At 45.3% G+C, this 144179-nt stretch overlaps 5 protein-coding genes across 5 annotated transcripts; 3 read left to right on the top strand and 2 right to left on the bottom strand.

Moving 5' to 3' along the window:
• Nucleotides 1-48458: 48458 nt before the first annotated feature.
• On the bottom strand, nucleotides 48459-63284 carry LOC142581833 (uncharacterized). Its single transcript, XM_075691279.1, has 9 exons — nucleotides 63212-63284; nucleotides 62097-62120; nucleotides 59627-59752; nucleotides 57741-57907; nucleotides 55790-55996; nucleotides 52286-52395; nucleotides 52020-52131; nucleotides 50456-50758; nucleotides 48459-48656 (listed from the first exon to the last, which is right to left on the bottom strand). The coding sequence occupies exons 3-9, from the start codon at nucleotides 59703-59705 to the stop codon at nucleotides 48501-48503; spliced, it is 1134 nt and encodes a 377-aa protein (XP_075547394.1). The 5' UTR covers nucleotides 59706-59752; nucleotides 62097-62120; nucleotides 63212-63284; the 3' UTR covers nucleotides 48459-48500.
• LOC142583483 (uncharacterized) lies at nucleotides 63284-79623 on the bottom strand. The gene is made up of 5 exons (XM_075693971.1): nucleotides 79421-79623; nucleotides 69638-69845; nucleotides 68554-68589; nucleotides 68090-68122; nucleotides 63284-63297 (listed from the first exon to the last, which is right to left on the bottom strand). The coding sequence occupies exons 1-5, from the start codon at nucleotides 79550-79552 to the stop codon at nucleotides 63284-63286; spliced, it is 423 nt and encodes a 140-aa protein (XP_075550086.1). The 5' UTR covers nucleotides 79553-79623.
• A 12-nt stretch (nucleotides 79624-79635) lies between these two features.
• Nucleotides 79636-87524, top strand: LOC142583482 (uncharacterized). Its single transcript, XM_075693970.1, has 6 exons — nucleotides 79636-79648; nucleotides 80146-80364; nucleotides 81708-81872; nucleotides 83588-83737; nucleotides 85000-85149; nucleotides 87436-87524. The coding sequence occupies exons 1-6, from the start codon at nucleotides 79636-79638 to the stop codon at nucleotides 87522-87524; spliced, it is 786 nt and encodes a 261-aa protein (XP_075550085.1).
• On the top strand, nucleotides 87479-98712 carry LOC142583481 (uncharacterized). Its single transcript, XM_075693969.1, has 8 exons — nucleotides 87479-87582; nucleotides 89723-89975; nucleotides 91363-91522; nucleotides 93747-93892; nucleotides 94001-94130; nucleotides 95128-95283; nucleotides 97982-98095; nucleotides 98451-98712. Exons 2-8 carry the CDS (start codon nucleotides 89746-89748, stop codon nucleotides 98589-98591), a joined length of 1077 nt encoding a protein of 358 aa, XP_075550084.1. The 5' UTR covers nucleotides 87479-87582; nucleotides 89723-89745; the 3' UTR covers nucleotides 98592-98712.
• Nucleotides 98713-120200: 21488 nt separating this feature from the next.
• LOC142581832 (uncharacterized) lies at nucleotides 120201-126820 on the top strand. The gene is made up of 4 exons (XM_075691278.1): nucleotides 120201-120503; nucleotides 123661-123954; nucleotides 125795-125951; nucleotides 126399-126820. The coding sequence occupies exons 1-4, from the start codon at nucleotides 120222-120224 to the stop codon at nucleotides 126575-126577; spliced, it is 912 nt and encodes a 303-aa protein (XP_075547393.1). The 5' UTR covers nucleotides 120201-120221; the 3' UTR covers nucleotides 126578-126820.
• Nucleotides 126821-144179: the final 17359 nt, after the last annotated feature.

Genomic DNA, 144179 nt, shown 5'->3' with positions numbered 1-144179 from the left:
CTCCATTTTACGTGTTAAATGTACGAATGAGCACAAATGTATTTTCTCGAAAAAAAGAAAAAAAACGTTAAGCCTATAGCCCAAGAAATCTTACTGTCAATGAGGTCGAGTAAGTTCTCTTGAAAGCGCTGGTTCGCCACATACGTCACTCCCCACGCACGCCCTGACTCCATTTTACGTGTTAAATGTACGAATGAGCAGAAATGTATTTTCTCGAAAAAAAAACGGTAAGCCTATAGCCCAAGAAATCTTTTTGTCAATGAGGTCGAGTAAGTGCGCTTGAAGGCGCTGGTTCGCCCCATACGTCACTCCCCACGCACGCCCTGACTCCATTTTACGTGTTAAATGAACGAATGAGCACAAATGTATTTTCTCGAAAAAATAAAAAAACGGTAAGCCTATAGCCCAAGAAATCTTTCTGTCAATGAGGTCGAGTAAGTGCGCTTGAAGGCGCTGGTTCGCCACATACGTCACTCCCCACGCACGCCCTGACTCCATTTTACGTGTTAAATGAACGAATGAACACAAATGTATTTTCTCGAAAAAATAAAAAAAAAACGGTAAGCCTATAGCCCAAGAAATCTTTTGTCAATGAGGTCGAGTAAGTGCGCTTGAAGGCGCTGGTTCGCCACATACGTCACTCCCCACGCACGCCCTGACTCCATTTTACGTGTTAAATGAACGAATGAACACAAATGTATTTTCTCGAAAAAATAAAAAAAAACGGTAAGCCTATAGCCCAAGAAATCTTTCTGTCAATGAGGTCGAGTAAGTGCGCTTCAAAGCGCTGGTTCGCCACATACGTCCCTCCCCACGCACGCCCTGACTCCATTTTACGTGTTAAATGTACGAATGAGCAGAAATGTATTTTCTCGAAAAAAAGAAAAAACGGTAAGCCTATAGCCCAAGAAATCTTTCTGTTAATGAGGTCGAGTAAGTGCGCTTGAAAGCGCTGGTTCGCCACATACGTCACTCCCCACAAACGCCCTGACTCCATTTTACGTGTTAAATGAACGAATGAACACAAATGTATTTTCTCGAAAAAAAAAAGGTAAGCCTATAGCCCAAGAAATATTTCTGTCAATGAGGTCGAGTAAGTGCGCTTGAAGGCGCTGGTTCGCCACATACGTCACTCCCCACGCACGCCCTGACTCCATTTTACGTGTTAAATGAACGAATGAACACAAATGTATTTTCTCGAAAAAATAAAAAAAAACGGTTAGCCTATAGCCCAAGAAATCTTTCTGTCAATGAGGTCGAGTAAGTGCGCTTGAAGGCGCTGGTTCGCCACATACGTCACTCCCCACGCACGCCCTGACTCCATTTTACGTGTTAAATAAACGAATGAACACAAATGTATTTTCTCGAAAAAATAAAAAAAAACGGTAAGCCTATAGCCCAAGAAATCTTTTGTCAATGAGGTCGAGTAAGTGCGCTTGAAGGCGCTGGTTCGCCACATACGTCACTCCCCACGCACGCCCTGACTCCATTTTACGTGTTAAATGAACGCATAAGCACAAATGTATTATCTCGAAAAAAAGAAAAAACGGTAAGCCTATAGCCCAAGAAATCTTTCTGTCAATGACGTCGAGTAAGTGCGCTTGAAAGCGCTGGTTCGCCACATACGTCACTCCCCACGCACGCACTGACTCCATTTTACGTGTTAAATGAACGCATAAGCACAAATGTATTTTCTCGAAAAAAGAAAAAACGGTAAGCCTACAGCCCAAGAAATCTTTCTGTCAATGAGGTCGAGTAAGTGCGCTTGAAGGCGCTGGTTCGCCACATACGTCACTCCCCACGCACGCCCTGACTCCATTTTACGTGTTAAATGAACGAATGAACACAAATGTATTTTCTCGAAAAAATAAAAAAAAACGGTAAGCCTATAGCCCAAGAAATCTTTCTGTCAATGAGGTCGAGTAAGTGCGCTTGAAAGCGCTGGTTCGCCACATATGTCACTCCCAACGCACGCCCTGACTCCATTTTACGTGTTAAATGTACGAATGAACACAAATGTATTTTCTCGAAAAAATAAAAAAAAACGGTAAGCCTATAGCCCAAGAAATATTTCTGTCAATGAGGTCGAGTAAGTGCGCTTGAAAGCGCTGGTTCGCCACATACGTCACTCCCCACGCACGCCCTGACTCCATTTTACGTGTTAAATGTACGAATGAGCACAAATGTATTTTCTCGAAAAAAAGAAAAAACGGTAAGCCTATAGCCCAAGAAATTTTTCTGTCAATGAGGTCGAGTAAGTGCGCTTGAAAGCGCTGGTTCGCCACATATGTGACTCCCCACGCACGCCCTGACTCCATTTCACGTGTTAAATGAACGAATGAACACAAACATATTTTCTCGAAAAAATAAAAAAAACGGTAAGCCTATAGCCCAAGAAATATTTCTGTCAATGAGGTCGAGTAAGTGCGCTTGAAAGCGCTGGTTCGCCACATACGTCACTCCCCACGCACGCCCTGACTACATTTTACGTGTTAAATGAACGAATGAACACAAATGTATTTTCTCGAAAAAATACGGTAGGCATATAGCCCAAGAAATCTTTCTGTCAATGAGGTCGAGTAAGTGCGCTTGAAAGCGCTGGTTCGCCACATACGTCACTCCCCACGCACGCCCTGACTCCATTTTACGTGTTAAATGAACGAATGAGCAGAAATGTATTTTCTCGAAAAAAAACGGTAAGCCTATAGCCCAAGAAATCTTTTTGTCAATGAGGTCGAGTAAGTGCGCTTGAAAGCGCTGGTTCGCCACATACGTCACTCCCCACGCACGCTCTGACTCCATTTTACGTGTTAAATGTACGAATGAGCACAAATGTATTTTCTCGAAAAAATAAAAAAAACGGTAAGCCTATAGCCCAAGAAATCTTTCTGTCAATGAGGTCGAGTAAGTGCGCTTGAAAGCGATGGTTCGCCACATACGTCACTCCCCACGCACGCCCTGACTCCATTTTACGTGTTAAATGAACGCATAAGCACAAATGTATTTTCTCGAAAAAATAAAAAAAAACGGTAAGCCTATAGCCCAAGAAATCTTTTGTCAATGAGGTCGAGTAAGTGCGCTTGAAGGCGCTGGTTCGCCACATACGTCACTCCCCACGCACGCCCTGACTCCATTTTACGTGTTAAATGAACGCATAAGCACAAATGTATTTTCTCGAAAAAAAGAAAAAACGGTAAGCCTATAGCCCAAGAAATCTTTCTGTCAATGAGGTCGAGTAAGTGCGCTTGAAGGCGCTGGTTCGCCACATACGTCACTCCCCACGCACGCCCTGACTCCATTTTACGTGTTAAATGAACGAATGAACACAAATGTATTTTCTCGAAAAAATAAAAAAAAACGGTAAGCCAATAGCCCAAGAAATCTTTCTGTCAATGAGGTCGAGTAAGTGCGCTTAAGGCGCTGGTTCGCCACATACGTCACTCCCCACGCACGCCCTGACTCCATTTTACGTGTTAAATGAACGCATAAGCACAAATGTATTTTCTCGAAAAAAAGAAGAAACGGTAAGCCTATAGCCCAAGAAATCTTTCTGTCAATGAGGTCGAGTAAGTGCGCTTGAAAGCGCTGGTTCGCCACATATGTCACTCCCAACGCACGCCCTGACTCCATTTTACGTGTTAAATGTACGAATGAACACAAATGTATTTTCTCGAAAAAATAAAAAAAAACGGTAAGCCTATAGCCCAAGAAATATTTCTGTCAATGAGGTCGAGTAAGTGCGCTTGAAAGCGCTGGTTCGCCACATACGTCACTCCCCACGCACGCCCTTACTCCATTTTACGTGTTAAATGAACGAATGAGCACAAATGTATTTTCTCGAAAAAATAAAAAAACGGTAAGCCTATAGCCCAAGAAATCTTTCTGTCAATGAGGTCGAGTAAGTGCACTTGAAGGCGCTGGTTCGCCACATACGTCACTCCCCACGCACGCCCTGACTCCATTTTACGTGTTAAATGAACGAATGAACACAAATGTATTTTCTCGAAAAAATAAAAAAAAACGGTAAGCCTATAGCCCAAGAAATCTTTTGTCAATGAGGTCGAGTAAGTGCGCTTGAAGGCGCTGGTTCGCCACATACGTCACTCCCCACGCACGCCCTGACTCCATTTTACGTGTTAAATGAACGAATGAACACAAATGTATTTTCTCGAAAAAATAAAAAAAACGGTAAGCCTATAGCCCAAGAAATCTTTCTGTCAATGAGGTCGAGTAAGTGCGCTTCAAAGCGCTGGTTCGCCACATACGTCCCTCCCCACGCACGCCTTGACTCCATTTTACGTGTTAAATGTACGAATGAGCAGAAATGTATTTTCTCGAAAAAAAGAAAAAACGGTAAGCCTATAGCCCAAGAAATCTTTCTGTTAATGAGGTCGAGTAAGTGCGCTTGAAAGCGCTGGTTCGCCACATACGTCACTCCCCACAAACGCCCTGACTCCATTTTACGTGTTAAATGAACGAATGAACACAAATGTATTTTCTCGAAAAAAAAAACGGTAAGCCTATAGCCCAAGAAATATTTCTGTCAATGAGGTCGAGTAAGTGCGCTTGAAGGCGCTGGTTCGCCACATACGTCACTCCCCACGCACGCCCTGACTCCATTTTACGTGTTAAATGAACGAATGAACACAAATGTATTTTCTCGAACAAATAAAAAAAAACGGTTAGCCTATAGCCCAAGAAATCTTTCTGTCAATGAGGTCGAGTAAGTGCGCTTGAAGGCGCTGGTTCGCCACATACGTCACTCCCCACGCACGCCCTGACTCCATTTTACGTGTTAAATAAACGAATGAACACAAATGTATTTTCTCGAAAAAATAAAAAAAACGGTAAGCCTATAGCCCAAGAAATCTTTTGTCAATGAGGTCGAGTAAGTGCGCTTGAAGGCGCTGGTTCGCCACATACGTCACTCCCCACGCACGCCCTGACTCCATTTTACGTGTTAAATGAACGCATAAGCACAAATGTATTATCTCGAAAAAAAGAAAAAACGGTAAGCCTATAGCCCAAGAAATCTTTCTGTCAATGACGTCGAGTAAGTGCGCTTGAAAGCGCTGGTTCGCCACATACGTCACTCCCCACGCACGCACTGACTCCATTTTACGTGTTAAATGAACGCATAAGCACAAATGTATTTTCTCGAAAAAAGAAAAAACGGTAAGCCTACAGCCCAAGAAATCTTTCTGTCAATGAGGTCGAGTAAGTGCGCTTGAAGGCGCTGGTTCGCCACATACGTCACTCCCCACGCACGCCCTGACTCCATTTTACGTGTTAAATGAACGCATAAGCACAAATGTATTTTCTCGAAAAAAAGAAAAAACGGTAAGCCTATAGCCCAAGAAATCTTTCTGTCAATGAGGTCGAGTAAGTGCGCTTGAAGGCGCTGGTTCACCACATACGTCACTCCCCACGCACGCCCTGACTCCATTTTACGTGTTAAATGAACGAATGAACACAAATGTATTTTCTCGAAAAAATAAGAAAAAAACGGTAAGCCAATAGCCCAAGAAATCTTTCTGTCAATGAGGTCGAGTAAGTGCGCTTAAGGCGCTGGTTCGCCACATACGTCACTCCCCACGCACGCCCTGACTCCATTTTACGTGTTAAATGAACGCATAAGCACAAATGTATTTTCTCGAAAAAAAGAAGAAACGGTAAGCCTATAGCCCAAGAAATCTTTCTGTCAATGAGGTCGAGTAAGTGCGCTTGAAAGCGCTGGTTCGCCACATATGTCACTCCCAACGCACGCCCTGACTCCATTTTACGTGTTAAATGTACGAATGAACACAAATGTATTTTCTCGAAAAAATAAAAAAAAACGGTAAGCCTATAGCCCAAGAAATATTTCTGTCAATGAGGTCGAGTAAGTGCGCTTGAAAGCGCTGGTTCGCCACATACGTCACTCCCCACGCACGCCCTGACTCCATTTTACGTGTTAAATGTACGAATGAGCACAAATGTATTTTCTCGAAAAAAAGAAAAAACGGTAAGCCTATAGCCCAAGAAATTTTTCTGTCAATGAGGTCGAGTAAGTGCGCTTGAAAGCGCTGGTTCGCCACATATGTGACTCCCCACGCACGCCCTGACTCCATTTCACGTGTTAAATGAACGAATGAACACAAACATATTTTCTCGAAAAAATAAAAAAAACGGTAAGCCTATAGCCCAAGAAATATTTCTGTCAATGAGGTCGAGTAAGTGCGCTTGAAAGCGCTGGTTCGCCACATACGTCACTCCCCACGCACGCCCTCACTCCATTTTACGTGTTAAATGTACGAATGAGCACAAATGTATTTTCTCGAAAAAAAGAAAAAGGGGTAAGCCTATAGCCCAAGAAATCTTTCTGTCAATGAGGTCGAGTAAGTGCGCTTCAAAGCGCTGGTTCGCCACATATGTCACTCCCCACGCACGCCCTGACTCCATTTTACGTGTTAAATGAACGAATGAACACAAATGTATTTTCTCGAAAAAAAAACGGTAAGCCTATAGCCCAAGAAATCTTTCTGTCAATGAGGTCGAGTAAGTGCGCTTGAAAGCGTTGGTTCGCCACATACGTGACCCCCCACGCACGCCCTGACTACATTTTACGTGTTAAATGAACGAATGAACACAAATGTATTTTCTCGAAAAAATACGGTAGGCATATAGCCCAAGAAATCTTTCTGTCAATGAGGTCGAGTAAGTGCGCTTGAAAGCGCTGGTTCGCCACATACGTCACTCCCCACGCACGCCCTGACTCCATTTTACGTGTTAAATGAACGAATGAGCAGAAATGTATTTTCTCGAAAAAAAGCGGTAAGCCTATAGCCCAAGAAATCTTTTTGTCAATGAGGTCGAGTAAGTGCGCTTGAAGGCGCTGGTTCGCCACATACGTCACTCCCCACGCACGCCCTGACTCCATTTTACGTGTTAAATGAACGCATAAGCACAAATGTATTTTCTCGAAAAAAAGAAAAAACGGTAAGCCTATAGCCCAAGAAATCTTTCTGTCAATGAGGTCGAGTAAGTGCGCTTGAAGGCGCTGGTTCGCCACATACGTCACTCCCCACGCACGCCCTGACTCCATTTTACGTGTTAAATGAACGAATGAACACAAATGTATTTTCTCGAAAAAATAAAAAAAAACGGTAAGCCAATAGCCCAAGAAATCTTTCTGTCAATGAGGTCGAGTAAGTGCGCTTAAGGCGCTGGTTCGCCACATACGTCACTCCCCACGCACGCCCTGACTCCATTTTACGTGTTAAATGAACGCATAAGCACAAATGTATTTTCTCGAAAAAAAGAAGAAACGGTAAGCCTATAGCCCAAGAAATCTTTCTGTCAATGAGGTCGAGTAAGTGCGCTTGAAAGCGCTGGTTCGCCACATATGTCACTCCCAACGCACGCCCTGACTCCATTTTACGTGTTAAATGTACGAATGAACACAAATGTATTTTCTCGAAAAAATAAAAAAAAACGGTAAGCCTATAGCCCAAGAAATATTTCTGTCAATGAGGTCGAGTAAGTGGGCTTGAAAGCGCTGGTTCGCCACATACGTCACTCCCCACGCACGCCCTGACTCCATTTTACGTGTTAAATGTACGAATGAGCACAAATGTATTTTCTCGAAAAAAAGAAAAAACGGTAAGCCTATAGCCCAAGAAATTTTTCTGTCAATGAGGTCGAGTAAGTGCGCTTGAAAGCGCTGGTTCGCCACATATGTGACTCCCCACGCACGCCCTGACTCCATTTCACGTGTTAAATGAACGAATGAACACAAACATATTTTCTCGAAAAAATAAAAAAAACGGTAAGCCTATAGCCCAAGAAATATTTCTGTCAATGAGGTCGAGTAAGTGCGCTTGAAAGCGCTGGTTCGCCACATACGTCACTCCCCACGCACGCCCTGACTACATTTTACGTGTTAAATGAACGAATGAACACAAATGTATTTTCTCGAAAAAATACGGTAGGCATATAGCCCAAGAAATCTTTCTGTCAATGAGGTCGAGTAAGTGCGCTTGAAAGCGCTGGTTCGCCACATACGTCACTCCCCACGCACGCCCTGACTCCATTTTACGTGTTAAATGAACGAATGAGCAGAAATGTATTTTCTCGAAAAAAAACGGTAAGCCTATAGCCCAAGAAATCTTTTTGTCAATGAGGTCGAGTAAGTGCGCTTGAAAGCGCTGGTTCGCCACATACGTCACTCCCCACGCACGCTCTGACTCCATTTTACGTGTTAAATGTACGAATGAGCACAAATGTATTTTCTCGAAAAAATAAAAAACGGTAAGCCTATAGCCCAAGAAATCTTTCTGTCAATGAGGTCGAGTAAGTGCGCTTGAAAGCGATGGTTCGCCACATACGTCACTCCCCACGCACGCCCTGACTCCATTTTACGTGTTAAATGAACGCATAAGCACAAATGTATTTTCTCGAAAAAATAAAAAAAAACGGTAAGCCTATAGCCCAAGAAATCTTTTGTCAATGAGGTCGAGTAAGTGCGCTTGAAGGCGCTGGTTCGCCACATACGTCACTCCCCACGCACGCCCTGACTCCATTTTACGTGTTAAATGAACGAATGAACACAAATGTATTTTCTCGAAAAAATAAAAAAAAACAGTAAGCCTATAGCCCAAGAAATCTTTCTGTCAATGAGGTCGAGTAAGTGCGCTTGAAGGCACTGTTTCGCCACATACGTCACTCCCCACGCACGCCCTAACTCCATTTTACGTGTTAAATGAACGAATGAGCACAAATGTATTTTCTCGAAAAAAAAAACCGTAAGCCTATAGCCCAAGAAATCTTTCTGTCAATGAGGTCGAGTAAGTGCGCTTGAAAGCGCTGGTTCGCCACATACGTCACTCCCCACGCACGCCCTGACTCCATTTTACGTGTTAAATGTACGAATGAGCACAAATGTATTTTCTCGAAAAAAGAAAAAAACGTTAAGCCTATAGCCCAAGAAATCTTACAGTCAATGAGGTCGAGTAAGTTCTCTCGAAAGCGCTGGTTCGCCACATACGTCACTCCCCACGCACGCCCTGACTCCATTTTACGTGTTAAATGTACGAATGAGCAGAAATGTATTTTCTCGAAAAAAAAACGGTAAGCCTATAGCCCAAGAAATCTTTTTGTCAATGAGGTCGAGTAAGTGCGCTTGAAGGCGCTGGTTCGCCACATACGTCACTCCCCACGCACGCCCTGACTCCATTTTACGTGTTAAATGAACGAATGAGCACAAATGTATTTTCTCGAAAAAATAAAAAAACGGTAAGCCTATAGCCCAAGAAATCTTTCTGTCAATGAGGTCGAGTAAGTGCGCTTGAAGGCGCTGGTTCGCCACATACGTCACTCCCCACGCACGCCCTGACTCCATTTTACGTGTTAAATGAACGAATGAACACAAATGTATTTTCTCGAAAAAATAAAAAAAAAACGGTAAGCCTATAGCCCAAGAAATCTTTTGTCAATGAGGTCGAGTAAGTGCGCTTGAAGGCGCTGGTTCGCCACATACGTCACTCCCCACGCACGCCCTGACTCCATTTTACGTGTTAAATGAACGAATGAACACAAATGTATTTTCTCGAAAAAATAAAAAAAACGGTAAGCCTATAGCCCAAGAAATCTTTCTGTCAATGAGGTCGAGTAAGTGCGCTTCAAAGCGCTGGTTCGCCACATACGTCCCTCCCCACGCACGCCTTGACTCCATTTTACGTGTTAAATGTACGAATGAGCAGAAATGTATTTTCTCGAAAAAAAGAAAAAACGGTAAGCCTATAGCCCAAGAAATCTTTCTGTTAATGAGGTCGAGTAAGTGCGCTTGAAAGCGCTGGTTCGCCACATACGTCACTCCCCACAAACGCCCTGACTCCATTTTACGTGTTAAATGAACGAATGAACACAAATGTATTTTCTCGAAAAAAAAAACGGTAAGCCTATAGCCCAAGAAATATTTCTGTCAATGAGGTCGAGTAAGTGCGCTTGAAGGCGCTGGTTCGCCACATACGTCACTCCCCACGCACGCCCTGACTCCATTTTACGTGTTAAATGAACGAATGAACACAAATGTATTTTCTCGAAAAAATAAAAAAAAAACGGTTAGCCTATAGCCCAAGAAATCTTTCTGTCAATGAGGTCGAGTAAGTGCGCTTGAAGGCGCTGGTTCGCCACATACGTCACTCCCCACGCACGCCCTGACTCCATTTTACGTGTTAAATAAACGAATGAACACAAATGTATTTTCTCGAAAAAATAAAAAAAAACGGTAAGCCTATAGCCCAAGAAATCTTTTGTCAATGAGGTCGAGTAAGTGCGCTTGAAGGCGCTGGTTCGCCACATACGTCACTCCCCACGCACGCCCTGACTCCATTTTACGTGTTAAATGAACGCATAAGCACAAATGTATTATCTCGAAAAAAAGAAAAAACGGTAAGCCTATAGCCCAAGAAATCTTTCTGTCAATGACGTCGAGTAAGTGCGCTTGAAAGCGCTGGTTCGCCACATACGTCACTCCCCACGCACGCACTGACTCCATTTTACGTGTTAAATGAACGCATAAGCACAAATGTATTTTCTCGAAAAAAGAAAAAACGGTAAGCCTACAGCCCAAGAAATCTTTCTGTCAATGAGGTCGAGTAAGTGCGCTTGAAGGCGCTGGTTCGCCACATACGTCACTCCCCACGCACGCCCTGACTCCATTTTACGTGTTAAATGAACGCATAAGCACAAATGTATTTTCTCGAAAAAAAGAAAAAACGGTAAGCCTATAGCCCAAGAAATCTTTCTGTCAATGAGGTCGAGTAAGTGCGCTTGAAGGCGCTGGTTCACCACATACGTCACTCCCCACGCACGCCCTGACTCCATTTTACGTGTTAAATGAACGAATGAACACAAATGTATTTTCTCGAAAAAATAAAAAAAACGGTAAGCCAATAGCTCAAGAAATCTTTCTGTCAATGAGGTCGAGTAAGTGCGCTTCAAAGCGCTGGTTCGCCACATACGTCCCTCCCCACGCACGCCTTGACTCCATTTTACGTGTTAAATGTACGAATGAGCAGAAATGTATTTTCTCGAAAAAAAGAAAAAACGGTAAGCCTATAGCCCAAGAAATCTTTCTGTTAATGAGGTCGAGTAAGTGCGCTTGAAAGCGCTGGTTCGCCACATACGTCACTCCCCACGCACGCCCTGACTCCATTTTACGTGTTAAATGAACGAATGAACACAAATGTATTTTCTCGAAAAAATAAAAAAAAAACGGTAAGCCTATAGCCCAAGAAATCTTTTGTCAATGAGGTCGAGTAAGTGCGCTTGAAGGCGCTGGTTCGCCACATACGTCACTCCCCACGCACGCCCTGACTCCATTTTACGTGTTAAATGAACGAATGAACACAAATGTATTTTCTCGAAAAAATAAAAAAAACGGTAAGCCTATAGCCCAAGAAATCTTTCTGTCAATGAGGTCGAGTAAGTGCGCTTCAAAGCGCTGGTTCGCCACATACGTCCCTCCCCACGCACGCCTTGACTCCATTTTACGTGTTAAATGTACGAATGAGCAGAAATGTATTTTCTCGAAAAAAAGAAAAAACGGTAAGCCTATAGCCCAAGAAATCTTTCTGTTAATGAGGTCGAGTAAGTGCGCTTGAAAGCGCTGGTTCGCCACATACGTCACTCCCCACAAACGCCCTGACTCCATTTTACGTGTTAAATGAACGAATGAACACAAATGTATTTTCTCGAAAAAAAAAACGGTAAGCCTATAGCCCAAGAAATATTTCTGTCAATGAGGTCGAGTAAGTGCGCTTGAAGGCGCTGGTTCGCCACATACGTCACTCCCCACGCACGCCCTGACTCCATTTTACGTGTTAAATGAACGAATGAACACAAATGTATTTTCTCGAAAAAATAAAAAAAAAACGGTTAGCCTATAGCCCAAGAAATCTTTCTGTCAATGAGGTCGAGTAAGTGCGCTTGAAGGCGCTGGTTCGCCACATACGTCACTCCCCACGCACGCCCTGACTCCATTTTACGTGTTAAATAAACGAATGAACACAAATGTATTTTCTCGAAAAAATAAAAAAAAACGGTAAGCCTATAGCCCAAGAAATCTTTTGTCAATGAGGTCGAGTAAGTGCGCTTGAAGGCGCTGGTTCGCCACATACGTCACTCCCCACGCACGCCCTGACTCCATTTTACGTGTTAAATGAACGCATAAGCACAAATGTATTATCTCGAAAAAAAGAAAAAACGGTAAGCCTATAGCCCAAGAAATCTTTCTGTCAATGACGTCGAGTAAGTGCGCTTGAAAGCGCTGGTTCGCCACATACGTCACTCCCCACGCACGCACTGACTCCATTTTACGTGTTAAATGAACGCATAAGCACAAATGTATTTTCTCGAAAAAAGAAAAAACGGTAAGCCTACAGCCCAAGAAATCTTTCTGTCAATGAGGTCGAGTAAGTGCGCTTGAAGGCGCTGGTTCGCCACATACGTCACTCCCCACGCACGCCCTGACTCCATTTTACGTGTTAAATGAACGCATAAGCACAAATGTATTTTCTCGAAAAAAAGAAAAAACGGTAAGCCTATAGCCCAAGAAATCTTTCTGTCAATGAGGTCGAGTAAGTGCGCTTGAAGGCGCTGGTTCACCACATACGTCACTCCCCACGCACGCCCTGACTCCATTTTACGTGTTAAATGAACGAATGAACACAAATGTATTTTCTCGAAAAAATAAAAAAAACGGTAAGCCAATAGCTCAAGAAATCTTTCTGTCAATGAGGTCGAGTAAGTGCGCTTAAGGCGCTGGTTCGCCACATACGTCACTCCCCACGCACGCCCTGACTCCATTTTACGTGTTAAATGAACGCATAAGCACAAATGTATTTTCTCGAAAAAAAGAAGAAACGGTAAGCCTATAGCCCAAGAAATCTTTCTGTCAATGAGGTCGAGTAAGTGCGCTTGAAAGCGCTGGTTCGCCACATATGTCACTCCCAACGCACGCCCTGACTCCATTTTACGTGTTAAATGTACGAATGAACACAAATGTATTTTCTCGAAAAAATAAAAAAAAACGGTAAGCCTATAGCCCAAGAAATATTTCTGTCAATGAGGTCGAGTAAGTGCGCTTGAAAGCGCTGGTTCGCCACATACGTCACTCCCCACGCACGCCCTGACTCCATTTTACGTGTTAAATGTACGAATGAGCACAAATGTATTTTCTCGAAAAAAAGAAAAAACGGTAAGCCTATAGCCCAAGAAATTTTTCTGTCAATGAGGTCGAGTAAGTGCGCTTGAAAGCGCTGGTTCGCCACATATGTGACTCCCCACGCACGCCCTGACTCCATTTCACGTGTTAAATGAACGAATGAACACAAACATATTTTCTCGAAAAAATAAAAAAAACGGTAAGCCTATAGCCCAAGAAATATTTCTGTCAATGAGGTCGAGTAAGTGCGCTTGAAAGCGCTGGTTCGCCACATACGTCACTCCCCACGCACGCCCTCACTCCATTTTACGTGTTAAATGTACGAATGAGCACAAATGTATTTTCTCGAAAAAAAGAAAAAGGGGTAAGCCTATAGCCCAAGAAATCTTTCTGTCAATGAGGTCGAGTAAGTGCGCTTCAAAGCGCTGGTTCGCCACATATGTCACTCCCCACGCACGCCCTGACTCCATTTTACGTGTTAAATGAACGAATGAACACAAATGTATTTTCTCGAAAAAAAAACGGTAAGCCTATAGCCCAAGAAATCTTTCTGTCAATGAGGTCGAGTAAGTGCGCTTGAAAGCGTTGGTTCGCCACATACGTGACCCCCCACGCACGCCCTGACTACATTTTACGTGTTAAATGAACGAATGAACACAAATGTATTTTCTCGAAAAAATACTGTAGGCATATAGCCCAAGAAATCTTTCTGTCAATGAGGTCGAGTAAGTGCGCTTGAAAGCGCTGGTTCGCCACATACGTCACTCCCCACGCACGCCCTGACTCCATTTTACGTGTTAAATGAACGAATGAGCAGAAATGTATTTTCTCGAAAAAAAAGCGGTAAGCCTATAGCCCAAGAAATCTTTTTGTCAATGAGGTCGAGTAAGTGCGCTTGAAAGCGCTGGTTCGCCACATACGTCACTCCCCACGCACGCTCTGACTCCATTTTACGTGTTAAATGTACGAATGAGCACAAATGTATTTTCTCGAAAAAATAAAAAAACGGTAAGCCTATAGCCCAAGAAATCTTTCTGTCAATGAGGTCGAGTAAGTGCGCTTGAAAGCGCTGGTTCGCCACATACGTCACTCCCCACGCACGCCCTGACTCCATTTTACGTGTTAAATGAACGCATAAGCACAAATGTATTTTCTCGAAAAAATAAAAAAAAACGGTAAGCCTATAGCCCAAGAAATCTTTTGTCAATGAGGTCGAGTAAGTGCGCTTGAAGGCGCTGGTTCGCCACATACGTCACTCCCCACGCACGCCCTGACTCCATTTTACGTGTTAAATGAACGAATGAACACAAATGTATTTTCTCGAAAAAATAAAAAAAAACGGTAAGCCTATAGCCCAAGAAATCTTTCTGTCAATGAGGTCGAGTAAGTGCGCTTGAAGGCGCTGTTTCGCCACATACGTCACTCCCCACGCACGCCCTAACTCCATTTTACGTGTTAAATGAACGAATGAGCACAAATGTATTTTCTCGAAAAAAAACGGTAAGCCTATAGCCCAAGAAATCTTTCTGTCAATGAGGTCGAGTAAGTGCGCTTGAAAGCGCTGGTTCGCCACATACGTCACTCCCCACGCACGCCCTGACTCCATTTTACGTGTTAAATGTACGAATGAGCACAAATGTATTTTCTCGAAAAAAAGAAAAAAACGTTAAGCCTATAGCCCAAGAAATCATACTGTCAATGAGGTCGAGTAAGTTCTCTTGAAAGCGCTGGTTCGCCACATACGTCACTCCCCACGCACGCCCTGACTCCATTTTACGTGTTAAATGTACGAATGAGCAGAAATGTATTTTCTCGAAAAAAAACGGTAAGCCTATAGCCCAAGAAATCTTTTTGTCAATGAGGTCGAGTAAGTGCGCTTGAAGGCGCTGGTTCGCCACATACGTCACTCCCCACGCACGCCCTGACTCCATTTTACGTGTTAAATGAACGAATGAGCACAAATGTATTTTCTCGAAAAAATAAAAAAACGGTAAGCCTATAGCCCAAGAAATCTTTCTGTCAATGAGGTCGAGTAAGTGCGCTTGAAGGCGCTGGTTCGCCACATACGTCACTCCCCACGCACGCCCTGACTCCATTTTACGTGTTAAATGAACGAATGAACACAAATGTATTTTGTCGAAAAAATAAAAAAAAAACGGTAAGCCTATAGCCCAAGAAATCTTTTGTCAATGAGGTCGAGTAAGTGCGCTTGAAGGCGCTGGTTCGCCACATACGTCACTCCCCACGCACGCCCTGACTCCATTTTACGTGTTAAATGAACGAATGAACACAAATGTATTTTCTCGAAAAAATAAAAAAAAACGGTAAGCCTATAGCCCAAGAAATCTTTCTGTCAATGAGGTCGAGTAAGTGCGCTTCAAAGCGCTGGTTCGCCACATACGTCCCTCCCCACGCACGCCCTGACTCCATTTTACGTGTTAAATGTACGAATGAGCAGAAATGTATTTTCTCGAAAAAAAGAAAAAACGGTAAGCCTATAGCCCAAGAAATCTTTCTGTTAATGAGGTCGAGTAAGTGCGCTTGAAAGCGCTGGTTCGCCACATACGTCACTCCCCACAAACGCCCTGACTCCATTTTACGTGTTAAATGAACGAATGAACACAAATGTATTTTCTCGAAAAAAAAAAAACGGTAAGCCTATAGCCCAAGAAATATTTCTGTCAATGAGGTCGAGTAAGTGCGCTTGAAGGCGCTGGTTCGCCACATACGTCACTCCCCACGCACGCCCTGACTCCATTTTACGTGTTAAATGAACGAATGAACACAAATGTATTTTCTCGAAAAAATAAAAAAAAAACGGTTAGCCTATAGCCCAAGAAATCTTTCTGTCAATGAGGTCGAGTAAGTGCGCTTGAAGGCGCTGGTTCGCCACATACGTCACTCCCCACGCACGCCCTGACTCCATTTTACGTGTTAAATAAACGAATGAACACAAATGTATTTTCTCGAAAAAATAAAAAAAAACGGTAAGCCTATAGCCCAAGAAATCTTTTGTCAATGAGGTCGAGTAAGTGCGCTTGAAGGCGCTGTTTCGCCATATACGTCAATCCCCACGCACGCCCTGACTCCATTTTACGTGTTAAATGAACGAATGAGCACAAATGTATTTTCTCGAAAAAATGAAAAAAAAAACGGTAAGCCTATAGCCCAAGAAATCTTTCTGTCAATGAGGTCGAGTAAGTGCGCTTGAAAGCGCTGGTTCGCCACATAACACACTCCCCACGCACGCCCTGACTCCATTTTACGTGTTAAATGAACGAATGAGCACAAATGTATTTTCTCGAAAAAATAAAAAAAAACGGTAAGCCTATACCCCAAGAAATCTTTGTGTCAATGAGGTCGAGTAAGTGCGCTTGAAAGCGCTGGTTCGCCACATATGTCACTCCCCACGCACGCCCTGACTCCATTTTACGTGTTAAATGAACGAATGAACACAAATGTATATTCTCGAAAAAAAAACGGTAAGCCTGTAGCCCAAGAAATCTTTCTGTCAATGAGGTCGAGTAAGTGCGCTTGAAAGCGTTGGTTCGCCACATACGTGACCCCCCACGCACGCCCTGACTACATTTTACGTGTTAAATGAACGAATGAACACAAATGTATTTTCTCGAAAAAATACGGTTAGCATATAGCCCAAGAAATCTTTCTGTCAATGAGGTCGAGTAAGTGCGCTTGAAAGCGCTGGTTCGCCAGATACGTCACTCCCCACGCACGCCCTGACTCCATTTTACGTGTTAAATGAACGAATAAACACAAATGTATTTTCTCGAAAAAAAAAACGGTAAGCCTATAGCCCAAGAAATCTTTCTGTCAATGAGGTCGAGTAAGTGCGCTTGAAGGCGCTGGTTCGCCACATACGTCACTCCCCACGCACGCCCTGACTCCATTTTACGTGTTAAATGAACGCATAAGCACAAATGTATTTTCTCGAAAAAATAAAAAAAAACGGTAAGCCCATACCCCAAGAAATCTTTCTGTCAATGAGGTCGAGTAAGCGCGCTTGAAGGCGCTGGTTCGCTACATACGTCACTCCCCACGCATGCCCTGACTCCATTTTACGTGTTAAATGAACGAATAAACACAAATGTATTATCTCGAAAAAATAAAAAAACGGTAAGCCTATAGTCCACGAAATCTTTCTGTCAATGAGGTCGAGTAAGTGCGCTTGGAAGCACTGGTTTGCCACATACGTCACTCCCCACGCACGCCCTGACTCCATTTTACGTGTTAAATGAACGAATGAGCACAAATGTATTTTCTCGAAAAAATGAAAAAAAAAACGGTAAGCCTATAGCCCAAGAAATCTTTGTGTCAATGAGGTCGAGTAAGTGCGCTTGAAAGCGCTGGTTCGCCACATATGTCACTCCCCACGCACGCCCTGACTCAATTTTACGTGTTAAATGAACGAATGAGCACAAATGTATTTTCTCGAAAAAAAATACGGTAAGCCTATAGCCCAAGAAATCTTTTGACAATGAGGTCGAGTAAGTGCGCTTGAAGGCGCTGGTTCGCCACATACGTCACTCCCCACGCACGCCCTGACTCCATTTTACGTGTTAAATGAACGAATGAACACAAATGTATTTTCTCGAAAAAATAAAAAAAAACGGTAAGCCTATAGCCCAAGAAATCTTTTGTCAATGAGGTCGAGTAAGTGCGCTTGAAGGCGCTGGTTCGCCACATACGTCACTCCCCACGCACGCCCTGACTCCATTTTACGTGTTAAATGAACGAATGAACACAAATGTATTTTCTCGAAAAAATAAAAAAAACGGTAAGCCTATAGCCCAAGAAGTCTTTCTGTCAATGAGGTCGAGTAAGTGCGCTTGAAAGCGCTGGTTCGCCACATACGTCACTCCCCACGCACGCCCTGACTCCATTTTACGTGTTAAATGAACGAATGAGCACAAATGTATTTTCTCGAAAAAATGAAAAAAAAACGGTAAGCCTATAGCCCAAGAAATCTTTCTCTCAATGAGGTCGAGTAAGTGCGCTTGAAAGCGCTGGTTCGCCACATACCACACTCCCCACGCACGCCCTGACTCCATTTTACGTGTTAAATGAACGAATGAGCACAAATGTATTTTCTCGACAAAATAAAAAAAAACGGTAAGCCTATAGCCCAAGAAATCTTTGTGTCAATGAGGTCGAGTAAGTGCGCTTGAAAGCGCTGGTTCGCCACATATGTCACTCCCCACGCACGCCCTGACTCCATTTTACGTGTTAAATGAACGAATGAACACAAATGTATTTTCTCGAAAAAAAAACGGTAAGCCAATAGCCCACGAAATCTTTCTGTCAATGATGTCGAGTAAGTGCGCTTGAAAGCGTTGGTTCGCCACATACGTGACCCCCCACGCACGCCCTGACTACATTTTACGTGTTAAATGAACGAATGAACACAAATGTATTTTCTCGAAAAAATACGGTAAGCATATAGCCCAAGAAATCTTTCTGTCAATGAGGTCGAGTAAGTGCGCTTGAAAGCGCTGGTTCGCCAGATACGTCACTCCCCACGCACGCCCTGACTCCATTTTACGTGTTAAATGAACGAATGAGCAGAAATGTATTTTCTCGAAAAAAAAACGGTAAGCCTATAGCCCAAGAAATCTTTCTGTCAATGAGGTCGAGTAAGTGCGCTTGAAGGCGCTGGTTCGCCACATACGTCACTCCCCACGCACGCCCTGACTCCATTTTACGTGTTAAATGAACGCATAAGCACAAATGTATTTTCTCGAAAAAATAAAAAAAAACGGTAAGCCTATACCCCAAGAAATCTTTCTGTCAATCAGGTCGAGTAAGCGCGCTTGAAGGCGCTGGTTCGCTACATACGTCACTCCCCACGCACGCCCTGACTCCATTTTACGTGTTAAATGAACGAATAAACACAAATGTATTATCTCGAAAAAATAAAAAAACGGTAAGCCTATAGTCCAAGAAATCTTTCTGTCAATGAGGTCGAGTAAGTGCGCTTGGAAGCACTGGTTTGCCACATACGTCACTCCCCACGCACGCCCTGACTCCATTTTACGTGTTAAATGAACGAATGAGCACAAATGTATTTTCTCGAAAAAAAATACGGTAAGCCTATAGCCCAAGAAATCTTTTGACAATGAGGTCGAGTAAGTGCGCTTGAAGGCGCTGGTTCGCCACATACGTCACTCCCCACGCACGCCCTGACTCCATTTTACGTGTTAAATGAACGAATGAACACAAATGTATTTTCTCGAAAAAATAAAAAAAAACGGTAAGCCTATAGCCCAAGAAATCTTTTGTCAATGAGGTCGAGTAAGTGCGCTTGAAGGCGCTGGTTCGCCACATACGTCACTCCCCACGCACGCCCTGACTCCATTTTACGTGTTAAATGAACGAATGAACACAAATGTATTTTCTCGAAAAAATAAAAAAAAACGTAAGCCTATAGCCCAAGAAGTCTTTCTGTCAATGAGGTCGAGTAAGTGCGCTTGAAAGCGCTGGTTCGCCACATACGTCACTCCCCACGCACGCCCTGACTCCATTTTACGTGTTAAATGAACGAATGAGCACAAATGTATTTTCTCGAAAAAATAAAAAAAAACGGTAAGCCTATAGCCCAAGAAATCTTTGTGTCAATGAGGTCGAGTAAGTGCGCTTGAAAGCGCTGGTTCGCCACATATGTCACTCCCCACGCACGCCCTGACTCCATTTTACGTGTTAAATGAACGAATGAACACAAATGTATTTTCTCGAAAAAAAAACGGTAAGCCAATAGCCCAAGAAATCTTTCTGTCAATGAGGTCGAGTAAGTGCGCTTGAAAGCGTTGGTTCGCCACATACGTGACCCCCCACGCACGCCCTGACTACATTTTACGTGTTAAATGAACGAATGAACACAAATGTATTTTCTCGAAAAAATACGGTAAGCATATAGCCCAAGAAATCTTTCTGTCAATGAGGTCGAGTAAGTGCGCTTGAAAGCGCTGGTTCGCCAGATACGTCACTCCCCACGCACGCCCTGACTCCATTTTACGTGTTAAATGAACGAATGAGCAGAAATGTATTTTCTCGAAAAAAAAACGGTAAGCCTATAGCCCAAGAAATCTTTCTGTCAATGAGGTCGAGTAAGTGCGCTTGAAGGCGCTGGTTCGCCACATACGTCACTCCCCACGCACGCCCTGACTCCATTTTACGTGTTAAATGAACGCATAAGCACAAATGTATTTTCTCGAAAAAATAAAAAAAAACGGTAAGCCTATACCCCAAGAAATCTTTCTGTCAATGAGGTCGAGTAAGCGCGCTTGAAGGCGCTGGTTCGCCACATACGTCACTCCCCACGCACGCCCTGACTCCATTTTACGTGTTAAATGAACGAATAAACACAAATGTATTATCTCGAAAAAATAAAAAAACGGTAAGCCTATAGCCCAAGAAATCTTTCTGTCAATGAGGTCGAGTAAGTGCGCTTGAAAGCACTGGTTTGCCACATACTTCACTCCCCACACACGCCCTGACTCCATTTTACATGTTAAATGAACGAATGAGCACAAATGTATTTTCCCGAAAAAATGAAAAAAGAACGGTAAGCCTATAGCCCAAGAAATCTTTGTGTCAATGAGGTCGAGTAAGTGCGCTTGAAAGCGCTGGTTCGCCACATATGTCACTCCCCACGCACGCCCTGACTCCATTTTACGTGTTAAATGAACGAATGAACACAAATGTATTTTCTCGAAAAAATAAAAAAAGAACGGTAGGCCTATAGCCCAAGAAATATTTCTGTCAAAGAGGTCGAGTAAGTGCGCTTGAAGGCGCTGGTTCGCCACATACGTCACTCCCCACGCACGCCCTGACTCCATTTTACGTGTTAAATGAACGAATGAACACAAATGTATTTTCTCGAAAAAATAAAAAAACGGTAAGCCTATAGCCCAAGAAATCTTTCTGTCAATGAGGTCGAGTAAGTGCGCTTGAAGGCGCTGGTTCGCCACATACGTCACTCCCCACGCACGCCCTGACTCCATTTTACGTGTTAAATGAACGCTTAAGCACAAATTTCTCGAAAAAATAAAAAAAATCGGTAAGCCTATACCCCAAGAAATCTTTCTGTCAATGAGGTCGAGTAAGCGCGCTTGAAGGCGCTGGTTCGCCACATACGTCACTCCCCACGCACGCCCTGACTCCATTTTACGTGTTAAATGAACGAATAAACACAAATGTATTATCTCGAAAAAATAAAAAAACGGTAAGCCTATAGCCCAAGAAATCTTTCTGTCAATGAGGTCGAGTAAGTGCGCTTGAAAGCGCTGGTTTGCCACATACGTCACTCCCCACGCACGCCCTGACTCCATTTTACGTGTTAAATGAACGAATGAGCACAAATGTATTTTCTCGAAAAAATGAAAAAAAAAACGGTAAGCCTATAGCCCAAGAAATCTTTCTCTCAATGAGGTCGAGTAAGTGCGCTTGAAAGCGCTGGTTCGCCACATACCACACTCCCCACGCACGCCCTGACTCCATTTTACGTGTTAAATGAACGAATGAGCACAAATGTATTTTCTCGAAAAAATAAAAAAAAAAACGGTAAGCCTATAGCCCAAGAAATCTTTGTGTCAATGAGGTCGAGTAAGTGCGCTTGAAAGCGCTGGTTCGCCACATATGTCACTCCCCACGCACGCCCTGACTCCATTTTACGTGTTAAATGAACGAATGAACACAAATGTATTTTCTCGAAAAAAAAAACGGTAAGCCAATTGCCCAAGAAATCTTTCTGTCAATGAGGTCGAGTAAGTGCGCTTGAAAGCGTTGGTTCGCCACATACGTGACCCCCCACGCACGCCCTGACTACATTTTACGTGTTAAATGAACGAATGAACACAAATGTATTTTCTCGAAAAAATACGGTAAGCATATAGCCCAAGAAATCTTTCTGTCAATGAGGTCGAGTAAGTGCGCTTGAAAGCGCTGGTTCGCCAGATACGTCACTCCCCACGCACGCCCTGACTCCATTTTACGTGTTAAATGAACGAATGAGCAGAAATGTATTTTCTCGAAAAAAAAACGGTAAGCCTATAGCCCAAGAAATCTTTCTGTCAATGAGGTCGAGTAAGTGCGCTTGAAGGTGCTGGTTCGCCACATACGTCACTCCCCACGCACGCCCTGACTCCATTTTACGTGTTAAATGAACGCATAAGCACAAATGTATTTTCTCGAAAAAATAAAAAAAAACGGTAAGCCTATACCCCAAGAAATCTTTGTCAATGAGGTCGAGTAAGTGCGCTTGAAGGCGCTGGTTCGCCACATACGTCACTCCCCACGCACGCCCTGACTCCATTTTACGTGTTAAATGAACAAATGAGCACAAATGTATTTTCTCGAAAAAATGAAAAAAAAACGGTAAGCCTATAGCCCAAGAAATCTTTGTGTCAATGAGGTCGAGTAAGTGCGCCTGAAAGCGCTGGTTCGCCACATATGGCACTCCCCACGCACGCCCTGACTCCATTTTACGTGTTAAATGAACGAATGAACAAAAATGTATTTTCTCGAAAAAAAAAACGGTAAGCCTATAGCCCAAGAAATATTTCTGTCAATGAGGTCGAGTAAGTGCGCTTGAAGGCGCTGGTTCGCCACATACGTCACTCCCCACACACGCCCTGACTCCATTTTACGTTTAAATGAACGAATGAACACAAATGTATTTTCTCGAAAAAATAAAAAAAACGGTAAGCCTATAGCCCAAGAAATCTTTCCGTCAATGAGGTCGGGTAAGTGCGCTTGAAGGCGCTGGTTCGCCACATACGTCACTCCCCACGCACGCCCTGACTCCATTTTACGTGTTAAATGAACGCATAAGCACAAATGTATTTTCTCGAAAAAATAAAAAAAACGGTAAGCCTATACCCCAAGAAATCTTTCTGTCAATGAGGTCGAGTAAGCGCGCTTGAAGGTGCTGGTTCGCCACATACGTCACTCCCCACGCACGCCCTGACTCCATTTTACGTGTTAAATGAACGAATAAACACAAATGTATTATCTCCAAAAAATAAAAAAACGGTAAGCCTATAGCCCAAGAAATCTTTCTGTCAATGTGGTCGAGTAAGTGCGCTTGAAAGCGCTGGTTTGCCACATACGTCACTCCCCACGCACGCCCTGACTCCATTTTACGTGTTAAATGAACGAATGAGCACAAATGTATTTTCTCGAAAAAATGAAAAAAAAAACGGTAAGCCTATAGCCCAAGAAATCTTTCTGTCAATGAGGTCGAGTAAGTGCGCTTGAAAGCGCTGGTTCGCCACATACCACACTCCCCACGCACGCCCTGACTCCATTTTACGTGTTAAATGAACGAATGAGCACAAATGTATTTTCTCGAAAAAATAAAAAAAAACGGTAAGCCTATACCCCAAGAAATCTTTGTGTCAATGAGGTCGAGTAAGTGCGCTTGAAAGCGCTGGTTCGCCACATATGTCACTCCCCACGCACGCCCTGACTCCATTTTACGTGTTAAATGAACGAATGAACACCAATGTATTTTCTCGAAAAAAAAACGGTAAGCCTATAGCCCAAGAAATCTTTCTGTCAATGAGGTCGAGTAAGTGCGCTTGAAAGCGTTGGTTCGCCACATACGTGACCCCCCACGCACGCCCTGACTACATTTTACGTGTTAAATGAACGAATGAACACAAATGTATTTTCTCGAAAAAATACGGTTAGCTATAGCCCAAGAAATCTTTCTGTCAATGAGGTCGAGTAAGTGCGCTTGAAAGCGCTGGTTCGCCAGATACGTCACTCCCCACGCACGCCCTGACTCCATTTTACGTGTTAAATGAACGAATGAGCAGAAATGTATTTTCTCGAAAAAAAAAAACGGTAAGCCTATAGCCCAAGAAATCTTTCTGTCAATGAGGTCGAGTAAGTGCGCTTGAAGGCGCTGGTTCGCCACATACGTCACTCCCCACGCACGCCCTGACTCCATTTTACGTGTTAAATGAACGCATAAGCACAAATGTATTTTCTCGAAAAAAAAAAAACGGTAAGCCTATACCCCAAGAAATCTTTCTGTCAATGAGGTCGAGTAAGTGCGCTTGAAAGCGTTGGTTCGCCACATACGTGACCCCCCACGCACGCCCTGACTACATTTTACGTGTTAAATGAACGAATGAACACAAATGTATTTTCTCGAAAAAATACGGTAAGCATATAGCCCAAGAAATCTTTCTGTCAATGAGGTCGAGTAAGTGCGCTTGAAAGCGCTGGTTCGCCACATACGTCACTCCCCACGCACGCCCTGACTCCATTTTACGTGTTAAATGAACGAATGAACACAAATGTATTTTCTCGAAAAAATAAAAAAAAACGGTAAGCCTATAGCCCAAGAAATATTTCTGTCAATGAGGTCGAGTAAGTGCGCTTGAAGGCGCTGGTTCGCCACATACGTCACTCCCCACGCACGCCCTGACTCCATTTTACGTGTTAAATGAACGCATAAGCACAAATGTATTTTCTCGAAAAAATAAAAAAAAACGGTAAGCCTATAGCCCAAGAAATCTTTGTGTCAATGAGGTCGAGTAAGTGCGCTTGAAGGGTGCTGGTTCGCCACATACGTCACTCCCCACGCACGCCCTGACTCCATTTTAAGTGTTAAATGAACGAATGAGTACAAATGTATTTTCTCGAAAAAATAAAAAAAACGGTAAGCCTATAGCCCAAGAAATCTTTCTGTCAATGAGGTCGAGTAAGTGCGCTTGAAGGCGCTGGTTCGCCACATACGTCACTCCCCACGCACGCCCTGACTCCATTTTACGTGTTAAATGAACGAATGAGCACAAATGTATTTTCTCAAAAAAATAAAAAAAACGGTAAGCCTATAGCCCAAGAAATCTTTGTGTTAATGAGGTCGAGTAAGTGCGCTTGAAGGCGCTGGTTCGCCACATACGTCACTCCCCACGCACGCCCTGACTCCATTTTACGTGTTAAATGAACGAATGAGCACAAATGTATTTTCCCGAAAAAATGAAAAAAGAACGGTAAGCCTATAGCCCAAGAAATCTTTGTGTCAATGAGGTCGAGTAAGTGCGCTTGAAAGCGCTGGTTCGCCACATATGTCACTCCCCACGCACGCCCTGACTCCATTTTACGTGTTAAATGAACGAATGAACACAAATGTATTTTCTCGAAAAAATAAAAAAGAACGGTAGGCCTATAGCCCAAGAAATATTTCTGTCAAAGAGGTCGAGTAAGTGCGCTTGAAGGCGCTGGTTCGCCACATACGTCACTCCCCACGCACGCCCTGACTCCATTTTACGTGTTAAATGAACGAATGAACACAAATGTATTTTCTCGAAAAAATAAAAAAAACGGTAAGCCTATAGCCCAAGAAATCTTTCTGTCAATGAGGTCGAGTAAGTGCGCTTGAAGGCGCTGGTTCGCCACATACGTCACTCCCAACGCACGCCCTGACTCCATTTTACGTGTTAAATGAACGCTTAAGCACAAATGTATTTTCTCGAAAAAATAAAAAAAATCGGTAAGCCTATACCCCAAGAAATCTTTCTGTCAATGAGGTCGAGTAAGCGCGCTTGAAGGCGCTGGTTCGCCACATACGTCACTCCCCACGCACGCCCTGACTCCATTTTACGTGTTAAATGAACGAATAAACACAAATGTATTATCTCGAAAAAATAAAAAAACGGTAAGCCTATAGCCCAAGAAATCTTTCTGTCAATGAGGTCGAGTAAGTGCGCTTGAAAGCGCTGGTTTGCCACATACGTCACTCCCCACGCACGCCCTGACTCCATTTTACGTGTTAAATGAACGAATGAGCACAAATGTATTTTCTCGAAAAAATGAAAAAAAAAACGGTAAGCCTATAGCCCAAGAAATCTTTCTCTCAATGAGGTCGAGTAAGTGCGCTTGAAAGCGCTGGTTCGCCACATACCACACTCCCCACGCACGCCCTGACTCCATTTTACGTGTTAAATGAACGAATGAGCACAAATGTATTTTCTCGAAAAAATAAAAAAAAAACGGTAAGCCTATAGCCCAAGAAATCTTTGTGTCAATGAGGTCGAGTAAGTGCGCTTGAAAGCGCTGGTTCGCCACATATGTCACTCCCCACGCACGCCCTGACTCCATTTTACGTGTTAAATGAACGAATGAACACAAATGTATTTTCTCGAAAAAAAAAACGGTAAGCCAATTGCCCAAGAAATCTTTCTGTCAATGAGGTCGAGTAAGTGCGCTTGAAAGCGTTGGTTCGCCACATACGTGACCCCCCACGCACGCCCTGACTACATTTTACGTGTTAAATGAACGAATGAACACAAATGTATTTTCTCGAAAAAATACGGTAAGCATATAGCCCAAGAAATCTTTCTGTCAATGAGGTCGAGTAAGTGCGCTTGAAAGCGCTGGTTCGCCAGATACGTCACTCCCCACGCACGCCCTGACTCCATTTTACGTGTTAAATGAACGAATGAGCAGAAATGTATTTTCTCGAAAAAAAACGGTAAGCCTATAGCCCAAGAAATCTTTCTGTCAATGAGGTCGAGTAAGTGCGCTTGAAGGTGCTGGTTCGCCACATACGTCACTCCCCACGCACGCCCTGACTCCATTTTACGTGTTAAATGAACGCATAAGCACAAATGTATTTTCTCGAAAAAATAAAAAAAAACGGTAAGCCTATACCCCAAGAAATCTTTGTCAATGAGGTCGAGTAAGTGCGCTTGAAGGCGCTGGTTCGCCACATACGTCACTCCCCACGCACGCCCTGACTCCATTTTACGTGTTAAATGAACAAATGAGCACAAATGTATTTTCTCGAAAAAATGAAAAAAAAACGGTAAGCCTATAGCCCAAGAAATCTTTGTGTCAATGAGGTCGAGTAAGTGCGCCTGAAAGCGCTGGTTCGCCACATATGGCACTCCCCACGCACGCCCTGACTCCATTTTACGTGTTAAATGAACGAATGAACAAAAATGTATTTTCTCGAAAAAAAAAACGGTAAGCCTATAGCCCAAGAAATATTTCTGTCAATGAGGTCGAGTAAGTGCGCTTGAAGGCGCTGGTTCGCCACATACGTCACTCCCCACACACGCCCTGACTCCATTTTACGTTTAAATGAACGAATGAACACAAATGTATTTTCTCGAAAAAATAAAAAAACGGTAAGCCTATAGCCCAAGAAATCTTTCCGTCAATGAGGTCGGGTAAGTGCGCTTGAAGGCGCTGGTTCGCCACATACGTCACTCCCCACGCACGCCCTGACTCCATTTTACGTGTTAAATGAACGCATAAGCACAAATGTATTTTCTCGAAAAAATAAAAAAAACGGTAAGCCTATACCCCAAGAAATCTTTCTGTCAATGAGGTCGAGTAAGCGCGCTTGAAGGTGCTGGTTCGCCACATACGTCACTCCCCACGCACGCCCTGACTCCATTTTACGTGTTAAATGAACGAATAAACACAAATGTATTATCTCCAAAAAATAAAAAAACGGTAAGCCTATAGCCCAAGAAATCTTTCTGTCAATGTGGTCGAGTAAGTGCGCTTGAAAGCGCTGGTTTGCCACATACGTCACTCCCCACGCACGCCCTGACTCCATTTTACGTGTTAAATGAACGAATGAGCACAAATGTATTTTCTCGAAAAAATGAAAAAAAAAACGGTAAGCCTATAGCCCAAGAAATCTTTCTGTCAATGAGGTCGAGTAAGTGCGCTTGAAAGCGCTGGTTCGCCACATACCACACTCCCCACGCACGCCCTGACTCCATTTTACGTGTTAAATGAACGAATGAGCACAAATGTATTTTCTCGAAAAAATAAAAAAAAACGGTAAGCCTATACCCCAAGAAATCTTTGTGTCAATGAGGTCGAGTAAGTGCGCTTGAAAGCGCTGGTTCGCCACATATGTCACTCCCCACGCACGCCCTGACTCCATTTTACGTGTTAAATGAACGAATGAACACCAATGTATTTTCTCGAAAAAAAAACGGTAAGCCTATAGCCCAAGAAATCTTTCTGTCAATGAGGTCGAGTAAGTGCGCTTGAAAGCGTTGGTTCGCCACATACGTGACCCCCCACGCACGCCCTGACTACATTTTACGTGTTAAATGAACGAATGAACACAAATGTATTTTCTCGAAAAAATACGGTTAGCTATAGCCCAAGAAATCTTTCTGTCAATGAGGTCGAGTAAGTGCGCTTGAAAGCGCTGGTTCGCCAGATACGTCACTCCCCACGCACGCCCTGACTCCATTTTACGTGTTAAATGAACGAATGAGCAGAAATGTATTTTCTCGAAAAAAAAAAACGGTAAGCCTATAGCCCAAGAAATCTTTCTGTCAATGAGGTCGAGTAAGTGCGCTTGAAGGCGCTGGTTCGCCACATACGTCACTCCCCACGCACGCCCTGACTCCATTTTACGTGTTAAATGAACGCATAAGCACAAATGTATTTTCTCGAAAAAAAAAAACGGTAAGCCTATACCCCAAGAAATCTTTCTGTCAATGAGGTCGAGTAAGTGCGCTTGAAAGCGTTGGTTCGCCACATACGTGACCCCCCACGCACGCCCTGACTACATTTTACGTGTTAAATGAACGAATGAACACAAATGTATTTTCTCGAAAAAATACGGTAAGCATATAGCCCAAGAAATCTTTCTGTCAATGAGGTCGAGTAAGTGCGCTTGAAAGCGCTGGTTCGCCACATACGTCACTCCCCACGCACGCCCTGACTCCATTTTACGTGTTAAATGAACGAATGAACACAAATGTATTTTCTCGAAAAAATAAAAAAAAACGGTAAGCCTATAGCCCAAGAAATATTTCTGTCAATGAGGTCGAGTAAGTGCGCTTGAAGGCGCTGGTTCGCCACATACGTCACTCCCCACGCACGCCCTGACTCCATTTTACGTGTTAAATGAACGAATGAACACAAATGTATTTTCTCGAGAAAATAAAAAAAAACGGTAAGCCTATAGCCCAAGAAATCTTTCTGTCAATGAGGTCGAGTAAGTGCGCTTGAAGGCGCTGGTTCGCCACATACGTCACTCCCCACGCACGCCCTGACTCCATTTTACGTGTTAAATGAACGCATAAGCACAAATGTATTTTCTCGAAAAAATAAAAAAAAACGGTAAGCCTATAGCCCAAGAAATCTTTGTGTCAATGAGGTCGAGTAAGTGCGCTTGAAGGGTGCTGGTTCGCCACATACGTCACTCCCCACGCACGCCCTGACTCCATTTTAAGTGTTAAATGAACGAATGAGTACAAATGTATTTTCTCGAAAAAATAAAAAAAACGGTAAGCCTATAGCCCAAGAAATCTTTCTGTCAATGAGGTCGAGTAAGTGCGCTTGAAGGCGCTGGTTCGCCACATACGTCACTCCCCACGCACGCCCTGACTCCATTTTACGTGTTAAATGAACGAATGAGCACAAATGTATTTTCTCAAAAAAATAAAAAAAAACGGTAAGCCTATAGCCCAAGAAATCTTTGTGTTAATGAGGTCGAGTAAGTGCGCTTGAAGGCGCTGGTTCGCCACATACGTCACTCCCCACGCACGCCCTGACTCCATTTTACGTGTTAAATGAACGAATGAGCACAAATGTATTTTCTCAAAAAAATTAAAGAAACGGTAAGCCTATAGCCCAAGAAATCTTTGTGTCAATGAGGTCGAGTAAGTGCGCTTGAAGGCGCTGGTTCGCCACATACGTCACTCCCCACGCACGCCCTGACTCCATTTTACGTGTTAAATGAACGAATGAACACAAATGTATTTTCTCGAAAAAATAAAAAAAAGACGGTAAGCCTATAGCCCAACAAATCTTTGTGTCAATGAGGTCGAGTAAGTGCGCTTGAAAGCACTGCTTCGCCACATACGTCACTCCGCACGGACGCCCTGACTCCTTTTTACGTGTTAAATGAACGAATGAGTACAAATGTATTTTCTCGAAAAAATAAAAAAAACGGTAAGCCTATAGCCCAAGAAATCTTTCTGTCAATGAGGTCGAGTAAGTGCGCTTGAAGGCGCGGGTTCGCCACATACGTCACTCCCCACGCACGCCCTGACTCCATTTTACGTGTTTAATGAACGAATGAACACAAATGTATTTTCTCGAAAAAATAAAAAAAAGACGGTAAGCCTATAGCCCAACAAATCTTTGTGTCAATGAGGTCGAGTAAGTGCGCTTGAAAGCACTGCTTCGCCACATACGTCACTCCCCACGCACGCCCTGACTCCATTTTACGTGTTAAATGAACGAATAAACACAAATGTATTATCTCGAAAAAATAAAAAAACGGTAAGCCTATAGCCCAAAAAATCTTTCTGTCAATGAGGTCGAGTAAGTGCGCTTGAAAGCGCTGGTTCGCCACATACGTCACTCCCCACGCACGGCCTGACTCCATTTTACGTGTTAAATGAACGAATGAGCACAAATGTATTTTCTCGAAAAAAAAAACGGTAAGCCTATAGCCCAAGAAATCTTTCTGTCAATGACGTCGAGTAAGTGCGCTTGAAGGCGCTGGTTTGCCACATACGTCACTCGCCAAGCAAGTCCTGACGCCGGTTTACGTGTGGAATAAACGAATAGTTACAAATGTATTTTCTCAAAAAAATGAAAAAATATGGTAGGCTTATGGGCGAAGGAAACATTCTGTCAGCCAAGTCGAGTAAGCTTGCTAGGAAGGGATGTTTCGGCGCATACATCACATCCCATGGACGTGCACAGTCCGATTTAAACGTGAAATAAACGAATGCGCTCAAATTAATTTTCTCGAAAAAGTAAAGAAAATAACTCTAAACCTTGTTTACGTCACTCCCCGCGCACGTGCAGACTTTGCATTTTTACTGCAAGCTTGAATGCGCTTGTCTCAAAATAATGTTAGTTTCATAATTCGTGTGAATTATAAGCTGCTACGACGCTAGCATATGAATGAAACCGCACCAACGAGAGTGACAGCGGCTTGCGTTGCAAGTGGATGTGCCTTGTTTGTCCGGCTCTATGGTGTGTTCCCTTATCCAGCGTATCTAAGTCGACTGCTTGAGGGATGTGGCGCGGCTAGACTGTCTTCGATGTTGCAGGATACCAGGTACTGCTCCAGACTCTCTGAAGCAGAGCACAGATCTCAATTGGGCCGTGTGTTACTTCGTCCTCAAGATGTTGTGCGTGTGGTCAACTTTGTTGAATGGGCGGCTTTTGAGCTTTCTTTTAGCGCGTTTCTCGGCGTGTTCTTCTACGGTGTGCTCCCTGGGCTCGCTGTCGTGCTTTATTTTTTCGGTGCTTGTTGTCGAAGGTAGTCGCGTTCATTTTCGAAGTGGCCAGTGGCTTTACATAGGACGCAATTCAGGTCCTAATTTGCGCTGCGTGCCGCATTAAAGCGGGCAAGGTGCTTCAAGTGCCTTGGTTTGGGCAAATGTCTTGGTTATGATCCATGGGCAAATGTTTTTGTTATGATCCAGGCCAGCGGGAATATATGAGAGGTCTCTGTCCGTACTGGTGAGTTTTCAGAGGCATACGGCAGTTAAGCACGCGGGCCAGCGTTGTAAACATCCATGACGAAGGCTGGCCACGTCTTTTCTATGGGGTCGTTCAGAGGAGAGCTTTGCCATGCGCTTGTGCGGTTTTTCGCAGCCCCATGCAGCTGGGCCATGTGTTTAAAAAGAATCCTCGAATAAAATCCAGCATACAACACTGACTCTAGTTTGAATGGCGGCGAACAGTAGTTGTGCGGCCTTAGTGCCATGCAGATTGACAGCGCAAGTCAGAGCGAATCCTTTTTTTGTTTTTATGCTGATGTCTAGCCTCAGTGTCCTTGCAGATGCCACTTCCTCTGTTCCACACATCCCGGTAAATGGGCTCATCCGAGAATAGCGCCTTGAGCTTATTTGGCGGCTTGTAACGACTGTTTAGTTGTACGTATTGTGCTGGACTTCCAGTCACCTGAGCGCGAAATTCATTCCCTACGGCAACACTAATTGTTTACTTTCTTCCGTTTAATGGCATTCATTTATTATACCTGCCAGTGAACGGACACGCTAAGTACGCTGAATAGCTCATAAATGTGATGAGCTATTGTAAATTAAGGCGTTGTAATATACATTCAGGGTTTTGCTCTGAACGATCGCTACGGGATAGGAGATGGGCGGATGATCTTTACCCGTTTCTTATAGCAATAAACTGAGCCAAGCGCCGCAAGCCCATTGCCTGTGTCAAAGAATATATGCTTGAATGTTAACGGGGATTTGAACCACCGACAGCACGGTTCTGTGCTGAGCATTTTGAACACACGCTACCTTGCGCCTCCAGTTGAACTACATTGCATAGCTAACTCGCCCGCCCTAAATCGACTTATATTAGAGCCCATCTCTAAAAGAGATTCGTCGTAACACAGGTGACCTCCTTTGGACCTGATCTCTATTAGATATGGGGTCCAGTGGGGCTAGAGTAGGGTAGGCTGTAAAAGAGGGTGATCTTGACGTGCTTCACGGAGATCTATAAGCGATGCGGTACGGGTAGTTTCGACGTGCGTGTTGTTTGTATACTTTTGGGGGAAATTCGCTATGGGGGGGGGGGTCACGCGCTCGCTAAGTGCATTGGTTATTGTATTAGCGACGAGGTCAGGGCGGTGTTGACATACACATTGGGTGAGGGTGTATTGAAATGGTACACGTACATACGAGCGGCCACCGTCATTGCCTAGCGAAGGTTTTCTTTGTGCTTGCTCACTGTCGGCGCCAAAAGCGACAGGTATCCACCCTCTTAGGATGCCCGGAGAATAGCGAGGGAATATAGTGCGCACAGAACTTCACCTTATGCACCACATTCCGGCGGCCGAGCGTACAGCCAGGTTCCTGAAGTACCCGGTGTGAACTGGGTCCAAGAACATACATCCGCACCACTGTTAATCAGTGCATTGGCGGTACGGGTGCCGGTACTAGGATGCAGGTGTCCGCGTCGCATCCATCTCGGCCCTTCACCACCACTAGTTGGAACCTCGGCACCCGCATCGCTATGATTTTTTTTTCAAAGATGCAGGTACAGCGATTCACATCGCCGTGCTTACAGGTACGCGCTGAACACTTTGACCACTCGGCTACCGGAACGGCACATAGAGCGCTGTTCATTCGTTGACCAGCAGCTTGACCAGCTACGCCGTTATCGCGGCCTACGTCCTCACAGTTCAATCTACCGACCAGCGTGACGTTGCTTATTGCCACCGAATCGTAGTATACGCTTAAATTACATATTATTTTATGCATCCGTGACACGCTACGCAGTGATGTGACTGTGCGGAAATTAGGAGGGCACGTTACAGAACCTGGAGTGGGCAAGATTATCCCCCTGTAAGGGGCGCCTCATAATGGCATCGTGGTTTTAAATAATTAGTTTTAATAACAACAACAATAATAAGACAGGTACATCATCATCGGCCTATATTTATGGCCATTGCAGGACGAAGAACTCTCCCAGCGGTCTCCAATTGCCCCTGTCTTGCGCTCATTTCACCATCCCACCTAATGTTCTCCCAACCTCGGATTCATTCTTTTGGCACCCATTCAATAGCTCCCAAAGACTGTCACTTACCTACCCTACTCATTACATGGCCTGCCCAGCTTCATTTTTTCTATTTATATCAGCTAGAATATTGGCTATCGCCGTTTGCTCTTTAATTGACACCGCTATGTTCTTGTCTCTTAATGCTATGCCTAACTTTTTTTCGTTCCGTCTCTCTCTGCGCGGTACTTAACGTGTTCTCGAGCATTTTTTTTAACCTCCCTATTTCTGGTCCATATGTCAGCACGGGTAGAATATGCAATGATTCTGCACCTTTATTTTCAATGAATGTGGTAAATTCCCAGTCAAGATGTTTTAATGTCTGTCGTATCAACTCCAACCCACTTTTTACTCTTCTGTAAATTTTTCTTCCTATGTTCAGTATCCCCTATGCAGGAATATGTTTCTCTAGGTGAATTGCTCAGACTATTGAGGCTAACTGGAAATCACGAATTCTTGTTTCCTTGCCTGGTTATTCAACAATACCGTTGGTTTCTGAACATTGATCTTCAACCCAACTCATGGACCTTTTTCGGTTCAAGTCCTCTATTATTTATCCTGTTTTGTAACACTGCAGATCAATTACAATAGCCTAATTTGCAAACCGAAGGTTGCCGATATATTAGCGCTTATCCTCACTGCTAAACCTTCCCCGTATAACAGCTTGAATAGTTCTAAGCGTGCAGTGGATAGCAGAGCAGAGATTGTTTCTCCTTGCCCGACCCTTTTATTGATATATATATACTTTTCCACTTTTCTTGTAGAGATCCAAGCTAGCTGCGGGATCTTTGTAGGTATTTACCAACATATCTTTGTAGATATTTGTCAATATATTCAAGCATGCCTCATGTACTCCTTGAATACGCAGTGCTTCCATAACTGCTATCTCTACTAAAACAGATGCCTATACATAATCTATGAAATTCTCAGCTCAATGATGGCATGTATATGAATCATTGTAGAATATCTCTTCCAGAAGCCAACCACTTTTCATGATTGACTGAAGTATTACGCTGATTCTACAGGAAATTATCTTGCATATTTTACACCATACTGAAAGCAAGCTAATCAGCCTATACTGACTCCATTACTTAACGTCCCCCTTCTTATGGATTTCACTGGGGCTTAAGTTTTTTTTTTCTCATGTAACTTGCGAAATCAGTTTATTCATCTTGTAAATAGGCGGCTGCTGTTGTATTAGCCGTGAGAGTAAAGCACGTGACGTCGCCGCACTTTCCAGAGAAGTGACTGGATCTGCCTTCCGTGTAATTTCAGTGGGAAATAGTCTCACCATGTTTCTCCAAAAATCCACATGGCGAAATCAGCTTATTCATCTTGTAATAGACAGCAAATCCTGTATTATCCGGGAGAGTCATGTACGTGACGTCGCTGCACTTTCCAGAGAAGCGAATGGACCTGCCTTCCGTGAAATTTCACGGGCTACAGTCTCACCTTGTTTTGTCAAAAATCCAAATGCGAAATCAGCTTACTCGTCCTGCAAATACACGGCAACTCTTGTATAAGCCGTGAGAGTCACGTATTTGACGTCAATGAACTTTCCATAGAAGTGAGTGGATGTGCCTTCCCTGAAAGTACACTGGGCTTACCCTTTTCTCTCACAAAACCCAATTTTCACTTCACTTCACTTTATTACCTTAAAGTTCCCCGGATCACGGGTATCACATAAGGGGAGGGTTACAAATATAAGCAAATAAATACACAAGGAAAATATGTTTAAGTACATGTTTGCTCGCTGTTAAATATGGTAGTTATACAGGTCAAAAAATGTCCATGGGAAAGTGATCGCGGCGATGTCGTGTGGAAGCCCGTTCCAGTCCGAGGCTGAGCGTGGAAAGAATGATGAGGCAGAAGCGGTAGTGGGCGCGCGTGGTCAGGCGACTTGAAGGGGATGACCATTCCGAAGTGGAATGCGGGCTGGATGACTGATGTGGGGTGGATGATGAAGTGAGCTGTAAAAAAAAAAACTAGAATAAGTACATGCTAGCGATACGACGGCGACGAGCCAGTGTTGTTAGGCCGGACTCTCCTTTTAAGGATTATATACTGGCATTATGTGAATAACATAAATGAATTATTCTTGTGGCACGATTTTGCACTAATTCTAAGAAGTTTGTTAGATATTTTTGGTCAGGGTTCCAGATGGCAGAGGCATATTCCAGTTTAAAGCGTACGAGTGACTTGCACGAGTGACTTTAGGTTTGGTGGCGCGTGACGTAGATGCTGTTTCTAGAATCCAAGGCATTTCTTGGTATATGGTATGACATTAGTGACATGCGCGTCCCAGTTTAGACCATTGGTCAATGCTACGCCGAGGTATCTATAAGACTGTGTTAATTCTATCCTGACGTTTGAGATAGTATGAGGGAACAGGAGATGGTGGTGGTGGTAACAACTTTATTGAGACTCTGCTCAGTTATGACCTGGCAGGCCCGAGTCCTAGAATGGCCCCTCACGAGGAGCGACCCTTTCGGCCCAGGCAACGAGGGCTTTTTGTACTTTTTCTTGCGGCGTTCTCAGCAGCTCTTCCCACGTCTGTTGTGAGGGAGCTGGCAGGAGCGACCTGGGAGGGGGTAAGCCCTCGCACCCCCAAAGAATGTGATTTTGGGTAGCCAATGTTTGATTTGTGCAATTTTGACATATTGGGTTCCATTGCCCCTTGGTAATTATGGCTAGCCAATGTGGGTTGGGGATTACGCTTTCGATTAATTTACACGAGTTTGCATTTATCGGAATTTGGTTCCATGAGCCATTGGTTACACCAGTCCTGGACGCAATTTAGGTCACTTTCGAGAGTTAGTTGATCAGAAGGGTGAATTACTGTGCGATAGATGACACAGTCATCAGCAAAGATGCGGATGTCACAGGAGACATGCGTTGGTACGTCGTTTATATTAAGCATAGAAGGAGACCAAGGACTGACCCTTGCGGGAGGCCTGATGCTACTGGAAAAGAGCTAGAGGCTTGATTATTAATGTGAACAAATTGGGTGCGGTTAGCCTGAATTATTTTTATGCACTGCAACATGTTAGGATGCAGTTTTAACCAGGAAAGTTTTAGTACCAAATGTTTCTAAGAAGACTTGTCGAAGGATTGCAGGACACCAAGATAGACGAGCTGCTCTAGCAGGGCAACTGTCTCATAAGCACTGGCCACCTATTTTATCATCATGGCCCATCCCAGTAATTTCACTCGCCTTCCCTCTTCCCCAGTGCAGAGTAGCAGCTCAGAGCGCACTAGCTCTGGTCGACCTCTCTGTCCTTCTTGTCAATAAATTATATTCTATATTGTCGAATGCTTTCGTGAAATCCAGGAAGACTGCGTCAGTTTGAAGGATATATCAAGGTTCACGTGCAAGTCATAGACGAAAATGGCTAATTGTGTTTCACAGGTAGGTTCTTACGGAATCCATGTCGAGTAGGATGAAATAAATTAATAGGGTCAAGAAAATTTATTATGTGAGAATAGATGACATGTTGCATGATTATGCATTCCAGACTTGTTAAAGAGATTTGTGAAATCAGCCTATTCATTGCGTAAGTAGGCGGCGACACTCGTTTGAGCCGTTTTAAAGTTTTGATATTTCAGCTCTTAAGGCACACTTAACAATTGGGCAGTAGTCCAGTTTAGGTTGATAGAACATTCGTATAGAACTTTCGTGTGCCATTATATACGACTTTGTTGCATAGAAACTTGGCGCCGCAAGTCCCGCTTATGCTGGTTAACTGCATCCCCCCAAACCCCCGCCAAAGCACATTAGTTGATGTAATTCTTACGTGACACCCCCCCCCCCCTACGCCGCTATCTATGAATCAGGTGGAGTGGACGTTACATGAAAGATACCTAAGTACCATAAAGCCGGCGCCACTCTGATTTTCGATATTCGTAAGTTCTAGCTTTCAAAGGGTCCGTTATCACTGCGGATGACGAATTCGTTTATGCAGGAAGCCAATTTTTTTTATCTAGCTCGAGTTAACATTTTCCTCCAGTGTATATTTAAGAAGCTATCTCCGTGAAACAATGTGGGTCATCGCATTTCAGAAATATTTGAAAGTACCTATTGGTGCAGCACAGCTGTTCATGATTAGCACAGTCTCATTGGTGTGCATTAAACCAGTAATCGAGAATGGCCAAAGAATGCATTTGAGCGTGGTGTACTACATGTCTTAGTAAGTAAATCAGCGAGAGTAAAAAGTGGATGCGAGTGGCCTGATCTATTGTGTCGCACCCGCACGAATAGAGAGAGAAAGGAAAACATTGAGTATACTTCATTGAAGTGTAGAAATAACCAGAAGAAAGGAGGTGAAAGCGGAACAAAGGATAAACTGCGAAATTGCGAGCCGCAGCCACATCTATACAGCGTTAACCATGTATGGTATGCTGCTTCGCCCTATTATTTCTACATTTTACAATATTAACAGCAACATTAGTAATAATCATCACCATCATAATAATTTTAGGTATGGGTGGATGAATAACTTTCTTGAAATCCCTCGGTGCGCGCGATTAGCACGCAGTGGGCCGCTCCCACGTCGGGACAGAGAGACCATGCCCCTCCGCCGCGTCGCGGGCCCGATGGACAGCCCGGAGCTGTGCTTCAAGGTCCGAGTTGCGTACACCTCGGCCCCACTCTTTCTGGGTGGTACTGGCCCACGGCGCCAGGGGGCATGCTTTTTCACTATTCATTGTCTGTTTTATTCAATATTTTGTTAGCGGCTGTAACTTACGTTCCATCCGGAATGGAGCGTTAGCTCAGTTGCTCATAGCTAAACAAATGGGAAGGGAAAAAAAGTTTAAATCTAGTTACTGTAGAAAAGAATATTTTGGAAGCAACAATTTATTTTTGGATACAACAAGATAACAGAAGCGCACAACGTCGCTCAGTACGAGCGTTTGGCAAAAAACAGAACCAGACGACACATCCTCGAGACGCTGGGCATCAGCTACCACACGCAGCAGGGCGAAAAGGTCGCGATACCCACACCGATTCGTGAGCGCATGGTGGTTTCGCCGTTGCCCAAGAACATGCACCCGACGCATCCCGTGGGCCGCGCAACAGGCGTGTGCGAGACTTGCTAAAGAAATACGACAGCAACAAAGAAACCGTTTACGTAGATGCGGCCCGTTACTAGCGGCGACGTGGTATTGCAGTCCCAATCATAGACCACAGCGGAACTTGCGTCGCGAGCGCGATAATACGCACGGAAGAGATGGAGGCGGCCGAGGAAGTAGCGATAGCCCTCGCGGTAGCCACCACGGACGCCGAGGTGATAATAAGCGACTCGCAGGCAGCGATATGCAACTACGCTAGCGGCCGGATCTCCCGAAAGCGGCCCGCATTCTCCAAATTCAACAGGGCAATATTTCCCGCAAAAACGACAGTTTCCTCGTATGGACCCCCGCCCATACGGACCTTGCGCTCCCGGGAAACGAGACGGCCTACGCCACGCCTCGAGGACTTGCATGCCGAGCCGCGGCGCCCGCAATCCCGAGCGCGAGAGCGATGCGGGAGTGGACGTGGGGGGATCGCATGACCACTTTCAGAGACATCACGCAATACTACAGATTGAACAGATGTGAATACCCACCACCGAACGCCAAACTAAACAAGAAACTGGCGGTTGCCTGGAGGCAATTGCAGACACACACATATGCGAACACGGCGATCCTTCACCTCTGCTACCCCGACATTTATTTGTCCGACGATTGTAAAGCGTGCGGAGCCAGAGTGACACTGCAGCACATGCTGTGGGCATGCACAGGTAGCGAGCTGCAGAAGTCCCCGATGAACGGTGTAGAAATGGCAGTCTCGAACCGAGGGGCACGTTGGGTGGCGGCCCTGCTCAGCCACGACCTCGCTGATCAACTGTGGGCCGTGAGGCATGCCGAGGAAGCTGCCCGAGTCCAAGAACAGCCTAGGGCCATAAGCACCTAGGCTGGGGTGCTTATGGCCCTACCCCGCCAAATCACCGGGCATTTACAATAAAGTTTTCACTCACAACAATGTATTCCGGAAACAGCAATTTGGCCGTCGCTTGTTTTTGCACATATTATAAATTGCAAATTAAGTAACAACTAAAGTACGAAGTTATCAAGCTTAACTCAGTAACAATGTACGTTATCACGTCTCTCATCGACTGCAATTATCAATACATATAAAATGAACAAAACTTGAAGTAATATACACCGCTCCAAAATACACCACTAATTTTAAGAATTTTTGTACATTTCTCGCAAATGCTTTAACAATATGACGTAAGGTGTTTATTGAACACCAACTGTATAGCAGTTTACAGAAGTGGGAGATTTTCTTTTCTTTGTGCAAGGGACGAGCTTTTTTGAGGGAGCTTTGCAAAATATTCTAGGCCGAAGTCAAAGTTTTCCTTTCTATGGTCACTAGAAATAAACCTTCTATCCTAAACGCAACAAAACATTCTTCAAATTCTTAGAGCGACTGTCCCATAGAAACTCTTGTTTTGCCATAGCCTCCTGGTTTTACATGTACTTGAATACGGGAATCGTAGCTTCCTCTTAATGACGGAAGAGTTGCCGGTTTGAGCTCGATATTCATGTTTTATTAGGGATTCGTGCTTACTAGATTTCGCGTTTCCATGTTCAACTACTAAAAAAAAACTTTTCGTATTTGTTCGATAAGATTGTGTGAATATTACCATGGACTTCTATGTCAGTTTGTTTTATTATGCATTTTACGCTTTCATTTTCTTCTTTGATGAGAATTCCCTATTGAAAGCAGGAGATATTGTGTGATGTTGCAACAGGTGATTTTTCTGTGGTTTCAAAATAAGATTCCTGCAAGGAAAATGTTTTCATATTACTTGTGCTGAATATGGTGCATCTGTTATTTCGACAATCATCATAAGCTGGTACACCGGGAAAGCTAGTTTTTCAAATCAAGTTTAGGGTATCAGTGCTGGCACCAAATTTGTTTAATAGCTAGAACCGTAAGGCAAACTAATTTGCTTGTACTGCTAGACAGAACAAAACATATTAACAGATGCGGAAGTCAATAAGGTCGACATTGGTAGCCGTGCAATAGTGGACGAACTATTTGGCCATCCACCTAGCTGAGCAGACTTGTGTTCAGCGTGGCCATCCGCGGGCTTCCGCAGTTACTCCTCACACGCATGGGAGCGTCCGATCTGCAGCGGAACGGTTCGGCGAAAGCACCGAAGTGCCTCAGAAAGTTGTTACACGTAGGGTTGGAGTGTACTGTGCAGAGGCTGCGGCAGTACGTCAGGAAGAACACCTGCTCGTCTCTGAAGGGGCGGGTCTGGCGGTACGATTCAATCTTCAAATTGTTATGACGAGAAGTGTGGTCCACTGGGAGGCCGGTTAGCTTGAAAGCGTGCCAGGCTGTCGATAAGGTGACGAACTCTTATATCTCGGCACCGTACGCTAATCCGCAGGCACTCGTCTGCAGGAACAGCTACATATCGCGCCGACTCGCAAAATGTTCAATACGCCGCTTTGTGTCTCGGTAAATGACCTGCGAATGGAAAATATCTAGTCCTGCAGCAGGCAGTATTCCCAGAAACTTTGAGAGAAATGTATTTTTTAAATGTCTGGTATTTGCTAAAACTTTGTGGATGTGAACATTTACCGTATATTCCTAATGATTATTTTTTTAACGTCTCTTTTCGCATACGAAACAGAGTAACCAAGAAACGCCAAAGGTTGGTCTGTACGGTCGCTGAAGGATTGATTGTGTTAAAGGACGCCGAGTAACGCCCAAGGGCAAGCGAAAAAGAAAATTGTACTGCTTGCTGATGTACCTGTGGCAGTACGTCCTTGTTGTCTGTGTCAAATCCCGAAAATGAAGAACACTAAGTACAGAAACTCGAGTCCTACCTTGTTTATACGAGGTACACAATGTTTATAACCTTTTCAGTCGTGAATTAAGATCGACTGTGAATACATCTGTAAAGCATATATAATTCTCTTGCCAGGATGCTTGAGGCACCACTGAAAGCGAGTCGAGGTGCTAGAATGACGTTTTGCTCATTTTATTATGAGTCATTGTAATTACAGACTAACTACATATTTGAATATTGTAATGTCAGTCATGCCATGCTTCTTTATAAAAAGCATTGAATTACCCGCTCGAATTACAAGCGGAGTTTGTTTATTAGCGGCGAACATTTCAAGATAGAAAAAGAATATTTGGAGCTGGCTGCCGACATTCTCCACGTGAAACGTCACTTAAAACACGATAGCGCCTTCACTAAAGCTGCACTCTGTAACGATAGATACCACTTGGAAGCAAAATGGCAGTAAGTTTGGTTAGCAGAATGTTGAAGTTACCCTAAGCTTAATCTTGGTGCCCTATTTCTTGCTACCACTGCACAGAAATTGGAAAATTAGGTCACGTCCACAAATGTGGACACCGTGACTAAAGAGTAATATTTATTCGGTTACCGCCACTTTCTTTGCGCGAGTTCTTATGGCATGCGTACATGCATTAACATCAGGCAGTAGAGCTATCCGCTTTACCTAAGACAGGGTTAACTGTCGATCGCTTCGACATATTTTCGTAATGTAGTTAACGTAAAAAGGCTGAGGATTGACTAACATGCATGCATCGTTCAAACGAACATTGAGTGCTGCTTAAGCAATACTGCTCACAAGTGCTTTAAAGGGCCCCTCACCAGGTGATGCCATTTTGAGCTGACGAGCGCAGAGCATACATTGCGCGATAACGATCGTGTCTGCAAAGTATTAAATCGCTATACGCGCCGTGGAAAGATCTGAAATTTCAAACCGAACACCATTTTTCCTTCCCCTCGCTGCTGCCACTTCAAGCCGGAGGATGACGTTGTTGTGCCCCTGCGCCTACGTGGTCGTGCCCGCAGCGTGACGTCGCTAGTGGTGACACGTGACTTCGAGAATTATTCAAGACATGTGTTATCTGTGCAATCTGTTGCTTGAATTGACGAATTGAAGTTTAGAGAAATAATAAAACACACTAATGGAATGTCTGCATGTTTTTTTGTTTTACATCGCACCGAAGCAAGTCAGATGTACTTCCGCTTCGTCTGCTTGTTCCCGCGTCGTTCGGTCACGTGCGCAGGTACCGAAACTATGCCATTTTCTGCTGTGTTCCAGCGCCGTGATCATGCTCTGCGATCCGCTTGTTCTGCCTCAGTATTCCTGTAGCACTGAATTAAACCGCTAGCGAGGTTTACTTGTGCACAGCGCGCAAAATCGTGCGCTGCGCGAACGAGACAACAGCGCGAGCTCGACGCCGTCGGTGGAAGTGCGTACACTGTAAGAAACAGTTGCACCCTTTGGGGTGTATATTTGCCACACAACAATAATCTTCATCTGTCTAGACCGCATTTCCTTTCTTTAAAGCTGCGAGCCCGGCACTTCCAAGTCACGAACGGCATGCGCGTTATCAGCATGACAGAGCATTCTCGGCAGGAAAGAAACGAGCTCAGCGTTTTCAAGAAAGGAAACGCAAGTAAGACAGATGGCGATTGTTGCTGTGTGGCAAATGTACACCCCAAAGGGTGGAACTGTTTTTTAGAGTGCAGCGTCGAAAGAAAAGTCAGGAAAAAAAAAGCTGTCCCTTCCGCACACCATCAGCCGCCTGCAGCCGCGAATCTCAACTCTGCGCTGGCAGTGCAGCCTGTCGCCACGCCTCTCACCTATGTGCAGCCAATCCTGCCTGTGGCCGCACCTCTCACTTACACGCAGGTAGTGCGCAGGCCTCCACAGGCGTCTTTCGCGACCCAGTCCCAACCGCGGCCACCGGAAGCCCATGCTGCATCTTGGACCGCACCGCGACCTAATCCTTGGAGGACACCTGACAATCGACCTATCTGTTATTCTTGCTGCACTCCCGGACACGTCGCCCGATATTGCCGCCGTCGCCCTCAAGCGTTCGGCGACGCCTCCCGGCCCTTCCACTGCGACAGCCAGCTATTTCACCAATACGCCAGTCCTTCCCCCCAACCGTACGCTCGTGCTGACATCCCAGAATTTCCTTCGCGTCGCCCGCCATCCCCTCGCCGACGCTCGCTCTCCCCAATGCGTTGGCGACCCGCACTACCAGACCAGGAAAACTGAACGTCGCAGTTCAAGAGGCAAGAACTGCGCCCCTTTCGAACTGTCTAAGTCCTCACGCCTCTCCTGCTAACGTGGTCGAAATTTGTGTAGAAGGTGTTCCTGCATTCGCTCTTGTGGATACCGGCGCAGCCGTTTCTGTGATAGCCGCCAAACTGTGCCGTTCGCTGCGCAAGGTGACCACGCCGCTTTCTGGACTGTCGCTTCGTATGGCAAGCGCGCAGCGCGTCACTCCGCACGCAGCCTGTACTGTACGTGTTCTTATTCACGGCATTGTTTACATCGTCGAGTGTATTGTTCTTCCCACCTGCTCGCATAACGTTATCCTCGGATGGGACTTCTTATCCAGTCATAAAGCCGTGATCGACTTCGCACGCGCCGAAGTTGAATTTTCCCCTTGTGACGCACCCTTGGGCGAAGATTGCGACCGCCCTTCTAAACTTACCGTGCGCGAGGACACAGATATTCCACCTGGCTCCTTCGCCCTCGTACCCGTCTCCTGCGATGCCATCGCTGATGCAACGGTCCTCTTCCCTCCGTCCGACGTCTTCATGAGCTGTAAATCTCTCCCACTGCTCTTCGCGACGCTTGACGTGGCTGGCGGCTGCAGCAATATATACTTTTACAATCCCCTCTGTGCGCCTATTACGTTGCTCATTGGTGAATGCCTTGGCTTCGTGGAACTCCTCGACTACGCAGACTCTTTTGATGTCGACTCCGGCCAACCGTCTTCGATGTCCGCGCTTGAGGAAACGTCCAGGGATGCGTTCTCGAATGCCATCGCCGATGCCCTCACACCTGCCGAACGCGCCGACCTTCTTGATCTCCTGCACAAATTTAGAAGTTCATTCGACGTTTCACAACCTCGCCTGGGCCGCACGTCGGGAGTGCAGCACTACATTGACACCGGTTCACATCGGCCGTTACGTCAACGACCGTACCGTGTCTCTGCCGAAGAGCGTCGTGTCATTACCACTCAAGTCGAAGATATGCTGCGCCGTGATGTTATTCAACCTTCGCACAGTCCCTGGGCATCTCCTGTCGTTCTCGTTCGCAAGAAGGACGGGTCTATTCGCTTTTGCGTTGACTACCGTAGGTTAAATAAGGTAACGCGCGAAGACCTTTACCTCCAGACTCGGCCTGCCGAACAACTTCCGCACATTCCGTGTCATCTCTCGACATGGACTCCTTTGCCGCGCATCGACGATGCCCTCGACAGTCTTCAGGGAGCAGAATTCTTCTCGTCCCTTGACTTGCGTTCAGGGTACTGGCAGGACCCGATTGCTGCGGCCGATCGCCAGAAAAACGCATTCATTACACCTGACGGCTTATATGAATTTAAGGTGATGCCTTTCGGGCTTTGTAACGCCCCTGCCCCCTTTGAACGACTCATGGACAACACGCTGCGTGGCCTCAAGTGGTCTATATGTCTGTGTTACCTCGACGATGTCGTGGTTTTCTCGCCTGATTTTCCTACTCACCTGCTCCGCCTCAGACAAGTTTTCACCTGTCTAACGAACGCTCGCCTTCAACTCAACCTCAAGAAGTGCCACTTCGCCGCGCGAGAGCTTACCATTTTAGGCCACGTTGTGTCCAAGCATGGCGTTCTACCCGATCCTGCAAAATTTCGAGCAGTCGCTGAGTTTCCGAAGCCTCAGACCATCAAAGAACTTCGAAGCTTCGTGGGGCTATGCTCATATTTCCGGCGCTTTGTTCGAAATTTCGCATCCATCATGGCGCCATTGACTCAGCTTCTACCTGGTGACGCAGCCCTCTCCTGCTAGTCCCCTGCATGTAACTCCGCCTTTGCTACGCTACGTCGTCTTCTCATCTCCCCACCTATTCTTCGCCATTTCGACCCGTCAGCTGCAACTGAAGTACATACAGATGCCAGCGAGGTCGGTCTCGGCGCCGTCCTCGCCCAACGAAAGCCGGGCTACCCCGAATACGTAGTCGCCTATGCGAGTCGCACGCTGACGAAGCCTGAGGCCAATTACAGCGTAACCGAAAAAGAGTGCTTGGCTTTAGTATGGGCACTTGGCAAGTTCCGACCATATCTGTACGGGCGCCCATTCGACTTGGTCATAGATCACCATGCGCTTTGTCGGCTCGCCAACTTGAAAGATCCCACTGGCCGCCTAGCCCGTTGGGCACTACGCATCCAGGAGTACGATATTCGCGTCGTATACCGCAGCGGACGCACACACTCCGACGCAGACGCCTTGTCTCGTTCACCTTTACCTCCAGACTCTGCCTGCGGAACAACTTCTGCACATTCCGTGTCATCTCTCGACATGGACTCCTTTGTCACCGCACAACGTCGTGACCCGTGGATCGCTTCTCTTTTCGACTATCTTTCTGGATCATCGACCATCCCTGCATCCCGAACCCTCCGACGCCAAGCAGTTCATTTTGCCATTAGTGACCAGCTGCTGCACCGACGCAAAAACACTCCTGAAGGTCGTCGGTGGTTCCCCGCAGCTTAAGGTCTCAAATATATGCTGCTTTCCACAACGATCCGCCGTGTGGCCATGCCGGAGTCTTCAAGACGTACGAACGAATTCGCCACCGCTACTACGGGCGCGGCATGTACAATTTCGTACACAAGTTTGTTCGTTGCTGTCTTGACTGTCAAAGCCGCAAATCGCCGCCTTTACGCCCGCCTGGTGCCTTGCAGCCGCTCCCGTGCCCTGCCACTCCCTTCGATCGCGTCGGCATCGACCTATACGGCTCGCTTCCTATGACGCGAGGCGGCAATCGGGGGACCGTAGTTGCTGTTGACCATTTGACACGCTACGCCGAAACTGCTGCTTTACCAGGTGCTACAGCGCGGGATGTAGCCTCTTTCGTCCTACATCGCTTCGTGCTTCGACACGGCGCACCACGAGAACTCCTCAGCGATGTGCGTGGCATCTGATTATGGTAACTGGGACCGCATCCTTCCATTTATCACGTTCGCGTACAACACCGCGATCCAGGCCACTACGGGATTTTCACCTTTCTTCCTCCTGTATGGCCGCGAGCCTACGCATACCATCGACATGCTCCTTCCATACTGTCCTGACACCTCCGAGTGTCTACCTAGGTAGTTTACGACGTCGACCGACAAGCCGCCGAATTCCACCAGCTAGCGCGCTCCCTTACGGCAGGGCGGCAGCACCACCAGAAAGAAAACCGCATCGACACGCTTCCAAACACCACCTACGCTCCAGGCGTTCTTGTGTAGTTGTCGGTCCCTTTCCAAACGCCGGGGCTTTCCTCGAAACTCGTCCCAAAATTCGAAGGGCCTTACCGAGACTTGCAGCAAACATCCCCGGTGAATTTTCTCATTGAGCCCCTGTCACCACCTGAAGACTTGCGCCGGCGTGGACGTGACATTGTCCATGTCTCGCGTCTCAAGCCCTACCACGACCCTCTACCTCCCAATTCTTAAGGCGCCAGGATGGCTCTTTTTGTCCGGTGGGAGATTGTGAAGAAGAAGAAGACGCGCCTCGCGGCACAGCTGCATCGCCAACGCGCGGCTCGCCTCGGCTCGCGCTGGTAATTTCTGGCGTCCGTTTGGAGAGTGCTTCGGGCTGCCTCGCCGTTCCCGGTCGCTGTGCTCGCATTAGGCGCCGCCAATAAACATTTTCTCAGTTCAATTAAGTAGTTAACGTAATTAGATCAATTACCTTTTTTAATTATTCACTTTATGCCACATACTTCGATCTACGATTTATAGCCGCCGAGTTCACACGGCATGCCCAATTCGAATGAATCCTCTTCGAATGAATGTGAGCCGAGGCGGCGGTACTTCGATAGCGATGAAACGCGAAAACACCCATGGGGGGGGGGGCGTATTTAGATTCGTGTGAACGTTAAAGAACTATGCAACCAAAATGAATCCAGAGCCTCGACCCCTCGCCCCCCCCCTCCCCCACCCGAAACGGAATGCCTAAATCATATCGTAGTTGCGGGACGCAGTAGCTTCAGGTTTTAGGAAAAAATAATAAATGCTAGTCGTAACTTAGAGTTTGATAAGTTTACGTTCTTTCAGCGTACCAACTTCATTTTCCTCGGCTCTGCAAGAGTTACACAATAAATTTGCAGTACTAAGGAAAGAACAATCATCATCGCAAAAGGGAACGCACTTGGTTCATGATTTCGAGCAGTAAATAGCACCAAACGACAGGACGAAGAGAACGACACAGACCACAGTGCTGTGGTCTGTGTCCTTCTATTCATCCTGTCGTTTAGCGCTGTTTTGCTCGAGTCAGCTCCAGTGTATTGACTTTATAGAAAGCGGGAACAAGATGATTTAGATCAAGTTGTTCTATCTTGATTGCATAAGATAAATGGTAGGAATGGATTTTCGAGTCATCGTGATCCGAATGAACATAGAGTCTAAAACTACCAGTACCATTGTCATTGTCATTGACAGAATAACTTATTTTGCGAAGCTAATCCTGGCGAATTTTCACCTTCTGCTTAATCAGCCAGCCCAAAATCTGGTTGGAAATATCAGAAGGCTCTTTGTTACAAAAGTAAGGGTTAAGAAGTACCTAAAATTTGGTCACCATATGTATGCCTTACATCTGCTTAGTCACACATGCGCATATGTATGCAATGTAACTGCAATGGCTGATTAACGCAACGGCCACTATGCGGCCGATTTTATTGCTGACCGCTTGCCCCGCATGACGGAGATGCCGTGCTTGACACGTCCGTACGCGCGACCAGTACTGCATGGCCAGTATACGTCGCGCTGGATTTCGAAAAACGCCCAGCCATCTGTCATGTTTCCGTAGCGAGTTGCCTGAAAAAAGAAATAAAGCGCCGTATTAGTCTGAGAATTATAAGTCCTAAAGCCCAAATCACAAAGAGCAAAAAAATTTGACGCATGCTCAGGACGTGCACCGAAGTCTGCAAATGCTAGATACGAGCAACGACGCTCGTAAGCGGCAGAAGCGGAAGGGACTAGCAGATGATAGAGACGCCCACATGCATGATATTTATGCAAGAAAACTTGACTCGACAAAAACGGGTCGAGTTTGCATGTTGCGCAATGAATCGTCTGCCGTTTTCATGTAAAACGCTAGCCCGTCGGGCTTAGCGAGTGTAGAGTCGCTTTGCACCAGCTCGACTGCATGAGGTGCGTTGAATCAGCCCGACCCACATGCAACGCCCATGCGAATGCAGTCGGGTCGGCGGTTCGCAGCCAGCCACAATCAATGGGACACGCTGTTTTATTTCTCGCCTCAGTGGAGGCTGCTGCAACAATCATTCCCTATTGTATACAAGCTCAGGTAAGCGCTATCACGTCGGAATGTCTGAGTGCGGCTACGACTGGACCCGCGCTTGCCAATTCAAGTAAATCTAGCAGGGCCCCCAATATTCTAGAAGGTTTCTCCGCTCAAGAAAATAGAAGCAGTGCCGGCCTTCGACAAAAGTTGTTACTTGGCGTTATCCACTACTCCAAAGCAGTTCTTATGAAGCTTAGTGTCTTCCTCGTTCGAAAGGCGGCGCAATTATGAGCTCAGTATGCTTAAAATCGGATGTCCTATCCAGGTTCGAAATTAACCAGAGATTGGAGGCCGGTTGGCTTTGGGAGCCCACGGTAAAATCCCAAATGAGGCAGTGCCGTGTGATATGGGTGGAGCCTCTTCTGAGGTCAGAGAATCGCAGCGCAAAATTAGTGTCGAAGAACGACTCAGAATCATGGGTCAATAAACATGGGTGGCAAAAGTGCATCAATCTCTGTACGTGGAAAGTGTGGCCACAGAATGCAAAAAGAGATCAAGAATGTTGGAAACAGGGTGCAGGAAAATTGGAAGTGTAAATAGACAACAAGGAGTCATCAAACAGAAAGTGAGAGAGATAGAATCACTAAATTGAATTCAAATAATGGAAACTAAAAAGACTGGAGATTTACAAGAATGAAAAGGAAGAAATAAGAAGGGAATATCTGTACGAAAACACAAAGGCGCTTTGCTATTTGAGGCTAGAGCTGGTGGCTTAAGTACAAAACATACTGGAATAAATGTTCGCAACAAGATAAATCATGTGTACGCTACAGCAAATATCCGTAGCCTACTCAGTAAATTCTAATGAAGTGCGAAATGATTAACCCTGTGATACCTGTAGTTTTGCGCGCATATTCTAGAAGCGCTTGGATCTAAAGAGGACGGAAGCTTCAACCCGGCAGCATGCGAGATAAGCTAGAGACGTTTGAAGTATCGGTAAAAAAATGCAGCGACGAAATTGATACGATTGGATCCGCTACAGGCGTAGGTAGCGGTACAAAGTAGATAATGAAGTTTTGAGGAAGAGAAAATAGGTTTAAGGAGGTGTATACAAAAATGTTAGAATGAAAAGCAGGCATGGCATACCTGAATAACTCAAGCGGGCTAGGTGACTACTTGTCACTGCCCCATTCCAAAGGGGGTGCCAATAAATCATCACTATCATGTATTAGTTGAGGAGCTTAGATTCGAGGATCGTTCGAGAATACGTGGGTTAGTCTGCATAGGGATGAGATAAGACGCCCAAGAAACCGCGCGTGTGGTTTCAGTGGTTTACATACAATGCAGCGCAATAAGGTGTACCGCTTCCCACCTTGCCATTGAGCGAGTTGATGCTTTCGAAGACAAACATGTAGCCGCCCTCAGACTCTCGGAAGGTGATGGACTCGGACATGTCGTCGGGCCAGTACTCGGACTGCAGGTTGCCGAGCGTCTCGCGGCACACAGAGTCGATATCGGCCAAGAAGAAACGATCGCACTTCCTTCTGCGTGGGCCGACGCTGGGCGAACCCTTGGCGCTCACGTACGCCATCACGGCCATGGTTGACGAGAAAAGCACTCGAAGTCCGTCGACCCCGACCTCCCGCAGACGTCTCAAGGCCACCTCAGCCGTCGCCTGTGGGTGGAATTACGTTCCAGTGTTAGCAAAGAGAACGTAACGACGAATACGAGATCACGCAGAAATCCTATACACAGGCGGTATTTGGCGACGGGATACTAGCACTACTAGTATTCAGTGTTGCTAGCAATTTCGCTTACAGGGAAGAACAGTGATTACAAAAATTAGCTAATCGAACTGGTGTCAACGTTTAAAACACAGGTTAGTTCAACCGTTGCCACCGCAATAAGACGTTTCTTTTCTTTGTTATCACTGATATTTTAAAAAAGAACCTTCTAACAGAGTGGCCGTTTCGTCCCATTCGCTCTATTACAATAAAACAAGTACTATGGTTAAGAAAAAAACATTATGAGGTTTCACGTGCCAAAACCACTTTCTGATTACGAGGCACAACTATGATTAAGAGGATACTGTTACGAACAACTTCAACGAAAATAGCGAACTTCGCGTGACAGCTAGCAAAGAAATTGTAATTAAAAATTACGTAGATAATCTAGACTTTTCAGTTCTCGATAGCCGTGGCATGAGAAGCTGTGGCTGCTTCGGTGAATTATACGTTTGAAAGCGACGGCCACTCGAGAAAAGTGCAACGTTGGTGTACTTCAGAGATGGTTGTTTGTGGCCGTCCCGCGTAGGAGTGGCCCCTGGCGAACACATAGAAGACTGCTAGGCTGACTCGGAGAAGTGTCGCTAATCTTCCAAAGCATTAAAACACCGCTTGTAACACGAGGCCCACAGGGAGTGCGATGGAGTATTGCAAACGGCAAAGTCAGCTCCTTGCACCATCCAAATTGGCCACCAACACTTCAGCCCATAAATGGAATGAGTAACTGATTAACTGGCTGATTGAGCAGGACACATAGTGCTGCAAAGGGGAATGATTAGTGGCAACACAGTTCACTTAGTGCGGAAAGCTGCGAAGAATTCCGAAGGCCCGTTCCTCTGACGCGTTAGGGGGTCAGTATCAAAGCCGGTGAACTTATATGGTGCTTCAGGAAAGGCGCGTAAAGCAGCTTTCCCGATGAGTACTTGATATAATCCTTGCCAGAGAAAATAAGTATCTAAATTATCCTGGCCCATACAAGGCGTCCCAGCTTTCGAGAATGCCATTAGTGAACAACCATGGATTAACCAGTGCTACAAGAACTGACTTGTAGCTTCTTCGTGTGTCAAAGTACTTTCTGATTTCATAAAGAAGCCAATGTTGACATGTTTGCACTGCGCGAGAAATGGTTACAAACCATTCACCAGCACTTACGAAATTTGGTACATCGCCTAATTCCTTGCCCTCGCTGATCATGTAAGCGTAGCAAGACCGGTTTTGCGCAGTCATTGTTATGTGGGTCTGTATGATGATAAAGTCGATGGATCTAAAAGGAAGAAAAAAATACCGTGATTTAGGTCAACAGTGGAACCATAACGGGAATGACACTAACCTAGCCAATATGAAAGGCATTTAGCTCGCTTTGGGCATCTAGCTATAGAGTTCATCGTTTGTTACGGTAAGTTTGTCACAATACGTACTGTGTGTTGCCGGGAAGCTTCGCAAACGCCTCCGCGTTTCTTGCTGTGTTGAACCACAGGCCGAGAAAGGTCATGGAACCTTCCCTAAGCTCGAGAGCTGCTTTCAGGTACTGGAAGATTTTTATGACAAGAAATAAAAGAAGACTGTTACTCCCGGCAGCATCGCAACCACTTTAGGCTAAAACGCTAATAAATCGTGGCCCTTTTGTCGTGACATTGGACGCAAAGGGCCAAAACCCATTTATTCATAAACGGCGCCTAAATAGAGCTATCTGTTCCAGATATTTTTGGAGGTGCCGCACTTATTCCGGACATGCAAACAAAAGCACAATAAAAAGTAACTACAAGTGTTGAAATATGGTACTGAATTGCCGTTCCTAGACCTTCGCAGTGATGCTCCTCGTAAGAAAATAGAAAGAATAAAGGTGAACTAAATATTGATTCGTTGCACCGGCTGATGAAGTAGAACAATTTTGTCGCAGTCAGCCATTCACCACAACGCATACCTCGCCATTCTTTATAGAGTTAAAGCTCGAGCAGCCTACATTATCACAGAAGAATAGCACGGCTATGCGTGTGTTATCGAAGCCTGATACTTAACTCCACCGAATAGAAGTGAAAATGTGGTTGCCACAATGCAATGTAGACATGACAGTAATATTGGGGCGCGTCCCCTGTGGTATTAGATGAAAATGTATTGTTATTCACAACTATTATCAAGGCTCACTAGTATTTCTTATGAGCCGTGAATGCGAACGCAATAGTGTTCAATTGAACGCCGCTGAGCGGTCCTTCGAGTTTTGCGCTGCGAGTAATGCCTTCGAGTTTTGTGCGGGTTATGTTATCGTGTTTTGCGATTAAATTGTTGCGGTTTATATCTTTTTGGTACAGTTCTTTATGTTAGCATGTTGGCTGTAGAGCGGAATCACCTGGAAGATATTGCTGAGAAATCAAGGACGACGCATGCTACCGACGTCCTGCGAGACGAGAGACCAAGGAAACAGCAGCGGCAACCAAGGCCGGCAGGCGCGCGCCGCAGCTAAGCACAGTATGGGTGAGAGAGAGAGAGAGAGAGAGAGAGAGAGAGAGAGAGAGAGAGGGAGACGGAACCGCGCGCCAGCTTCCGAGCGCGAGATGGCGGTACCTGCACACGCGCGTCACGCGACCGCCTTGCCGACGACAACGCGTCTCGACCCACGGCGTCGCGTCGCCATATTTCCTCCCGTCGATGACGACGGTAGGAGATATGGTGACGTGGCATCGTGGCGGTGCCTTCTTTCTCACGCAACACCTGGCGCACTATCGTGGCAGCAAATGTTCCGATTTGCCACCTCTGCTTCTTCGAGACGCACTCGTGACGTGGCGTCGCAGCCAATGAGAAGTTGGTGCAGTTTCGGTGCTACAGACGCAAGCAGCTTTTTCACGCAATAGATGCTTTCGTATAAATACAAACTTCCTATATATATATATATATATATATATATATATATATATATATATATATATATATATAGGTGTCGTATATATATATACGACACCTAGCGACACGTCTTGCTGTGTGTGGCCCATTCGTATCTTTACTTAATTTGTTTCGTTATTCCATTGCGGGTACATCACTCACACTCAACTCATTTTAATTTCGCTTACCGAAATATGCAAAAGTAACACATCACCGGACCGATTTTTCCAGGTAATCTCGAAAAAAAAATGAAATTTTAGATTTTTACGTGCCAAAACCACGATGTGATTATGAGCCACGCCGTGCACTGTAAGTCTATTCACGCCTTTAAGAGTCCTTAAATGGGGCCCTGAACCACCCCTCGGGCTTGGCGAAATACCATAGCCAGCGGGTAGCATACGCTGATGTGAACAACTCAGCCAAGCTTTGCTGTCGTACGCGGTGCGTGGAACTCTCAAGCGGATCGCGAAGTCGCCTTTCTTTCAAACGTTCTCTTTTCAACAGAAGGCCCTGTCTTCAGTCTCATCTAAAGCACTATTTCGTGATCGGATGCGCTATGTCGTCATTACCTTAGACGGCTGCTATTGGCCGATAGCTGACATCAAGCTGCGGTCGGCTACATGGCGTAGATAACACGGCCGCCGCGAGGTGCCGCCACGAGTTCACTGGCTAAGTGCACTGCGACTCGCTGAACACAACCGCGTTTGGCTTATGTTTAGCGCGTCGTAGGCACCAAAGGAGGAAGTCGTGGCATCTACGTTAACATCCAAAATTAAATTTGAACTGCGCGCCACGGTGTCATTTAGAAGGCAGAGCGTTGTGGGCACGCCCCACTGATCCGTAGCCTTCGTAGTGCAAGGCATTGAAGAAGTAACGGGAGCACAGTGGAGGCCGTGTTGGATTGCCCATAAGTCCGCTTCTGCTTAAAGCATCGAAGTACTTCTTGTGGCAAATTGTTTCAGAAACATCATATTTTCACGTCAAATGCCTTTCTGCACTTCGATAAAAAGTGATTCAGGGGCACGCTTAAGGGTACAAATTATCCTATAATTCACACCCTTCACCTTTAGGGGTGTAAGGGTGTGAGGACGAGCCGGTTGTTTCGCGGGCTCGATCTCCGCCGCGGCGGCCGCATTTCGATGAAGGCGACATACAAAAACGCTTCACTTCTTGTTTTGCATCAGAAGAAAAATGTCCCCACATTGTAGTTATTGTGATACCTCCGACGATTCAGTCGAGTATATTATCATTGAATGCCGTGAATATGATCAACAGCGGATTCGTCCACGTAACGGGATGGTTATCCCGTGCAGAAGTCGTCTCGCACTGAGCAAGCTGTTCGAACAGAGGTCATTTCGTGACAAGAAAAGACGTGTCCTTACTGCCCTTCGCCATATTTTAGTGGACGCTAACGTTACGGACCACTTACAATTGGCATTGCACTTTTTGTCTGCTGTGAAACGTGCTTATTGTTTAACGGACTGATGTCGCGGTCTTCTTCTTGTATAAAAGACTTCTGGGGTCTGTAATTTCTGTGTGGTGCATGACAGTCCAATAAGTAATTGAGTGTGGTTTCGGTGCTGATGCCATTAGAGACATTCTTTGTGCTCTTAGGTTCCTTTGAGTACAGCGCTGATTCGTATATTCTTCTTGCTTCTCCCTCCTTTAGAGTAGCTAAAGTAACGAATTTGGTTGGGATTTTGGCATAGCTTGCGCTAACGTGGCCTTCTTTTCCATGTTTCTACATCCAAACATGAAAAAATAACTTAAAAATAAACATAAAGCGCTTGTGTAATTAAATTTGTATTCACGTACAAGAACTCAAGGTGGCCAAAAATACTGTGGATTCCCCCACTAAGGCCTGCCTCATAATCATATCGTGGTTTCGGCACGTAAAATGCAGAATTTAATATTTTATGGAAAGTCAGTGTTCAGCCTCGTCAAAGCAAGAAATTATCGCGTAGGGACGTTTTTTTTTTTCGTGTGTGAGGTCGAGTTTGACGCACAGGGAGAAATGCCTAATTAGAAATCAAAATGACAGTCACCTCGAACGTCTTTCCGAACACGTCCTCGCGCTGCGAGAAGTCGTGCCTGAAGCCCAGCATACCCAAGGCGAGCATCTTGTAGTCTACGACCAACTCAAGAAGCTTGTCCTTAACGCTTCTCAGCTTACGCATCGTTCCTTCGCGTTCCGTGGCCTTATGCGAGGAGAAGCTCACGCCTCCCAGCGTCCTGTCAGAATGAGAGATCGCCTGCGACCCAGGAAACAGACACAGTTGTTAAGAATCGCGTATTTTGCAACTCAAACGCGCACTGAAGTCATAACATTTTGTTTAGCTATAGGCACAGCCATGCCCGTTTTAAGTTAACGCGTTCTTTTGCCGCAGCTCACTTCAAGCGCTGCAATTGGATGCCTGAAAACTCAAGGGAGTTGGGACAGCAGCACGAACAGTGCATGCCGTATCGCGAAGTATTGCGTTCTCTCAGCGCATCCAAACATCGCACAATTTCATGGCGCGACAGCCTTTCCGAGAGTCGACAAGGTACGGTTCCTAACAGTTGGTCATAAAACCTTTACTTATTTTTTCCGTAATGGCACTTAACTATGACGCTACAGTATTGTTGATAGTGTGTGCACGCAAATACTCTTAAAATAGCGACTCTGACATGTAAACCAATGGCAAATATTATTGTGTTATTTCCCTTTCATAGCGTATTGTAGATGGAAAGCCCTCTCTACCCTTTGAAACAAATAGTTTGTAAGGAATTTACGTATATGCGGCCTAAGGTGAGCTTTTGTAGCGAAGCTTTGGTAGCATGTTTCTCTGCTTTGGTGGGGTGTGTTTCCCCTAAATATTTACGCACGCAAGCACGAGCATGATAGACGATACAGAAGTGCCGTTTAAGTTCGACTTGGCACTCGTTCAAGTTCCAGGTCTCACAGTGGCACGTCAAGAGGGCGGAGCACGGCGCTTCAGCACTCGCCACCTTTGCCATGAAGGTGGTTCTAAGATGGGCGTGGGTTTCACTTGTAAGTGGATCGATTCGACGATGGTTCTGCGACATCACAGTCGATTCGAAAAGAAAGCACCCTCAGCTAGAACATTCTTCCGCGGGAGGAAATTACCAGCCCATGGTTAGAGCCTGCAGATGACATCACGAATGAGGCAATCCGCACCCCCCCCCCCCCCCCCAGAAATAAGGAAGGGGGCGAGGAGTCAGACGCTGGCCTTTTTCTTTAGAGAGAGAGAGCGAGAATAGAGAGAAGGACCGTAGTATATAGACCAGAATGAGCAGCATCTGTAAGGGCCATCAATGTTTTGCTGCGGCAGCGGGAACTAGCCAAAAGAACGAAAAGAAGCCTGTATAACACTCAGCCTGTCCTTGTCACATGTTTTTCGCCAGTGTTCGCTTGCCATGACAATCTCAGCAGCTGCCTTGTCATCCAGCTCGCAGCCCAGCGTCGGCAACACCGGACGTTGGCGACGAAGTTATAGATTAAGTGCGCTTGCTCTAAACGGGTGTGCGAGATTAACAGAGCCTGGTCCATGTATTAGAAATTGAAGATGAATACAAGATTTCCTACCGCATAAGAAGAATAAGGACTAGAGTTGGATAGAGCACGCAATCCCTGGGGCACAGATAACCAAGGATTTATTTGAGTCGAGGACATTGGATGGCGATGGAAGAAACTTAGTTGATGGCTTTCGAAGAAAGCTTAGTAAATGATATGACATGACATGGTGTTATATGCTTCTTCGGAAATCATATACAAATTGTCCAGGACGCGGCCGAAAACGAAAATTAATGCCTGACAAAGCGCCAGCTACCCATATGGCACATCCATAAACGTTAGGGCACGGGCAGAGGTAAATGAAGTTGTCTGGTTGATGCCTTTTTTCCTGCAGTTTGTTTTATTAGGCTCATTATGATACAACGATGGTGAAATGAACAGCTGCCAAAAAGACTTCTATAATAATGACAGCCTCCTCTTACCTTCTTGAATACTTCCCATGCGTAGCGTCCCTGAACGGGTTTCAGGTCACCATCGGCTGCGGTCAGATCGGAGAAGATAGCGTAGTCGCAGATGCCCTCGGTGATGGGGTCTTCGATGCTAAGCGTGTCGCTCACCGTGCAGATCATAGGCTTGATTGTTGTCGTGGCTGGAAGCCACCGAGAGAACAAGCTGACATGATGACGGTGGCAATTACACGGAAGATACTTCCAATGCGTTTCTGAAATAGCGCGGCGTGACATAGGAGCGCCCAACCTATATACCCCGCCACGTCATGATCATGTTACTTTGTGGAAGGTACTCCTTTAAGTTATAAAAACCCAGAATTCCAGCTTGCGGTGGAAAAAGATGCTGATCCTTTAGCGCGTCTTATGATGCTGCGCGTTTGAATCACAGTCATTTGGAGTCACAGATTTAAGATAAAATTAATGCTGAATTGTAACGAGGCCTTCTGTGTGAGGCGCCCACTCTTTAAGCTTATCACGAGGTCTGTATTTACAATAGCGATGGGTAGCGGACAAACAATGCGTGGATGTGTCTTTTAGCCACGCATCACTGCAGTTAGCCCTTAAATATATATATTTGTTAACCTCGATTAGGCGTTAGCTGTGACACAAATATTAACTGGTATCTCATTACATTCGCCAGGATTTCATTGCTTTCGAGGAGTTTTCTGCAGTGTTGAAGGAGACTCAGTTTGTTTGTTTTATCAATCAAATGCGAGATCTGATGCCTTACGTTTAGGACATACATAACTTTTTAATAGAAGGCGCATTGTCACACATGCATACTAACATACTAACATAAATACCAGAAGCTCCCAAGCTCTCACTTCGAACGAGCCAAAAGTAATTAAGAGTCATTCGACGATGCAGTGGACACATGAAAAATAACGTCTAAATTAGCTGTTCGTAATCTGCTTAATTTATTGTGGAGGTCCCTTGCTCCACAGTGGTTATTAGGAAAATTTTACTGAGTCGAGCAACGGGAGAAATGCGGGCAAAGGTATTTTGTGCGTAAATGGCAGATGCGCTTTATTATTGTTACGTGCAGAGAGGCACAAACAAAGCAACTAACTACAATGTATTTACAAGATCAGCGCAGCGAGAGACCAAGATGCTAACCGGGTTGTGCCAAGCTCAGATGCCCGTCTTCGTCTTCCTTTGCGCCATGTAACATAAGAGCTTGTTGTATCGCAACAGTGTGCTTCACCGCAATACAATTGTGTAGTGCGGTGAGATTATTTAGAGTGCGAAAATAAAACTAATACCGCTAAACGCAGGCCTCAACAGAGCACCTAACATGATAACAAAGTGGGCCGCGCAGGATCTACAAAACACGCAAAGGGCACTGGGGGGATCAGAGTTGGAACCGGGAGTGGTCGTCGGTTGGGGCCAGCTAGACTGAAACTTTCTGGGGTGTTCATGTAGCAGATCGGCTGTCCGCGATAGCGGGCATACGATCCTATACACCCCCGGAACGCGAGCCGTCTCAGCGAGCCCCCCACAAACGACAAATCCGGGTTCTGGCCTTGGTCTCCCCGTTGCCAACTTGGCATTCTGGAGGCGCTATAAAAAAATACTGAATAATGGCACGTTGTTAACACTTAGTGCTGCGGAAATTCTCTCTTCCCTTCACCGCTGTGCATTCTGTACGCTTCAGCACAATGCAGTACTGCAGAAAGGTGAAGCCAACTTTAAACGCAATTGCGATTACTGAAGTTTACAGTTTATGCTATAGTACGAATTGAATGTCACGCAGCAATTTACAATTGATTTCAACCGTGCGCATCCGTGGAAAAATAATTTTCAGAAACTGTCAAACATAATGCAGTAAGTAAACACTGTTACATCTAAACTTAACTTACTGCTGGGGGTCGAAATCGTTCCAGGCGTCACCGGCAGGTCTTTCGAGGAGGTGTAGTGGGGTCTCAGCTTTGTCCTCATGGTCGGCTCCGTTACAACGCCAACTGGCGTATCATCCTGTACATCATCTAAACAAAATACAAGAAGACGCCACATGAACGCGTGGGATAATTATTAGTAAGCAATTATGCAGATCCAAGGCACATATTGGAATCCATGTCAATCAATTAATAATTGCTATTCAATTGATGCCATTCAACACAACGTGACAGCACAGTGATTACGTGCTTGCCATGCAGGATACCAAGTCGCAGAGACCTACACCATGAGACCCACACGACCCTACATCAATAGGTCTCCGGGACCAGCCGACCTCCGGGACCAGCCTATTTCGCTTTAAAACAGACAAAACTTTCTACGTATTCGTTATACGGGAGCAGATTTGAACATGAAATGCTTCCTGAGTTGAACAATCATCAGCTTACGCACGCCACATTCCAAGTATCTTACTACGCAATGGCTCCCATACCTGTGCGCGTGACGGTGACTGTGCAATATTGCGTTTACGCGGAAAATAGCCCAGGCTGCAGCCGTAAGAATCGCACCCTGCATGTCTTTGGCGAATGGAAGTCTACGCAATGTCAGGACGCAGAACTGTGCTAGCGGAGTCATTACGCCGTTTCACTGCTATGCCGTAGATTACTCGTGTCATTTGCACCTAGACGGCAGCATGCTTTCAGGAGCATTCAGCTTCTTTGTAGATGCATGCTACAACACTGACAATCTTCTCCCTTTCGGCCACAATGTTATGGACGCCAGCAACTCTTATTTTATGAGTCTTAGGCAGCGGCAGCTACTATGACATTCTTTTACATCGTGTCAAATGTTGACCTAAGACGGTGGTGTGACAGCCGAGCAGATGATGACTAAGAATAAAGTGTTCCGATGGAGGAAGGAAAGCATAGGAGAGGCCCCGGCCAGCATGGACATATCGTAGAATCTGTGGCGGAAGTCACGTGCTGTTTTTCGCAAAGGACTATTGGGAGTGGTAACCCACACGTCAATGTTGCCATAGAAACCACGCTTCTGAAGTTCTCGCTGATGCTCTAGGCCTCTGCAAAGGGAGGTAGGTGTTTTAGGCCCGAACCTTTCTCGCAGCAGATCCTGTCCGCGAGACAACCTGACTTTGCAGCGTGGTGTGTGAGCTTGAAAGTTGTGTTTTGGGTCTGTGAGTCTGAGGCGTCAGTCAGCAACACACTCAAGTAATCATGGCGAGGGTCTTTATTTTTTTAAATGTGAGGGTAAATGCCTCAGGGAATACAGGGGTATGGGATGGGGGTGAATAAATGAATGAAAAAGGATTTGCTGATCTAATGAAGTCCAAGAGGGATCGATAATGTGGTCCCTGCGTCCAAGCAGTGTAATCGCTCGGATTATACGGTGAGAGTCCCGCTGCCGCGAGGTTCCGGAGCATCGTCGGTTTCAGTGCAGGGCAAACCCACAGCAGGTGGGTCTTCGTGGTCGTGTTCAACGGATCACGGAAAAGCACAGGAGCGCGTACGTTACAAAAGTTTCGTAAGCATCTGTTCTGACGCCCATCGGCAGCACACACCAGCGGCGGCTCGTAGCAATGCAAGTTCAAAGAATCCGTCTCTCTGCTGCTGCGAGCTGATTGGAGGCGCAATGGGAGATGGCACATGAACATGGCTGCATTTCCGGCTTGAAAAACGTGACGTCAATGCCTTTCCTATTTTGTTTCTTTCCTGCATGAGTGTTCCCTTATTAACCAACCGTATAAGTGTTCAACTTGACCAACTTAGTACACGACATTATCTTTACAGCTGGCCTTACCAGGGTTTTTCAATTTGGCCTATGAATTATCTCGTCGAGCATGAGCGGACAGGACTGACAGTGCAAAAGGAGAACAAAATATCTCGAACACTACTCGTCCATTCTTCAGCTGGTGAGGTAGGCAATTATGACGCTATCCGGTACTTTGCGGATATTTTCTTTGTAGGCGATTATGAAGAGACTAACAAGGAACAGACACTCACGAATGCTAACACAATAGCTTCACCAAGACGCTTTAAACGGATCTACACATTGTAGTACTTCTTAATGTTTATAAGAGATCAAACAGAATTATCTAGAGATGGCCGTAGCAATTCTCAACATAAAGGACTGTAATTTCTCATTACACTTCTCCTCATGCAAACATACAACCGTTTGGATACCCCGGATTGCAGCAGATTATGATCTCATATCTATTACTGTAGAATGAACCTACAAGTCATAATAGCCTACATGATAGTAAGGAAAATGAATAAATGCAACGAATAACTCCATTACAGCTAAGACGATAAATTAGCACACGGAAAATGAGACATGTGGGTTAATCTCCCATTCATAGAGGTGTCAAGAAAGAGTGCTACGCAGAATGTACTGCCTGGTTTCTGCGCTTTGAAGACTCACCGTCTCTTTCAGGTTCTCGGTAATCTGCAAGGAAGAAACAGGCCCCATCATAAAATAGCCCATGTATGCCTTAACTCATTTGTTCCGGTATGTAAAAATAAAACAATGCTGCTCATTGCATGCCGCTTATGCAAAGAACGCGCAATCAATCGTCGAACGTAATAAAAATATTACCATTATCGTAATATTTCCCAGGGGTTGAATGTAGAGTAACTTCGAGACCTTTGTAGAGTTTCAGTGTGTCCTATAGCAATAACTGTTGCAGAGACTTCCCAGCTGCGTTCTGGGGTAAGTTTTAAAGGCTTACCAGGAATGGTTACCCAACAGAATAGGATGAAGGGCGCGTTTAACAAGAAATCCAGCGAATTAAATCATTCAAATTCTTAAGTAAAGTGGTACCTAGCACATACTACATAGAAAATTTCCTCGTCCTCTCGGACTTCTTTGATAGTATGCTTCAGCTGATTCACAATTTTTTGTTTGTTTTTTTAATTTAAAGGCTGAAATAACTATAAAACTGCCAGCTGTGGCTTCAGAACTTTTAACCTCGCGAAAACGCACGACCCGCACCTTAGACAGCAATGCCGTCACCGAATTCCGGTGTGGAGCAACGCGACACACCGCAATTTCGCAGGCAATTTTTGTCTCTGGCTACGCCTAATTGGGGATACTTCATGATCTGTGCTATTTGCTTAACGCTAGAACGTTAGTCTTTGATGAGGCTATCTCTGGTAGGGCTATATCGCCCGTGATCGGATGCTATTTAAGAGCCTTGGGATGAAATCGCGAGCGTACCGATGGTTCCGCATTATAAATCTGCATCTCACTCGGTACAGGAGTTAGTTTTAGCTTATTGCTTAATCTTATTACAATCGCCCAACACAATACATGAAAGGGATTATACTATAGGCCCTGAATTCAAACAAGACAAATCATCTGACGGAAGATGGAGGCTATCATCGACGAACATTGAGCGAAGAAGGAAACGATCGACGCAAAGCCAACTTTTTTAAGGGCAAGCGTTTTCTCGCTCACTGATGGTCATACAATGGGCTTGATATAGCGGGATATTACGGGTTAACACACCGAAATTATGGATATTTCAGTGCACTTACAGACTACTAAGGCCAAGAGCGTCGCCACAAGAAGAAGCAGGAACAGAACGACGATTACCAATTTCAGAAAAATCAGCGTGATTGACCTGCGGAGGAAAGCAGAAACATTGGCAGCATAGTTTAGCGCTCGTGCCTGAGACTTGCTTAAGCAATCCCAATAACGTGACTAAAACCTTGTCTTTTTGGGCAATTCATTAGAGGGCCCCCCACCAGGTCTGGCCATATTGAGCCGACAGGCGCCGTGCATACAATGTGCGCCAACGATCGTGCCTGCTGATAGTTGCATCCCAAAGCGCCCCGGAAACAGCTTAAATTTCAAACCAAACGTCGTTTTTCCTTCTCCTCGCGGACGCCGCGCTCCGAGCCGAAGATTGGACGTATATCGCGCTGGTGCGCCTACGTCACGCCTACGTACAAAGCGGTTCTGTGGCGTCGCTTACCGTGACACGTGTCTTCAAGAATTATTCAAGGCAACATCAGTAATTTAATTCGTTGCTTCAATAATGAATTATCGTTTAAAGAAATAAAAGGAGATACAAACGGATTGTCTGCCTGTTTTTGTTTTACTTCATACCGCAGCAAGAGAAATCTACTTCCGTTTCGTCTGCTTGTTCCCGTGTGTTGCAGTCGCGCGCGTTTCTACCGCCTTCCAACGCCGCGATCATGCTCTCTGAGCCATTTGCGTCTGCCTCAGTGTTCGTGTAGCTCTGATTTAGGCCGCTCGTCAGATTTTCTCCTGCACAGGGTGCAAAATCGTGCGCTGCGCTAATCTAGATAGTCGCACCCGCAGGCGCGCGAGGCCGTCACCGGAAGTGCGCCGGCAGCGAAAAAAGAAAGAGGCGGCACCCGTGACGTATGCGTCACGTGAGTCTCCGGCTCCGTCACGGGAGAATGCAGGGAACTTTCGCTTGTGGAGGCTAGATGGGGCAAGTAGGGAGAGTACCTCTCCTGGCAGTAGCGCTCAATTCGTGAAATCATGGGTTCGCGGCACTTCAATATCTCCATCTCCGCTATTAATGAACTAATTTGCAAAATTGTTACAGTGGAACACTCCTTAGAGGACCCGTAATAATTTACTCTGTATGACCGAAATTTGCTGCGTGGCCTGGTGAGGGGCCCTTTAAGGGAAATCTACTGTTTGAAGCACTCGTTGCTTCACGAGTTTGGCATCACAGTGTGCAGCAATGTGACGCTTCGATTAATATAACAGTACTTTCAAGGTAAATCGTGCGGTCAATATCTCTGAAAGGAAAGCCTGTAGCACGTTACATTGGCCGACATTATGTACAGTTGCGTCCAATATGAGCATGGTAGCCGATATAGAAAAAACGGTTTAATACATACTAGTAAATTGAACAGTGTTCTTTACCCAAATTTTTGCATGACGGCTGCGCCGTGCTGTGCTGCGGTCGTTTCGATCACGAGCACCGTGTTTTAGCCGACTTGGAACACGACTGTACAATTCTCTCGGCACATACACATGGGCTCACGCAACGTAATGATGTCTTCCCAAATGGAAGTACGGAAACTCCACGTCTAGGCTAGTAAATAAGCTGAAGCGCATCACTGCATCAGAAAGTATCCTAATCTGTGCAACACTGCAACTAGAAGAGCGGCAGTGTTGCGTGTTGCGGCACCTGCGGTGGATACTAAGCAACGTGCACTGTCGAGCAAATCTAAAATCCCTGAGAGAAGTTCGAGGCTTCCGAAGTAAGTGGACTGTTTTAGCATTAAGTATGGCTTTACAACCACTGTTAGTATAACTATACCTAAACTTAATTTTGGGAACACACAAAAACGTAACTAAGCAATTCTTTTCGTCCTATTTAACTGCCGATTGCGCTCCCGTAACAAACGATGTGTTTCGCGTATGCACTTTTCGCGTCGCAAGGACAGTAACGCGCACGCACATTCTATATAGTGTTTGTTACTGCACAGCAATGGTGAATCAAGACTAACTTCGCGATCCGGCTCTTTTGGTGCCTAAAAGACACTTGGTGCTATCTGCGAAATTCTTAAGAGGTATTTTTATTACGTATTTGCCTATCTTCTCCCTTTCAAGAAAGAAAAATGGAATACTTGCCTCTTCTTTTCATCTGGAAGATAGAAACATTTTTGGTCACTGCGCTCATCGAAATACATCGTCAGACAAACTAGCCAGGAGGTCAAAGATACACTGCTGCCAACGCTACACGTACTAGGTACCAATACAATCCCACCTGTGTGCCTTACATGTAAGGCAAAACTTAGCTTACTGCCAACTCCTACTTCCCTGCAGTTTAACTAGATGAACCGTAGAAATTCTTTGAACCAGTTTAACGAAGAAAAGAGGTTTATTTTTTGTTTAAATAAACGTCTGTTACAAGAATATACAGAAGAAGGTCCCCTTGTCGACGACTGTATTGGGACCAACTGTCAAGGCTATTTGAAATAAACAATTAAGTACAGCAGTTACGCAACATGAAGGCATACACAGTAAGTACACAGCAAGGTGGATAAACAAAATTTTGCTTTGAGAAAAAAATGACAAAGAAGAGACGAGGGAAATAAAAAATAAAACAACGAATAAGCAACATACACTTAAAATTATAAGATGCTGAATGTAAAAGGTTAAATTTCACAGCAGAAATGTATTTTCACAGATCGTCACAATATTGCCAAAGACTAACCTTGATTGTGAGAGCCAAATAATTCATACTAATTGCAAAATAACATCGAAAACATTGGAGGCAGCGAGATTTCAATTCCGCTAATCTATTGCATATATTTTCACTAGTTGTCACAAGCCAGCGCTAAGACAGTAGTTTAAACTAAGGTCGTAGGCTTCAAAGGATCCGCGCCATCTTGTCCAGCTATCTGTCTTGCCGACGCTATGCGCGTCTCCAAGTGTAACATTGTGAAAAAAAGCTGGTGGAGGTGCGGAGTACAGTTCGTACGACTCCACAAACCCCTCCCGCAACATCATGCCGATCGTCGCCAAGCTCGCGCAAAGACTCTGCAGACAAAATATGGCAGTCTTCCCACCACACTATACACAGATGCCGCGCAGAACCCCCCCCCCCCCCCCAAAAAAAAAAAAAGACAGCCATGACCGCCGGCGTTGTCGACCACAGCCGTCAAGAGGTGGTTTCAATGACGGTCCGCACTGCCAGCGCCCTCGTAGCGGAGAAGACAGCCATCGCCTTGGCCATCACCTCAAGTTTGACCAACGAGTACGTCACAATTATTACTGACTCGCAGGCAGCTTGCCGTAGCTACACGAGATGGGGAATATCTTCAATCACCCACCGACTCCTCAAACAAGCCTCCCAATTCCCGGAAGTTGAAACAGTATGGACTCCAGGACACGTGTCTCTCAGTGGAAATCAGCGTACGAACGCTGTAGCCCCAGCTCATGCCTCCCGGGCGCCACAAGAGAGGGATACGGCCGCATCTATGGAGACCACACCTTTACAATACAACGCCGTACTACAACACCACAGTTTGAACAGACGACAATACCTACCTCCACACAAGACCCTCTCACGTGAAGACGCCATAACATGGCGACAATTACAAACCAATACATAACCCCATTTAAGCAGACTACATGCAATAGACCCTACACTATATTCATACAGATGTCCCCTTTGTAGCGATTACGCCTACCTATATCACACCACATGGGCGTGCCCCAACTTGAAGGCAGCCCCGCGAATACCCAACCCCACACGCGAGCAGTGGGAGGCCGTGCTGACTATAGTTCGGACCCTCGTAACCAGCAGCAACTGGTGCGGCGGGCCCGGGAGACAGTCCTGGATTAAGGGCGCCTTTAGCACAAGCAGAAAGACATCTGCTTGTGCTTTCCAATTTTTTGAAATAAATGCTTCTCCTCCTCTTAGTAGCAGGAGTACAAACTCTATACTAGTGAACACACACTGTCTCGCGAGCCAGCAGGCGTATGCGAGGATTGCCCACAGAGCCTGATTTTCTCTCCGAAACAACGTCAGCGCCCCCAACGACTTGTACGGAAGGACTTCTTGCTGAAGGGACGTCGACGTGTCTACCAGCCTTTATGCAAGGTACGGCGAACACTGTAATTCAGTACATGCTTCAACATCCACGAGGGCTGAACACGCTCCACGGCTATGTCTTCGAAGATGTAGAGGGCTAATTGGTTCAGTTTTAGCTTGTCGCAGAGATGAATGAGTGGAGCGACGCAGCGAAGTAGAGAAGTGTGACATAAACTTGGCGGACGGTGCTCGCACTTGGTACGAGAACCGAGAAGGGCTCATCAAATGGTGGTTCCTCCGTTCCTCCATTCCTTGCTGGAAACTCCACTCCCGCGTCCATCTGCCGAACGTAAGCGTAACGCCGCACGTCGAGGATATGACGCGCCTCATTCGTCGGATGGACCCAAACATGTCATAAAAAAAGAAGCTGCGCGACTTCATGCGTAGAGTTGAAGAACAGCTATTTGCTGGCCTTTTTTGAAGCCCACTGAAGAGCATGGCTGAATACTTGGCCAAAGTCACCACGATGGAGAAGGGGCTACAGCAACGCTCAGCTCTGTTTAACAGGCCAGCGGACGCTACTTCATCGACGGACCCAATTGGCATTGGAAACATCGACTGCCTGCGGGTGATTATATATATATATATATATATATATATATATATATATATATATACACACAGTGAGAGAGAGAGATTACATAAAGAGCTCGGGTGGTAAAGAATTCCTCAAGTTTAAAAAGAGGCACTTTAGATTGACATTCAACGCGTAGCTGTTGGCTTGTTTGCTCTGTACAGCGTTGGAGCCACTACAAATGCAAACGAAACATTGTGCGAAAAACATTGTAACCAAATTGTTGTGAGGGTGTCGGAAAATTCAACTTACTGCCCCAAATTGTGTCCATGCCTGAAAAGTATCCTGGAACAGTTATAAAAGTCACGTTTAGCGCAAATGATACGGTGCTTCAGTGATCAGTGTCTGCTCGATCAATTATTCCTTTAAAAAATGTAACACTAAATTATCACGTTGTCCCAGTAACGCTTGCTGCTTTCCGAAGTTTCAGCGAAGAATAAGTTTTTCTCACTTAGATTACTTCAAAGCATGCTTCACTAAGTGACGCTTTCCTGGAGATCGCAGCTAGCTGAGTATAATGGATTATCAGTATGCTCTCTGCAACGCTAACTGCTCCCACCGTAGAGGCGGTATCACAAGGGTTTCACTATGGGAAGGAAAACGCAGCTTGACATGACTGTATTACACAGGCACTAGCCACTAATTTCCTCTTAAATATCTTCAAGGTGCATTTATGCAATGGCTCCTGCATACTTAGAAGCTAAGGACTTGCTTACCTTGAATTCCTTGCGTCTGCATATTGACCGTTTCCACTGCAACGGGAAAAGCAAATATCTTGTTTCACAGCAGAACTTGCTTCTTTTGCCCAAAATTAATGAAATGTCTACGATGACGCCCGATAAAAAGGGGAGATTTGGAAGCGAGAAGAGGAGCAGTGGGCATTTCTGCATTGTGCATTCCATCTTCCCATAGGAGGGTGAAATTCCTAATGCGGAGGACACGGAGTCCGAAAAGCAGTTCTCTTCCCTGGCGACAGAGAGCGCCACGGTTCTCTTAACAAATGAAATTGCATTTTTCATTCACCATTGTAGCACAAGAAGTGTAGTTCCAGTTTAGACTCGTCTAGGCAGCAATGTACTGATGAGCAGATGATGAAGGCCAGTTGAGCAAAATGTAGCAGTAGGTCACTTGTCACAGAGAAGTAAACAGCGCCCAGAACAAGCACTCGGGTGACGAGTGTAATGAAGTTTCAATTTATTAAGTATGCAGTAATATTTACAGCAAGGGACGCACAATGGTACGATATATTGATGATATCGACTTAATAAACACGAATATTGCTCTGAATACGTACATAGCGATGTCAGGATGCAACGTCGCTGCTGTTAAGCCTAGTAATAAACAAACTACACCGCGTAATGTCCCTTCTATGCAAAATATGAGCCTCGAGGTCGCTTTAGCTAGAAGAGCCAGTTATAAGAAGTTCTATTATCATGAAAACATTATAGACGGTCTTCTAAAAGTCCCCTGTTACACGTATAACATGCACGGGGAACGTCTAATACATGACAATATGGGAAATACATGGTGATCTCATTTCTTTCCATTTATATTTTCGATGTAGTGTTATGAGCACGCGATTCCATTGCTTGTTTGAGTATGATTTGGTTACTTTAATCGTTGCCCAGATGTGTTACTTGCTCATTGTCATGCTTGCATTATGTGCGACTGATAATGTGGGATCATGGGGTTTCACTACATTTGATTAGTAATGCAACATCTTTCTGGCATAGTGCCTTTTTAATGATGCAGTAAAATGAAAAGAAAAGAAAACTAAAGAAAAGCGCACAGGACGCTTACATGGCATGAACTGTGCTGGCATTGGCGGCGGCGGTGGTGGCGGTGGCGGCTGAGGCAGTCTTGGCGTGGTTACGACGGAGGATAGACGAGCAGGGGTTGCCACAGCAGAGACGGGGCCAGGTACGTTGGGTGCCATGTTCATGGGCCTCGGGTCTTCCCGCTGTGGTGGTGGGGGAAGCTGCGGTATAGCGGAGGGAACGGCGGGTGCCTGGCGAGGAATCGAAGGAATGATCGGCTGCATGGCGAGTGGGGACCTCTTGGGTCTTTGCGAAGAGACGGGGAGGGCAGAGCCGCACGTAACGAACGAGCACGCTTTGTCTGCTTCTTTGTTGCGTGGTCAATATGCGGAACGCGCTGGCGCTGTTCTTGTTTCCTATCGAGCATGCGGCTCGTACCCTCAATATGTTGGATTGGCCAAGTTTGGCAATGGAAATATAACAAAAGTCCTTGCCTCCCTTTAACTTACTGGTCTGCAGTACCTAAATTTAAATAATAAAGTGGATCCGAGAACGGCGCCGCGGTAGCTCGATTGCTGCAGGGGTAAGTTTGCACTACAAAGATCAAGCGTATGCAGGAGTAATTCTTGTACATAGTTCTAAATATGAGGCGTAAAACGGATGGTTTGTTCGCGGTTCTTCATTATTTATGAGAAAGTATCAAATGGCCCATTGAGCGACAAAGGCGGTGTCTGTAGGAGCGACAGGGCTCCCAAGTTGCCATTAGTTTCGATGCCACGTCGCGAGCGCGCCTCAACGGAGCAGAGCGGGTGAAACGGAACACCTGCTGTAGCGACAGCGCGCAGGAGGCTGGGTGAGGGGAGAGGGCGCCATGCGCGCAGTCCGCATCTCTCTCTCACCTCCAGTGGCATTAGCTCCCGAGCGCAGCTGCAGGCCTTGCTGGCCGCTGCTGCATCCTAGGTCTGTCGTCTCTTGATCCGCGTACGTAACGAATAATAAGTAATAATACATAAATGCACTTGATTCCTCGGCAGTAGCGTCCAAATGATGCCATTCAACAGCGAACATGCCACCGTACAGACTGCAAAATAATAATAAAAAAAAAACTCACCCGCACCATAACATACGCCGCAGCAAAAATCGAACACATTACCTGCAGCTCAAAACACGAAAAACCGCTCAGCGCCATTAAATTTCACAGTAATTCTTTCGCATTCACAAGTCATAAAGAGTGCTCAGATATCCTATTATGTTTTTTTACTTCCTTTAAATATTAGTTCATTAACATTATCTTCCATGTGGTTTAGTCTTCCTGAATACCTGCCCAATTAAGAATGAGACATGTTTACTCTGTTTTTTTTTTCGATGTTCAGATTTCCTTCAAACATTTTCTGCTAAACCGAGAGGCACCCTTTTAAGTGCCACAAACGCCCTCATTAAAAGAAATCAATAAAACACGCGCGGTTCACTAGAAGAAGACGAAGAGCCGGAGTGCATGGTTCTGCGATTTCTTCTCTCCGAAAAATGGGTGAGAACCAGTTATAATTGAATGAAGTTGCGTGCTGTCGATTTCTTTTAGTGTTAATAACTGTACCTGCAACCTTACGCCCAAGCCGGTAGTGCTATATTTGTCGACTTATGCACGTTGCTTTGTTACAGGGCCATGTTGTGTCATATTGAATGATGCGATTCTGTAGCGCAAAACTACAGAACGGACAGGTTAGCAGACGCTAATATTTCCTGTCCAGTGTGATCGCGCTACAATATCGTGTCATTCAGTAAGCACCAACTCGGCCAGGAAAAGGTCATGTCATATTGTTCTGTTTCCAGCAGGCGGGCGCACTGCAAGCGCGCAGGCAGTTCGTAAAGGGACTAGGAAAGCAAATACCAAGTCGACGTTGAATGTTAAAATACCATTCCAGAAGCCTCGCAACTCTTGTTCCGTGCCAAGAAAGGACTTAGTTTACGAGAAAATCGCTTCTGAAAGGTCCGAATACCTTTTCTGCAATTCGAATCTCCCGGCACTCAACCGGGGGAGTGGCGACGTTGCATACGCCATGTACGAGTGCAGTATCACCGGTATCGTGCACTTCCTTTTGTCCTTTGTCCGGGTTGCGCTTCCCACCCCTAGGAATATATTCAGTCACCAACTCACCCAGCTCGCTGTGTTAAAACAGTCAGGTGGATTCGCCGCTGCAGCTGCTTTTTGGTCAAGTGGCGTAGAACGTTCGGGCATCCAGCAACATCACATGGAAGTTTAATTCTGAGGTACTTGTAGTTTGTGCGAATTTCGCGAGCCAGCAAAACCTGCGCAGCACTATGCGACAACGATAGTGAAACGCGAAAGCGTGGGTGGCGCTGAATCGAGTGAAAACAAAACCTTTCGACCGTCCGCATTTTTGTCAAGGGTAATGTTAACGAGCTTTTTTCTAAAGGTGAAATAGAACTGGACAAATAACATTTTCTTTAGTGTTATAATGCAGTACAAGAACGTTTTTTTTTTGCGACGAGGGGTTGAGCACTAGTGACAGAATTTAACTGAGCAGCGCTTTCGTCATCGGGAAAGTCCTACATTTACCTCAATTTCCCGAGCAGAGCTTTTATTGCTCTGCACGCAATAATATTGACGCCTTAGAAATTCTCGAGCACTAATCTGTCACTTTAGCCTGCATAATATGTGCCTTTAGTGTCCCTTTAATTTTGGGTCTGCTGTCGCCGTTAAAGCGCAATAAGGATATACGGCCGTCGACATCACCTAATGTGCAGTGATTGTGTTAAATGCGGTGATACAGGGAATGCACTAAATACAGTGAGTGGCAATGAATTGTCATTCTGTGTTCTCTTCATGTAGTTTCGCCTTACCAAAAATCGAGTCTCTCATTTCCTCTTATTCTTCTGGCGCATCGCAAGGCGAGGGCCTAGAATTTGGCAACCAAAATGCCGTAGCATACGAGCGTTTATTCTCTAGTTGCCTTCAACGTCACGGCTGTAATTCAAAGGATTTTCCACATCCAACGCCTTGGTGGTGAGCGGCAGTGGCTAATACTTCCAGTGCTAATCTCGTGTTCATACACACATGCACAAGAAATAAAATGAAGACACAATTTCCAGAGGATCGCATGCCTAATGTGGAATATCTGGCTGTGTCCCCCATCTGCGTCAAGCTGTCTTTTCGTGCCTTTCATTTCTGTTGTCATTGCTTCTACAGATTAACTAAAAAGGACAGTTAATTTTTCAATGCTTTGTTCGACTTGTCTGTTGGAGCGATGTGTTTGTAAGTAGAGATGTAGCTCATCTTAGAGTTATTTGCTTGCCCCGGTACCTGTCCTGCCTAGAAAACAAAGTGACATCTAGTGATTTGAAAGCTATACGACTACTACCTGTCGAGTGGTGACTGAGAATCTGTGGTGATTGGCAAGGCGTAGGAAGCCTTATGCAACTTGGAAATAGTCATTCACCTGAAAGCAGCTTGCGGCTACAAAGCAAAGTCTGGAGGGTTTCTCAGAAAGACAGCTCTACCGGTGGAGAAATCTTCGTAGAGGTCCGGGGATGGAACCCTTCTAACCTGTTGCTGCTTAAGGGTGGATGCGATTTCCCGTTTCGTCACAACCTGTTATCCCATATCTTTAGTTGTGTGGGGATGTTTGTGAACAAGCTTTCTCTTTCAAAATAGATAATGCTAAACAAAAAAGAATTATCTTGAAGTCATTCTTATACTGTAATAAACACAAAAATGTTAAATCATGAATTGCGTGCACTATTATGCCCTACAGTTAGCGAAAAGTAAGTACACAAGCTACCCGTGTGGTCGCCATTTACGGCACACGCACCGCTGCAGCTATCTGCGCTGCTGTGTCGGTGTTTGATCAAAATTTCTTTCTCCTATCTTTTTTTCAGTGTAAAGAGAGGTGCTACGTGCATCTTTATTGCTATCTCCTGCGCCGCGATTGCCGTGTCCGCCCTCCTCATATATGATGTCATAAATATCGGTGAGTTGCTATCGTCAACTGTCGAACATTCAAGCCTGCAAAAAAATTGCCCTCTAAGCCGGGAACATTACAGCGGGACTGATACACTATATTAGAAAGCAGCGAACCATAAAGTCAAATGTATACGAGTATAGCATATATATTTTTGCATTGTTCGATTGTGTAGTCTTGCATAGTGATTATTGAGTATATAATGTTGTACAGCATTTTTCGTACTGGCACAACGTACATATCTTAATAATAATAAAAAAAACTTAGTTTTAGGTTCTTGAGTTAGAATTTTTTCTGAGGCAGAATGCTTCTTAGTTGTCAGTTCAGTTATTTTATTGGATCATTCTTGCTTTTAACCCAGGCAAGAGCACTACCGACAAAACTGCTTTCCTGAAACGCACGACAACGCAAGCCTCAGGTAATTTGACAAGGTTTCCAAATTAAAATATATTAGCTCACCATCAAACAGCTTATACCCCTGTCACATGGCACATTTAATGTCACTCATACTAAATGACATTCATACCGAATGTCATTGCAGTCTTGCGTTCTCTGCCTACATTTGCATTCGCAATTGATGGCGATGGTTGTCGGCACGCAGGCATTCGGCAATCGACATGTATAATTTTAGGTGGCGCTGCGCCCTGCGTAAATCGGCGAGCTTGTCTTCCCACGCTTTCAGCAGCGCGCGCGTCTTGTGGTCGGTCCAGTGTGCTTTTCGCTTCTCATTCAAAGCTGACGAAGCTGCAGAGTTGGCTTCCGTGGTTGGTGGATAGGCTTTAGCGCGGCGCCACATTGAAGAAGATATATACAGAAATGGAAAAAGGAGACGAGCGTTTGTAAACACGGCCGACAACAGGTTCTAGCGTTCAGTCGGAGATAGGGAACAAGAATATAGCTGCACAACCTACTTCAGCTATGGTGTTGTATGTCATAAAATTATTAAAAAGTTCGTGCCCACGTAGAAGCAACAAAAATTGCATTAAGTGGAAGCTGTAGCTCGGGCACAACTCCAACGCGGCCTATTTAAATTCATGTAAAACGCAAGAACGTTTTTCTGAGATAACCCCAGGACAGATATTAATGAAATATGTTGCATTTAAGAGAGAAAGTTAAATTCTAGTGACTGTTGGAAGCGTAATTTTGATTTACGGCCTCAATTTTGTTAAAAGAGATTTTCAAAAAGATGAAAGTTTGAAAAAAGTATAAGCACGAAGTTTACAAATCAATAGCTCTGCACGAAGTACAGATATCCTAGTTATGTAAACGGCACCTATTATACCATTGAAAGCGAACAAATTCCGTATGTAATTTTATATCTTACATGAATTTGTTACGTTGTCTACTAGGGTTCTGCAAAAGCTGTATTTCCTTATTACTGAATATTTTGAGATTCATGTGCAACATATCAGCTCTGTCCGCTTTACATGTACTATCAGATGCAATTCACGTTATTGTGACATCGTTTTTATTTTTTTTTTGCTAAGTTACGCAGTTGTAAACTTGATAGTTTCGTTGTCAGAAAATTTTGGATTTCTGCCATTTTTTAATAAAAAAAAGTGAGCATATAAATAAATTCGATACCAACAGTCACTAGATTTCAAGTTTTTCTTTTAAGTGCAACAAACCTCCTCAAATTTGGTGCACTAGTTACCAAGAAAAATGAATTCTCCTTTTACATGTATTTAGATAGGAGCACCCGAGCTAAAGCTTCCTCTTAAGACATAATCTCATTCGCTGCGAATGACGTTACACGTGCCGTGTGACGGTGGTATTACTTGCGCTCATGTTTCCTTAGGCTGCTCTCGCTCGTGACAACTTATTTCAACCGGTACTAATGAGCCAGTACTCTGAGGTCACCGGTTGCGGTGGCAACTTGAACTGAATGCACTTTTCCAGCAATTTTTTTTCCTTGTTTTGTTTCTAGAGTTTCTTTATTATAGTATAAAGGACGCCTGATCCCTAAATATCTTGCTATATTTTTAGTGCTCAAGCTTTAGCTAAAATATTTTCCGTTCCGGTTACGGTGACATTACAGAATTTTTGATAAAAATAAAGAACTGTGCAAAAAAACAAGAAAATATAAAACTGTTTAGTAAGACAGAACCTGCGAAGAAAACTTCTGCAGTGAACAAGCAATGCAAATTTACAATACAATAAAAATAGGAGTAATATAACATATAGTATAATAGCTCAGTGAATTGTTATTACAATCACAAAAGTCAGTTGTTAGGATGAAGAGAGTTGCTGCATAAAATAATTCTTAACTTAGTTCTAGAATATATGCTCTGTGGGGGATGATTTAATTGTATGTGGAATAGAATTCCACAGTTTTATTCCCGCAAATGTGGTAGTGAACTTACCATAGTTTGTGCGCACTTTAGATAAAATACGATTATCGAGTTCAGAGAACCTAGCAGTGTTAGTATTTACTAACGTTTCAATGAGAAAGCCATCTATATGTGCAATATTATGAAATAACTTATAGATCACGATTGTTAACTTGAACTGAAAGAGCTGGTGAAGACGACGAATGTTTACACGGCAATAAAGTGGCGTTGCATTGCATAGCAAATGGATGAATGTAATGAGACGAAGCACCTGATTCTGCAGGCGTTGAAGTTGGCTGAGGTGAGCGAAGTATGCGTTACCCCAGGCTGCTAAGCAGTAAGATAAATGGCTGTGAATGTGTGCATGATAAAGGGAATGGATAATGTGCGGCTGAACATATGAGACGGTTTTGATTATGGCGCGTATTCCAAAAGAAATATTCCAAACGACTGCGCATGGCGATTGAATTTCAGATGCTTGTCTAAAACTACGCCAAGAAACTTTGTGCTATCAGATATTGGTATGAAGTTGTTGTCAAGACACACGGATATAGATTTCGAAATTAGTGTCGGGAAGGAATGAAAAACCATAAAAACCGTTTTTATCGGATTGACGCACAACATGTTCTTTCGACAGCAGGAAGTTATGTTATGCAGATCAATGTTAACGTTTTGCTGTAGCTCGTCTACATAATTAGCGCAAGTAAAAATAGTCGTGTCGTCAGCATACAATATGCAGTCGGTAGTGGTCAGAACATTGGGTAGGTCGTTAATAAATATTAGAAACAGCAGCGGACCAAGGATCGAGCCCTGAGGAACGCCTTGATATATGCTCTTAGAAGAGGGTTTGCCGTCAATCTGCACAATTTGGGTACGATTGTTTAGGTAGCTAGAAATAAACTGAAGTGGCGGGCTAGTTATGCCGCAAGATTAAAGTTTATGTATTCGAATTTTGTGATTAATTGTGTCCAAACCTTGTTAATTCTATAAATACGCCTCCAAACAGCAAGGTCGATTGCCTTCTTTACTTTATCGGTGAAGGTCAGAAGCGCAAGCGCAGTTGAACAACCCTGCCGAAAGCCATACTGTTTAGGTGATAGTAGATTACGTTTTGCTAGGTAGGATGATAAACGTGTATGAACTAGTCGTTCAATTATTTTACTGAAAAATGAAAGACTACAAATAGGCCTGTAGCTATTAAGAAGTTCACGATTGCCTTTTTTGTAAGCAGGAGTTATTTTACCAACTTTCAGAGAATTGGGAAACATGCCTGCTTGAAACATTGTGTTCACAATATCTGCTATGATAGGAGACAGTTCATTAGACACTAACTTGATACGAGGTGGGTGAACAGAGTCTAGGCCAGGTCCAGTAGACCTAAGCGAAGATATAACACGAAGAACTTCCTTTGCATTCGTAGGTCGCAAGTCAAAAGAATGAAGATGACGAGGCAATGTCGCTAATGGGGGAACTGTTTGAGAATTGCAAGTACTACTAAAATACTCACTGAAGGCATTCGCGATATCAGCTGGGTGGCAGTATGTGTGTCTCAATTTTTTTTTTGTTAAATGCCCACGACCTTTATTATTTAAAAATTCGTTGATGACGTTCCAGTTGCGCCTTGTATTATAGCCATTATTCAAAATCTTGTTCTGAAAGTAATCTCGTTTGGCACATTGGAGTGCAGCTGCAAGTGTGTTAGAATATGTTTTGAAACAAGATTTAAGTTCACAGTTAAATGGCTCACAATTTACCCTTTTGTGGAGCCGATTTTTCTTCAAGATACATCGAAGTAGTGCTCGCATGACCCAAGGTTTTCGCAAGGAACTGAAAAAACTAGTTATGATAGATGTAGTAGTGCATTCATGAATGCAGCGTGTACCTTCAGCCAAGAACAACTGATAAGCCTCTTCAGCGCAAGATTCACATAGTACGGCGGCCCACATATTTGACTGTATCATAGAGATAAATTTTTGATAGTCAAAATGTACTGTCTCTTTCTTTTCAGTCGATTTAGAATTTTCTGTACCTAAAGTCAGAAATATAAGGTAGTGGTCGGTTATGCTGTGCTCGATGACTCCTGTCGTATAATCTGTAGTAAAGTTGTTTAATATGAGATAAATTCACGTATTAGATCCTGTCAAGTAACATCTAGTTGTAGAAGTAATTAAAGAAGCAAAGTCATAGCTCAGAAAAGATCCGAGATAATCAGAACACCATGGAATATTAGGGTCGATAATGTTTACGTTGATGTCTCCGCAGATAATGACATCTTTGTTTTCGTTCGCAAAAGTGTACAACAACTTTTCAAACTGCAGACAAAACTCAGAGTATGACGATGATGGGGAACGATAAATTCACGCTAACACTGTGTTCCGGCCATCAATTGAAAAACACTGATGAAATTCTAACCATATAGACTCGCAGAGCAAATTAGAAAAGGCAAGATCATTGCGGTGCTTGTATGGCAATGGCGATTTATAGATATGGCAGATCCGCCGCCACGTGGCGTAGCACGATAGCAGGCAGTACTCTGCATTGTACTCTGGTAGCGCATATAAATTTCTGCCATCCAGTGACAACCATGTCTCAGATAGGCAGATAAAAGAGAAGTTGTGATTGGTTATAGAGAGAAATGCTATGAGGCTGTCATAGTTTTTTCGCAGGCTACGAATATTAAAATGTATCATCGATAACTTGGGAGTTTCATCACTGAAATATTTTTTAAGATCCTGACAAGAAAACATTCTTGCGCAGGTTTAAGATACGCAGCCGCAAACACTAGTAAGCTAGGTGAAAACAACAAAATAACCCGCACTAGAGATACGGTAGACACGGCTGTCATCTGTCTTTCGCGCCTTGATTATGCAGTGGTCTGCCCAGATGTGTTTCCAGCCTCTTGCTTTTTTCAGTTTGAGAGCTTTAGCGAACAATCACTTTCTTTCTTGCGTGAGATGTTCACTTACATATAAGAGATTCTGATCCTTTTGTGGAAAATCATGGGTCGCAGTGGTCAAGCGAGCCTAGCGAGCCTTTTTCACGAACTCAGCTTTTTTTTCTCGGGAACAAAAGCATGCAATAATAGTTGCTTCTTTCTTGGCTGGTACACGATGTGCAGTATCGACATCCTCAGGAGCGATTTTGCATCCTATAGCATCACCCATAGACTGAACAACCGCAAGACAGCTTTCACCTTTAGTTGCAGAGACACCTTCTACTTCTACGTTATTTAGTCGGGAGTACTGTTCCGGTTCAGAAACGCTGCGTGCCAGGTGACCATTTTCATCTTTCAGAGCCCTGTTTTCAACAGCAAAATTGTAATTCTGCTTCTTAACCGTCTTGAAAAGTTCATTGAACATTTTAAGGCTGTCACGCATCACAGCAACCTCAGCGCGTAAAGCGTCCATTTCTTTTGCCAACTCAGCATTGGTTGGCATTGTGTAAACAGCACGCAATTTGGCAGCAGTATGCACAGCGAAAAATATGGTTGGAAAGCAAAGGAAAAAAAAGACTAACCTGTGGCAAAAGTAGATTAGCAACTTGCTTCCGACCGCAACCGCTGCTGCCAATCGTGAGACACAGCTCCAACGATGCCTGTTTATATGCTGGAACTAGACCGGTAGAGGGCAGACGCAGCAGACCAGTCATTGTCGTGACGAGGTGGTCAGCTGGGCACCGCACGTGCAGGGGCGGTAGCCTTCCCTTGCTTCAGCTCGTCGATTGTTCCGCATATGCTGTCCTGTGGTAAAAGTAGATTAGCAACTTGCTCGCGACCGCAGCCGCTGCTGCCAAAAGCTTTCGTAAATAAGAAAGGAAAAGAAAATATTTTCATCTCGCATATTGTAACCTATTAGAAGCTAAGCTTTCGTGAAGCGGTTAATGAAATCCTATAAATTTCCCCATTTCATTCCTGCTATTTCGGCGTGAAGAGAAGTGGCGAACCGGCACCCGCGCTACGCGATGTGACAGCAGCGGTGATCATATCGAAGAGCTGGTTAGCTCCAGTGGTGGGCGCTGGCCGGATTGAAGTGTACCTAGGATTGTGGCGTGAGCAGTGAAGAAAAAAAAGAAATGGTGCACGTAATGGGCTGTTGCTGTTCTTGGGGAACCGGTGTTCGACCCCACCATCGGGCCGTGTTATTCAACTTTTCTTTCTAAAGCCATCAGCAGCGCACAGCAGCCATGCTCAGAAAAGTCTGGGAGTGTTCGCAAAGAAAGCTCTGCCTTTAAAAAACGTGCAGCGAGCTCCACCACCAAAATCCCCACTGAGCTACGGACGAGTCCCGGCATACGAACCACTGCGGTGCACAGCACCGATGGCTCTGTTCGGCGCTCTCGGGTCACCCGCACTGACGGTCGCGAAAAGTTCAGCTCGGACAGTCGCGAGCGACGCGACGCGAGCAGCACGGGAGTCGGGAAACGTCACGGCAGCAACCCGGACGTGAAGAATGCCACCAAAGGTAGGCTTGTGGCGCCACCTGCTACACGGAACTTCATTTTTGCCGCTGCTTAGCGGTGGGTTTACGTACATATATATATAAGATTGATGCAGCATAACCACAGCGCCCCTCCCCAGTGACAAACCACCCTATAACCACTGAGTTCTTGTCCCGTTCTCCATAGTGGTTCAACGTGATTGTTTTAGGAAGGAGTAGGCAAGGGAAAATAAAATGGCGACGTTTGCAGTGTGATAACACTGCTTTCGTAGTAAATGAGCTCGGAGCCGGAGAACTCGCTGAACTCTGCAATCTTTCTTTTTTACGGAAATGTATCCGTGAATATTTCATTATGCCCGGCAAGATGTGCCTGGAGTACGTAAGAATAACAGGTAAAATTACCACACATCCAAACCAACCTTTAAAATCCATACAGATCGTATAATATAGGCTGTACTGGTCTACTTAACGTGCGGGTAGAGGAGCTTGCCTTTGCCTGCTCTTTTTCCTATGCTGACCATGGAGTTTAGCTATGTCACATCATGGTGCGAACTCATCACATCGAAAGTTTTGATGCGCTTCGATGTGCTTTTGTCGGATTGTATGGCCGCTCTGCCATTGCCCCACTTATTAAGATAAGTTATAGTCATCGATCCGCCGTGGTGACTCGTGGATACGGCTGATCTCAAGGTCACGGATTCGATTCTCACAAGTGGTGGTCGCAAGCGGGATGCAAAGCAATGCAAAAAAAAAAAAAATCCTGCAGCTAAGCAGACGCAGATTGAGGAAACTAGGGCAGTGGTAATGAATACAGATCACCCACTAAGACGTATATCGAACACAACGGGCACCTTTGGCACGTTGAACTAGTTAAAAGAATAACTGCCGTTTACACACACATTTATTTTCGGTATACTGCTTTATCACGTGCAGAGTCCACTGTAATGCATACCACCACTGTCTTATTTTCCTTCACCTTAAAGTCAACTCCAACAATAATTTTTTTTATTAGGGACCTCAAAGACGTTTATATTGCGCATTCATCTAGGCATTGGTCACGTTCGCAAGAAGTCGTCCGAACTCGCCATCCGAGATATCCAACGAACTGGTTGTACTATTCACCCTGTGCTTGCCACTTGGAAACTCAGAAGCAGCGCTAGGGCTGTGACCGAAGAAATCAGAGACCGGTGATAGCAGGTAATAAAATGACAGTTGCTCTCACACAAGTCTTCCAGTCGTCTGGTTATGTACTGGTATCTAACATTAATTCTCACAGCGCTGCATAATATGAAGCACGCCTGGAGCCCACTGCAAAAGAAAGTTACTTCTCCATGACCGACTACTTTCGCTACGTCTTATTTTTTTAGGCAGCTCTCGGGGAACGCGCCAGTACAGTCGCACAACGGAATCCACGGCTGCGAAGGCGACAATACCGAAGCGTCCCGAACTGCCACGACAGACAACCAGTGGTGGAGATCTACTAGAGACGGAGAAGGCTGTCACCAACGGGACAACAGATAGGGATGCGACTGGTGCGACCAGATTGAATATTCATGGTACGCTCGACTATTTATGAAGATCTTCGCGTTAAACTCCACTACATCATAGCATTCCCAGTTACTAGTGTTTCATTGTTTGTTCTCAACAGTAAGGTTTCTTCTATTGCGGCTTTCTGTTTGGCTTCCGTACTATCCCAGTGACATATAAATTTCTCTCATCTCTGGCTGGGTATAATGAATCGAAACTGAAAAATAAGTTCCTTAATCTTATTTAGGCCAGTTTGTCGGCACTGAAATGGATGCATTTTTGTTACCCGCACAATTGTTTTGATCCCCGCGGCAAGCGTCATTATTGCACTCGCTCGTGCCTTCTATAAATTTGAGTACACGTTATTAGAAGGAAGGTTAAACTTAATTCATTTGAATACTCCTAATTGCTCAATGTGATCTATGCGATGAGGCATACATTTACTTATGTCACAACGCTTCCACTGCCTATCCGTCCATCCGTCTGTCAGATAAGACATCGTTAGGCCTTTTCTAAGTGTGAAAAGTGTATAACAGCTGTGTCTTACCAGTAATAACGTACGGGGCAGAAACCTGGAGGCTTATGAAAAGGGTTCTACTTAAATTGAGGACGACGCAATGAGCTATGGAGAGAAGAATGATAGGTGTAACGTTAAGGGATAAGAAAAGAGCAGATTGGGTGAGGGAACAAACGCGAGTTAATGGCATCTTAGTTGAAATGAAGAAAAAGAAATGGGGGCTTGGGCAGGACATTAATGAGGAGAGAAGATAACCGATGGTCATTAAGGGTTACGGACTGGATTCCAAGAGACGGGAAGCGTAGCAGGGGGCGGCGGAAAGTTAGGTAGGCGGATGAGATTAAGGAGTTTGCAGGGACAACATGGCCACAAATAGTACATGACAGGGGTTGTTGGAGAAGTATGGGAGAGGCCTTTGCCCTGCAGTGGGCGTAACGATGCTGATTGTGATGAAGTGTGAACCTCTGTTGAGACGAATGCGCGTTAGTAGCCTGCTCTGCAGCCTTCGTTGATTCTTTTTAACCGCGACAGCGTTAAGGAGCTCGTGTCGCAGAAAAGCCGGTGTCGTCGGCGTCGGCGGCGTTGGCCGTAAGCGAAAAATCCTGGAAGGCAATTCATAAATAAAAACAACTTGCAAGATGGGCTGGGTGGCAATCGAACCAGGGGCTCCGGAGTGTGAGACGGAGACGCTACCACTCAGCCGTCAGTCCGATGGTTCTAATCGCGACAAAAGCGCCTCTAGTGAATGCGGTATTGCCTTAGAAACGTGCCTTAGAAAGTTATACTACGGTGTATGTCGGCAATTATGAGCATGTAAATTACAAAAGTCGCAGTTAAACGAGTAGCTAAGTACGTTTCCGCTACATTTCTTCTGCGCTTTGCGCACACGCAGAGCCATCTTGCGGCAAACATTGAAGACCCCCTCCTCGCAATGTACGGCGCTGCCCCGACAGGTAGCGCGCCACTGGCCCGCTTCTGCCCTTCGTCTCGCTTGAGCGCATTTGGGGCCGTGCGGGGACCAGTGCGAGAATGCCACAAAGTTGTCCTGTGGACTTGAAAGTGTTGCATATGAAAACTATGCCTTTGTGTGACTCAAGAGCATGCTGAGCGAATGAGTGGGCGGTGCGAATGGGGTACGATAACGCTATCGCGTTCCACTCTTGAGGGCGAAGCTTAAGCGTCCTCCAATTTTTTCAATCCCAGATACTGGCACTGCGAGTGGCCTAGCACATCACACCAAGGAGATTTCGCATGAGGATGTGATTGGATTATTTTCTGAAGCTGATGAGAAGGCCACCAGCGAAGGGCATTCCCAACAGGCCTTGATCGACGGCGTCAAAAACGTACAAACCGGTACGAGCATATACTATTTTTGTGACGACCTGATATAGTGGCAAGAATCCGAATTTAGAAGAAGAGAAAGAAGAAAAAAGAAACCACAGCACCCAGTTATGCAAAAATTAAGTATTGCTTTTATGTGGAAAATAAATAGTTGTACCAAATGGTAGGAAATGCTGCACAGCCCACGGACATGGTAATGTGCTTTAATTATGATTTTTTTTTTACTTTTCAAGGTTCCTCTACAGGTTTTTTTTTATCCCTCCGGTCACTTCTGTCGTGCCACTGGATCTCATTTTTCTGTAGCTACGAGTGATAAAGCCCAATCACAAGTATATTATCGGCGTCCTTTTTTAGACATGTAACCGTGAACACGTTCTCGTTAAGTTCTACACTCCTTCCTGCCAATTCCACCGTCGGTACAATGCTTGCGTCAGGGAAAGCCACAAGAAAATTCGACAACTCCATAACCGGCGAGGTTTAATTTTACAACTTTTCCACGAGCACGATTCTTGGTCCCCAATACAGAGGATGTTTCAGCGAACACTTTCAAATTTGTTTAAAAGATCCCTGTGGCAGAGCTGGTCTACTCGAACATGTGGAAATTACGTGCGCAAACAAACTGACGTGAATTATTGACTTATTAACAAAGGTCCCCTAATTAAGTTGTTTAAGTAGTTACTACATAGCACCATATTGTAATTTACTATTTCTAGCGGGTGAGATTGCAAGGTATGCCACATAAAACGAATTATGTGGATGACACCATTTACAAGACAAGCACCGTCAAGCTTGCGGTAATGATAGGCTGTGCTTCCATGTACTTTCTTAAAACTTCGTTTTATCCACTGAAGCGCGATAGTAACTGCATCGCCAGTGCATACTGCATACTGCACTGCACTGCATAAATATGCATACTGGACTGCACTTTAGGATGCATATATATGCGTTTCGATGTCCATCGCTAAGCGCACACACATTGCTACAATACACATGCTTGGCGTAAAATTATTGCCTCGATAGTCCCAAAACTGCCCGTACGCAAGAGCGTTCCTTACTGACCACTTCTCAGGTGGACTTCCGATGTTCAAATCGGTTAGCGGGGTAATGAGACAACTGCCGCCCGTACATGGGCACTTATTTGCAGCCCAGTGGTCACACAACTGCGCAAACAATTATGAGAACCGCCACAAGTGCATGTCATTGAATCCACTCCAGGCTTAAGCTTCATAGGTTCAGACGTCGCCAATTTTTGTCATTGTCTGTTTACCATGCAGACACATACTGGCCAACGGACACCAACAAATACGCGGTGCAAGAGAAAGATGACCCAGGGCCGTCGTCTTTGCCGAACGTGGTCAACAAAACTACCACGGTTGGAGGTTTGGAAAGACGACCGAGCGACATCAGTATCCCAGCAGCAAATGGTAGGCTTGGTCGTAAAATATAGAGGAAAATATAAACTACTATTGCAAGAAGAAAGCAAGCCTTTCTTTGCATTCATTTATTTCGGTACCGGCCAATGCAATATCCTTAATTTTCACGCCGCACTCGCCAGTAAAGGACCCATGCAAGTCCCAAACATCGTCTACTGCTAGCCGAGCCATACTACGTAAAAATTCCTGGGCTACGTATAAAGCATCAAATGTGGTGGTAAGGCGCTGCTCAGGTGCTTAAGAATGGAGTTTTTAGATTGCAGCCGTCCAAAAACTGAAGTTTTTGTCCGACTGCCCGCATCCTTGCTCCAAAATTGATCCTTGTAAATTCACTACAATGCATACTGTCTATAACAAAGTACCTCAACAAATCAGCGAAAAAGCTGAAGAATAAATGAACAAGTGATCAAACCAACTAACGAACAATCGAGCGAACAAGTTAACGAACGAACGAACGAACAAGTTAACGAACTAACGAACAAGTTAACGAACTAACGAACAATCGAGCGAACAAGTTAACGAACAATCGAGCGAACAAGTTAACGAACGAACGAACGAACGAACGAACGAACGAACGAACGAACGAACGAACGAACGAACGAACGAACGAACGAACGAACGAACGAACAAGTTAACGAACGAACGAACGAACGACGAACGAACGAACGAACGAACGAACGAACGAACGAACGAACGAACGAACGAACGAACGAACGAACGAACGAACGAACGAACAAGTTAACGAACAAACGAACAATCGAGCGAACAAGTTAACGAACGAAGGAAAGAACGAACGAACAAGTGAACAAACGAACGAAGGAACGAACGAACGAACGAACGAACGAACGAACAAGTGAACAAACGAACGAAGGAACGAACGAACGAACAAGTGAACAAACGAACAATCGAGCGAACAAGTTAACGAACGAACGAACGAACGAACGAACGAACGAACGAACAAGTGAAGGAACGAACAAGTGAACGAACGAACAATCGAGCGAACAAGTTAACGAACAAAGGAACGAACGAACAAGTGAATGAACGAAGGAACGAACGAACAAGTGAACGAACGAAGGAACGAACGAACAAGTGAACGAACGAACAGGTGAACGAACGAACGAACGAACGAACGAAGGAACGAACGAACGAACGAAAATTGCCTGCAATTACTTTCTCACACTTGCTAAGCGCCGTGGTTGCTCAGTGGCTGTGGTGTTGGGCTGCTGAGTTCGAGGTCGCGGGATCGAATCCCGGCCACGGCGGCCGCATTTCGATGGGGGCGAAATGCGAAAACACCCGTGTACTTAACATTTAGTTGCACGTTAAAGAACCCCAGGTGGTCGAAATTTCCGGAGTCCTCCACTGCGGCGTGCCTCATAATCAGAAAGTGGTTTCGGCTCGTAAAACCCCATAATTTTTTGTTCACACTTGCTGATGCGTGATAATACTGACACGTGTACTTGTTTTTCCGCTGAGCGGTGACGCCGGAAACTTCCTGTAGTCATGCATTAAAGCCACGCGCTTCACCCGCACATCAGATTTTCTGCGATCGCCGAATTTCCTTCCCGCTATCGTTCTGCATTGTGTGTTATTTGTTTTGCAGGGCATAAGTTCGCCCAACGATAAGTTATTTTTGTAAAGGTACATCCTCACTTGCGGAAATAAGCGCGCGCAAGGTGGCGCACCTAAAAACGCGCGCCGCGGAAGGCGTTTTCCCGGCAAGAATTCTCTAGAATAGCAGCTTGGGCTTGTTCGTTTTCCATCTAGCGATAATAGCGCAAAATGTAGACGGGGCACGAGACGAGAAGACGACACCACAAGCGCTGCCGAAATGAGCGCAGCGCCTTGCGAGCGCTTATTCCCGCAAGTGAGGACGTACCTTAGCTCACAGTTTTGACACTGCGTCGTTCTTCAGCGTCACTACAACTTGAAAATACGAGGAAACACACTCTTTCAGCGCTGAATGGGGCGGGGCTACAAAACAACCTCAGCCTGAATTCACAAGACTTCTTAGGCAAGTGTGTTACCTCATTGTCCGGAGTTCGCGCTCCTATCAGACAAGACACCGATCGGCTTGATAATGAGACGAGCGCCGTGGCGGTGCCCAATAGGCGACGACATGCACTTACGAAGCCTTTTGTTCTGACGAACCATGCAGCGGGAACGATCAGAAGATGAGAGATCTCGCTGAAGTGCTCGAAGCACATCGCATTGCAACTGCGCATTGCGTTGCAATGCGTGTTATCTCCTTGATTGTCTGGTTTGTTGTTTTTGCAGACACAAAGGCGCCATTTACCCCAAACGAGCTTACAGCCAAAGCAGTGCCTCGTGAGACGCCTACGTCGATCACCCTCGCCGTCACTTAAACCGCCGGAGGCGAAGCTTTCGAAACAGGACCAGACGACGGCTTCTACGGAACGACAGGTACAACGGAGTACGAATGCGTACATGGTCTGTATATTTTGATGAGAAGCATTGTGACGATCGAACCCCGGGTTTTCTTTTTACGTCCAGTCAGGTAGCCTGAATCTCAGTCTCAATGATGATGTAGAAATTGCGATCAATCCAACGCGCCTGATGAAATAAACGTTTAGTGCAGCCCCCGTGATACATTTCAATTAAATGCCATATCACAAGACATGTGTGAGATTTTATTTTAGTACCCGCAGGGAACTGTTCACGTTCTTTTCACGTCACAGAAATTTTGTGTCATGTTTCGCGGTGAAGCGTCATGTAACTGCTTTTCTTTTTCACCACGTTTTACCTGAAATGCAAATCGGGAAGACACGCAGACCCTCCGCCACGTGACCGACTCACGTTGTCTCTGTTCAGGATTACACGGTGTCCAGAATTGGTTAACTTTTCATTATATTATCTGCAGCAGGATATGCAGAAGGTTACACAAGAAAGCTATCGCTGACTTTGACAATAATATTCAATTGCTCCTGCCATAGCGTTTTTTTTTTCGTTATTGTACGCCTCGGATGCACCCTGCTTACATGGCACGAGGGAATAGCAACTTCATTCGTGTAAACTATAGCACTTTGAGACGCTTGGCGAATGCGCCGCATCTTACAGCTGAGAGCGCCAGCTTGCTGCAACTTACACTTGTTTTAACTAGCACTTTGAGACTGTGTGTGACATGGCGCCCCCCACGGTGGGCATCGCCTTTGAAATAGGTTCAGCTCGACCGATGCAGAACATCCAGCAGGTGTTTCTTCTATTTTTGTGGCACTTTGAGAATGGGAGTTTCTCCTATAGTCTGTCTTCGAGCTTATGTATTATGCTTTGCATTCGATGTGTCGTCACGCATTCCTTCAATCCCAGCCTCTACGATGCATCCGCAAAACCTGTTCTATGGAAGTGTTTTAAAGTTAAAAGGTGACAACAAAGGCTGTTTCCCTCCGTCTCCTTGTACACAGCAGATGATGCGCCCATTTCAGCGCGCTGTGTGCATGCGTGCCTGCGCGCACACGTGCTCAAGATGGCGCTACGCGTTACGCTATACTTGGCGTTGGATATGTTCACGTGACAGTCGTGCAATTTAAAACCTAGCGCTTAAAGGCGACGCTTCTGTCTGCTACAACTGACCCCTGAGCGAGATCCAACAGCTGAAGTAGGCACAAACAGAAAATTTTACACAATTAATCACCAGCATTGTTTGGCAAATGCTTCGCAATTATATATACTATGTGGGATTTACGTATTTATTTTTTCGGCGCTTTCATTACTTATACCTCTCGGGGCTCGGCATGGATTGGTTGGTCGGGATATTGCCAAATAAGCTCAGCGTGACTTGAACAGAAGCTACCGCCTAATAAAATGATGCGTCCGATTGTAGAATTCGAACCAGGGTCCGAAGACACATCGCCAGGGACGCATTGTGTACCTCTTCTTTGTTCGACGTCATTTCTTTGTGTACGCATAAGTCTCTAAAGAATCATGAACAACCAACTCTCCCAAAACGTAACGCTTCTGAAGACACAATATTCTGATGCTGTAGCCGCTCTATCTTTGCTAATGAAATGCTTAGAAACCCATGAACGCGTGTAATTATGGCTTCTATAAATTGTATCGACTAGAGAAAAAACGCTAATTACAGGGCGATAGTATAGGGATCTTTCATATGCATGTCTTGAAGTCGAGCATGAACGTGTGTATGAAGGCTCCCTATAGCGACAATTGGACGTCTATATTGCAAGTGTTGTCTGCATATAGGCTCGTTAGATGCCAGTCATCTGCTCTAGCATTACGCAGAATATTGAAATCGCCAGAGATTAAGTGAATAATTTTCTTACTAATGCTACTCTTCGCTCGTGGCCGAGAGCCCTTTCAGGCAATGGTAACGCTCATTTACACTAGCGAAGCGATAAATAGCGACAGGTTTAGAGCGATTATTGCACCAAAAGTGCTTCGTTTACATCGATTCGCACAGTGCGTGGGATTTGTATGGTCTTTATTTTTAAGACGTAGACGTCTTGAAACGGGGTCAGTTCACTTAATGAAGACGGGCCATCCCGGCAGCTCTAAACGTTCACATCACTTTTTTTCTTTCACCCAGCAGAGGAGCCACGACGGGAGGGCCGTATGGGTGGCGAAGTACGCGCCACCAATCGACTGCTATGCACAGCTGGAAGCAGAGCTTCCTCCGAGGAGATGCTGCCGCCGGACGGACTCTGCGACCTGATGTTCTACACGGATGTCGTGTGGCAGGACGGAGCGCTGCGCGGAGCCCAGAACAAGGAGAGCTGGGAAGCCTTCCAGGCTGCTGCCGAAGCAGCCACGAGAAGCGGACACGGACTGTCAGTCGATTACGGGTACAGACGCTTTTCACCGGCTAGTATGTTCACTCGGAAAGATGCGGCGCATCCGGGGCGCCGAACCATTTCTTGCTTCAAGAAAAGTTCCGTTCGCCAAGCGGTGGTTAGCGGCAGCCGCGTTCCGGTAACGTGGCAAGCAAAAACGCTCCTATATTAGTTACAGTTGCACAATAACGAACAGCAGGACGTCGAAGTCGGTAATAATTATGTGGGCACCATATGCAGCGCCTCAGTCCATATGTTATTTTGGAAAATTAAATTACAATTCATTTGATGTTCTGTCCTGCCACAAACAAGTGTGCGATGTGTATTCGCTCGTTCGGTGACATGATGCCACTCCATCAGAACCCCTACCCAAACATTCGTTCCGACAGTGAGTTCTCTAGAGCCCAGAGGCGAATCCGCTCTATCATATAACCGTAGATAACTGAAACACACGTGCAGGATTTAATATAGTTACTGTCACGCATACAGCAGTTCTGGGTAGCAGACCTACTTGTACGAGTCCTTAGTACAACCCTAAATGAAGTTAACGTACAAATATGCGCTCGAGCCAATTTGCTAAATGTCCTGTATTCGCACAGACATACCTGCTTCCTCGTTAGTGGACTGACATTTGTGGCACTTTAATATAGATTTTCGTGAGAAAAGCTCATCATATCGGTTTTTGGGAGGACAGTGAAGAATAATCCCTAAAAGATGTAGGAACTCGTAATGTTTACGCTACTTCGTTGTAGCTTCTGTTCTTTAATTCTTCGTGCTACCGTTTACATCAAACAAATGTTTCGCTTTGGCAGTAGATTTGTGATAATTTCTAATCAAAGGCGAAGCTTCAGGGAAGGGACCACACAGGAAGGCAAAAACAATTTGCACTCGTTAACGCTCGTGCATGCTTTCTTATTTCGTTCCCTAACGTAAGTGGATCTTATTTTCTAGGTCGAGATATTTTATTTCTTTTTGTGTGGGTAAGTTAGATATAACATGCTCTGGTAACGGGAACTAATATTTGGTGTCATTGACCGGCAACATCAAGTAAACTCGCTCAGACTCACTCAGAAGTCAAATGTCTTGCTTAGGGCCTTGCTCGGACTGATGAATCACCAAAACTCTATTCATTCAGCCCCATTCGCGCTTAGTATCACCGCAATTCTAATCAGTCGGCTCACTCGGACTCAAACTTACTTGAAATCTACCCAACCGGGATTAAATCAGATTCAGCATCGCCGGTATTTTACTCAGTAGGGCTCACTCGGACTCACGGGTCGATCTGAGTCTGAGCGAGTTTGCTGACCTATGCTCGGAGTCTTACTACTTCACGGTCGCTTTGGGTGTGCCTTACTCCTGAAACTTTCTTTTTTTGCCCTCGTCTTACTTATCTGTGCAGAAGAGCCAATGACCTTTTCGGGAGCCTCACTACACCTCTGGGTCGGCAGAAGCTACGCGAGTTGTTTTTCAAGAACGTCGTCCACTACGGCATATTGAAAGCAACGGGAACGGTGGCGCAGCTCCTTGAAGATATGCATGGAAAGCTAACACTGATAAAGGTATCACTAATAAATTATTTTGGTTGTATTACCGTTTTGTGGCCTCATAGGGAGGCCTTGGTATCAGCGGTCAGGTTTCAAAGATGGAGTACCGTTTCGAAAAACCGAGTACTTTTGCGTTTTGCCTGCGAACCGAATGCAGCGGAACTTGTTTTGTTTTGTTTTTTTATCTTTCTGTGTCACCTATACTGCTGATAGAATAAACTGTAAAACTGCCACCGAGCTGATAATGATGAAACTATACTTCTCTGCACTGCATACGTCGTAACAACTGAACGATTGTCATCTTCGGCGTCAATCGGCAGACGCTTACATGCACGCTTCCCACAGATGCTACAAATATATGTGCAAAGGTTGTATTATACTGTATGTAGCATAAGTTGCCAAAACAACCCGTCTTTGTGCCGACTAGGCGTAAAAGAAACTGCACAATTTAGTATCTCTAATTCTGTTTACCCCATTACCGCTAACACCAGTTAAGAGTCTCAGACTGCTCGATATCTTATTTTCACGTGATCTTCTGGGCAAATCTGGTGCACCTAAAGAAAACTTTAAGCGGATCCCAGTGTCTCCCGATGCACGAGGATGAAAGGGCTTCGCCGAAACGGCTCCGCACATCAACTTCCTCGCAGCGCTTACTGCAAGGTTTGAGGGCAGTCCTCCAGATTGAGTTGCGACTGTGCGGCCCCTTTGGACTCACGTCGCTCTCGTGAGCTGGTGCGACTAGAGAGTAGGGAGGTTGCCAAATGTCCAGAGAGGGTGTACGTACTGCAAAAATGAGTCCATCGTTTACAACAAAAGTACCGCCACGACACATGTTTCCACTGTTGGCAAGCATGGCAACATATGCGACAAATGTTACACTGTTTTGCGCATGCCACGTAACTTTATAGTTCAGTTCACGGGAAACCTAGTTTATTGCGATTTCTAAACTGCGGCTGGCTGACGTTGCTGTAAAGGTGAAAGAAGGCTGTTGTGCCTACAGAGGGAGCCGAGGAAGGTGGTGAGATGGGCGTGTTAGTTTGAAACGTGTGAAACAGTTGGTTTCTTTGCGCTGTTTCACACGTGAAAAAGACTGACAACCGAGGGTGGTTCTTGCTTCCATGGTGCGTTAAGCCTAACGTTAGCACATCGAAAGCGTTCTTCGTACTCTTACAGATACATACGTACGTCCTGTTTTTAACACACAGCGAACGCGCCGATGTCTCCACATTGAGCGAGAAATTGCGAGTTTCGTGGCCACTTGGTCATATATAGTAACACACAGTGTCCCAGCTAACATCAGCCTGAGTTTAAAAATATACCGATGCACTCTTAAGATGGTGCGAGCAAAAGGCATGTTGGTGACTATCGTATGTAGTAAGCCCCACTATTTTTGTATTCTGCTTTCGTACATAATTAGTCAAGGCTAATTAACCAACTTCTGAAGCAACAAAGTTAGGCAATAAATTCCAATTAGAAAGGTTTAGAGTGGTTTCCAAATGCCCGATGAAACAGTTTCTAACTTTTATCTATTAAGTTGTAGTTTTCTTTTGCCTTACTGTTGATACCCGCGAACTACAAAAAAAGTACCACGTGACATGCCCCCTTGCGCGCCGGGATTGCAGTGCTCCCAAACGTTCCGCGTACAAACGAACATAGCATTTAGGAGGGTGTGCTTCCCCAACATAGCAGCGACGCAGGCGTTGGCTGTACGATTGACACCAGCAACCGTTATCTCTCAAGCTGCGATAATGATTGCGCTGTCGCCTTTTAGGTGGTGAAAAAGATCGCACGCTGCCTAAAGTCACGCCAATCTAAGCTTCTGACATGACAGCTTGCTACCGTAAACTACACATTCATCACTGGTTATTTAAAGTCAATATCAAGAATGGCGTTTAGACCACACCCGAAATTTGGTGCGGAAGTGCGCTGAAGGGTACCGACAGTGTACCACACCATTAAAGTCTGGGGAAGGGGCAAACGTGGAAATAATGGCTACTTCTTTGACTTGAAGCGGGCAGGTTAAACATCGCCATGTCAGACCATTACGTATGTTCTCACTGATACCGGATGTCTGTGGGTGACCTGACCACAAACAACTTCTGCGGTGAAACATTTAACGCCATATGGTATAGAAGTATCTGACAGTTGCTTATCTTATACAGCTGATAAAGTTCAGTAGAAGATCATTACAATCAGTGAACTCCCTGATCTCACCTTACGCCCTTGCAAAATTTTGCAGGCGCTGAAGCAGCTGCAAGAAAAGTTCATGTCCGAGGCCCCAATGACGAAGCCGAGGCTGGACGTCGCTCTCGGAGTCAGATTCACCACTTACGACAGCCCTGACGACAGCAAGCATCATTCTGCAGCAATGACAGCGATGTCCAAGTAAGCATTCCTAGTTGAGCAGTATAATGGTTGTCGCTCTGTGGAACTCAAGGAAAGCTGTCATGTCTTTTCCGACATTTCTTTATAGTAAATGTACTTCTTTTTCAGCCACCTTCCAGTCACAATTTTCATTGTCCACACTCATATTGCAGACTGGGAAACAAGTAGATATCCTCTCATAGGAACTATGTGGAACCACGGCCAGGAGGAAACCAACGTAGTCAGCGCGCCTTCTCTTGTAAGTATACTTGTCACAGTATATCATTCTAATATTTCTAAACTGTACTATTTCTTGATAAGTTATAATACTCTCTCTCTTAATGCTAACTTAGACACAAGGCTAATCAACTTTATGGGGAAAAAAGTTGTGACGTTTTGCGCTTATTCGCTTTCGCACAAGAAAGGCATAGCCAGTGTCGTCGCCGTGAAGATGATTGGCGCATGTCTACAATTATGGCTATTACATAATTTTTCGTTTCCATAACTTCACTAGCACGCGGGATCACTCAGGTAAAAAAAAAAGGCACATACGCCCTATCCCTGCAATATTGATTAGCGGAATAATATCATTTGGAATCCCACTTGAGCACAAATGATGACATGGTATTATTATATGTAGGGTCTATTGCTCATGTCTATTGCTTAGCTTATTGAGCAGAGTGGCTTTATATTCAAGATGTAGAGTAAATGGTTTTCCTGTTAAAAGTTTTGTTCTGGAGGTACGCTAATTCCTCATATCTTACTTTACTTTCTTCATCAACGGCCAGGAGCGCTGTAGGGGCAGGCGAGGACATTTAGGCTCCACCGCGCGCCCTCAGGACGTCTTATAAATTTTCGCTTCTCTCTTTTTCCTCGCCCTTGAGCTGTCATTTTCAAACAAAGGTTGCACATATAGTAAATGTTTTCCCCCCCAAAAAACTTCCTGACGTCATGGGCTCTAATGTATCTCTCTATCGACAACAAAAAGAGCAATGCTGGAGCAGTCGCTGTTGTTATTCTAACAGCGTTTATGAAGTTTTTCGAACCTTCAACCAGTCGACTTTCTTTAGTTGGCGCCTGGGGCATGAGTCTAACCCGGTAGCTCGCAAATAGTTTACGAAACCTGAATGCTATTTGCTAGTGCAATTTATACTTAATGGCAAAGGTGAATTATGTTCTCCATTTTTATCATGCTACAACGCAAATGACTTAGCTTCTTAATAGTGTTTTTAACGTTGTAATTTAATTTTTTTCAGCTTCGCACTGCCAGAGACCTAAACGCTGCCAGCATTCCTCCCAGAACTTGTGTCATGGCGTCGTTCACACTGATGGTGGGAGAGTTCCATAAGGTGAAGATCTCCGCGAAGAACGTTCTAAGCGCGGGCTCTTTGGTGATTAAGGATTTCTCGCAGGTAGGTGCACCTCGTGATCTCGCGAGCAGTCGTAAGGCAGTGGCGTAGCCAGAAATTTTCGGGGCGAAGAGGGGGTGGGGGGGGGGGGGGGCGTACGTTCCAGCTTGGCTTGCTCCGTATAGAATTTGTCGAGGGATCAAATACAAGACTAATAACTGCGTTTCTATTGCCAAATGTGCAGCAAACGAATTCTTGAAGGCTACGCACTGTCAAGACATGTAAAAGATGTATTTTTTTCATAGAAGAATATTCGTATGTCCCAAGATATTGTGCCAGAAATAACTGATATCAATGCTTGCACGTTTTTCTCTAGTAAAGAAAGTATGACGTGAACTTTAGAACGATGTCAGTTCGAAACCAGCAAAACAGTGCCTGCCACCGTTATAAAAAACGCGAATACCATGAAATGAACAAGTTGAGAACAAATATTTTAGCGAAATTTTGTCATTAAAGAACCTTGTCTACATTTCTGTACTTGTTACGGCCAGCGAAAAATCTCCCTGACGCTGTCCTTCGTTGCAATATATTGCGCAAGAGCAGCTGTCAACAGTGGTGTATTGTGAGTATTTGCACCAAAATTATAGTCGCAACAGAAAGCACATGGTAAAAGCACGAGTTTTGCAAGGTACGCATTAAGAATGCTAAGATCCAATGGAATATACAAATGCGAAGATACACCTTGATAAAAAAGAAAAAGTGTCACTGGAAACAAAGTTCACTGCGTGTATACACAAGACCGTGCAACAATATATTTATATATACGTATAAGTCTCCAGTAAATATACGTATCCAAGCAAAAGCCACTGTATAAGATGCGCCAAACAAGGCGAAACAAGGCGAATAAACACGTTGCGCAATCATGGATTCACAGATCATATATTCCTAAGCTCCCCTCCCCCCCCCCCACTCTCTCTGCACTTTCGCCGATGCATTGCACTTGAAGAAAGGCGGTGCGCTTCCTCCCCGCTTTTCTCCCTGGCGCACACAAGACAGCCACCATCGTCGGCTCACCCATCTCCCCTCCACTCTACGCTTTCACTCGAACATGCAGCACGGGGCATGCGGTGACGATGCTATCGCCCTTGGACTTTATATGAAACATGAGGGCAATGGCGACGGCAGGAATACGCCTGGAGTGTCCATATAATTTCTATGGCAATAATATAATAAGAGCATCCGGCAAATGAATAGTCCCGTGGCCCATTAATTTCCGCAAATGAAGTAACAAAGTCGAAGATTCACCATGCGACCGTTCGCTGCGCCGCAACAATGACTTTTCTGTTGTGGTGCGGGGGCACTGAAATGAAAAAAATAACACAAAGGAAAGCATGTTACTATAATCAAATGCCTACTTGGGCCCATAATTTGGCTGCCTAAGGAATGTCGAAGAAAACGTGAGACGCGTGGTCCACAGAGAACCATATGCATTCCTCTCGGTATCCTACCCTGGCGAGACAAAAGACTTTCCGGAGAGGTTGCAATAAGATAGAAGTGAAGGTGACGCTCTCAAGCGAATGCGTTGCAATCCGTCGAGTTCCATCGACGGCGAGCAACCATTGTTTATTTTTCTCGTCTGCTGGACAGAAAGCGACCAAAACTCTGCCATGCGAAAATCCACTCGGTCAGAGAAAAAAAAAAAAACGAGCGCGCACCAAAGTGCGCCGCGCAGTGGCGTGGGCAACACGAGAAAAACGCATGAGCTCTGGCTGGCTCTGGCAGCCCGCGGGGAGCAAGAACAAGTAAATTGAAAAGGCTGAATGTGTTCTCAGAATAAAAGTCAATGTAGAAAAAAAGAAATATAAGGTAGTGAGCTTTGCTGGCTTTAATGTCTTGACATGGTTGCTTTGGGGTAGGTGAAAAAATGTTATTCTTTTCGGTAACACGACGGCACAAATGAACTACCGCAACGCTTCGTCTCATAAGATCTCGTCGCGTGCTTTCTGAACTTGTTTGATAGTGTGTTGATTTGGCTTGTCTCGTTGTATGGTCTGATGTATGACTTTAGAAAAGTCGATGCACCTTTGTTGTCAAGTGTTTGTAAGACCATTCAGCCCGAAATGTTCTGGAATTTAAAAAATCAAAAGGACGGCTTTGGTAATGTCAGTGCACCTTTCGCATCAAAAGTTGATGGGAACTTTATGTGCATGAAGTTTCGTAATTGAAATCCATGCACTCCTTAGATTTCACGGCCTCCGCGAGGTACCGCGACGAGCCCACTCACCATCAAAACGCACTTGAAATTTTATGCTCCGATGGGGCTCCTTGCGTTAGGTGACTCCAAGTGCATGGGCGTTGCCACGAAATCCAGCCCGAGTTCACAATGTTCGTGCCGAAATGTCTTTTTGAGCTTGAAAAATGACAATCTAGACAAAAGTCAGAACAATTTCCGGCGCCGGGGTTATTTGGTCGGTAGTACATGACAGCTCGAAAAAATTTCGGAGTTGGGCAGGGGCTGAAGCCCCATCAGCGCCTCCCCCTCTCTGGCGACGCCCCTGCCATAAGGTTGTAGAAAATATGAGCTAAGGCTGTCGCATTGTCTAGCTGTGCTATGTCATCTTTACCAACATGATTCTTCATTGCAATAAAAAAAGACTGTCTACCTTCTTACCTGGCATGGTAGGTGCAATAACCAAAAAAAGAAAAGTTTTTTTACGCGCAGTTGATGAATTCACTTCGTCCACTTTAATCTTCTTCGCAGCTTTGCAGCCGAAAAACCGGCGTGTTTGTCGTAAACAAGGCCCTAGTGAAGCTGTACTCCGTTGGCTACAACCGGACATACGCATATGATGATGCTGAAACAATGACAGCAAAGGTTCGTGAAACTTTTATTGAGTTGGCTTCCTACGTTTTCATTTCCAATGTTCGATCTGGATCGTACATAGGATTGCTCATTGGTTTGTTTAAGTTATCTTAAAGCACTTTCTTATGGACAGGCTGGTTCATCTTCCTATAGATAGGTATACGAACTAAAAAGATACAAACGAGAGATGCACAAGGAAGGCGCGACGTGCGATGGCTGTGTCTTAATAGAACAGTTCGAGGAAAACTTCTCGAAGAAGGTTGAAGTTTGAGCATGTTTATGTTGAGCTTTGTGTCGTCTTTCATTAGACATGTGACTTTATGCTCACGTGAACGAGTTGCGACTCTCTCTTTTTCCGGTGTTCAAGGCTGTGGCATTCTTCAAGCTCTACCAACACGTGCGTCAGGGCTGGGCTGTGTTCGATACAGAATTCGAGGACTACGATGACACCTGCGGCAACGGCACCTTCAGCAGGCTGAAGGCTTTCAAGGCGAAGCTTGGCGCATAATTCCAATGTTTGCTACATAAAAGGAGGGCAACACTAGGCAGCCTCAAGTATTGGTTGGACATCGTAATTATCTCTTTTTTGGTAGTATACACCACTGCTACATGCTGGCAAGCGACCTTGTGTGCTTATGTTTCACGCAATGCATAAAAATTAAATACCATTGCGATATGCGGCTCCGGAAGTGTCGAGACTGAGAGTATGGAGTTGGGCTTATTATCTCAAGGCGACGAAGCACTCATATGTCTACACAATCATGTGCACTAGTAGTCCGAACTGTTAACGGCATTGAACTCAAATCAGCTGTAGACAAAAGTCGTACACTTGTGCAAGTGAGATCTCCTGTACCTGGTTATATTGCAGCGCTTCTTCCAGATGCTCTCACCAACAGTTATTTAAACAAACATCGGCGATTTTTGTCAAACGCCGAGAACTACTGCGCTGGAAGCCAGGATGCGACCGATTACCAAACTGAACACGGTGAAATTCTATTTTACAAGTTGTATGTAGCGATAGCTAAAAGCTTTATCAGCTCTTAGTCTGACATTGCCTACGACACAAGTAAGAGATTATTTTCTTGGGCCTATGCGTAATTGCTTTGCGAATGATACTGTATATAGTTACCCAAGAATGAACTTATAATTTACAGGGACGATAAAATACATTTGATATCACGTTGCTACATCGAGATGATTACTGTATCAGAAGGGCTTCATTGTATTCATTGGGGAAACAAAATTTCTTAGCAGTGAAATCAGATAAAATAATCAGATAATCAGATAAACTCGCGCGATATCAGCAGCGAGAGAGCGGCCGCAAGAAATTCCCGGTGACGGGCCTCACCAGTCTGCTGCGGCGGAACACAAAGCGCGTTTTTAAGTTCCTCCACTGTGCGAAAAGGTTTTAAGTTCCTCCACTCAGTTTTAGCTATTGAAATAAATAGATAAGTATTACGCCTTAAAATAATACAAAAAATTTCTCGTATATATATTACGGCAACCTTGACTCGTAAAATTGTGTTATGTACAGAGGAAGTGTTGAAAATTTGCGGGCTTAGATTTCGATGCACTCCTCCTACTCGATATAGCCGTTAATGCTTGTCTTACTCGCTAGATTTAGCGGATTACGTCATTGAGCAAAACCTGAAGCTGTCACAGCGAAAGGGTCTATACCGCTATTCATTTACGTCACAACATATAATAACACACCTGTTGAATTTCCATAGCGAACAAACTAGCTAGGTGAATATTGCTGTTCAGAACTAGGATATAACGGCAACTTTTTCAAAGCGACAACGTTAAGGAGCTCGTGTCGCAGAAAAGCCGGTGTCGTCGGCGTCGGTGTCAGCGGCGTTGGCCGTGAGCGGAAAATTCCGGAAGGCGATTCATAAATAAAAACAACTTGAAAGTTGGGCTGGGTGGGAATCGAACCAGGGTCTCGGGAGTGTGAGACGGAGACGCTACCACTCAGTTTTTTTTCTTTATTACCAGCTTGGCTACAAGCCTCATAAGGGTTTGTGATCATAGATCGCACTCGTTTTATATGTGTTAAATTATGAAGCATTGAAACAAGAACTTCATCACAGTCATTCGTCTTGTACACGACACGTACTTTCACAACGATTTCCACAAAATATTCATGCACAGATTGGCCTTTACCATCACAATGTCTATATGCCAGCAGACTACGCCAGACTGCGTGCAGTCCAAGTAAAAAGATAACATCCAGCTGTTCAAAATCACGTTCAGGTGGTAAAAAGCGAATGCCATGTGGACTGATGGGTAGGTCTATCTTTAAAGTTCTCTGTAATATATCCCCAAAAGAATATGGCATTATTACAATCAATGAAAACATGTTCTATTGTTTCAGCTTTGTTGCACAGAAAGCATCTGCTTCCCCATGGCACATGAATTCCTCTTTCCTCCAACAACGTTTTAACAGGCAAGGTTCCCATGTGAAGCTTGAAGAAAAATGTTTTAACGTTTGCCGGTATCCACACATTTTTACCCGTTTTAAGTACGTCTCGCCCAGGCCCTTCTTGAAACTTTAACCGATACAATGGAGCAGGGAACACACTCTTAATGAGATCCTTCATAAGACGCTTTCTTTTTACATTGCAGAGGTACTCAGGGGAAAATCTTGCCCTAAGGAAACGATAGGACGTTACAACTTCACGCAAGAACCTTGAAATTGTGTAATGGGAGCCAATGGCTGAAGAAACAAAACATCAGGCATAGAAATTGTTAACATGGTTTGAAAAAAAAAAACAATACAGAAACGGGTTTCTTTCCTCCCTTATCAATATGAAACGTGAGACAACTTGCTGAATAACAAGTGGCACACAGACAGACCACCTTTCTTTACTCGACGAAACAAATTTGTCCTTGATGTTCGCTCCCACGTAGAACACCAGATAAAGGTGGCAGAGATTCGGTGAAATTTTTAATGTGCTTACGTGTACAATAAAGTGCCTGCAGAAGATACATAATTTTCGCAGCGAGAAAAATGTTACAAATAGTGGCACGCGCAAAAATCGACAATTCACGGCAACCCCATGCTTCGGCTATCGCACGCATTTCATAAGTTTTTTCGAGCCAGAGTGACTTGTTCTCACGATACCCATCCAACGGTACCCCCAGGTGTCGTGAGCCACCGGATATTTTCAGAAACACCGGGCGTGGCATACCAATGGCCATGCCAGAGACCAATACTCTTTTGTTTATTGATTTCACTGCCGCTTTTCTCGCAAAACCTTTCAGTAATTCTTAATAATGACCTAACACTCTCCCTATCTGCAGCAAATAGGGCAACGTCATCGGCATACGCTAGAACACGTACTTCACAGGACTGTATCTTAAACCCCCTGATTTCTCTACTATTAACTATTTTTCTACAGAGCGGCTCCAAAAATAAAGCAAGAAGTAAAGGACTTAACGGACAACCCTAATAATAATAATAATATTTGGGGTTTTACGTGCCAAAACCACTTTCTGATTATGAGGCACGCCGTAGTGGAGGACTCCGGAAATTTTGACCACCTGGGGTTCTTTAACGTGCACCTAAATCTAAGCACACGGGTGTTTTCGCATTTCGCCCCCATCGAAATGCGGCCGCCGTGGCCGGGATTCGATCCCACGACCTCGTGAACGGACAACCCTGTCGGACGGAAGACAGTACTTGTATGCGTTGTAAACGTTCACCATTAACAATTAAATTGGTACATGAGCTTTGATATGCCATTTTGATGCCTTTACACATTACGGAACTAAGTCCTACATAATAACAAGAGAACACTATGTGGTACCATGTCAAAAGTCTTTGCTAGATCTATTTGCAGCATCGCTACCTTGAGGAGAGCGCTATCGCAATATTCTAAAATGCTCCTAGCGGTATGAATATTTGTAAATATTTTCCGACCCTTGATGCCGCATGTCTGATGCGTCCCAACTAACTTCCGTATAATTCCCAGCACCCTTGCTGCATGAATCTTCATGAAAACCTTGTAGTCAATATTTGTTAACGTAATTGGCCTGTATCCAGTTACTTTACGTAATATATTTCTATCTTTGCCTTTTGGTATTAGTACTGTGTGCGTACGATTGAATGATAGAGGTGAAGTCCCCCGCTCGAGTGCCTCTGAAAATACTCCATGCAATGCTGTTGCCATATCCGTCTTGAACTCCTTGTAAAATGCCGCGGTAATCACATCTGGACCAGGAGATTTGCCCAAGCTTAGTTCCTCAATAGCCCTCTCAATCTCTCCCATACCAATATTCATTTCTAATAAATTCGTTTCTTTTCCTAGCGTTGGCATTTCAGCCAAAAAGTCATCCTCGTAGCCCGGCACTTTTGGCTCACGACAAGCAAACAACTCTCTATAGTAACTTTCAAATGACTTTCTGTTCTCTGATAATCTTACTATTAGATTCTATTTCCAATATTTCATTTCCTCGAGCGTACGCCTTTTCATCTGAAAAAGCTGGCTTTGTTGGTACTTCCCCCGGGAGATATTTTTCAGCTCGTGCACGTATAATTGCACCTGTGTATTAATCCTCCTATAAGCTTTCTAGTTTTCTTTTAATTACTTGCAGTTCTTGCGTCACCAAACCCGGATTAGCTGTTTCGATTCGGACCAAGTCTTCCAGCTCCTGCCGCAGACCCTGTTCCTGTTTTTGAGTTTGATACTTCATATGCCCCCATCTTTCTATTGCGTTCAATTTTACCCTTTGTTTAGGATAAGATAGGGATAACTTTAATAAAATGCGGGCAAACGACGGTTTAACGCGTCGTGACGCTGGCCAAGCGTCGACCCGGGGTTATACCCTACTCTGCACTAGCCCAGTTGGGCCAGTTTGTAGTGGGTTTGTAGTGGGTTTGTAGTGAGTACCCTTTGTTTAAATAGCTCCCATTTCTCTGCGGCACTGCGTAGTGTGTCATTAAAGAACTGCTCCATTTATTTTTTTGTTTTATCTGTGAACATGGCATTCTTGATTAGCTTGGCGTTCAATTTCCACTTTTCCCATTCAAGTTTCATTTCTTGCTTTAGGCCGATCTCAAACGTCACTAAACAATGATCGCTGAAAGATCACTGAAAGGCTTACCAATTAGCCACTCCACAGAGAAGCTCCTCTCTATGGGAGTGCACAATACTTGGGACGGAATAGCGGAGGCTGTCAGAATTTCGCAGCTCGAAAGATTAAGCCGAACGACCACGGGCAGAGCTATCCTCGAAATGGTAGGCCTGCAAACAGATAGTGGACTACGAGGCCAGACAAACATCCCGCTGAACTGCCGGAAAAATCTAATCATTCCCCCCCTCCATCGTAACATGCATCCCACATTCAACACGGAGAGGAGGGAAAAGAGAGCAGAAGCACTAATCAAACGTTTTGATTCAATGGACAGCAAGCCGGCTGCGTACGTGGACGCGGCAGGTGGCAAGTCGGGTGCAGCGGTCGCCTCTGTGGTCGACGGCCGAGGTGCCCCCGTATCGGCCGCCACCATTAGAAGCCGCAGCTCGGAAACGGCTGAAGAAGTTGCCATAGCGCTCGCTTGCGTGGGAGGGGAAGCAAATTTCATAATTAGTGATAGGAAAACGGCCATCTGGAATTTTGGAAAGGTTAGGATCTCCCCGGAAGCGGCAAGGGTTCTGGCCAGTAGACGGCTGAACAGAAAAATTTGATGAATTTGGACCCCTGCACACACGTCCGTTTTTGGCAACGAGGCGGCCCACGAGTTAGCCCGAGCTATCTACTTTTGGGTGGCTGTGGAACCGCCCGACGGCCGGAACATGGACGAGCGTCTGCAAAATTATACGGAGATTGTGGAAAATTATCGGCTACGCAGGAGACTGGTGCCACCACCGGATAAAAGTCTAAACAATAGAGAGGCAGTCGCATGGCAGCACCTGCAAGCTGGGAACTTCGTAAACCCGGTCTGGGCATACCATGTTATGCATTATAGAGAAAACGCTGAGTGCAAACAGTGTGGGGCTTGCTTCTAATCGCGGAGGTTCCGGCCCCCGTCCCCAAGGCCTGTGTGCTGGGGACGGGGAGTAAGGCCTCCTTATCTAGCGGTACAATAAAGTTGCTATCATCATCATCACTGAAAGAAACAGCATCAACATCGTAGTTCTGACACAAAGGCACAATCTCCGAACACACATACACTCGATCTAGTCGTGCATGACTGGTGCCTTGAAAGTGTGTGAAGTGCTGGCGACTCCCAGCTCTTGCGAACTCTGTCACATAATTCAAAGAAAATTTGCTGACGCATTCTTTAAGGTACACAACACTTTCATCATTTATACTAGCAGTGTTTGAACGATCTTCCTGGTTAAGGACACAATTGTTATCACCCAACACAATCAAACACCTCACAATCAAAATACATACTCAATTCGCGGAAGAACGAACATCTTTCATGCGGCTTTGTAGGTGCGTAGACACAAATAAATCTTAATTTCACTTCTAAGTAAAATCGTACAAAAGAAAACGTCCTTGCAAGCATCTTGTAACAGTTTCAACGACAATTCCAATTGAATTTTTAACAAATAACATACACCCGGCTGATGTTCCCACCGCATGAACATGCGGTGGGAACACCGCATGTTCTGCACATGCGCACTTTGCAGAACGTAGCGATCTTACGTACGCAACGCTGTTGCGCACGTTCCGTACGCAGTGCTAAAACTGTCTATTGCTACGTTCTGCAAAGTACGCATGCGCAGAACGCAACACGAACGGTAGGGAGCCTTGCGTGCGTGGTTCTTGTTTGTTCGGGAGAGCGCGAGACAAAGGAGTTTCGCAAAATGGCAGCGTCAAAGGCGACCAGCGGAAACCTGTACTTTTCAATCGCCTACGATTTGGCTTTGCTGCGTGAAGTGCACGCGCAGAAGCCATTCCCGGAACCTGCACGGTGGGAACGCATAGCTAAAATAGGAAATTTGTTTTTGAGAAAGCGTTCAGTGTGTGCTGTTTGCGCGAAAGGCTCGACCTGCTTTTGGTGCTGTTCGTCGCAAATGACCGTGCCAGCCTCCGAAAGTAAGAACTCGGTTCTTATTTTTCTCGATATGATTCGTGTATTTCATCCGTATTAAAGGTAGAGTCTCTTAAACGCCTAAATATAGTTCGACGAAGCGGAAACGCGCCCACACGTTACATCCCGAGATCAACAGCGTCTTGTTCGACCGACTGTTCGACGTACTGGCGAACGCGGCCAATGCGCTCCGACGCGCCCGGCGCCTAACGCTCGCCCTCATACGTACGTTGGCATTTCGCAATACTAAAAGCCCTAACACGACACGCGCTCCTACGTTCCGAAAAGCACTTGCGTGCTGCGTACGTATCGTCGTGACGCAGTATTAAGACTCTAATGACATGGACGCTGAAGGCGCGTTTGCGCCCTTCACCGTTGGCGCGTTGGTACGTTGGCGCAGCCACCGCCACGGTACGCACGCGCATGCGCGGCCCGCGAGTAGAGGATCATGTCTCCCAAGACGCACAGTGCGTTCTGCTGCAAAAGCAACGAAGTCAAGGTAACGCAAAGTCACGCATCGCTCAGTCGGCTTTGCGAGAGCCACGCCTGCGTTTTGGCATCCGCAGCTTGCACGATTGTTGTGCGCACATACGTTAGCATTCCTGTCCAGGAAATTTGTGCATACCACAATCGCGTGCTGCATACACTGATCTTAGCGTAACGTATACAATACACGTCACGCTAAACCTAATTCTTTCTTTGGGCGCTGAAGAACACTGGCGGTTCTCCTTCGATCTCATCGCGTGTATCTCCAAGGTGCGCGGCATTCGACACCGCTTGTGGCGCTCTCATCCCGCCAGCGTAGAAATGTTTCATATACACACGCCACATAGGCGATCAAGTAAATGCGTGCGTATTCGATAGCGTTCACAAACGCTTTCAGCGTTACGCCAAACCTTTGCTATAGCTTCCAATGCTTCTCCAATGGGCGGAACTGCCGATTATTTTGTTTTTAGACCGAGATCGACACGGCACGAAGGAACCAGATGGTAACAATAAAATTCAAACAGCGCTAAACGAATGGGACCAGAATGAGGAGGAGACAAACACGGCGCTAACCAGATGCCCCTCGCAAAGTTCACGTGGAATTAGCGAAGGTTCATTGCAAAAGTACTTTGCACACGGTATGTTACATATACCTGTATTACATAGTTAATTTCCCATTTCGGAAAGCAGTGTGCACAAACTTAAGTGAGTTAACTAAATAAATTGGTTGGAAGATTTCACCAGGCAGAGAATCTGTCGATTATTATTGTAGCGTATGGTTTGCCTCCAGTGAGGCCGCCTGCTCATCAACCATAGCTGAGTAACCCTGAATGTACATGGTTTCTCACTCTACGACGAAAACGAGGTAGCCAACGGAAAAGTAGACACCTTCAATTACTGCGGAACATGACCAAATGTTTTTCACGACACTGCAAGGTGACGTCATAAAGCTTCCACTGTAGAGTTTCTAGATATCGTTCCTGCCCAATTGCTTTTTTCGTGACGAACCTGAAACCACTCATCTCACTTCTTTTTTCTATGCTACCGTCACTTCTCCGTCCGCAGAATATTCTTTGTATTTAAGTTTTTCGTCACAAAAGTCATTGTCCTTTGGTGCGTGACAGTTCATACCTGACACTGATCTATTATAGCAGTTCTACATAAATTCGTTGAAGCGTTTCGAAAGTTGGGCGATTCAGTATGTCAGCCCTGGTGCACTGAACCTTTTTATCAAGTTTGCGCTATTACAACTGTTTTACAATGTCACCCGATGCCCCCTTTCTTACTTTGTTTCAGTTTTCGTGATTTCCTTTTGCTACGTACATTTTGCTTCGCCTACAGTGGGGCCAATCCCCATTGTAGGTATCCGTACATCAGCCGATTTGTGGCAACAACTGCAGCAGCAGAGTCGATTGCTCCACACAGCGGGCGTTGACATAGCTTACTAGAGGATGGAAGACATAGACAGCCGGTGGTGCTTCATTTCTATACGGGACGAATAAGATAAGTTACATCCTCTGACGCACAATTTTAACCGCGGAGTGCAATATTTGAGCGATAAAGGAGCGCTGTCTACCCACTGGCAAAGTCCGGGAAATTATTTACATGGTGCCAGGAGTGACGGGTGTGTAAATCAATGTAAATCAGGCACGTGCTCTGTTTGTATCACCGGTATTTAAGCAGCAACCCTCTTTGTGGTTGTTTCCAAACGCTGGCTCATATCCACAACGGAAGATCGACCCACAAGTAGGTAGTAACGCTCGTGCAGACTTTTTGCACTACAGTCGCAGGTATTCCCTTTTCATTTTATGTTTCGATGAAGGCTGCTTTGATGACTAACGCACAAGTGCTGATTGACGCTTTCGGATGGCGCGCTCTAACATACGGAGCACCCTTAGCGTATCTTCTTTGCTCCTGTACAAATTTCTGCTGCAATCAAGGAAGTTCTATATATGGACGTAAAGTGCACAATTTTAAAGGCGTTATGAAAACGTTCGCACATTGTCATCCGCGTTCGTTTAAACGGCGAAAAAGAAAGAAAATAATTTTTTCCAGGAGTAAAATAAAAGAAAATACATCACCGAGTGTTATATCTGACTTATATTGCAGCTATTGTCTCCCCGTTTGGGCAAACGCTGGTTTCACCAATATCTTTTCCAAGAAACCAAAGGCGCTGTCAAGGTATTCCGGGCATCCTTGACGCAGTAATAGAAAGTTGTACCCAAGCAAACCGTCGTATATAAGTTGATTTGTGAGAGTAATAGAACATCGCAAGAAAGTGCGTACGAAAAACTGCTCTATCGAGCAGCGCGAAGTCTAGAAGGTTGACTTAAACACGCGACAAACGGTTACCCACGCACAAAGAAGCGGCAAGCGCACTATTAGTACCTATTGAATAATAAAAGAAAAGTTGAGGACGCTTAAGCTTCGCCTTTAAGAGTGGAACACGATCGCATTTAATGATACCTGACTGCTTCTCACGCTTTCCGGCAACTGCAGCTTATGTAACCGTAATGTTTACCGTGAAGCATGGTAGAAACGCGGCATCACGCGTGGGCCTATCCTAGAGATTGTGCACAGCCGCGCGAGATCATTTACATAATTTCCACGTTTCTATTATTGTTTCGCACTTTTAATATTTCAGTCTGAGAAAATTTACCAGAAAAGGCATGAGCTGTCAGTGTTTTCTTTCATGACTACTTCTGGGCTGTCATTCTGAAAATTCCAAGGAATAACACTGTCAAGAATGTAAGACAAGGTGTGAGCAACTTTTTCGACAGAATAGTGTGGCCATATAACTCGCATATATTGCACGCAATATAGCAAGAGGTGGAGTATACATACACCTAAATATATGCAGGAATTTTCGCTCACGGGGACTCCGACACCGGACTTCCTGCGACACGGGGCCCTTAACGCTATCGCGTTAAGAGAAGTGTGGAGTTTTATGTGCCAAAACCACTATCAGATTATGAGGCGCGGCGTAGTGGACGACTCCAGATTAATTTTGAACATCCAGTCCTTTCTTTTTTTTTTGACCTTGCACCCAATGAAAGGTAGCCAACCCTTCTTGCGTTCCGCCCACAACTGAATGCAGTTGCCGCCTCCGGGATAAAATCCGCGATCGCAAGCGCAACTGAGATACCGCTGCGGGTGGAGTGTACGTGCTCTAAAAAAAAAAGAACAGTTGACTAATCTCGTCGTGTTCATGGCCCTGCGTGTCACAGACTCTGCGACAATGATTTATCAGTATTGTCCGCTTGCCACTGTGCGCCTTGGTCTCAGCTGTCTCACACACACCATACCACCTTTGCTTCAGCCTGAACAGTGAAACAGGTATGTTGTTTTGTCTTAAAATGTAGTCTGCGTCTAATACTGAAAGAAGAGCTATCCTAAATATGAGTAGAATTCTGGGTTTTCACGTCCTGAAACAACGATTTGATTGTGAGGCATGCCGTAGTGGCGCAGTGCGGAATAATTTCAATCACCACGGGATCTTTAACGTTCCCCCAATGCGCGGGACATGGGCGTTTTTGCATCTCGTCCCCGTCGAAATACGACCACCGCGGACAGCAATTGCTCTCTCTTCTTCGTGCTTAGCAGTGTAACACCATGACCGCTAAACCACCACGACGGGTTTCTTAAAGGAAGCAGCATTTATTCACGTACATTTCCTACGGGTGTCCTTGCGTGTGATACCAAACCCGTCGTGCTTCATACTAATATATATATATATATATATATATATATATATATATATATATATATATATATATATATATATATCTGCAGCCTTTTTTGACATGAGTCAAAGCCAAAGAATTTGAAATAGAAAACCCTGTTATCGCACTGAAATGCACCGCTATCCAAGCAGTTCTATCGATATGTCTTACGCGTCAGCTAGTGCAAACTTACAGAAACAGGCAATAAAAGATTATGCAGCACATTTGAACAGTATTAGATGTAAGATTCGCATCTGATTGTTTTCAATTGGAACACTCGATTTGATGCGTTTCTATCCCGAAACATAAACGCACGCACGCACGCACGCACACGCACGCGCACGCACGCGCACACACGCACGCGCACGCGCACACACGCGCGCACGCGCACACACACACACGCGCGCACACACACACACACACACACACACACACACACACACACACGCACACACACACACACACACACACACACACACACACACACACACACACACACACACACACACACACACACACACACACACACACACGCACACGCACACGCACACGCACACGCACACACACACACACACACACACACGCACACACGCACACACGCACGCACACACGCACACACGCACACAGCTCATTATGTCTCATCAGCGCCCGTGGTTCTAAAAAATATTACGAACGCATTTATTGAATTCATTGGGCTAGCAGGCTGTCTGCGTTGACCAAGAATGTCGCATAGTTTTAAGCTCCAATCAGGGTGCGAATGCCAGAAATCTAATAGTATAGAATTGCTCCGTGTTACAGTACATAGACAAGGAGGCATACATAACCCAGGCAGAATCACTGCGAGTACGTATCGTACACACAAAAGCTATGCGCCCGCTCTACTTAGCGCATTGTAACATTTATTTTCACCAATGAAGACTTCGCCAAAAACCGGACACGAATGAACAATGAGCAGAACGGGAACTTGCGTTTCTCTCTCCTTCCACTCCTGTTGTTGACTTCGAACTGCTTAATTTGTTTGCCATTGTTCTTTTCGGTGCTATTTGACTCATGTCAAATGTGGTATATCGCGAATTAAAACCGTTGTCTCGTGAGGCAGTGCAGGTGACACATGTGTTTTGTTTATTGGCGCAAGGGCCAGGGATGGCCAAAGAAGGACTCGTGAGGCACTACTGCTGTCCTTAGGGAGGGTTTGAGCAGTGCGCTAGAGCAACAGTGCACCTTTCTGTTGTCCTTGGTTGTAGCGCAATCCTATCCCAGGCACAGGCACCTTGCGCGGAACGCCCTGAAGTAAATTTTTCTATACTTTAGGTTTATGTTATACATTACTTGACAAAACGTCGTTGCTTTTGCATGTGATGATGATAAGATGCACGAAACGAGTACGCTCATGATTGCAGAGGAGGGGAAAGTTTAATCAGTGCTGTAATAATACAGAACATCTCTTTTTTATATGTAGCGAATGCCTTTTTGAAGTAATGGACCGAAGTGTATCGTTGTCGTGAGTGCCTATTGTTACAGGTAAGAAAACTGTTCGTAAGGTGCATCGCCCCGTGAAGAAAAGGATGACAGAATGAGGAGCAACATAAGTCTTATCTGGCCAATGGATTGCCATATAAAAACAGGCCGTTTTTCAATGTGATAGACACTCCGGCACAACGTTTTGCGTCGCCAGGCATATCTCCGCACTGTATGCATTCGGTCGAGGACACAGGTCACACAGGATCGTTAAAGATAAGGGCATGTGGCATAAGATAATGAGAGTGTCTGCGACCCCCTCGAAGGTCACTAAATTGGGTGCCTGCCAGAAAAAACACAATGCAAGAAGATAAGTTCCACGTGCTCTTTACATCCTCCGAATGCTCCTATCAACTGTGGCTGGAGTGAATGAGACCTTCTTATGAGCGCAACAACTACGCATATTTCATTTGTTATCGCGCACTGTTGCTTTAATTGGCGGTGAACTCCTGATTTTTATGTAAAGCTAGACACATGAAACTTGTTATATCTTATACAGAAGGGTGTTTTCTTTCAACTGTTGAGAGGAAATTCTCAGTTTGTGTCGTCAAAATTTGCCCATTAAGAAACACAATATCATCAATTTCAAATTATGTTAAACAGCAAGTATGACGTAATAGTTCTGCATAAACGCGCAAGGTCGAGAGAAGTAATTAATTAAGGGAAGATGAGACATGCACCCAATCGAAGCAATTGCTACAAAGGAAACCCATACGGATTCCTCGAAAGAAAAGCCTCGCAGTTGAAGAAAAATTCGTCCTTCCTTTATAGCAATAGCTACGATTGGGTGGATGTCTCATTTTCCCTTAATAGATTACTTCTTTCAAATTTGCGGGTTTCCGCAGAACTATTACGTCAAACTCTTGCCTTTGCTTCGAGCTGTTGACAAATTTGACTTCGCCCTGCCATCTGCTAGCCGCCTGGTTAGCTCAGCTGGTAGAGCTGCTGCCACGGAAAGGCGATGGGGCCGTGTTCGAGTCCCGGACCAGGACGAATTTTTCTTCAACTGCGATGTTTTTCTTTCGAGGAACCCCTATTGGTTTCCTTTGCAGCGATTGCTACGATTGCTTGGATGTCTCATTTTCCTTCAATTAAGCAGCAAGTATACAAACGCACAACATTACAACCGCAAAAACATACGTAAATTCCTTGAGCTTTATCTGTATGATTCTCTAGCCCGGAGAGACATACTGTGTTCGCCTATTAAAGATTACATTATTTGCTGTCGCTTTTTACTGCAAGCATTGCAAGTGTACCATTGACGAATATATTTATCGGAGGTGGAGTAGAATTTAATGAACAGAACGGAGGAGAGGTCGGCGCGGACAGCATGCGTCCAGCCTGCTACTCTTCATAGGGGTAAGGGGAAGTGGTAGGTGCACGGAAAGGTAGGTGGTATAGGTGATTATGATACGGTACAATGAGCTACTATTTACATGTTGTGCAATACGCAGATGCGCGCTTTACACACAATACACACAGGAACAATCTGGTCCACACCAAAACGTTATCACGCAAACACATTTCGCACCATCTTCCCTTCTCACAGGTTCTACAGACGGCCGTCTAATCTAGTCTCGCATAGAAAGTTCGAGAGTGATCTTATGGCGCGTTGGGCATGGTCAAGCCTTCGCCACGCGTCCAAAAGGTTTTCAACCCGAAAAGGGGCGGCAGCCCAAGCAGTCAACACTAGACTTAGGTGCCCTTCGCTCGGCCGCATATTGAAGGCACACGCAATGTATGCGAGCTATTATATTGTGTCGCGAGTGTGGCAGACGTTATAGTCAGAGTCCCGTTCTCATTCAGCCTTGTGAAGGTATCGGTGGGTGTACGCCACACCTAGTCGCAATCGATAGATGAACGCCCCCTGGCCTCTCCATAACCGATGTGGAGGCCGCAATCGCAAACCAGCGTGAAGTCTATGGAAGTGCTCATGCCGATGTTCAGGGTTGTCCCATTGTTACGCCATAGAGGCTTGGATAGAGTTATGGAGAGAGGCGTTGATGTCATACTGGGAAAAATCAAGTTTTATAATCTTCCCGTATAATTTAGAAAAAAAAACGCAAGGCATATCAAGTTCTCATGCTATTAACCACAAGATGGATGCACTACTAATACATTTGGAATATGGTTTCAGTATAAAACTATAAAGCTGCAACCATGATCATTACTTCGTTGAAGTTCAATTATTTGCCCTGATTCTTTTAATGAAGCAAATATTTTGCTAGACGACGGTAGCTATTCATTTCTTCCCTTCGAAACACTGCAAATCAGATGAAAATACAGACGAAAACATTTTTTTGTACGTACTATAGGAATTGTCGAGGTAAGACTACCTCCTGATCACTCGCAGTCAAAGTTACCCTGCGAATCTTCTTTTGCGAGGAGGCTTGTATAATGGAGGAATTTAATTTGTCCTTCACTTTCTCCAGCCTGCAGCACGACTAGCTCAGCAGCCCAAGTTCAACATAGAGCAAGAAGAGACGTACTCGCACATCGTGCTTGGTAGACGCGATCACGATCGCCTTCACATCGCGTTGAGGGGACCCACTTAGGATGGCACACTTGCGCATCTAGCCGTCATACTGTACAGGCTCTCGCAATGAATATATACAAAAATAAAAGACAACAGAAAAACGGAAGGCTTTGCCTGAACGGTAATCACTATATGTTGTGTACGGGGGCTGCTCACACAACTCATGTCTATTTTATTCATTCTTGACAAATAATTACTCAGTTGTATTTAGTTTACTCACCTTTAGTAAACTTGCGTATTCGATAAAGTGTCCATGAAGTACTTGTGACCGATGTGGCAAAATTAATGATAACCGCTTTTAAAGCAGTGTATGTCTTGTGTGGTGTATTTTCTTTTCTACACAAAAAGAAATTCATCGTGACAATGAGTCCCCGTCCCAGGCATTGCAGCAATTCAAAAGTAAACGTTGTCAAATGCGCGTCCGTCTTACCGCGCTGGGAACGAGTGACCGCGCCCTTTTGCCGACACGCCTGCAAATTTAAGCGCACATCTTGAATCCTTATTCATACGCGAAGCCCTGGCCTTGAACATTCGTTAGATTAAATTAAAATAAATTCATGCATTTAGGATGCCAAATCACAATTTCATGAGGCACGCCGTAGTAGGAACTCTAGATTAATTTTGACCTCCTGAGGTCGCTCTTAAGGTGCACCTTGGAAGCGCCAAGGTGGACGTTAAGAGGGCTATTACTGTAGGTGTAGGCACTAGTGGAATAACTGCCTTCCAAATGTTGGCGCCTGCGCAGTGCCTTAACAGGCTTGCACCGCTGCCCAGCCGTGTGCAGCTTGGTGTATTCTATGTATTTGGTACAGCGGCTATCATAACGTTAATATGACTGAGTTATTGAATGGTGCGCGCTTTTCCGTCTGTAACTTACCCTAAACCAAGGGGTACCGTTTTACACCGAAGCTGTCTATGTCTATGGCTAGGATCGCGGGATTTCTTCGTGGTGCAAAGTTAACAGAAAACTATCATCGTTTCTTGCTCATACCCCCAAATGAAATGGCTCCCTAATTAATTAGGTGAAGCGACCGGTACATACATTATCTGAAATCATGCATTCAACATACAGATTAGCATAAATTTCAGCAAAGAAGCTCAAAACAAGCAAATGAACCACATAAGTGATGATAAGGCGCTCCTGCGCCTACATGCAATGCGAAGCACGCAGCACTCCCCGCATACGTTTGCCGGTAAATATTACTCTTGCGCAACCTTCCGCGGCAACGGCAGCTTAACTGAAGCATACGAAACAGGGAGTGACGTAAGTACACTTTCTTATGTACAAAACTCACCTAGCAACTAATCTGTGTTGTGACAGTGCTATGGTAAGGTAAGGCTCCTGAAGAGCAACGTGCATGGGAAGCACGGTGAATACATCTTCTCTTTGATCCAATCTGTGTAGGTGCACGAAGTAGAGGCGCAAGCAAAATCGCAAGCCATCCAAACGTCTTAGGCTAATAATTAGGTAAAGTAAATGCGAATGCCGGCACGTGAATAATTTCAGCCTACGTCACAATAGGTAACCATTCTAGCTGTAACTTACAGCTTCGCTGTCGAACCACCTTCACAGCGTGGACTGCAGACAATGTTTTTTTTTATTGCGATAGCTATTATATGGACACTCCAGCCGCATTTGTGCCGTCGTCGTCGCCGTGAGATTCTGTACGAGTGAAAGCGTGAGAGAGTGAGCCGGCGAACGCGGTTCAATCTCGCGCGCTAGTGAGGAACGCGGCCAGGATGCGCGCCCTCTCCTGCTGCGCGCGAGGCAGGGGAGTGAGGCGAGGGAGAAGGGGCGTTCTTCTCCGGTGACTGCTACGCTGCCTCTATGTCCTTCTCGCCCGCCGCTCTGTCTGCTACGGCGTCAGCGCCCTCCGCGGCGTCTGCTACGGCGTTCGCCACGCAGTAGGATTGCCGTATGCTTCACGCACTGGCTGATTACATGCAACGTTATCTTCAGGATACTCATAAAATTGTACTGACGGGTGACTGTAAGCTACCCTCAATAGACTGGGCAACGCCTGACGGTGGGACTGCCGATCCGTCCTGCGCAGAAGCACTGCTGAAAATTGACTTTAACGTTAGCCTTAAGCAGATTATACATGCACCGACCCGTGTAACCACGAAAAGCGGCAATATATTAGACCTCACTTTCTTAAGCGACAATATTCCCGATAACACGATCTCTTTGGAAACAGTCACTGGAATTGCAGATCACAAAGGAACCGTATGTTCATTAACATTACGCAACCGGCCGCGAGCGCGAAAGAAAGAGACTCAAATATACGACTGGACAAATGTCGATGACGTTAGTGTTCTTGACTTCCTAGAAGAATCTTACACAGAATAGCTTCGGTGTTTCCACGATGTAAGCCTGCCAACTGATAACCTATGGGTGCTTTTCAGGGCCAATGTTGAGGACTGTCTCGCAAAATTCATTCCTAAGAAAATAAAGACCGTACGCAAAAAAAAAAAACGGCTGGCTACCAAGATAGATTATACATTTAAAACGCATTATTGCAAGGCTCAGAAAACTTAGAAACAAAAGAACTTCTTTCTTCAAGTGTACAAGAAAAATCAGCGAACCTTCTCACGCGTTGAAGATAGCAGCGAAAACGGCTAAACAAAAGTACTTAGATGAAACCTTAAATAACTTCATTAAAAAATCTCCTCATAAATTTTGGCACTATCTCAAGTCTAGGGTTCCGAAGAAGAGCAACTTTTTGCCAACAGAAGCCTTAGCCAAGCCTACCCAAGTTACTCAATTTTTCGAATTAGTTTTTACAGTTGACAATAACACTGTTCCAGAGAAGGTCGCACAGACAAGTGACATAGGTGAAGTACCATTTGAGCTAAATATAGCGGAAGCGGGAATTCTTTCTTTATTACTTAATCTTGATATAAAAAACATCCAGCGGCCCAGATAAGGTATGCTGAATGGGTTTCCAAATACTTATTGCTAATTTTTACAAAATCGTTAGAAACTTCTGAAGTTCCTCAAGAATGGAAATTGCTAAAATTATTCCGATACATAAATCAGGTGATGCTACAAATCCTTCAAACTTCCGTCCTATTTCACTCACTTGCACAGCTGCGAAAATTTTTGAGCCTTTAATATTAAAACACATCGTAACTTTTGCTGAAAGTCATTCTCTAATTAACCCTAACCAACATGGATTTAGGAGTGGTTTGTCTACAACAACTCAAATAATAGAAACTATTCATGACCTAGCATTAACAATCGATAAGCGAGGACAGGTAGACATAATTTTTCTAGACCTATCAAAAGAGTTTGCATTTCAAAAGGCAATCCTCAGACCACGTTGAAGTTTTAACCAGTGTGCCTCAGGGTACAGTTTTAGCTCCCATTCTCTTTTTTCTTTTTATCAACGTCATAGCAAATGGCATTGACGCAACGGTACGCATGTTCCCAGATGACTGCATTATTTAGAAAGCAATACAGACCAAGGATGAACAGGTTGTTTTGAATGACCACTTAAAAAAATAGCGAAATGGTGTCAGGACTGGCAGATGACGCTAAATGCAGAAAGAACTGTCTGCATGACAGTCACGGGATAGAAAGCACCACTAACCTTTCCATACGAAATTCAGCAAAGAGAACTAGAAAGGGTTGAAGAACAGAAGCATTTAGGTATCATTATTTCTTCCGATCTGAAATGGAACAAACATGTGTCATACGTGGCAACAAAATCACCCTCAGTGCTTTTTTCCCCTCGAACGGTCCCTCAGATACGCTTCACCCAATACCAAACTACTCGCGTACACGTCATTCATTCGCTCCGTTATAGAATACGGTGCCATATGCTGGTTCCCATACACTAAATGTGCCATAGTGAAGTTAGAGAGCATAGAAAGAAAAGCAGCCACATTCACTTATAATAAATACCGTCGTCATGATTCCACAACTGAAGTTCTACGCTTAGCCGGACTCCCAACAATCAGCGATCGTGCTAGATATCCCAGACTAAAATTCCTGTTTATTCTCCAGGGCAATGTTCTAAAAGTAGACAAAAGGAAGTAAGTACACTCTAACGCTAGAATTTCAAGAACGAAGCACAATAAACAATTATCTAAGTATAGGTTTCACAATGACACCTTCAGGTATTCAGAGAGAGAGAAAATAATGCAGAGAAAGGCAGGGAGGTTAACCAGAGGTAGTTCCGGTTGGCTACCCTGCGCAGGGGGAAGGGTTAAGAGGGATAAAAAGAGAAACAGAGTGGAAGGGGGAGATAGAAAGAAAGGGAGACAAGCACGAACAAAGTGCGTACACTACAGAACGGTAGGGGGCGGCATTCTTAGAGTCTGTCGTGAATCCCCGTAGACCGCAAGAACGTTAATAGCGCGAATAAGGCCTTCAACGCGGATGTTCTTTCGGAGCATTGGCCTAAAGCTTTTAGTTCTGAAAGTGGACGATTGTCCAGCTTGTCCAGTACCCTGCACATCACTTGTCTCTCAGCACTGTATCGCGGGCAGACACAGATAATGCGTGCGAGCGTCTCGTCGATGTTACATGTGTCGCACGTGGGGCTGTCGGCCATTCCTATGAGGAAAGCATAGGCGTTTGTAAACGCAACGCCTAGCCACAGACGGTAAAGCATGGTCTGTTCACGTCGTGGTAATCCAGGCGGGAGGTGCATCCGTATGTCCGGAGACAACGAACGCAACCGACACATGGTGAAAACATTTGAGTCCCACAGGGGCAAAGTACACTCACGGGGCATCAATCGCAGCCCAGCCGCAGCGTCTGTTCGCGAAAGCGGAATGAAGACTCGTTGACCACTTTCATGTGCCGATCGGGCGGCTTCGTCCGCTTGGTCATTCCCGCTGATGTTAAAATGTCCTGGAAGCCACTGAAAGATTATGTTGTGTCCCTTATCATAGCTTTGATGATATATGTGCCGAATTTCTGAGGCCAGTTGTTCATTGGGTCCGTGGCGCATTGGGCTTCGTATGCACTGAAGGGCTGCCTTGGAGTCACTGAAGACTGTCCATTGTTGCGGTGGTTTCTGCTTAATGAAATCAAGTGCAGCACGGAGCGCCGCGAGTTCTGCACCCGTTGATGTGGTCACACATGAAGTTCTTAACTTGATTTCCTCAGATTGTGCCGGGATGATGACTGCAGCAGCAGCGCTGTTGAGTTTCACTGAGCCATCTGTGTATACATGTTTCCGGAATCTGTGCACGTTGTGAATGTGCTCCAAAGTTGCTTGCTTCAAAGATTGCAATGGCGCTCCAGATTTCTTTCTGACTCCTGGAATTGTCAGTTGCACTTGCGGCCGGTGCAGACCCCACAATGGATCTGACAATCGTGAAGCGGGCGTAAATTCTGATGGCAAGTACGACTGATGTCTTACAATAGTTTAGCAAAAGTTGAAAGTGGCCTTTTTGCTGGCAAGCAAGCAAGATGGTGTGAGCGTATTCAGGTATTCATACTTCCCACAAGCTATTAGTGAATGGAATCTGACACCACAAGAGGTCGTCGTTTGTACAACCCTCGATTCCTTTTTATTTTTCTAAGCTGTCTGACCATTTCTTTGTTGCTACGTGATGAAATGTGGTTTTTACATTGTGTTCTATTGTCAACAAGAAGGTGCATTGTCTATATCGCTGTATGTGTGAATGAATAGGCTTGAATTGAAACCAAAGCCAAGGCCTCTTGTAAACAATTATTGTTGAACTCTATGTGACTGATGTATTTTCCCTTTTATGAATGCACCCTTTCCTGCCAAAGCATTCGTTACGGCAAGCAGTATTTACTAAATAGAAATAAAAAAAATTATCGCGGACGCCGTAGTAGACGCCTTTGGCGGAAGCCGTAGACGCGTTGCCGGCGCTCGTGTGTCTTGGAGACGGTCTGCGACGTGGCCAATGTACGCGCACGCGCGGGCCTCATCTTCAAAGCGATCTGCGATGTTTTCAGAGTGCGCGTAGTGCCGATAACTTCGTATGCGCTGTGCTTTCTACGCTTCGGACGCGTTAAAGCGCCAGATGCACGGAAGTCAATTGGCTGGTGGCTGCTGCCGCGATTTCTAACTCCAGCATTTCACGGACATTTTCCGCTGTAATCGGGCGATGTGTCTTCATGTTTACCTATGTGGGCATAACACCGTGCTGGTTAATTTAGTGAAAACACGTTGACGGGCTAGTTGGTTTCAATCTATGAGAGACTGTGTAAGGGCGACTGAACGTGGACGTAGAAAGAAGCAGACACAAAAAGACAGCGCTGTTTCCGTGGGTCTGTTTCTTTCTACGTCTTCGTTCAGTCGCGCCTAAGGATTCTATCATTGTTAATTTGTTTAGCAAGCGATAGTTTAGAAGTTTATGCGGCCGATAAAGCTACTATCCTTACTTGGTACAGCTATCTACTAATTTGCTATCGCAATCGGTGCTTCACCTTTTCAGACGGAACTGGGAATTCTCACTTTCCTTTTTCATTTTTTTTATATTTTGCAAGACAACAGAAAGAGCAACAGCTGGTCCGCTTTGGAGTGGTGTCTCCGGCTCGCTTAAATTAGTCTGTTGAGCAGGTTGGTATACCCTAAACTTAACAGAACAAGGAAAAAAGAAATGAAAGGGAAATCAATTATGTAGATATATTATGTAGATATATAGACTAGAGAATGATTAATATAGTAACGCAGGCACTCATACCATCTGTTTTCACTGATACGTGTATATGCCTGCTTTGTTATGTTTTCTGAAATTCAGCTGATTCAGCAGGCTTCCATGCCCGTTCTAACACTGTGTCACATGAAAAAATGTACATGGTGCCAATATGGTACTTACGCAGAACAGAAGCGACGACCGGTCAAAATGTCGGAGCCTGCGGAAGACAAGCGGCAGTCCGCGGAGATGATGTTCGACACCGAGGAAGCGTCAGCCTACTACGACTCTTTCATGCACCACAACCGCGAGGCCATGAAGGGGTTTCTGGAGCGATACAAGGATTCTTTCTTTGCGGTCGAGGACGGTGCTCAGTGTGCGGATCGCCAGTGGTTGGACGTCGGCTGTGGTCCAGGAAAGTTCACGAAGAACTATTTGCTCCCGCACGCACCTTCGTCCTTGCGAAGACTGGTGGCGGCCGATTTCTCACAGGTAAAGAAGAGTACAGCTGTTGCTTGCAAGTTAATCGCCCCTGCCAAGGTATTAAGCTGGGCTAGTTGGTGATACTGCATGCGACCGTGCTGTACTTAAATTTTTTTTCTTTGCTGAATTGAACGTGCACTCGAAAAGAATTTAACACACCTTGGTGTGAATCCCGACTCCGAAGGATTATCGTCATGTCTGTTGCTTGCGTTCAGTTTCTTGAAACTCTGCGCTCGCTTCTTTATCGCCAAGAGTGCAAAGTCAGGCTGACAACACGCATGCCGTTCGTGAGCTCGAAGTGCCCGGGGCGCAGCATCATATGAAGGAAAGGAACGCAAGATAGATGGGTTGTATTCTTTCGGGGCAACATACGTCCTAAAAGATGCAAAATATTATAAGTAAAAAAATATAAAAAAATCTTGAAGGACGTTTATGCTTCGCCTTTAAGAGGGAAGGGCGATAGCATTCAAAGATCCCTGACTGCTTATCACGCTTTCCGGCACATATGTAACCGTAATGTTGACCGGCAAACTCTGGCGGTGAACGCTGTGCCCGAAGGGAAATTTTTTTGGAAGAAACGCGGCCTCTTGCGTGGGCCGAAATCTGAGAGTATGCACCAGCGCGCCAAGAAAATTACATAATGTTCAGGTTTTCATTATTGTTTCGCGCGTTTAATACGTAAGTATGAGATGACATGCGCTCTCGGTGTTTTGTTTCATACCATTTGTTTGCGGGCTGTCATTCTCAAAATTCCGAGGAAGAACTGTATGTAATACAAACGTCTTTTTTTTTCTTCACCTGATGTACACTTCTTTGTTAACTTAGTTGTGCAAATGTTGTGAATGTGTAAGACTTGGGCGATATTTCTTCTGGTATTTTTTTCTCTTTCTTCACACTCTTTCTTTTTCTGCTGTGAAATACAGATGTGTTCAAGGTGATTAGAGATGCATTATTTTTCATGTATATCGGCCTATTTGCCGAACTCTAATAGGAGTAGAGGCCTTTTGTCAGGCTATGTAGCCTTTAGCTTCTGCTCACGTTGCTGTAAACAGGCAGGACAAATAAATTTCAAACTTTAACTTCAACAAATTACTCTACGAACGTTGAAGAGCAGACTTTTCGTTTCAATTCTAGACCCTCGCCGTTTACACACACACCCACGGTAGTACGTTGTTCGGCCACCCGCCTTACCTCCTCTCCCCTTTAGAAGAACCCTACTTGTATACACTGTGCTGAGGAAAGCACATGTCGCCTTGAAAAAGACAAGCCCACTTTTCGAAACGTTTGTTCCTGCTTGTACCTTGTTCTCGTTCTGCTCATTTGTCAAGAATGTAAGACAAGGTATGAGCAACTTTAGTGATACAATAGTGTAGCAATATAAGCCGCATATACCGTATGTCGTAAAGCAAGGTGTGTCATATATATGCGGCATTTTTAGAGCGCAGCTCTTTCCTAAGCGCCCGTTCCTGCGGGGAGCGTCGGCAGCAGCGGTGTCGGCGGCATAATTGAGCGAACGAGCACAGGAAACGATGGAAAAGTCAACGCGGAGCAGGAGATGAAAGACGCGAGCCGCGAATGGCGAAAACCAATGCGAGCGGCCCCTTCAATGACGTGCGAGCGGGAAACGGACGTGCACGTGGGAAACCCGCCAGACCGCTCAATGTGTACTCGTATATGGTCTCTGCCGGACTGCTTGTTTGGTACTATAGCTTCCTCGGGTCAGCTCTCGCTCGTGCTTGTTTGCTTTGCTTGGTTTGGTCTCATTCGCGCTTGTTTCGATTGTTGTGGTTTGCGACTGTTCTGCAATCTCATTGTATGCGCGACGCTAATTGTGTAGTACTCTACGGAAGCCAAGCGGCACCAGCGATTACACTGGAACCTTCGACGAGTCATGTACAAAAGTTGACGTGCTTGACCGGCAGATCAGACTTTCGATGATCGCCGACTGTGATACGTGCCTCTCTCAAATTCTTTGCCTCAATATATCGCGAAACAAAAACACGTATAGAGCTGAGCTGAAATTTGGCATTAGAGATTATTGTAGTCGTCGGGGAATTTTTTTAGCTAACGGGCAACTCCGCCGACGCCGTCGCAGGATATTCAGTGACACGGGGTCCTTAATACTATCGCGTTAACAATGCCGCCGCAGAATTAACGTTATCAGTACTATAGGCTGTCCCCGAAGCTTGTCCTTCCGAGCGCTGGCGCTATGTTTGCATTGCAAGACGCCTGAATATTACCTAACGCTATTTCTATCTGTGGAACTTCTTATAAGCAGTAAAGGCAATCTGCAGTGATTTTTTTCTTTTTTTTTTGCAATGTACTCATTTGAAATCATGCCGACCTTGCAACTTAAGAATCGCGTAACAAAATATGCTTCTTGAGTAAGAACTACTATACCTTAGCTTCTGACCCGCGTTACTGGCTGTTATTCGAGCAACTTTCTTTCCACCCACACCTTAAGCTTATCACTCGTGATCCACGTGGATCGATATACTGCAGCGTCGTACGTTGGCAATCCGGATCGTCCATGCGTTTATAATAAGATTACAGTATGATTATTTTAGAAGTTATATAATTGATCGATTCATTAATATAGTGTTGGGCTTTTAATTGAAAAATTAATTGAAATAATCGATCAAGGCTGATCAATGAAATGATCGACCTTCTGAGTGACGCATACCTGACCAATCAACGACTTGATTCAGTCACTGAGCGATAGAAAAAAAAAAATATATATATATATATATATATATATATATATATATATATATATATATATATATATATATATATATATATATATATATATATATATATATATATATATATATATATATATATATATGTATAATGAGATTTAACGTGCCAAAACCGCTTTCAGATTATGAGGCGCGCCGTAGTGGAGGACTCCGGAAATTTCGGCCACCTGGGGTTCTTTAACGTGCACCTTAATCTAAGAACACGGGTGTTTTCGCATTTCGCCCCCATCAAAATGCGGCCGCCGCAGCCGGGATTCTATTGTGCGACCTCGTGCTCAGTAGCCCAATCGATAGAAATCCGCAGTAGTTTTTAAGAGCACTCAATTGTTATGGTATATTTTCATTTCTTCGATAGATGAATTCAACGCGGTTAATTATCTTTGCCAACTCTTGCTTTCTCGCAGGCCATGCTGGATCACGCCGAAAGAAACCATGCACATCCGAAGATTGCGTACCGCCTCCTCGACATCGCAAACGACGAAGCCGTGTCCGCGTTTGCCGAGCGACAAGGTCTCTTCGAGCGCGTATGCTGCTTCCTGACGCTGCATTGGATCCGCGACAAGGCGGCCGCCCTCAGGAACCTGGAGCATCTGACGGCCCCTGGGGGAGAGTGCTTGGTGGTGTTCAACCCGCGCGTGTCTGTGCAACAGGTGTTACGTGCCATGATTGAGTCCGGCAAGTGGAAAAGGCACGAACACGTGAGTGACGGGCCGACAGGCTGGTGCGGTAGAGATTACATGCTAAAGCGATAGGTAAATTTACGGGAGGTTCGAACTTTGGTGGTCGTGCTCGTGGTGATAGCAGTGTCGCATCAAGTGAGGTTAGCCTGGCGACCTCAGCATGCAGCTGCCCCGCATTAGCTTTTTTACGTTATTAGTGTACAGTCGTGTTTCATCAAACCTTCATCGTTTCTTTCTCTGAGGAACCCACACAAACGACCTAGTATTTTTCTGATTACTCCATGCCCTTGAGGGTCTTGAAACACGCGTGTGGGACTTGATCTTTTGTAGGCCACGAAGTAACGCCTTTCTATGCTTCTTGAACTGCTGGACAAACGGAAGTAAATTCGTCTTAAGGATGAAGACGAAGAAATCTTGTAAAATTTCGATAACAACTAAATCCCGATAGCATTCTTTTTGGGGATTTCATCCTATATTCCTAGACAGATGGTCACTCGAAACTTTTCATCGACTCCATCAAGTAGTGCACTGCGGTGCTTATCGAATAGGCAAGACATTGTGCTTCTCGTCCTTCGGTAATCTTCATAACGATAATCTTTTATTCTAACGATGAACCAACCAGCCCCACTGAACACACTGATAATGACGAACCGCTGGAAAAGACATACCTACACTCAAGGTACGTTTAAAATCAAGGATACCACGAGTGCACCTAATTTTAATATTTTTTACACAGAAACTAAAAGAAATTAAGAGTGGTTCGGCCATTCACAATATTGGGTTGAAGGGAGAACACATTCTAGAATACGGTATACCTTCCTGTCTAGGATATCCCTCATGGGCCGCAGAAGGAGAGGCCACCGCAAGCGTTATATGCCCATGAAGAAACCGTCTTAAACTAATTTTTTGCTGCCATAATGCATTGGGTTTAAGGAAGCTAAAAATGCTATAGGACAATACGTTGCAGAGTTTAGGTGTAAGAATTTGTCTTCATGATTCATCACCACTCGTCTTTTTGGTGATCTATCATCGCCGACAGAGTTACACGATGGAGAGGGAATAGTTTTGCGGGCAAGTTTCCAGACACCATTTCTTGTACAAGTCAGCAAACTTGCACTAACTACTGTCTAATATATTTTGTTCTATGTTTAACGAGTTCAAGTGTGTAGCCGATTCACAAGTCACAGCTCCATTATCAACCAAAGTTTAGGTGCTTTATATTTTGCTTCGCGCAGACAATCAGAAAGAAATAAAGGTCAATTTACAGTGGTTTCACAAACGCGCTGTGCAGCTCACCACGCAGCTTCTGACCAGCACGCACACGTTCCACTCGGTCTTGGTCCTTATGGTCGTTATGCTGCTTCCTCCTTAATCCTTCTTTGCACCCGTAAAAACTTACCGCGATCAAGAAACACGCAGTCTTATTCCACGGTGACTCAACTCCTTTCCTTGTCACCTTCGTAAGGCGAAGCAGTAAGGATGGTGCGGGCCTTGCTTTCCCTTATGCCGGCTGTCGGTCATATTTTGAATCGGCCAAACGCTCCATTAGACGCAACCAGTCCAAACTGTTTTCTTCTACTAACAAGAACGGATGCCCGCTGCTGAATATAGCCTTGTTCAGCGTTATACCCAAAACTCTTCTGCATTCTTCCGTGTGGAGGCTTCGCAACAGTGCCATACCTAAGGAGAATCGCTGCGCACGCGATATCAGACACAGCAAAACCCTCGCTTTGAAAGTGTACACTACACAATCCTTACACAGTATACATATAAGCATCATGCCATATAGCAAACCTGAATAAAAATTAACCAGAGGTGCGATTATAAATTTTATAGCCAATTTTGCTTTCAATGACAGGTTCTCAAATCTGCGCTCCCAGAGTCCTGGGAGCTTTACGACGTTGACACCATGGTGTCAAAGCTCGAAGGACTAGTCGCATCAACAAGCCTGGTGGCCCTGTCGTGTGAAGTTGTGCCTCTGCAGGTCGGGAGCCCCGAAATCGACCTAGAAGTGCGTACGTATCGCAGGCCTCCCTCGAAATATTTCGGAGCATGAAATCAGTGGATGAGACAGAACATATACAGCGCACACTTTTCGGCAAGCCAAAAAAATTCCTCCCAGCAGGCCCTGTGTTGTTTGTCTTTCCCCAAACTGATTGTTTCTTTTTTGTGTGTGCGTGTTTTACTACATAATGACAGGTTCTTATTGTAGAGATGTCTCTTGTTGCCTTATTTTCTTACGAACACAACCAACCAGCCCTTTCCAGCATTCTTTCTTCATTACAGTGGCTGCTGTGGCTGCAAAGGAGATGCTCTTCGAATGCTTTTTCTCGTAGCAAAAAATGAGTATATTGGTTAGCTAATGTGACGCCATGTGCCTAGTCCCTGCAATCTGAGAGAATATACATTACCCCTCGTTTACGCACCTAAGGAAATAAAATAAAAACTTCAACTCTCTGCAGGTGCTCTGTGTGCCCATCTACCGATATATTGGCACATGAAAAAGGAAGACCAGGCTGAAGTCGAAGAGTTTGTCAGAAACTTGGCTCTCCGAAACGGTTGCGTGAACTTCTCGACTACGGGCATAACGCACCAACTTAGGTGCGCCATTCACGCCCGCAAACCAGTGTTGTCAAGTTAAGAACAGGCAGTTAGACCTGGCAGAAGACTTCTGTGCGGCTTCCGCAACCTCCACCGCTGCTAACAAGACCGAGTGTTCAACTCAACTTCACATGTTTAGAAGCTCAGGCCAGTTGGTGTAGCGTTGTCATTCTTTTACACCTCTCCAATGGAAGACGGTTACTGTGAATATTGGAGGTGGCCACAAAGTTGCTACATGCAGGTGTGTAAATGCACCTTCCGAAGTTTTGGCGGAAAAATAAATAGTTTGCCTGGCGAAGTGGTAGTTACCCTGAATTTATGATATTACTTCAATACGATGTTTATCATCTACCGACCACATGTTGTTATTGTAACAACAACAGCAACAACAACAACAAACACTGCCGCCATTTGCGACGCTTCCTACCGCCAAAGTATCCCTAGTGCTTTCACTTCGCAATATATATTCACTGGCACGAACAATCTGTCTCGTGCAGCCCGTTGTAAACGGAGCGAAGTGTTGCGCTACTGCCACACTAATGGGAGATGGCGAAAGGCAGCGCGTGTGTGACGTGTCGATACGATTCACAGCAACCGTCGCTGGTATGGCATGGCTAGGTCAGCTGACATACCCCCCAGGTAAACGGGAATTAAGTCACGAGCGCCATTTTCTGCCCTGGTGCTTGGTAGGCCAAACTCTGAGAGAAAAAAAAAACAAAGAAAAATTTAAGCCGGCTTCTATGGCAACGGTTTTGTTGATACGCGAGGGAGAAACACCATCTCGCTTGTCGTCTGCTATGCGCTCGACAAGCACACGACTTTCTCTGCAGACGCCAACGGAAACCAGCACCGCTTGCATTAAATTTTACAGATTGGTTTACTTTTTCAGACTTTGTTTTCAGCACCCTTCGGGTTCTATTTAGTATTTCTTACTGGCAAGATATGTGCAACGCAACTGTGTGAAAACTTTTCTTTTTCTGTTCAAGATGCGCGAGCCAGCATGCCACGCCATGCAGCTACTTTGTTTCGGCAAAACATAAGTAGGAAGAAAAATGTGGTTTATTCACTGTTTTATTAGCAACCTATCGCATAGCAAGGCATTCAATACGCAATACAGTAATGTAGTACTGAGTATCTCATCAGTCAGTACAAAGGGACGCATTCTGTACTGCGATCATACGGACCTAAAAGCTTCCTACAATTTCTCAAAGACAGAAAATTGCTACAGAGGCCAAGTGTGTTTGCTGTGCACTACACAAACTTACCAAAAGCCATTTTCATCAGAACAGTAATTTGTGGATAGTAAAAAGAATATCAGGAGCAGCATATCCACATTTTTCGCATACTAGTAACAAGAACTTTCTTTTTTATTCTATAAACACAAACAACAGCTATAGTCCGAACAACATGCTATATCTTATCAAGTTTCTGCATAGCTATCCTTGTGCTAATGCGCCGATAAATACCCAGTATATGATATTGAATATGTCGAGTCTTCTTTCATATGTGGTGTTGTTTCGCAATACAACATGTAACACCACTAGCGCTTCATTCAGGTCCGTAACATTGCGAAAAAGGTATCAATACAATATTTCTCCCGAGCATATTTCAGATGTTCCTTAAAGTTTGTAATGCAATTTGTTCTATCGTCATCTAGGCATAAATGGCACAGTTTCAAGACAATGACTACAAGCACCAAGTTTCTTTTTTAAGAAACGGTAAATGCAGGAGAAGCATCATTCAGTCGGCAGTTGATCGCCAGTAGAGGTTTGGCAAAGAAGGAGTCATGCCCTAAGGTATTATTGAACGCGTAGCTTTGGGACATGGAGAAATATTTTCGAAAAGCAATGCAAGTCGGCGGCATTCAATGCATCAGGGCATTGTAGATAGCTATATGAAGTGAGGATAGTAGATTTATCGGCCATATAGACTTCTAAACATTCGCTTACTATCTAAATTAACAATGATAGAAAGTGTAAGCGTGACTCAACGAGGACCTAGAAAAAAACAGACACAAAGAGACAGCGCTGTCTTTGTGTGTCTGCTCTTTCTACGTCCTTGTTCAGTCGCGCTTACACATTCTATCATGGATTGAAACGAAGTAGCCCGTTAATATGTTTTTAAGGAACATGGTGTCACGCACGCACAGGTAAACATGAACACATCACTCGCTGACAGTGTAAACTGTCTGTGAAAACGCTGGAGTTAGGAATCTCGGCAGCAGCCGCGAGCCAATTGACCTCCGTGCATTTGTCGCTGCAACGCGTGTGAAACGTCCAAAGCACAGCGCATATATACAAAGCTACCGGCACTACGCAGAATCTGCAAACATTGAACATCGCTTTTATGATGAGGACCACGCGAGCAAAGCACTTTAGCCATGTCGCAGACCGCTTTCATGACACACCAACGCCGGCAACGCATCCCTACGGCGTCTGCCAAAACGTCTACTAAAGCGTCCGCGATTCGCGTGGTCAACGCCATAGTAGTCGCCGCGGTTGTTTCCGCTATGTACGGAGCGGCGGGCGAGGAGGACCTCGAGGCACCGTATCTTCCGCCGGAGAAGAACGCCCCTCCTCTCTCGCCTCATCCCCCTGCCTCGCGCTCCGCAGGAGAGGGCATGCATCCAGGCCGCGTTCCTCGCTCGCGCATGCGAGCTTGAACCGCGTTCGCCGGCTCACCCTCACACAGGCAGACAAAGAACTTTTATTTTGGTCCTGAGAAGACGATGGGTGTCCCCGTTAGGGGGCAGCGTCTGCGGGCCGCACCCACGACGGAGCCGGGAGGTTGAGACTCTCGGCGATATTGCGGGCTCTCTGGACAGCCCTGAGTTGCTCTTCCTTGGTGGAGCTGCACACGGTTTCACTCATACGGAACCTCACGGCGGCGCCGACGGCGACAGCAGAAATGCACCTGGTGAGTCCTCATAACTGCTATCGCAATAAAAGAAATTCGCGAACACGCGGTTTCTTGGAGCACGCGGACCGAATTTCGCTGCGTAACGATACAGGCCACCCGGCGCCGTAGTAAACAACGAGGAAAAGACAGCGCTGGCCGTGCTCATGACACTTGCGCCGTCCTCAGTCAAGTGGCTTCTGTACGAAAATAAGGAACTACAGAAGCACAGATTGGAAAATACTAGTAACTTGTTTTCCTTACCTTCATCCATCAGGGACCGCTTTTCCGCTCCAACAGTCGGCACAGCCCACCACGACAGCGTCGGCGTAGTCCCTTCCTCTGAAGTTGTCCGAGCTGAGGCAGTAGCCGTCATACATCTGCGCCCGTGTCTGCCCCGCCAGGACTGCCCATTTAGCGTAAGTTTGCCATGTGTCACATCTGTAAAATTGTCAAAATGCCGCGTGGTTATGATAAAAGAACACTTAAAAGCGAAGCCAAAGTTGAAAGTACGCAGAAATGGCTAGAAAATTCTGCCCTTTTTGGCACAGGTTGAAAAGTAAAGCGAACTTGTGTCAGTCACATAGGGAACTCGAGCTTCCTCTTCGCTGTCACATAAGTAACTCGAGCGTAACATAGGTAACATAGACGCTCGAGCGTCCGAGCGTAAGCAAACTGTACCCCACTCTGCAATCCCGCACTCCTAGGGACAAATGCATAAACACGTGCAACAAAACCTCTCCTCTGTTGTGCCTAGGCAGTCAGATATCCAAGGGGAAAACGCCACACCCCCCCATCGTCCATTTTCTCTCTCGTACCCGCTCTTACCCGCGCATGCCTACCAATGTCCGGCGCCTTCGGAAATTCCACTCCCCGCTGTACTTACTAGCAACTGTGAAGTCGCCACCGGGACTGACAGCACGCGTCTTTTTTATGCGCAGAAATTTCACAATGTCGTAGGTAGTGCACATTTTCGATAGAGAGAGAGAGAGAGAGAGAAGGGAAGAAGGAAAGGCAGCGAGGTCAACCAGACTGAGTCCAGTCTGCTACGCTACACTTGGGGAGGGGAATGGGGAGTGAAAGGGAGAGAGAGAACTTAGGTGTAGGATGTTCTATAGTTGGGAACTTAAGTCTGTGGCCTTCAGGTAGTTAAAAAGCGCTCGAACTGCTTTCTGCGCGAATGAACTGTGAGGCCAGGCTCCCAAGATCCTTTTTGCAGAAGGGAAAAGGGCACCCTGCCTCACATCTTGGCAGAGTGCAAAGAACTTAAGAGCCCCCCTCCTCCCCTTCCCACCAACACCCCAAATCCCCAAGCCCTTGAGCGATGGGAGTCCTTGTTATCCAGCCCCGCCCTACCGATTCAGCTCGCACTGACGGACAGGGGCCAGGAGCTGCTGGGAACATATGGGTCCCGTAACTAGGGAACCACCCCGTCTGGTGCCTGCGTGCACCACCGATTTATTTCGGGCCCAGTAAATGTTGCTTCATCATCATCAACCAAGATCTTCGCTTCCGTAAATGGCCTGTCATCCAGTCTATTCAAGCCACACATCGTATGGTCTAGTTTTCGGTCATTTTCGATAGACCGAAAGCTAGACCATACGATGTGTGGCCGGCCAATTTTATGGGCATTCGTTACAAAGCATGACGCGTTGCTTTTGCATTGTTATTGCAGTTCAATATTAACATGAAATAATCAAAATTTGTCGGAGAAAACATAACAAATTACGGGCCATGTTACAGTTCAGGTAACAAGAGAAAAACTGTTTCCTGAGGACTTGCAGGTGCTTGCGGCTTTTCTATTTATTGAAGGCATCCCGCTCCAATCCTGAAGCGAGGGGCTTTGTTGCTGCGTCTTCCCCGCATCACTCGTGACCACAGGCCGCGCTTGGGTCGCGAAGTCTGATTGGCGAGTGGCTCATCGTGTAACACGTCGGCGACCTTTATGTACTGCCTCACATGAAGCCAGCACTCAAAGGGCAGAACATCCAAGCGCTGGCGATATTCGACGCTCTCATTCCACGACAAGCAATCATTCACGACGTCGGCCACCTTCATGAGTGATTCCATATCCCTGAGCCATCTCACGGCTTCATGGATCGCATCCTTCGCTCGACGAAGACATTGATCTTAGCCCTTTCGTGCAGCCTGGCCACGAGGGCCGGAGTGCGGGCGACTCTCTCGAAAGTTTCCGCGTAGCGCTTGTTTCTTGAACTCATCACAAAGTGCGTTCCGCAGTCAACCAGCGCCGCGTTCCGTCTGACAATATCCATTGCCACGGTGATTTGCTCCCGAAAATTGGGATTTTCGTCAAAGTGCGAAGACACCAGGGTAGTATTGCATGCAAGGCCTTTGGCTAAATGAAACACGAGAGGTATGTGCCCCACAAACCAAAGTGTTCTGAAAACGAAGTGGCTAATGAATTTGCTGTTCGCAAGCAGACTTGCAAGTAAGGAGGCGCTTTCATCGTCCAGCTTCCAATTTTCGATAGTAATCTCTTCCAATGTGTCGTTGCTAGAGAGTGCCTTTATAATAAGCACCACCGCGTCTCCACTCGCAAAGAACATCATGCAGAGTTGTCGCAAAGATTGGTTGTGCACTATGCACTCGGGGAGAAGAAGGCATGCTTTGGGGTCCAGCGGCGCTTCCTCCAGACAAACGTCCATCTCGACCAAACGGGTGCAAGAGGGCAGCACCTTAAGACACTCTAGAATTGCTTCGGCATCATCATCAGGGGCAATCTCGAGACGAAGTTCACCGGCCTCCTTGCAGGATGTTTGCACACGGGTAAAGTCTCTTATGCATGTGTCCACAACGCCCAAGTCTACTCTAAATTTGTGCCTGTAGTTCGGAGGGCTTCGCACAAGGAACTTATGGTGTCGGAGGCAACGGCATCAAATTTGACCTTTTTGATAGTACCATTGGACGCAACCGCGCAGAGCACGGCGTCTTCCACGGCGGCATTGAAAGCGCTCACATTTAGCATTATTTCTTCAAAGCCGGAGACAATTTCCATGGCTACGGTGAGGGGAAGTGCATTCCAGAGTTTTCGATCAGTGTGGGCCGACTCGCCAATTTTTCAACTCCGCGAAAGAGGGAACAAATACTCGTCAGCCTATAAGCTCCAGCACAATGTCTTGGATGCTAGTTGGTGCGAATACATGAATACTATGTTTAGCGCAAAACAACAGACACAAGAAAGACGACAGGACAAGGTGCTACTCTCAGCCGACACTCTTTTATAGACAGCTGAAACTAGAGGAACATGCGCGTACCGTGTTTGAAATAACGGACCGAGGCGACTTGTTGCTGAGCAAAGAATGACCAACTGGTCGTTTATTCATACGCTTATGTACTTGCGTAGGCAGCGAGGGAAAGGACAGTCAGGGAAAGAAGTGGCAAACGATATCGGCGCACATGCGCGATAGCCCATTCTGATACAGTGAGCACCATGTGGCGGAACCACCAACATCCGATCACCAACATGCGACAGCCTCCAAAAAACAATATTCAGCACTGTACAAGGTTAAAGAAGGCACACTAATGCACTGTGACCCCAATGAATGAATGAAGAATGCTTCCGAGAACTCACCGGGAGCGCGCCAACTTCGACAGCTGTGATCAAAAGAACAGTATCTTTATTTAGAGACAACGAACTTTGGCTGTTACTGAGTGAGAAAGAGGGCGGTTTCGTGATAGCTCCGTCTGCTGTCTTCAACAAAAAGCCATTCAGGCTGTCAACAAGAACTTCATTCTGGCAAATGAGAAAGCTCAGAAGGTAAAATGCAAAGCCTTTTGTTTGTTGGAAAATATAGGCCTCACCAAGGTTGCTAAAGATGTAAAACAAGGTAAGGTGCTTGCTCTAGAGGTTTTTTTTTCACTGCGAAAACGCACAAACCGGATGTGCCTTTCCGTGCAATAGTTAGTGAAAACAACTGTTGGCAGGTTTTGGTTAGCCGCTTTTTGCAAAACAGTTGAAGCATTTAACTATTGACGACCCTTATGGCATAGAGAATTATTTCGATGATGTTTCCTTTCTGGAAGACAACCATTCAGCAGCCGACATGTTTTCTGTTGACATCGAAGATATTTACTATTCAATACCACATGATGAGCTATTTCGCAGTGTGATGACGTGTATCGAAGAAAGTGGAGAGGTAGTTTTTTGCAATGCGACCGGGTTGTCATCGGAAAATTTTATGTCCCTTCTTGAATTTTATCTAAGTGCAACTTTTATGCGGTTCCAAGATAACCTTTTTATTCAGAAAAATGGTGTGTGTATTGGTTCGTGTGTGGCGCCGCTCTTTGTAATATTTTTTTATCGTTTGTCGACCGCGCTCTTAAGAGTGCCTTAATAATGACTCGGTTCAAATTTTTAGATATGTGGACGATTTTCTTCTTGTGATAAAACAGACTGACAACGAATACTCCATTACGGTAGCTGACATCTGTTCAATGACAATGGCAAAGGTTTAACTTTCACACATGAGCTATCTAGGGACGGTAAACTCCAGTTTTTAGATTTGCAGCTATCCTTACAAACAGGCCACGCCTGTTGGATGTACTCGCCACGTGCACCTAAGGAACCTTTACCTTACGCGTCTGCGCACTCAAATTGTGAAACGCGCCATTGCTTTGATGTGTTTACAATCTTCGTTAATGAAATCTTGTCATCACTCTGCGAACCTGAGTTTCATTGCACAGTTAAATAGGCTGCAGGCTTCTGGTTACCCAAGTGTGGTGTTGACGTCAGTGTCGGAGGTATTGCTTCAGAAACTGAAAGGGAAGCGGCACAAAAGTAACTGTAATACACAAAAGAACAGGTCTAAAGTTGCGCCGTATTGCCATAGAGTGGCTTACAATCTAAAGAATGTCGCCACTAGAAACCAAAAAACGGTAATGTTTTCTGCTCCTCAGAAACTGTCAATGTTGTGCAGCCGTATTTCTAAAACAAGTAAAAAACCAGATTGTGAAAAGAACCACGCGAAGTTTGTAGATTGCAGCGTCGGTGTGGTATATAAGATTCCCTTGTCATGTGGCCAAGTGTACGTAGGGCAGTCAGGCCGCTGTGTTAACGAGCGCCTTAGAGAACCTGAGTGATCCATACCAACAGGCACAGGTTCCCATTTCGCTCAGCATTGCAAAATATGCAAGTGCAAACTCATGTTTCGTGATACCACGATATTGAAAAAGAGCTGTGACACCACCGTCCGAGAGTTATTGGAAGCATTCTTCATTCAGTCATTGGGGTCACAGTGCATTAGTGCGCCTTCGTTAACCTTGTAAAGTGCTGAATAAGGGTTTTTTTTTATTCTGTCGCATGAGTGCGCTCTTGTGATCGGATGTTGGTGGTTGCACCACATGGTGCTCACTGCGCATGTTTCTCTAGTTTCAGCTGTCTATAAAGGAGTGACGCAATAAAATGATGTCAGTTGACAGTAGCGCCTTCTCCTGGTCGTCTTTGTTGTGTCTGTTGTTTTGCGCTAAACAAAGTATTTCTGTAATCTTCACTCGCAAAACATGAAACCAATGATCCTAAGAACGGGATTTGCGTCCAACAAACGAGCAAATGACCACGCATCTGATGTCGTCAGGGTAAATCCCACAAGGTATAGTTTCGAGACGCTCTTGTTTTGTGACATGGCCTCGAAGACAGCCCCTAGGTAAGAGCATCGGCTGAAATAGGGCTTGCCTAGGCTGGGGCGCTTGAGGATGGCAGTTTTCTTAAGAGCAAAATGCGTCATCGCCGTCTTTGCCTAAATACTCGATGTTTATAGAGAGCTCAGTTATGGAGCTGTTAGCGACAAGCGCCTTCAGGAGAAGTGGAAGATAGCAAGGACACGCCTCAAGGTTAATCAACGTGAGCGCCTTCAGCGTGCCTGTGGAAGGCGATGTAGTCCGCGAAACCCGCATCTTCTGAGAAGTCCAGATCCGTGCAGTCTAGCCTCTCTAGACGTTTCATGGGGGCGACGGACGCGGCGAGGTATTTGGTTGTGTCCCTATTAGAGCACCAGCCGAGCAGAGTGAGCTTGCGAATGATCGCGCTGTGATACAAGGCGACGCAGTACAGCGCAGAGTAAGGGCCTCATCTCTGCACCACGTGTACGTCAAGTTCAACACGACGGATGCAGCTGTGTAGAGATGTAGCTCATCTTAGAATTACTTGCTTGCCTCGGCATCTGCCCTGCCTAGAAAAGAAAGTGAGAGGTAATGATTTGAAAGCTATACGACTGCTACCTATCGAGTGGTGACAGAGAATCTGTTGCGATTGGCAAGGCGTAGGAAATTTCCTGGAAGGAAGGCCTTCCTGTCGGTCGGAGACATTCGATCGGAGGAACTTTCCCTCGGCAGCACGGACACACCGCAAGGCTCTGTCATTTCGCCACTACTGTTTAATCTCGTTATGCTCGGATTAGCACAAGAACTACAAAACTCGACGGCATTGAACACACCATATACGCCGATGACATTACAATCTGGGCTGCAAAGGGCAGTGATGGCCAAATCGAAACTGCCCTAAAAGACGCCATTGACGTCGCAGAAAATTATCTTGAAGCCACGGGACTCCGCTGTTCCCCCGAAAAGTCGGAGCTTCTCCTATACCGCCCCACACTCCGTGGACGCCCCCCACGGGGCTCCAGGAATAAACGCCAATACGAGGAAATAGAGCTCAACCTGAGGGATGGCAGACCTATACCCGTGGTCCCTAGCATCCGCGTTCTTGGTATTACCATAGCAGCCAACGGAGCTAACTCTACGGCTATCTCCAAGATCCTTCGAGAGACCGTTAATACATCCAGACTGCTGAAACGAGTGACCAACCGGCGAAGAGGTATGAAGAAAGCCTCACCCGCCTTGTCCAATCATTTATCGTCTGTCACATTACTTACGTTGCGCCCTTTCTCAACTGGTACAAAGCTGAAAAGACTAAACTGGACATCATCATCAGAGGAGCCTATAAAAGGATCGACATTTGGGCGAGTTGGTACTGGTTGAACATCTTGAAGGGGCAGCGCGAAGAAACGACGACAGAAGGCAGGAACACACAGGACAGCGCTGTCCTGTGTGTTCCTGCCTTCTGTCGTCGTTTCTTCGCGCTGCCCCTTCAAGAGGAGCCTATAAGCAGGCCTTAGGACTACCCAACCACACCAGCACGTAACTTCTACTACAATTAGGTATCCACAACAAGCTAGACGAGTTAATCGAAGCCCAACGTCGATCCCAACTAGAGCGGCTTACCCTAACGGAAACGGGCCGCAGCATTCTAAACAAGCTTAATATCACCTACCGCCGTCAACATGGAGACAAACACCCAATACCACGCGACACTCAGCAATGGATGCACGCCGACCCTATTCCGAAAAACATGCACCCAGACTACAACAAAGAACGCAGGAAGGCACGAGCTACCTCCCTCATCAAAGGTTAGGCCAACACTGCGGGCGTCACCTTCGTCGACGCAGCTGAGTACAAAGATGGACGGCGGTTTGCGGCGGTTACCACGGCAGGCGGCTTGCTCCGACATGCTGCCAGCATCGTTACCAAAAATGCCGAGACGGCCGAGGAAGTGGCCATCGCCCTGGCCACTCTTGACCCAGCCTGTCACACCATACTGAGCGATTCTCGCGCAGCAATCAACAACTACATCAAAGTCGTATTTCTCAGCAATCACTCCCTATCTTACGTCAATCCCCGCATTCGCCTGAAAATCAAATCACCCTCGTCTGGATCCCAGATTACGCCGGCGTTGTCCACCCGCACCTCACCAACCTCAACGACGTTACACACTCCGTAGCACGAGGACTAGTCAACCATGCTGGAGACGGTGCAGGTGCACCCACAGGACGCGATCGCCTTACAAGACACAACGACGTTTTGAAGTCATTTTACCTCGCAATAAGAACGTTCCCCACCCCTCACCGCAAGTTAAACAGGGCACAGGCAAGCACCCTTCGCCTGTTACATACCCCTCCCTCACACGCTATCACACTATATACCCCGACATCTACCCGAGGCAGACGTGCAAGGTCTGTAAAACTGAATCAGCAACACTCCCCCACATGCTATGGGAGTGCAAACATCAATACCCAGACCTTAATCCCGTGACCCTCTCGTCGAGATGGCACGCCGCCCTGCGCAGCTCCCATCTCGACGACCAACTCTGGGCGACCCAGCAGGCCTACGAAGCGGCGAAGAGGCAAGACTTCGACGTCCCATCGTGGGAGGCCTAGGCCCAGCCGAGTGAACTGCTGGTGCTCATTAAAGTTCACTCTCTTTCTCTCTCATCTCGCATCTTGTAACCTATTAGGAGCGATTCTTTCGTGAAGTGGTTAATCAAACCGTATAAATTTTCCCATTTCATTCCTGCTTCTTCGACGTGAAGAAGAGTGGCGCACGCGCTCATGTACTCTCGCGACGCGGTGTGCCATCAGCGGTGATCATCTCGAAGTGCTGGTTATAGCTGCAATGGTTGGCGCTGGCCGGGCGGAAGTGTACCTGGGATTGCGGCGTCAACAGTGAAGAAAGAAAAGAAACTGTACACGTAATGGGCTGATGCTGTTCTGGGGGAACCGGTGTTCGACCCCACCATCGGGCCGCGTTATTCAAATTTTCTTCCTAAAGTCACCAGCAGCGCACAGCAGCGATGGTCAGAAAAGTCGGGCAGAGTTCGCAAAGAAAGCTCTGCCTTAAAGAAACGTGCAGCGAGCTCCACCAAAATCCAAACTGAGCTACGGACGAGCACCCGCGGACGAGCCACTGCGGTGCACAGTACCCTTGACTCTGTTCGGCGCTCTCGGGTCACCCGCACTGACCGTCGCGAAAAGGTCAGCTCGGGCAGTCACGAGCGACGCGACGCGAGCAGCACGGGAGTCAGGAAACGTCACGGCAGCAACCCGGACGTGAAGAATGCCACCAAAGGTAGGCTTGTGGCGCCACCTGCTACGCGGAACTTCATTCTCGCCTGTTCTTTAGCGGTGGGTTTACGTACATCTATATATAAGATTGATGCAGCATGACAACAGCGCCCCTCCCCAGTTACAAACCACCCTATATGCACTGAGTTCTTGTCCCGTTCTCCTTGGTGGTTCAACGCGATTGTTGTAGGAAGGAGCAGGCAAGCGAAAATAAAATGGTGATGTTTGCAGCGTGATAACACTGCTTTCGCAGTAAATGAGCTCGGAGCAGAACTCGCTGAAGTCTGCAATCTTCTTTTTTTATTTTTTAACAGGCAGGTTTTCCTGCATCTTTGAATATGTCCTGCAGAATGTGTGTGGAGTACGCAAGAATAACAGGCAAAATTACCAGGCATCAAAAGCAACCTTGAAAATCCATACACATCGTATAATATAGGCTGTACGAGTCTACTTGACGTGCGGGTTGAGGAGCTTGCCTTTGCCGGCTCTTTTGCTTATGCTGGCCATGGAGTTTAGCTATGCCACATCATGGCACGAACTCAAGATATAGAAAGTTTTGAATTTTACAGTGCTTTATTTATATCTACATGTCAATTTCCATGTGCTTTTATCGGATTGTATGGCTGACGGCATTGTCTCGCACGTTATGATAAAGTGTAATAATCGATCAGCCGCAGCTGTATACGGCTGATGTCAAGGTTACGGATTCGATTCTCGCAAGTGGTGGTCGCAAGCGGGATGCAAAGCAACGCAAAAAAAATCCTGTAGCTATGCAGACGCAGATCTAGGAAACACGGGCAGTGGAAATGAATACAGACCACCCGCTAAGACGTATATCGAACACAGAGGGCTCCTTTGGCGCGTTGAACTCAGTTAAAGGAATAACTGGCATATACACACGCATTTATTTTCCGTATACAGCTTCATCACGTGCAGAGTCCACTGTAATGCGTACCCGCTGCGGCTTATTTTCCTTGGCGTTAAACTTAACTCCAGAAATATTTCTTTTTAATTATTATAAACCTCAAAGACGTTTATATTGCGCATTCATCTAGGCATTGGTCGCGTTCGCAAGAAGTCGTCCGCACTCGCCATTCGGGGTATCCAACGAACTGGTTGTACTATTCACCCTGTGCTTGCCACTTGTAAACTAAGAAGCAGCGCTAGGGCTGTGACCGAAGAGGTCAGAGACCGGTGATAGCGGGTATTAAAATGACAATTGCTCTCACACAAGTCTTCCAGTCGACTGGCTACGTACTTCCAGTTAACTGCAACGAAGTAGCCCGTGGTATCTAACATTAGTTCTCAAAGCGCTGCATAAAATGAAGCACGCCTGGAGCCCGCTGCAAAAGAAAGTTACTTCTCCATGACCGACTGCTTTCGCTACGTCTTATTTTTTTAGACACCTCTCGGGGAACGCGCCAGTACAGTCGCACAACGGAATCCACGGCTGCGAAGGTGATAATACCGAAGCGTCCCGAACTGCCACGACAGACAACCAGTGGTGGAGCTCTACTAGAGACGGAGGAGGCTGTCACCAATGGAACAACAGATAGGGATGCGACTGGTGCGACAAGATTAAATATTCACAGTACGCTCGACTATATATGAAGATGCTTGCGTTAAACTCTGCTACATCATACCATTCTCATTTACTGGTGTTACATTGTTTTTTCTCAACAGTAAGGTTTATTCTATTGCGGCTTTCTGTTTGGCTTCCGTACTATCCCAGTGACATATAAATTTATCTCATCTCTGGCTGGGTATAATGAATCGAAATTCAGAAATAAGGTCCTTAATCTTATTTAGGCCAGTTTGTCGGCACTGAAATGGATGCACTTTTGTGTACCCGCACAATTGTGTTAATCCCCGCGGCAAGCGTCATTATTGCACTCGCTCGTGCCTTCTATAATTTTGAGTACACGTTATTAGAAGGAAGGTTAAACTGAATTCATTTGAATACTCCTAATTGCTCCATGTGCTCTGTGCGATGAAGCATACATTTACTTATGTCACAACGCTTCCACTGCCTATCTGTCCATCCGTCTCTCAGACAAAACATCGTTAGGCCTTTTCTAAGTGTGAACCTCTATTGAGACGAATGCGTGTTAGTAGCCTGCTCTGCAGCCTTCGTTGATGTTTTTCTCATTCGCAGATACTGGCCCTGCGACTGTCCTAGCAGAGTGCATGAAGGAGATTTCGCATGAAATGTGACTGGACTATTTTCTAAGGCTGATGAGAAAGCCGCCAGCGAAGGGCATTCCCAGCCGGCCTTGGTAGACAGCGCCAAAAACACACAAACCGGTATGAACAGATAAAATTTTCTAGTGACGGCCTGATACAGTGGCAAGAATTCGAATTTAGAAGAAAAAGAAAGAAACAATAGGACCGTGATATGCACAATTAACAATTCCTTTTATGTTGAAAATGGTTGTAACAAATAAGAGAAAATGCGGCATAGCCCACGGACATGGCAATGTGCCTTAATTACGCTTTTTCTTTTCACTCTACAAGGTTCCTCTACAGGTTTTTTTTATCTCCCCAGCGACTTGTATCATGCCATTGGATTTAATTTTTCTGTAACTACGAGTGATAAAGCCCAATCTCAAGTAGATTATCGGTGTCCTTTTTTTGACACGTAAGCGCGAACATGTTCCCTCCTTCCTGCCAATTCCATCGTCGGTGCAGTTCTTGCGTCAGCGAAAGCCACTAGAAAATTCCAATGATTGCAATGCACTTAAGTGTAAGGGCAAGCGTATCACACAACTCCATACCCAGCGAGGTTTAATTTTCTAACTTCTGAAGCTGAAGCCCAGGAGCATGATTCTTGGTCCCCAATACAGAGTGTGTTTCAGCGAACACTTTCAAATTTGTTTAAAACTTCCCTGTGGCTGATAGCACAATTCTAGCCCATGAGCTGGTCTACTCGAAGATGTGGACATGACGTGCGCAAAGAAACTGAAACGCATTATCGACTAATTAACAAAGGTTCACTAATTTAGTTTCTAAGTAAAAACCTGATAGAACATACTGCAATTTACAATGTCTAGCGGGTGAGATTGCAAGGCATACCACATGAAACCAATTGTGTGGATGACACCATTTACGAGATACTCACCGTCAAGCTTGCGTTTAATAATACGCTGTCTTTCCATTTACTTTCTTAAAACTTTGTTTTATGCATTGATGCGCAAAAGTAATTGGAAGGCCAATACATTTCTCCGCAAAGTTCGGGAATTATTGCCTCGAAACTGGTGTCATCTTGAGAATTACTTGGAAGTGCATGGCCTTGCGAACTCCACGGCCAGTATTTCTCAATTACAATATGTGCCATGAAGTTTTTACTTACAAACTTCATTAGTGGGATTTTGTTAATTAGTCGATTATGCATTCCAGTTTTTTGTGCAAGTATGTCCGCATCTTCGAGTAGACCAGCTCACGGAATAGAATCTTACAAAAAAATATTTGAAAGTGTTCGCTGAAACACCCGGTATGTGAAGTATAAGATTGGCCTATGGGAACCCGCCGTGGTTGGTCAGTGGCTATGGTGTTGGGCTGCTGAGCACGAGTTCGCGGGATTGAATGCCGGCCACGGCGGCCAAATTTCGATGGAGTCGAAATGTGAAAACACCCGTGTACTTAGATTTAGGTGCACGTTAACGAACCCCAGGTGGTCAAAAATTTCCGGAGTCCTCCACTACGGCATGCCTCGTAATCAGAACGTGCTTTTGGCACGTTAAACCCCATAATTTAATTTAATTTAGGCCTATGGGTGAACTTATCATATACCGGAGCAATCCAAGAGGAATGCCATTCCATGCCGTCGCCTACCCTTTTGTATTCAAGTTACATTAAATGTGCTACGCGGGAGACAAGAATATTAGAGATGGCCTTTTCTGCGCCAAACATTATCTAAGCACACTACATCACTGTATCCTGCGAAGTATGGCACTAATCATGGTAGCGTGGTCCTTATACAGATGTGTTTTTTTTTCTTTCTTTTTCTTTAGAAAGCAAAGTGTAAATGCCACTTCAATAGGTGTTTCGATCTTCTGCTATTCCTTATTCATGCCCATATAATTTTATTTCTTGATCATATTACTCAGCGTTTCCTTTTCCCTTGGTTCCCGTTCCCCCTTACCAAAATGTTGAGTAGTAGGGTAGAAAACAGCAGTTAAGGCTGACCACTTAGCTTTATCTTTGCTAATAAATATATCGCTTTCTCTCCATTCTGCAGCTACAGGATATAACAACGAAGTATTCGTCAGTGCTTCATCGTTTTCCTATGGCACCAATGACACCAATAGGACTTTTTCGGATGAGACGTATGCCGGAACAGCCAGGGACGTCTCCATCAGCGTCACGGTGATTGGTGAGGTTACAAGTATAGGCTAAAGATAGCCAGGTGTCACTACATGGTGCCAGGTATTCTATGAGCATTTCCGATTCGTTCAGTTATTTATTCTCTTGTTAATAAATAAATAAATAAATAAATACATAAATAAGTATGCATACATTATATATATACATATACATTGCTGGCATTTAATTACTCGTGCATTAGCCGTATTGAGGGTGCGCCCATAGAAACTGCAAATTTTTATTTAGCGTAGCCCTATAAATATGTGACTCGTAATATCCGTTAAATGTAACGTTAATGAATTCAGGTCAATTCTAGGCTCCTGTCCAGCTTAGGATTGACAATTATATGGAAGTAATATTGTAGAATTGAAAAATGAGGGAGAAATCTAGCGGGAAATGTCATGGACATGTCATTATTTGTCCATTATAGATGTTATCATACCCAATCAAAAAGAAAGTGTCCTTGAGAACTGTATATAGATCTCCTCGGTTAACTTGGAAATAATCGACATTTTCGCTTATGTTCAATAAATATGCATATTGCAGTGCACTTTAGGATGCATATATATGCGTTTCGATGTCCGTCGCTAAGCACGCACACATTGCTATAGTATGCATGCCTGGTGTAAAATTACTGCCTTGATAGTCAGAAAACTGCTCGTAGGCAAGAGCGTTCCTTACTGACCACTGGTCAGGTGGCCCTCCCATATTCAAATTGGTTAGCGTGGTAATGAGACAACTGCCCCCTTACATGAGCACTTATTTGCAGCCCAGTAGCCACACAAGGCGCAAGCAATTATGAGAACAGCCACAAGTGCATCTCATTGAATTCGCTCTAGGCTTAAGCTTCATAAGTTAAGACGTCGCCACTTTTTGCGATTGCCTGTTTACCATGCAAACACATACTGGCCAACGGACGCCAGCAAACACACAGCGCAAGACAAAGATGACCTAGAGCCGTCGCCTTTGCCGAATATTGTCAACAAAACTACCACGGTTGGAGGTTTTGAAAGGCGACCGAGCGACATCAGTATCCCAGCAGTAAATTGTAGGCTTGTACGTAAAATGTAGAGCAAAATATAAACTACTATTCCAAAAAGAAAGCGAATCTTTGTTTGATTTCATTTATTTCGCTATTGGCCACTGCAATAGCCTTAATTTTCACGTCACGCTCATCAATTAAGGACTCATGTAGGTCCGAAACATCGCCTACTGCTAACCGACCCATACTACGTACAAATTCCTGGGCTACGTATAAAGCATCAAATATGGTGGTAAGGGGCTGCCAGGGGCTTAAGAATGGAGTTTTTAGATTGCAGCGGTCCAAAAACTGAAGTCATTGTCCGACTGCCCGCGTATTTGCTCCAAGATTGGTCCTTGAAAATTAATTGCAACGAATAATGCGTATAATGTAAGCACCTTAACAAATCAGCGAAAACGCTAAAGAATAAATGAAAGCGCGAACAAGTC

The sequence above is a fragment of the Dermacentor variabilis genome, chromosome 5, assembly GCF_050947875.1.
Source record: "Dermacentor variabilis isolate Ectoservices chromosome 5, ASM5094787v1, whole genome shotgun sequence".
Taxonomy (NCBI): Eukaryota; Metazoa; Arthropoda; class Arachnida; order Ixodida; family Ixodidae; genus Dermacentor; species Dermacentor variabilis.
Note: the sequence above shows the minus strand (reverse complement) of the source record. Positions and strands in the feature narration are given on the sequence as shown.

Excerpts from the sequence above, each read along its gene's own strand:
- LOC142581833 (XM_075691279.1), bottom strand. The coding sequence starts at position 59,705 with ATGAGGACAAAGCTGAGACCCCACTACACCTCCTCGAAAGACCTGCCG. Across the intron at positions 52,132-52,285 it reads AAGCTTCCCGGCAACACACA|ATCCATCGACTTTATCATCA; the intron begins GTACGTATTGTG and ends TCTTCCTTTTAG. Across the intron at positions 48,657-50,455 it reads TCAACTCGCTCAATGGCAAG|GCAACTCGCTACGGAAACAT; the intron begins GTGGGAAGCGGT and ends TTCTTTTTTCAG.
- LOC142583483 (XM_075693971.1), bottom strand. The coding sequence starts at position 79,552 with ATGACTGGTCTGCTGCGTCTGCCCTCTACCGGTCTAGTTCCAGCATAT. Across the intron at positions 69,846-79,420 it reads CTAATCTACTTTTGCCACAG|GCACCCGCCGTTCCCTCCGC; the intron begins GTTAGTCTTTTT and ends ATTCCTCGCCAG. Across the intron at positions 68,590-69,637 it reads GCCAGCACAGTTCATGCCAT|TGGAAACGGTCAATATGCAG; the intron begins GTAAGCGTCCTG and ends TTCCCGTTGCAG.
- LOC142583482 (XM_075693970.1), top strand. Across the intron at positions 80,365-81,707 it reads CGTGAAGAATGCCACCAAAG|GCAGCTCTCGGGGAACGCGC; the intron begins GTAGGCTTGTGG and ends TTATTTTTTTAG. Across the intron at positions 85,150-87,435 it reads CAGTATCCCAGCAGCAAATG|ACACAAAGGCGCCATTTACC; the intron begins GTAGGCTTGGTC and ends TTGTTTTTGCAG.
- LOC142583481 (XM_075693969.1), top strand. The coding sequence starts at position 89,746 with ATGGGTGGCGAAGTACGCGCCACCAATCGACTGCTATGCACAGCTGGA. Across the intron at positions 93,893-94,000 it reads GCAATGACAGCGATGTCCAA|CCACCTTCCAGTCACAATTT; the intron begins GTAAGCATTCCT and ends CTTCTTTTTCAG. Across the intron at positions 98,096-98,450 it reads CTGAAACAATGACAGCAAAG|GCTGTGGCATTCTTCAAGCT; the intron begins GTTCGTGAAACT and ends CCGGTGTTCAAG.
- LOC142581832 (XM_075691278.1), top strand. The coding sequence starts at position 120,222 with ATGTCGGAGCCTGCGGAAGACAAGCGGCAGTCCGCGGAGATGATGTTC. Across the intron at positions 120,504-123,660 it reads TGGCGGCCGATTTCTCACAG|GCCATGCTGGATCACGCCGA; the intron begins GTAAAGAAGAGT and ends GCTTTCTCGCAG. Across the intron at positions 123,955-125,794 it reads AGTGGAAAAGGCACGAACAC|GTTCTCAAATCTGCGCTCCC; the intron begins GTGAGTGACGGG and ends TTTCAATGACAG.